Source organism: Anomaloglossus baeobatrachus, chromosome 3 (genome assembly GCF_048569485.1).
Source record: "Anomaloglossus baeobatrachus isolate aAnoBae1 chromosome 3, aAnoBae1.hap1, whole genome shotgun sequence".
In the NCBI taxonomy this organism is placed as follows: domain Eukaryota; kingdom Metazoa; phylum Chordata; class Amphibia; order Anura; family Aromobatidae; genus Anomaloglossus; species Anomaloglossus baeobatrachus.
Window position 1 is genome coordinate 280,211,727 of NC_134355.1, and position 144,179 is coordinate 280,355,905.

Genomic DNA, 144,179 nt, shown 5'->3' on the forward strand with positions numbered 1-144,179 from the left:
TGTTGTCCAGCCGGGTACAACTAGGCAGCTGGGGATTGGAATCCACAGTGAAAGGTGCCCAAGCTTTCTGGGCACCCCCACTGCGAATTGCAGTCCGCAGCCACCCCAGAAAATGGTGCTTTAATAGAAGTGCCATCTTCTGGCGCTGTATCCAACTCTTCCAGCTGCCCTGATGCCGGGTGGCTCGCTGGGTAATAATGGGGTTAGGGCTAGCTGTATAGCTGGCCCTAAGCCCGAAATTCATGGTGTCACGCCAATATTAGACATGGCCACCATGAATTTCTAGTAATGATAAAAAAAAAAACACAACACCCAGAAAAATATTTTTATTAGAAATAAAACACAACACAATTAGTGACTCCATCTTTATTGAAATAAACCCCCCTCCGCAGTAATCCTGGGTCAAGGGTCCCACGCCATCCAATCCGGATCCAATATCATCTGATCGGTTAGCGATCAGATGATGTGTCAGGTTAAACTACGTGAATCACATGACACATCAGCTGATTGTATAAAAGCCGATTATACAATCAGCTGATGCATCAGTAGAAAAAAAAAAAAATAAATAAATACTCACGTCTGTGCTGATTACCGGCAGCTCCTGCAGCGGAGTCTGATCCTGGCCCATCACTGCAGGAGCTGCCGGTAATCAGCTGATGAAGTCCCCTGACGGCAGGATCAGCTGATAGCCGGCCGGGCGCGAAAAAGCCGGCGACAGCGCGAGAATCGATCAGCTGATGCGTCAGGTGACTGCATCACGTGATCCACCGCCAGGTCCTGCAAGCTTCGTACGTGCCCTGGGGAGACTGCACACAGCCAGAGCGGCGGTACCGAGACAGGGGCTGGAAGCAGGCATGGCACCGGGACCCTGCAGACAGGTGAGTATGACATACACACACACATACACACTCACACACACACTGTATATACACACCTACACTGTATGTACGCGCACACATACACACACACTGTATATACGCGCACACATACACTTTCTTCCCCTGGCTGTGTAGAGCTGCTGCTGTCTCTGTGTGATTGATCTCAGTGCATCCACTAGGAAGAGGCAGGGAGGAGGGTTTGGGTGGGAGCAGAGTGGGTGTATTAGACACAATGGGTGTGTTAGATAAGCTAGACACCGCCCTAGAGCCACAAAGAATTCTGGGACTTGTAGGAACTGAACACAGGAAGTCAGAGGAGAGATTAACCCCATCAGAGCTGGAGCCAGCAATGAGCATGTGCTGCTGGTGCACAATAAAAGGTAATTTTGCTGAAAAAACATAATAGATGTGTTGAGGGGCACATAGCAAGATTTATCAGAAAAAAAAAAAATCAGTTTTGGTAACTGGACAACTTCTTTAAGATACATCCACAGGTGTGTCTAATTAACTCAGATGTTGCCAGAAGCTACCAAAGACATGACATCATCATATAGGCTGTCCCATATTGTTTAAAGGCATAGTACTCTTAGGCGGGCTTTACACGCTGTGACATCGCAATTACTAGCGATGTCGAGCGCGATAGCACCCGCCTCCATCGTACATGCGATATCTGGTGCTGGCTGCCGTAGTGAACATTATCGCTACGGCAGCTTCACACGCACATACCTGGTCGGCAACATCGCTGTGACCGCTGAACAATCCCTCCTTCAAGGGGGAGGTGCGTTCGGCGTCACAGCGACGTCACCGCGACGTTACTAAGCGGCCGGCCAATAGAAGCGGAGGGGCGGGGATGAGCGGGACATAACATCCCGCCCACCTTCTCCTTTCCACATTGCTGGTAGACACAGGTAAGGAGATGTTTGTCGTTCCTGCGGTTTCACACACAGCGATGTGTGGTGCTGCAGGAACGACAAACAACATCGTACCTGTGGCAGCAGAGACATTATGGAAATGAACGACGTGACACAGATCAGCGATTTTTTACGCTTTTGCGCTCATTCATCGTCGCGCCTAGGATTTACACATTGCGATGTCACTACCGGCGCCGGATGTGCGTCACTAATGACGTGACCCCGACGATATATCGGTAGCGATGTCGCAACGTGTAAAGCCGCCTTAGTGTATGTTTTCTTTTGACTTTGCAGAAAGTAAAAAAATGCCTTAACATAACACATTCTCTTTCTTTATTCTGGTATTTGGCAAATGTAAATATAAATAATTTTGGTTCCTAAATTACCTAAAATGGGAAAGGTTTATCATGATTTCATGTCAGATAGTGAGAAAACCATGTATATGTGTCTTTTTAGATAGTGTATGTAAACTTCTGGTTTCAACTATATACATACTGTATATATATCATGGCTCAAAGTGTTAAGTGTTAGCACCCTTGAAATTGTTCCAGAAAATAAAGTATTTCTCCCAGAATAGTATTGCAATTACATATTTTGTTTTACACGTGTTTATTTCCTTAGTGTGTATTGAAAAATACAAAAAAATTGAAAAAAAAGACAAATTAGACAAAAGTTCACATAAGATTCCATAAATGGCTTGGACAAAATTGTGGGCATCCTCAATATGTGGTTTCACAAGCTTTGGAATAAATAACTGCAATCAATCGCTTCCTATAACCATCAACAAACCTCTTCCACTTCTCAACCGGAATGTTGGACCACTCACTCTTCGTTTGCAAACTTCTCCAGGTCTCTCATATTTGCAGAGTGCCTTCTCCCAACAGCAATTTTAAGATCTCTACACAGGTGCTCAATGGGATTTTGATCTGGACTCATTGCTGCCTCTACAGAACTGTCCAGCACTTTGTTTCTATCCATTTCCGTGAACATTAGTTTGATAAACCAGACAACCCCTTTGACTACTGGGATACTGGTAGTAAAGGCTGATAATAATAGAATGGCTTGACTAGATGCCAGTTGACTAGATTTAGGCATTTCGAGGAATGCAAAGAGCCTGCATATGAAGTTCTCATGTGCAGTGTACCCATTGCTCAACTATGTTTACAACATTCATTCCCAATGGAAAATTATTCTCATGCTATTTTAAGTAAACAGAACTGCCGAATTTAGGCTTAAGTATTATTTATTGCCACAGTAAAGCACATATTTACATTTAGCAGAGGAATAACAGTTACAAAGCAATTAGGTAACTACGCAGTTAAAAGAAAAAGAAGTAGACAGAAGGGAAACAGCGAACACAAAGAGCTGGCAATGAAAATAATGCAGTTTAGATAATCCTTTCTAACAAAAGATGAAGTGGGAGTTTTCAGTTGAACACCATACATGTCTTTATTTGTATAACTGCTATCTGTGACCGAATAGGCACTAGTATAGACAAAAAAAGTGATTTTATTCTGTCAGGATGCCAGAGTAAAGACTTATATCCTGCTTATCTGGCCCTACGCATTTCATGTGCACGTCATCATCAATGAATATCATGAGAATTCTACTGTCTCCAGAAGTGACCCATTCCATTCGGCTGAAGATGACGGTCTATATGGATTATCTGCTCCTACCATTACTCCTGGGGCTGCATATGTTTTCGCTAGTAAACCATATTGTATGACCTCACTATTTCACAAGGTAGGCATACTTATTCATTTCTTACTTAGTGATTAAAACTTTTTGTAATCTCTATATACCCTGAGTGGCAATAGAAGCGTTTGGATGTTAGTTTTTATAGTGGATATAACAAATCAATGAAGGGATGCAGCTTGTCATAAAAGTACAATTTACATAGAATTAAAATTCTAGCCTGGAATGTTTATATTTTAGTTAAACATACAGAGTTTGCATAGTTTTTAGTTTATTCTTCTTGTCTTGAAGATTAATATTTGTATAGTTCATTTTTTAAAAAAAAAATTGAATTCAGTGATTAGACATGTTTTTCTATGTGGGATAAATACAATAAATAGTTTTTTAGTATCCTTTTGTATTTTTTTTTTAATTCTACTTAAGCTTGTCGTGTTTCAAAAATGATAACCAAGTGTTGTGACAATCCAAAATGCTATTGTGACTGTAATGAATCAAGCTATTGTTCATAAGAATATTTTTCATTTTGATTCCAACTTTGACACCACCTGACTAGCTTTAGATGTGTCATCATGTGTTTTTGCGGGTTAAGGTATTTTATGTTTTAGTGTTCCTAGTTTGTTTTCTTCTTATATGGCTATGTTCATATTAGCATCTTAACTGGGCCTTAATTACTCTAAGAGATAATTTTTAAGACAAATCACAATGGATGCTGACAGATTCTAGTTACAATGGGGTCTATTAAAGTTCCAGCATTTTTTACTGTCCAGAAAATACTGGTCTTGTAGTCAGAATACATAAAAATCCTAACGGCATGTATGAATGTATGTGTGAATAGAGCTTTAGACTCTCAGGTTAGCTAGGTTAGCTAGGTGTGCCAAAATTAAGAATGAATTATATGTACTGGAAAGGGTACTATTCAAAGGAAGGAATTTCTATACAGCACTACATATTAAGTCACCGCTAGCAAAAACAGATACAACTATAACAACGAATAATAATAATAATAATATATATATATATATATACAGCACTACATATTAAGTCACCGCTAGCAAAAACAGATACAACTATAACAACGAATAATAATAATAATAATATATATATATATATATATATATATATATATATATATATATATATATATATATGTATATTTATTATATATATATATATATATATATATATAGATATATACAGTGGTGTTCATAAGTCCTGCATAGGCATAGGATAAATTGATTTTTCAAGTTTTAAACATTTTCTGTGGAATATCTTCGATGCTAATATGACATATTATATGTGGTTTTGTTCAGAAAACAATTTTGCATTCTCTCCCTGTAATATTTTTAGCTTTTGAAGCAGTTTTGCCTGAAATTATTGCAACAATATGGGAATTGAAAGCACAACTAAATATTGTACAGCTTCAGATCCAAAATTAGCCAATCACAGATGAGGTTCTTGTGACCAATCATAACCTGGATATGGCAGCCAATCACATTCCATTCCATTGCATCACATCTGCTGCTTAGTTTGTTAGTTTTATCTGTAGGTCTATCTAGTGAATGATACTGTAGAGCTTTATGACGGGAGCCTTCAGATTTTTGTCAGCGGAGGATCGTGTGCGAGTTGTGGTGCTACATGAAGAGGGTTATACTGGCCCCCAGATCGCAAGGAAGGTCGGCTGTAATCAGTTTTTTGTAGAAACATAAGCAGCTTGGAATTACCCAGGACAAGCCCAGATCGGGTCGGCCCTGAAAGCAAACTAAAAGGGAGGATAGAGTACTGATAAGAACATCCCTTGCCAATGGAAAGTTCACCTCTCCTCAGCTTCTGCGAGAATGGCAAGAAAAGTGCAATATTGAGGTAGCAACATCAACTGTTAGGAAGAGATGTTTGGAAGCAGGATTGAGGGGTGCAAGGCCCGGAAGAAGCCATTGATGACAGCCATACAAATACAAAGGTGAAAACTGTGGGCATTGAAATATTCAAAATGGGTGAAGGAGGAGTGGGAAGAAGTGCTATTTAGTGATGAAAGCACTTTTTGCATTTTAGGAAATGATGGCAAGTCTTATGTGAGAAGGTTTCCACATGAAGAGTACAAGCCAGAGTGTTTGAGCTTCTCTGTGAAACATCCAATGAAAGTAATGGTCTGGGGCTGTATGGCAGCCAATGGTGTTGTAAGGCTTCATATTGAGGAGGGTATGGTTAATGCAAAAAAGTACATGGACATCCTTAATAATAAAATGCTGCCTTCTGCTCTACACCTGTTTTCAGGGGATTATATCTTCCAGGATGATAATGCTCCTTGTCACAGAGCTAAGACAGTAACAGAATGGAAAAAAATGAACAAGGTGGCTACTATTGACTAGCCAGCCCAGTCCCCGGACCTCAATCCAATTGAAAATTTGTGGCACAAGGTATCAATAGAGATATCTAAAAAACAGCCAAGGACCAAGAGAGTTGATTGAGGCTCCGATACAGGCCTGGAACCACATCATCACTCGTGAACATCTGCAGAAGCTTGTGCACTCAATGCCACTGAGATGCAACTTGGTGCTCAAGAGCAAAGGCTGGCCAATAAAGTATTAGAAGTTAAAGATGCACTCAAAAGGCCCTTTTCAGGACTCTGAATTACATAAAAAAATAATAAATCTTAAAAAGTAAAATTTAAGTCTGTGTGAACTTGCATTGGAAGTTAATGAACTTAGAAACCTGTTCACCATTCTACACACTGTACTGGTGTAGGTATGGTTATGCTGTAAAAAAAATATCAAAAATGCACATATCATAACAATCTATACACTTGGGACATTCAAAAATGAGTATGGCATACAATGAGGGATTACAAAAACATATATGTTCCACCAGTTTCACTGTAGAGATGCAGAAGTATGAAATATATAGATTTCTTTAAGCCTATGCAGGACTTATGAACACCACTGTATATATATATATATTTATTTATTTATTTTTTATTACTATAATTTTAGTCTTTTCAGACTGGACTTACAGTTTGCCATGGGTTGATGCACGTCTATTACATCTGTCTGAAAGATAACATATATATATCTAGAAATTTTTACTGGTCCTTGAAATGTCTGGCCATTCAAGGTATTGGTACCAATGGCACCACACGGTATTCCCGTTATGCCTATAATAGGGTGTAGCTACAATATAACAAGTATTATCACCAAAGGAAAGCCAGTAACCTACGCAGCTAATCTGTTTGTGACTTTATGTTGCCTCTTTTACACGTCCTGCAATTACTTTATGTGGTATGTTCATAATATCAATAGTTCTATATGGAGTTCTCCTTATTTTAAGAGATACAACAAAAAAAGGCAAGCTGGCAATGCTTCGTCCCTTAATGCTACAGTTCCTAGATGAGGCCAGGGACTGTAGATTCTCTCATCTGATAGAATCAGGTTGATTATGCTAATGATACTTCTATCAAACTCTGATCTGAATTTCAACATTGTGTGATCCGAGAATTGTAGCACACTGTGAGGAACAGATGGAGAACAAAATTTCTCCATCTTCTCTGTTGTGTGAGTCCTTGAAAATCGGACTGCACTCAGATGACATCCAAGTGCAGTCCGACGTCTTCCACTCACCCATAGAATTTATTGGATAAGTGGCGTCCGATTTGCGAGTGAAATCTTCGCATGCTGTGATTTTTTACACTGACAGATTATGATAGGGAAATGAATCGGTCAACAACAATGTTCCATTGACTAACATTGGTCTGAGTGCTATACAATACAAAATTGATAGCGCTTGTCTGATTTATACGCTCGTGTGACCCTGGCCTAACTCATGTGCTATTGGATTTGCTGTGTTGTTTTCAGGTGGTGCTGAGGGGCAGAAATAAAAGTCCTTAATCCACAATTATACAAAGAGAAAAAGCAAAAATTCCATGGCACTCACCAAGAGGTAAAAATAAAATAATTTATTCCATCAGTAATATATAATGTTGTCTAATACAATGTCTTGTCTATGAAATGGCTGTAAGCTTATTTACCACATTTGTGTACTGCTGATTAGAGTTGAGCGCGGTTCGCGGTTCGTGGTTCTCCAGTTCGCGGCTCGAGTGATTTTGGGGGCTGTTCTAGATCGAACTAGAACTCGAGCTTTTTTGCAAAAGCTTGATAGTTCTAGATATGTTCGAGAACGGTTCTGGCAGCAAAAAACCCAGCTAATTCCTAGCTGGCTTTCCGCTGTAATAGTGTAAGTACCTCTGTGACTCACACTATTATGACATTTCAGTGTATTGTGTGCGGGAACAGCGCATTCAGATCACTGCTGTTTGGATAATGGTGATCGCCATTTTTTTTTTTTTCCTTGTCTTCCTTCCCTAAGCGCGCGCGTGTAGTGGGGAGGGCCAGCATGTCAGCCAATCCCAGACACACACACAGCTAAGTGGACTTTTAGCCAGAGAAGCAACGGCATGTGTGATAGGATGTCCATGTCACATGTCCCTGCATTATAAAAACAAGTATCTGCCCGTCCGGACGCCATTATCTCTTCTGCGTCCTTGGTGTCAGACATCACTGGCGCAGCTCCTATCGCCGATACAGCTGTATACGCTCCATACACAGCGCTGGACAGCATAGGGATAGCACTTTCAATCAGTCCTTTTAAGGGCTCATACCGGCAGGGTCAGAGCCATAGGTGACAGGTCCTGAAAACAGAGTTTAACAGCTACACAAGATAACAGCGTCTGTGTAGCTAAGGTCAGGGATTTCCTCGCTGCATTTCCCCATTAGGAGGGATAGAAAGGTAGGCTTCCTTTCCTCTACCCAGACCCACAACCCTGCCACTGTACCCTTCTGCCCTTTCAACACTCCAACTCATTGTTACTAAGCCATTATACTAGCAAACACTCAGTGAAATTTGTGGCATACTAAACGTGGCTATTGGACTTCTGTATAGTCCCACTAGTGCAAAGATATTTGCAGCACGTCTGCCTGCATTGCACACTCAAACTCATTGTTACTAAGCCATTATACTAGCAAACACTGAGTGAACCTAGTGGCATCCTAAACGTGGCTATTGGACTTCTCTATAGTCCCACTAGTGCAAAGATATTTGCAGCACGTCTGCCTGCATTGCACACTGAAACTCATTGTAGCTAAGCCATTATACTAGCAAACACTGAGTGAACCTAGTGGCATCCTAAACGTGGCTATTGGACTTCTGTATAGTCCCACTAGTGCAAAGATATTTGCAGCATGTCTGCCTGCATTGCACACTCAAACTCATTGTTACTAAGCCATTATACTAGCAAACACTGAGTGAACCTAGTGGCATCCTAAACGTGGCTGTTGGACTTCTGTATAGTCCCACTAGTGCAAAGATATTTGCAGCACGTCTGCCTGCATTGCACACTGAAACTCATTGTAGCTAAGCCATTATACTAGCAAACATTGAGTGAACCTAGTGGCATCCTAAACGTGGCTATTGGACTTCTGTATAGTCCCAGTAGTGCACAGATATTTGCAGCACATCTGCCTGCATTGCACACTCAAACTCATTATAACTAAGCCATTATACTAGCAAACACTGAGTAAACTTAGTGGCATCCTAAACGTGGCTATTGGACTTCTGTATAGTCCTACTAGTGCAAAGATATTTGCAGCACGTCTGCCTGCATTGCACACTCAAACTCATTGTTACTAAGCCATTATACTAGCAAACACTCAGTGAACTTAGTGGCATCCTAAACGTGGCTATTGGACTTCTGTATAGTACCACTAGTGCAAAGATATTTGCAGCACGTCTGCCTGCATTGCACACTCAAACTCATTGTTACTAAGCCATTATACTAGCAAACACTGAGTGAACCTAGTGGCATCCTAAACATGGCTATAGGACTTCTGTATAGTCCCACTAGTGCAAAGATATTTGCAGCACGTCTGCCTGCATTGCACACTCCAACTCATTGTTATTAAGCCATTATACTAGCAAACACTGAGTGTACCTAGTGGCATCCTAAACGTGGCTATTGGACTTCTGTATAGTCCCACTAGTGCAAAGATATTTGCAGCACGTCTGCCTGCATTGCACACTAAAACTCATTGTTACTAAGCCATTATACTAGCAAACACTGAGTGAACTTAGTGGCATCCTAAACGTGGCTGTTGGACTTCTGTATTGTCCCACTAGTGCAAAGATATTTGCAGCACGTCTGCCTGCATTGCACACTCCAACTCATTGTTATTAAGCCATTATACTAGCAAACACTGAGTGAACTTAGTGGCATCCTAAACGTGGCTATTGGACTTCTGTATAGTCCCACTAGTGCAAAGATATTTGCAGCACATCTGCCTGCATTGCACACTAAAACTCATTGTTGCTAAGCCATTATACTAGCAAACACTGAGTGAACTTAGTGGCATCCTAAACGTGGCTGTTGGACATCTGTATTGTCCCACTAGTGCAAAAATATTTGCAGTACGTCTGCCTGCATTGCACACTCAAACTCATTGTTACTAAGCCATTATACTAGCAAACACTGAGTGTACCTAGTGGCATCCTAAACGTGGCTATTGGACTTCTGTATAGTCCCACTAGTGCAAAGATATTTGCAGCACGTCTGCCTGCATTGCACACTAAAACTCATTGTTACTAAGCCATTATACTAGCAAACACTGAGTGAACTTAGTGGCATCCTAAACGTGGCTGTTGGACTTCTGTATTGTCCCACTAGTGCAAAGATATTTGCAGCACGTCTGCCTGCATTGCACACTCCAACTCATTGTTATTAAGCCATTATACTAGCAAACACTGAGTGAACTTAGTGGCATCCTAAACGTGGCTATTGGACTTCTGTATAGTCCCACTAGTGCAAAGATATTTGCAGCACGTCTGCCTGCATTGCACACTAAAACTCATTGTTGCTAAGCCATTATACTAGCAAACACTGAGTGAACTTAGTGGCATCCTAAACGTGGCTGTTGGACATCTGTATTGTCCCACTAGTGCAAAAATATTTGCAGCACGTCTGCCTGCATTGCACACTCAAACTCATTGTTACTAAGCCATTATACTAGCAAACACTGAGTGTACCTAGTGGCATCCTAAACGTGGCTATTGGACTTCTGTATAGTCCCACTAGTGCAAAGATATTTGCAGCACGTCTGCCTGCATTGCACACTAAAACTCATTGTTACTAAGCCATTATACTAGCAAACACTGAGTGAACTTAGTGGCATCCTAAACGTGGCTGTTGGACTTCTGTATTGTCCCACTAGTGCAAAGATATTTGCAGCATGTCTGCCTGCATTGCACACTCCAACTCATTGTTATTAAGCCATTATACTAGCAAACACTGAGTGAACTTAGTGGCATCCTAAACGTGGCTATTGGACTTCTGTATAGTCCCACTAGTGCAAAGATATTTGCAGCACGTCTGCCTGCATTGCACACTCAAACTCATTGTAACTAAGCCATTATACTAGCAAACACTGAGTGAACTTAGTGGCATCCTAAACGTGGCTATTGGACTTCTGTATTGTCCCACTAGTGCACAGATATTTGCAGCACATCTGCCTGCATTGCACACTCAAACTCATTATAACTAAGCCATTATACTAGCAAACACTGAGTGAACTTAGTGGCATCCTAAACGTGGCTATTGGACTTCTGTATAGTCCTACTAGTGCAAAGATATTTGCAGCACCTCTGCCTGCATTGCACACTCAAACTCATTGTTACTAAGCCATTATACTAGCAAACACTCAGTGAACTTAGTGGCATCCTAAACGTGGCTATTGGACTTCTGTATAGTACCACTAGTGCAAAGATATTTGCAGCACGTCTGCCTGCATTGCACACTCAAACTCATTGTTACTAAGCCAATATACTAGCAAACACTCAGTGAACTTAGTGGCATCCTAAACGTGGCTTTTGGACTTCTATATAGTACCACTAGTGCAAAGATATTTGCAGCACGTCTGCCTGCATTGCACACTCAAACTCATTGTTACTAAGCCATTATACTAGCAAACACTGAGTGTACCTAGTGGCATCCTAAATGTGGCTATTGGACTTCTGTATAGTCCCACTAGTGCAAAGATATTTGCAGCACGTCTGCCTGCATTGCACACTAAAACTCATTGTTACTAAGCCATTATACTAGCAAAAACTGCTGCAACTTAGTGGCATACAAGAAGTGGCTGTTGTACTCCATTTGTGCCCCACAGGTGCCAAGCTATTTACAGCACCTCTGCATGACACCCTCCTGCTCTGTTTTTAATAAGCTATATTAATAGCAAAAAATACTGCCATTTAGTGGCTTCATAGAACTGGCTGTTGTATTCCATTAGTGCCCCACTGGTGCCAAGCTATTTCTAGCACCTGTGCAGGACACCCTCCTGCTCTGTTTTTAATAAGCTATAATGATAGCAAAAAATACTGCCATTTAGTGGCATGAGGAACTGCCTGTTGGACTTCCATTAGTGCCCCACTGGTGCAAATCTATTTGCAGCACCTCTGCATGACACCCTCATGCACACTTTGCTACGCTAATTTTATAGCAAACTCAGGGAATTCCTTGCTGCATTTGATCATTCGGAGGGATAGAAAGTGAGGCTTCCTTTAGCTTTTCCTTCTGTTCATAGACAGCATCTCCAAGTCCACACCCGAAGAGCAATTTCTCCTCCACGTCTAAGTGTGGAGAGGCAGCTAGTGCGCATGCGTGTGCCGATTTACCCCAGCTGCAGCCTAACTACAGTGTTTCGCCTAGTGAGTATGCTCAGCCTGACTGTTCCATTCCTGAGGCTAAGTGTTCATTTCGGGATACAGCGCATGCTCCCACACTTAGTGCGAAAAGCCTCTTTGCACAGGTACTTGCATTCCGTGCCGGGTCTAAGTCCTGTTTTGTGCCTAGACACCATGCTAAAGCTGATAGTCTTTTTTCAGAGACTGTATTTCATGCAACTGAGCATGCTCAGGCACTTACTGCATCAGAGACTAGGTCCGGTAATGAACTCTTTGGCCCTGCCCCTGATGTGGGGAGCCCATATAGACCACAGGGCATCAGGTGTCCTGACGATGTGGCCAGGCCACTCCCAAATGGCTTGCAGAGGCCCGCCCCTATGACTTGTCACCTCATTATTGATGGTCAGACGATAACTGGTGAGGTGTTTGTGTCGTGGCAGCCATGAGGTCATTATTGAAGTTTCGGTTCCAAATAGGACGCTAGTTATGCCACTCATGACGTGTCACTCTGCTTTTGTCTCCAGGAGGTGCATTGTGGTCCACCCTGGTTTGGGGCGGACCAAGGTTATAAAACGGGCTGTAGCCAACAAGCAGGTGCGCAGTCTTCTATTATGCTCCGAAAGAGCACACCTCCATGTGTTGAACCCATTGCGGCTTTAGGCCAGAGGTAGGCAGGGATAGGGCGTCGATGCAGGCCGCCACCACAGTTGGTAACGCAGAACGGTTAAGACCAACTCCTGTCCTACAAGTCCTGCTTGTGCAGCCCAGTGGCATTAACAGGCCTGCTGCTGCTGATGCGCCTGCTGTCCACAGGTGTGGCCCCAATGCACACGGTCAGCGTACTCAATGGCCCCTGTGATGTTAACAGCGAGTTCCTGGGCTGGGTGGGCGTGTGGGCCCTGTGACGCTAACAGGGCTCCTACTCTCAAGATCCGAGTGGCGTCTAACTCGGTTCAGGCAACTATTAGTTTCATAGCCACACAGCTCTGTATCCTGCACCTAACCTTCCAGTTGCCAACCTCTCCTTTTCCATCTGGGAGCACGGTGGACATTGACTGCTGATGGGGATATATAACTTTCTCTTTCTTTTCTTATTAATTTTCGTTATATAGCGGTAACATAGTATATACCACCTTATCCAAATCTGCCAGTCCCACCGTAACAGATGGTGTTTCTTCATCAAATGTTACTTTTGCTTAACCAAAAACTTTTTTCCCCTTTCCAACACACCTGTTCCCCTTTCCACCAGCATCTGTCCTTTTTGAACTCATTTGGTATATGACCGAAAGTGCAACTCTGCAGGGACACCGTACTCAATGCCATCTCAGCACAGCAGCCAGCCCTCGGTCCCTCAGATGTGGACAAGTAAAAGACCATTTCCTCCTATCCATGACAAAGCGTTGAGAGTCACTCTGTGCAGCACTGGTGTTTAGTGGAAAAGCAGATCTAAGAATCCGTACCACTTTCTGCAGATACTCCTGTATACGTGCGTCCCTTTCTATGGCAGGAATTATTTAGCCAAATTTGGTCTTGTACCAAGGATCTAACAGTGTGGCAACCCAGTAGTTAGCATTACTTCGAATTCGTACAATCCGAGGGTCATGTTGTAGGTAGTGCAGCAAGAAGGCGCTCATGTGTCTTGTGCATCCAGGAGGACCAAGTCCTTGGTTTGTTGGTGGCAGAGAGGTGAGAATCGTGCCTCCTTCCTCTGCCCTCTCCCCCCAACCTCGCACAACCGAAATGTGAGCAAGCTCTCACTCATCTGCTGAGTCTTCCATGCCCATCGCAAGTTCGTCCTCCATTTCTTCATGGGCTCCTGCACCTTCCTCAACAATTTTTGCTGATACTATGCGCCCTTGTTAATCCCTATCCCCCACCATGACTTCCGCCTAGGTGCCGCTCAACGTATGGACCTTGTACATCTTATTATCCCTTCTGCATATGACTCCTCCTGTACTTCCTCCCCTTCCTCTTGGACCAACACCTGACTCCGAATAATGCTTACAGTGTGCTCCATCTTGTAGATGACCAGAATTGTCACGCTGAGAATGGCATCGCTAGTGCTAAACATCTTCGTCGACATTTGTAAACTGTGTAGAAGGGTGCATAGGTCCTTGATCTGACACCACTCCAGCAGCGTGATCTGCACCACCTCTGGATCAAGTTAGCCCAGGGTATACATCATACCGTATTTCAGCAGGGCTCTGCGGTGCTGCCACAGACGCTGCAACATGTGCAGATTCCAATTCCTGCGTGTCGGAACATCGCATTTCCGGCGTTTAACCGCCAGACACTAAGACTTCAGGAGCGATAAAAGTTGTTGAGCTGCTGGGTGCGAAGGATGAAAGTGAGCACATAGCAGCGTGCCCGATGCACAAGGCCATGTAGGCCGGGATGGTATTTTAAAAATTGCTGGAGAAACAGATTCAACATGTGAGCTATACAAGGCACGTGTGTCACATTGCCATGACGAAGTGCCGCAGACAGGTTTGCATCATTGCCGCACACGGCTGTTAAGTCACCAACGTAGTCCACTCAATCAATTTGTACTCCGGTCGCCAGGTGACAACGTGTTCCTTTCGTGCATAGTGCTGATGATGGGAAAGGAGTCGATGCCTGCGGCGCAGGTGGACGCAGGTTATGGTCACCCACTGGGTTGCGTTACCTTGACAGATACAGAACCACAGGCTGAATGTAGGTGGTGGGTATCTCACAGATGAAGTACCATCATTCAGCTACAACCAATGGGAAGACACCACACCCTTTTTTAGGCCCCTCCTGTCTGCAGACCACTGCCAGACAAAGCTATGAACCTCTTGTTACTGTTACCCCAGTTCAGTTTTATGAGTTTGTGTGCTTGTTACCTGACTACTTTTCCTGCTTGCTGTTTATGTACCTCGTTGGCCGATCCGCATTTCACCTCTGCTTGTTTTCTGATTAAGTCCTGGCCATCCCATTCTGTTCCTCTTCCTCAATTAATGTTTTTGACCCTGCATGACTACTATTCTCTGGAACTGCAGCCTTCCACAGGTATTGATCAACTTGGGCCCTGTGTAATTCCAAATCACTGTATAGGGGTTAAAGGGTTTCAGGGTTCTGGGTGTCCAGCTTGGTGAGTGGCTTGCCTCTAGCCTATCCTTTACAGCCCATCTGAGTGTGTCGATCCAGGCAGGCGTTACACCGTGCCCTCTGCAGAAAGCCATGTAGGCCGGGATAGTGTTTTAAAAATTGCTGGACAACCAGGTTCAACACGTGAGCCATACAAGGCACGTGTGTGACATTGCCCTGAAGAAGGGTCGCAGACTGGTTTGCATCATTGTCCCACCCGACCTTCCCTGACTGCTGGTTGAGTGTAGACAACCACTGATGAAACTCGGTCTCACTCTCCAGAGCTAACCGTCCACAATTCCTCAGCGGTGTCTCACATTTCCCCTACATTTCAAAGTAAACATTTGACCGCCTGATGGCCTTGAGCTCTGCTGCCAGCATAGTAAGGAGGTGTGTGAGATTCCTTGGGCGCAGTTACAAGGAAGGGTGGCCTGACCACACAGGGTTTGGGCCGAGGTGGAGGACCCACACGAGGTTAAGGAGGCAGAAGCAGTGGGGGAACTTGTACATACAGAGGAAGGATTGACACACAAGTCGTGGGGACGGCAAGACTTGTACAGCAAACCCTTCTCCATCTCTCACCATACTTACCCAGTGCCCAGTCAGCAACATGTAACTCTCCTGTCCATGCTTACTGGTCCAAGTATCTGTGGTGAAATGCACCCTGTCACACACAGAGTTTCTCAAGGAATCGGTGAGGTTGTGTGCGACCTACTGTGGTAGCGCGGGCACGCCTTTCTTGGAGAAGGAGTGACGACTGGCCATCGGCTCTTGGGGCACTGCAATGGGCATAAGGTCTCGAAAATACTCGGTCTCAAAAGGGTGTAAAGGCAGCCTTTCTGATGCCAACAAGTTGCAGATGATGAAACTCAACCTCTTAGGCATGTCATGCCCTTCGAAAATCATGTAAAACACAGCGAGGGGACCCCAACCACAGTCTCCCTCGTTTCCACTAATTGGGCCACACACACCCCACTTGACTGGCATCAGTTGACCCCCCTTTTGAAAAAGAAAAAGATGCTTTGCATGAAGCACTCTCAAAAATACGCGTGCCTTTCCCGTCCCCTGGCTGACCCAGGGGAAGAAAAGTCCTCTGAGAGCCATGACTCGTTCATCTTGGTTCTTTTAGAAACACAGCGAGGGGACTCCAACCACAGTCTCCCTCGTTGCCACTAATTGGGCCACACACACCCCACTTGACTGGCATCAGTTGACCCCCTTTTGAAAAAGAAAAAGATGCTTTGCATGAAGCACTCTCAAAAATACGCGTGCCTTTCCCGTCCCCTGGCTGACCCAGGGGAAGAAAAGTCCTCTGAGAGCCATGACTTGTTCATCTTGGTTCTTTTAGAAACACAGCGAGGGGACTCCAACCACAGTCTCCCTCTTTGCCACTAATTGGGCCACACACACCCCACTTGACTGGCATTAGTTGACCCCCCTTTTGAAAAAGAAAAAGATGCTTTGCATGAAGCACTCTCAAAAATACGCGTGCCTTTCCCGTCCCCTGGCTGACCCAGGGGAAGAAAAGTCCTCTGAGAGCCATGACTTGTTTATCTTGGTTCTTTTAGAAACACAGCGAGGGGACTCCAACCATAGTCTCCCTCGTTGCCACTAATTGGGCCACACACCCCACTTGACTGGCATCAGTTGACCCCCTTTTGAAAAAGAAAAAGATGCTTTGCATGAAGCACTCTCAAAAATACGCGTGCCTTTCCCGTCCCCTGGCTGACCCAGGGGAAGAAAAGTCCTCTGAGAGCCATGACTTGTTCATCTTGGTTCTTTTAGAAACACAGCGAGGGGACTCCAACCACAGTCTCCCTCTTTGCCACTAATTGGGCCACACACACCCCACTTGACTGGCATCAGTTGACCCCCCTTTTGAAAAAGAAAAAGATGCTTTGCATGAAGCACTCTCAAAAATACGCGTGCCTTTCCCATCCCCTGGCTGACCCAGGGGAAGAAAAATCCTCTGAGAGCCATGACTTGTTCATCTTGGTTCTTTTAGAAACACAGCGAGGGGACTCCAACCACAGTCTCCTTCGTTGCCACTAATTGGGCCACACACACCCCACTTGACTGGCATTAGTTGACCCCCCTTTTGAAAAAGAAAAAGGTGCTTTGCATGAAGCACTCTCAAAAATACGTGTGCCTTTCCCGTCCCCTGGCTGACCAGGGGAAGAAAACTCCTCTGAGAGCCATGACTTGTTCATCTTGGTTCTTTTAGAAACACAGCGAGGGGACTCCAACCACAGTCTCCCTCGTTGCCACTAATTGGGCCAATCACACCCCACTTGACTGGCATCAGTTGACCCCCCTTTTGGAAAAGAAAAAGATGCTTTGCATGAAGCACTCTCAAAAATACGCGTGCCTTTCGCCTCCCCTGGATGACCCAGGGGAAGAAAAGTCCTCTGAGAGCCATGACTTGTTCATCTTGGTTCTTTTAGAAACACAGCGAGGGGACTCCAACCACAGTCTTCCTCGTTGCCACTAATTGGGCCACACACACTTGACTGGCATCACTTGACCCCCCTATTCAAAATGAAAAAGATGCTTTGCATGAAGCACTCTCAAAAATACACGTGACTTTTGCCTCCCCTGGCTGACCCAGGGAAAGAATGTCCACATTGTCAGTGGACAGACACGTGTACTTATCTGCCAGCAGACCCCAGCAGCACTGAAGACAGGTTCCGAGAGAATGCTGGCTGCAGGACACGACAAGATCCCCAAGGCGTACGTGGCGAGCTCAGGCAATTTATCCAGATTGGAAGCCTAAAATGAGCAGGGCTCAAGTTGCACAGTAATGGCATCGATGTTTCCTTGCATATACTCATATATCTGTCTCCTCCTCTTTTTTCTTGTCCAGCTGTTTTGTTTTCGCTTGAGTATATGTCCTTGTCACTTTCCCATGTGTTTGTGTTGTGTTGTGAATTGTTTATCACCTTTTGGACACCTTTGAGGGTGTTTTCTAGGTGTTTTTATGTGTTTGTGATTGCCTGCCATTGTTTCCTATGCAGTTCGATTCGTCGAACGTTCGACGAACCGAACTCGAACGGGACCTCCATTCGGCGAACCGACCTCGAGCCGAACCGCGACCAGTTCGCTCATCTCTACTGCTGATGGAATTTTCTATTTTAAAATTATATCTTGGTGAGTTCTGTGGAATTTCTGCTTTCTGTATTATTGTGATCTTTTTCACTTTTTATAACTTTACACCCACAAACTTAAATGTATTTTATTTGGATTTTATGTGATTATACCAACACAAAGTATCAAGTATTTGTCAAGTTTAATGATACATGGTTTTCTAAATATTTTAAAAAATGTTATCTAAAAATTGTAACATGCATTCTTATTTTTGCCTAATAGTCCTAAATAAAATCCAGAGAAACCAATTGCTTCCAGAAGTCAACTAAATAGTAAATTAAGGCCACTTGTATGTAATTTATTCTCAGTATAACTACAGCTGTTTTATGAAGTCCTCAGAGGTTTTTTGTGAACACTGGTGAGCATACAGCATAATGGGAACTAAGAAACAACCACTCAGGTCAGGGATAAAGATGTAGAGAAGAGTAAAGCAGGGTTAGGTTATAAAAAAACAGCCAAGCTCTAAATACCTCATAGAGCACTGTTCAATCCATCAGCCAAAAATGGAAGGAGCATGGCACAACTGAAACCAACTGAAACTGATTACCAAGACATGACTGTCCAATTAAACTGACATCTCAAGTAAGAAGAGCACTAATTAAAGAAGCAGCCAAAAGGCCCATGGTCACTGTGGAATAGCTGCAGAGGTCTACAACCCAGGTGAAAGACTCTATCCACAGCACAACTATTAGTGGCATACTCCACAAATCTGGCCTTTTTGGAAAGTGGCAAGAAGAAAGCCATTTTTGGAAGCAAGCAATAAGAAGTCTTGTTGCTGTTTGTAAAAAGCCACGTAAAGGGCACAGCTAGCATGTGTGACATGGTGTCTGGCTCAAAACTTACCAAGCGTTTGTACTACTTCTAACGCTGTTTACACAGCAGAGTCAGACACTCAACATGATGCAGTTTTTGAGTTACACAGACAGGCTCGGGTATTGACCAGCTGTTCTCTTGTTTGTTGTAATCGGGCTTGCAAGAGTTAATTTCTGCTAGCCTGTGGATTACTGCTTGAGTCACATCTTGCAGGAGACCTATCACATTTGCCTCCACACTTTTAACCATGGTGGAGCCTGGTCTCCCATGTCAAAGATAGCTTTATGCGATCCTGGTGCTTGTGCTTTGATATCAAGTTGCTGGTGAACATCTGTGAGCTGTTTGGTGGGTTGTGAAAATACTTTTATTGATGATAATATCCTCCCTTCCTTTAGTTTCCTCCTGATCTCGTATTGTTTATACCTCTGTGAGTGAATTCTGTGAGTTTGAGTACTATTTTTTCCCCTGTCTGTTTATTTGTGTGGGATTAATCACTCCTGTCCTGGCCCTTTCCTGGGTGAAGGGAGGAAGACCATTAGACCAGGGTTGTTCAGGAACAAGGGAAAGGAAGGCGGCCCAAACATCATGACCTTCAGATGTATCTTTGGGATCAGGGTCAGCCAGGGTTCTCCTAGCCTGAGGGCCAGTTTAGGCTCCCCTATGGCTTCGGGTTTCTTCTTTGTCAAAAAGAAGTATGGTGGACTGTGTCTGTGTCTGGATTTCTTATGAGCTTAACCAGATTATGGCTCGCGACTCATATTCAATGGCACTCATTTGGACCTATTTAACCAGATTTCCGGTGCCAAATGGTTCTCCAAAAGTGATGTCAGGGGGCTTAAAATCTGATTTGGGTCTGACAGGAAGATGAGTGGAAGATGGCATTCAATACACTAAAGGGTCACTTTGAAAATCTGGTGATGCCTTTTGGTCTGACCAACACACCTGCGGTTTTTCAGCAATTTGTGAATGATGTATTTACTTACCTGTTGGGAAAATTTGTTATCTTTTGCGTAGAAGATATTCTCATTTATTTGCAAGATTTTGGCTCACATTTCAAACATGTCAAACAGGTTTTACAGATCCTCAGGGGGAACAAATTTCTAAATTAGAAAAAATTGTATTTGTCATTCAGTAACTTCAATTTCTGCGTTACATAATTTTTGCTTCTGGTTTTAGGATGGATCCTTTTAAGGTGTAGGCTAATATTAAATGGGATGGTTCTAAAGCGGGCTTTACAAGCTACGACCTCGCTCAAGTGATCTCGTTGGGGTCACGGAATTTGTGACACACATCTGGTCGCTTTAGCGATGCCGTTGTGTGTGACACCTATGAGCGATTTTGCATCGTCGCAAAAACGTGCAAAATCGCTCATCGGTGACATGGGGGTCCATTCTCAAATATCGTTACTGCAGCAGTAACGAAGTTGTTCCTCGTTCCTGCGGCAGCACACATCGCTCCGTGTGACACCGCAGGAATGAGGAAGCTCTCCTTACCTGTCTCCCGGCCACAATGCAGAAAGAAAGAGGTGGGCGGGATGTTCGTCCCGCTCATCTCCGCCCCTCCGCTTCTATTGGGCGGCGGTTCAGTGACGCTGCTGTGACGTCGCTATGACGCTGAACGAACTGCCCCCTTAAAAAGGAGGCGGTTCGCCGGTCACAGCGACGTAGCAGGGAAAGTAAGTAGTGTGATGGGTCCGGGCGATGTTGTGCGACACAGGCAGAGATTTGCCCATGTCGCACAACCGATGGGGGCGGGTACGCATGCTGGCGATATCAGTACCGATATCATAGTGTGTAAAATGGCCTTTAGAACTTGAAAGGGCTGCAACTCTTCTTAAGCTTTGCAAATTATTACAGAAAGTTTATTAAACGTTTTTTGGCCATTGCAAGACCTCTGACTGATATGACGAAATAAGGTACAGACTTTTTAACTGGTCTCAGGGTGCTTTATACACTTTTGATTATCTTAAAAGATGTTTTGCATTTGCACCACTGTTGATACTGCCTGATGTATCTTTTCACTTCATGGTGAAAGTTGACGCATCAGAAGTAGGGGTGGGAAGTTTATTGTCTCAGGGTCTATCATTTGTAATCTTTGTTCATGTGCATTTAAATATTTCTGACTCATTTTGGACATAGAACTGTCATTAATCATGTTCCAATGACATTACTGTGTCCGAAATGCACCAGTTTTTGTCTTTGAGCAATATTTTTAATGTACCTGGAACCTTTTAAAGGCAATCTGTCGACAGGTTTTTGCTTTCTCATCTGACTGCAACATAATATAGGCAAGGATATTCTGAATCCAATAGTGTATCACATAGATTACTGCGTGCAGCCGTTCTCACATATCAAAGAATTGAGTTTTAAGCATGTAGCTGAGCCCAGGGAGCTGACTTGCCCACACCAGGCTCTAAATAGTGATTGTGCATTGACTGTGAGGTGTGAAGTGTCAATTACAGCAGAGGGCATGTCAGACTGCCATCCAGGTGCCTTTCTAGTTCTACAATGTTAATATGTTAATTACAGGGTAATAAAACCATTAGTTTAAGTAAACAATAGCACACACAAAGAGAGGCATAGTTAGGGGTGCTTCACACACAGCGAGCTCGCTGCCGAGATCGCTGCTGAGTCACGCTTTTTGTGACGCAGCAGTGACCTCATTAGCGATCTCGCTGTGTGTGACACTGAGCAGCGATCTGGCCCCTGCTGCGAGATCGCTGCTCGTTACACACAGCCCTGGTTCGTTTTCTTCAAAGCCGCTCTCCCGCTGTGACACACAGATAGCTGTGTGTGACAGCGAGAGAGCGACAAATGAAGCGAGCAGGGAGCAGGAGCCGGCGTCTGACAGCTGAGGTAAGCTTGTAACCAAGATAAACATCGGGTAACCAAGGTGGTTACCCGATATTTACCTTAGTTACCAGCCTCCGCAACTCTCACGTTGCCTGTGCTGCCGGCTCCGGCTCTCTGCACATGTAGCTGCTGTACACATCGGGTTAATTAACCCGATGTGTACAGCAGCTAGGAGAGCAAGGAGCCAGCGCTAAGCAGTGTGCGCGGCTCCTTGCTCTCTGCACATGTAGCTGCATTACACATCGGGTTAATTAACCCGATGTGTACAGCAGCTAGGAGAGCAAGGAGCCAGCGCTCAGTGTGCGCGGCTCCCTGCTCTCTGCACACACAGCTAAGCGGTGTGCGCTGGTAACTAATGTAAACATCGGGTAACCATACCCGATGTTTACCTTAGTTACCAGTCTCCGCAGCTTCCAGACGGCGGCTCCGTGCAAGCGCAGCGTCACTTGCACGTCGCTGATGGCTGGGGGCTGTTCACTGGTCGCTGGTGAGATCTGCCTGTTTGACAGCTCACCAGCGACCATGTAGCGATGCAGCAGCGATCCTGACCAGGTCAGATCGCTGGTCGGATCGCTGCTGCATCGCTAAGTGAGAAGGTACCCTTACTTTTTGTTTTTTAACCCCTACATCCATCTGTCCTCAGCTTACATAGCAAAATCTTGCTGACAGACTCCCTTTAAGCTGTATTAATAAATTGATGGTTTAATATTGGATAACTTTATTTGCTTTGTCATTATCTCTAGTCAAGACTTTTACTTTCTGTGCCAAGGATGTTCACAGCTAATGTAGGTGAACTTTGCTCTTATAATCTACCAGTCATCCACCTGTGTGCCAATTAAACTCTCACACAGTCTGTTGGTGCAGTTTCTACCATACCACTTTATGGAATTGGCTGTATTTTCAGAAATAATTGTATTGGGTCCATCTTGCTGGAAGATACAAACCCAACATTAATTATTGCAGAAAGGGGTACCTGCTCTGTGCACTCAATTGAAGGAGAACATAGGCTGTTCTCTTGACTTTGAACTCAAAAGTGCATTGCGCTTTTGTCACCCGGAGCTACTATGGGCAGGGACAACACATGAGTTTCATGGCTCATTAGGTGAATGCTTTTGAGCGGCATCGTTGCACCATCACAACAGAAACAGGTGGTGAAATATCATTTACTGGGAGCTACATCTGTTTCCACTGTAAGGCAGCAGATATTGGTCTCATCTTTCACCTCCTTTGGCTCTTACTCAACAGACATGACCCCATTCCCTACACCCAAAGAACAGGGCATTTGTGGCGCCCCTGACCTGGTCAGGCACCACAGAGTATTGCACCCATGCGGGAGCAATGCTTCCAGGTAATCTCCAAAGGCCAGGATGAGGTGCACACACAAACATATAGTGATCAGGCCTCCCACATTACCAGAGGGGACCCTTGGGTAGCCATAAGGGGTTAACTTTCAATTCCCAGCTGGGGGTGTGTTCAGGGGCTGGTTGCTAGGAAGCAGGGCAGGGAGAGAGAGGAAGAGGGGAGTCGAGAGGAAGAAGTTGAAGTGTGTGGAAGGGAGCAGAGGAGCTCTCGTGTCAGACAGGTCCTGAGGAGTGCAGTAGCTGAAAGCGGGGGAGAAAGGAGTACCGTGGGTCGGCCTGAAAATCATCCAGAGAGAAGGGTGGCTGAGTACGGAGATCCCGGTATCCGAGCACACAAGGGGAACTAGGTCCCCAGTACAGGCAGCAGATCATCCAGAGCTGCTTAACCTACAGGTGGGGGGGGGTACTTCATGCCCTCACCACGACTACACAGAGCTTGAGCCAAGCAGCAATCACCAGGCCCATAAGGGGACAGGGCCAGAAGCCATCCCACCAAGGCCACGCTGCCGGCAGACGAGCCAGAGAGAGGGGAGCAGGGTGGTAACAGCTTCCCTGGAGGGGTCCTACCACGCTTCAAGCAAAGGATCCTCCTAAAACAGAAAGAGTGCAAGGAAGGCGAGTGGACAGCTACCCTCAGAACGGCCTCCTGGAATTCCTGGTTCAACCTGGTTATCACAGTGTCGCCCGGGCATCTCACCGTGACCTCCAAACAGTGAGTAAACACGTTGAAAGACTTCTTGGACTGTGTTTGAGTCATTCTGCGACCTGTGGTCCCACACACATACACCGGGGCCTGGGGCTTGCCTCACTCTCAGGGGGCTAATATACTGACTGCACCCACCATCAGCCCCAGGCATCCCTTAATCTGCAGTGGCGGTCCCCGCTGACCGCAATACTGAGAGTGGCGTCACGACAATCCCAAAAGAAGGTTCCCTACCTGTGACCAGACTGTTCCATCCACGTGGAGTCCCTGAAGGTACTGCACCGACACATACTAGCGGGGCTTCACAACTTCTGGCGTCACGAACAGGATAAGGACTAGACCTGTTCAGACAGGTGACCGTGTGCCTCAGAGGTCCGACCGCAAAAATTGAACCGCCGCCATATTGCCATCTTCAAAAGCGCGCGCTGCAGCCCGCGCGAGGGAGAAGAGCACCGCCCACGAAGAGGTGTGGTCGCCCCAGAATCCCCACAATTCAGAGAGCGTACTGACCCAGGAAGTGGAAAGGGAGCGCGCAGATTTTCTGAAGAAAAATGGACGCTGCAGGAGGTAATGCCCCTGGTCAGGGCGACGCAGCCCAAGCGATGCCAGCCCCCGTCGCGCTGGACGCAGCAGCGCCTGGTGCCGGCGCCGCGGTCGCAGCTGCGCCGGCCGAAATCTCCCCCATAATGCCAGTTTCCTTGCTGTATGTCCCAGGAGCGCAATGGCTGACCCAATACGCCGGTAAAATAGACACGCTGACCGGGTTTAAGAAGAAGATCAACACCCTGCTAGACATGCACGCGATGACTGGTAAGCAGAGGGCCGCTGTGGTGCTGGGACAATTGACTGAAGCAGCAGAATTGGAGGCTGAGTCCTGGACCAATGATGACCGGGGCTCTGTTGAGACCATCTTTGCCAAACTAGCAGCTGCTTTTGAACACCGCACAGAGGGAGAGCTGAGGACGGACTTCTATAACTGCCGTCAGAAGCCCCAAGATAGTATAAGAGACTATGCCCTCAGGCTGCAGGCTGCACTACGGGCTCTCAAGCTGGTGGACCCTGTCAGTGATCAGGAAGGAAACCGGATGATGAAGGAACAATTCTTGCGGGGCCTGCGCTCTCCTGAGGATGGGAAGCAGATGAAGCTGTGGTCCCTGGAACACCCTGACGTGGACTTTGCCATTCTGAAAGACAGGGCAGTGAAAGCACTCCAACCTCCTGTGGACACAGACCCCGTCGCACCAGCATGGCCTGCCAGTTCCACGGCTGCAGGAGCGGAATCCTCCTCGCAGACCCTGATAACTACAAAAGGACTCAACGCGCCAGCAGAGACCATAAGTACGCTATCCTCCCAGGTGCAACAGCTCACTAAGGACGTCGCACAAATCCTGAAAGCAATGCAGTTGCCCTCAGAGACCAAAGTCCCTCATCGGATCCTGCTAGCTGACAACCCAGAGGACGTCCCTTGGATGCGGAGGAGAAGAGGTCCCCCAACCCGAGGCAGGAGCAGTGATCGCTATGACTCATCTGGACAACCCATCTGTCGTCGTTGCCAGGAGGCAGGACACTATGCAAGGGCCTGTCCTTTAAACGAGCCAAACCTGGGGCCGGGGGCCAGTCCTCAGGATTAAGAAGATCAGGCCCAGGTCGCTGCTGTGATCAGTACGTGGGTGGACGTCCTGTCCTGTCCTGTCCATTGGTTTCTACCATACCACTTTATGGAATTGGCTGTATTTTCAGAAATAATTGTATTGGGTCCATCTTGCTGGAAGATACAAACCCAACATTAATTATTGCAGAAAGGGGTACCTGCTCTGTGCACTCAATTGAAGGAGAACATAGGCTGTTCTCTTGACTTTGAACTCAAAAGTGCATTGCGCTTTTGTCACCCGGAGCTACTATGGGCAGGGACAACACATGAGTTTCATGGCTCATTAGGTGAATGCTTTTGAGCGGCATCGTTGCACCATCACAACAGAAACAGGTGGTGAAATATCATTTACTGGGAGCTACATCTGTTTCCACTGTAAGGCAGCAGATATTGGTCTCATCTTTCACCTCCTTTGGCTCTTACTCAACAGACATGACCCCATTCCCTACACCCAAAGAACAGGGCATTTGTGGCGCCCCTGACCTGGTCAGGCACCACAGAGTATTGCACCCATGCGGGAGCAATGCTTCCAGGTAATCTCCAAAGGCCAGGATGAGGTGCACACACAAACATATAGTGATCAGGCCTCCCACATTACCAGAGGGGACCCTTGGGTAGCCATAAGGGGTTAACTTTCAATTCCCAGCTGGGGGTGTGTTCAGGGGCTGGTTGCTAGGAAGCAGGGCAGGGAGAGAGAGGAAGAGGGGAGTCGAGAGGAAGAAGTTGAAGTGTGTGGAAGGGAGCAGAGGAGCTCTCGTGTCAGACAGGTCCTGAGGAGTGCAGTAGCTGAAAGCGGGGGAGAAAGGAGTACCGTGGGTCGGCCTGAAAATCATCCAGAGAGAAGGGTGGCTGAGTACGGAGATCCCGGTATCCGAGCACACAAGGGGAACTAGGTCCCCAGTACAGGCAGCAGATCATCCAGAGCTGCTTAACCTACAGGTGGGGGGGGGTACTTCATGCCCTCACCACGACTACACAGAGCTTGAGCCAAGCAGCAATCACCAGGCCCATAAGGGGACAGGGCCAGAAGCCATCCCACCAAGGCCACGCTGCCGGCAGACGAGCCAGAGAGAGGGGAGCAGGGTGGTAACAGCTTCCCTGGAGGGGTCCTACCACGCTTCAAGCAAAGGATCCTCCTAAAACAGAAAGAGTGCAAGGAAGGCGAGTGGACAGCTACCCTCAGAACGGCCTCCTGGAATTCCTGGTTCAACCTGGTTATCACAGTGTCGCCCGGGCATCTCACCGTGACCTCCAAACAGTGAGTAAACACGTTGAAAGACTTCTTGGACTGTGTTTGAGTCATTCTGCGACCTGTGGTCCCACACACATACACCGGGGCCTGGGGCTTGCCTCACTCTCAGGGGGCTAATATACTGACTGCACCCACCATCAGCCCCAGGCATCCCTTAATCTGCAGTGGCGGTCCCCGCTGACCGCAATACTGAGAGTGGCGTCACGACAATCCCAAAAGAAGGTTCCCTACCTGTGACCAGACTGTTCCATCCACGTGGAGTCCCTGAAGGTACTGCACCGACACATACTAGCGGGGCTTCACAACTTCTGGCGTCACGAACAGGATAAGGACTAGACCTGTTCAGACAGGTGACCGTGTGCCTCAGAGGTCCGACCGCAAAAATTGAACCGCCGCCATATTGCCATCTTCAAAAGCGCGCGCTGCAGCCCGCGCGAGGGAGAAGAGCACCGCCCACGAAGAGGTGTGGTCGCCCCAGAATCCCCACAATTCAGAGAGCGTACTGACCCAGGAAGTGGAAAGGGAGCGCGCAGATTTTCTGAAGAAAAATGGACGCTGCAGGAGGTAATGCCCCTGGTCAGGGCGACGCAGCCCAAGCGATGCCAGCCCCCGTCGCGCTGGACGCAGCAGCGCCTGGTGCCGGCGCCGCGGTCGCAGCTGCGCCGGCCGAAATCTCCCCCATAATGCCAGTTTCCTTGCTGTATGTCCCAGGAGCGCAATGGCTGACCCAATACGCCGGTAAAATAGACACGCTGACCGGGTTTAAGAAGAAGATCAACACCCTGCTAGACATGCACGCGATGACTGGTAAGCAGAGGGCCGCTGTGGTGCTGGGACAATTGACTGAAGCAGCAGAATTGGAGGCTGAGTCCTGGACCAATGATGACCGGGGCTCTGTTGAGACCATCTTTGCCAAACTAGCAGCTGCTTTTGAACACCGCACAGAGGGAGAGCTGAGGACGGACTTCTATAACTGCCGTCAGAAGCCCCAAGATAGTATAAGAGACTATGCCCTCAGGCTGCAGGCTGCACTACGGGCTCTCAAGCTGGTGGACCCTGTCAGTGATCAGGAAGGAAACCGGATGATGAAGGAACAATTCTTGCGGGGCCTGCGCTCTCCTGAGGATGGGAAGCAGATGAAGCTGTGGTCCCTGGAACACCCTGACGTGGACTTTGCCATTCTGAAAGACAGGGCAGTGAAAGCACTCCAACCTCCTGTGGACACAGACCCCGTCGCACCAGCATGGCCTGCCAGTTCCACGGCTGCAGGAGCGGAATCCTCCTCGCAGACCCTGATAACTACAAAAGGACTCAACGCGCCAGCAGAGACCATAAGTACGCTATCCTCCCAGGTGCAACAGCTCACTAAGGACGTCGCACAAATCCTGAAAGCAATGCAGTTGCCCTCAGAGACCAAAGTCCCTCATCGGATCCTGCTAGCTGACAACCCAGAGGACGTCCCTTGGATGCGGAGGAGAAGAGGTCCCCCAACCCGAGGCAGGAGCAGTGATCGCTATGACTCATCTGGACAACCCATCTGTCGTCGTTGCCAGGAGGCAGGACACTATGCAAGGGCCTGTCCTTTAAACGAGCCAAACCTGGGGCCGGGGGCCAGTCCTCAGGATTAAGAAGATCAGGCCCAGGTCGCTGCTGTGATCAGTACGTGGGTGGACGTCCTGTCCTGTCCATTGTCCTGGACGGGATCCCTACCCCGGCATTATTGGACACCGGCTCTCAGGTCACCACGATCCCATATGTCCTTTATCGTAGGTTTTGGTCGGACGACGATCTCCGACCACCGGACCCCTCCCTCACCATCTATGCTGCCAACGGACAACCTATAGACCAGATCGGGGTCAAAGAGGTAACCATAAAGGTGGGAAGGCAGGAAATGAAGGGACAAGGACTGATTGTTGTGGACACTGATATTAGAGAAAGGAACCCGCAAATGATTTTAGGCACTAATGTCATAGAAAATTGCCTAGGGGAAGTGTTGTTGTTGCTTCACCAGATTGTTGAAGGTGCTGAGGGCAGGTCGCAAAGAGCCTTGCAAAAGGAGATCCGAATCATTCTGAGGAAGCAACAGGTAAAACAGACTGGCGGTGAGATTGGTAGTGTACGGGTGATGGATGCAAACCCCATTGTGATACCCCCACGGAGTGAAATGATGATGTGGTGTAGAGCAGCGGTAGGTCTCAGAGGACAAGATTACCAGGCTGTACTAGAGCCCACTCATTCAGACCACTGGCCCACGATTCTGACAGCCAGGGGGGTAGTTGATGTACACAAGGGACGAGTGCCTGTACGAGTGTTGAACTGTGGGGAGGAGGAAGCCAGACTACCAAGGTACGCTACCATAGCCAAACTGTTTACATGCTCAGATGACGCCATAACACCTGTAGGTCCCCTGACACAAGCTGACTCAAAAGAGGGCGAGACCTCCCAAAAGCAGTTAGAGGATTGGTGCCAGAAACTACACGTGGGGACTGACTCTACACCCGACTACCAGAAACATGGGGTTTACAGGGTCGTGCAGGAATACGAGCAGGTCTTTAGTAAGAACCCACTAGACTTTGGTAGGATCAAAGGGGTGCAACATCACATACCCACAGGCAGTCATCCTCCCATTAAGGAAAGACATAGGCCTATTCCACCAGCCCATTACCAGCGCACAAAGGACATGCTGAAGGACATGAAGGAGGCAGGCGTCATAAGGGACAGTTGTAGCCCCTGGGCGGCTCCCCTGGTCCTGGTAAGAAAGAAGGATGGCACGATGAGGATGTGTGTGGATTACAGACGGATAAATCAGATAACACACAAGGATGCCTACCCTTTGCCAAGGATAGAGGAATCCCTCGCTGCCTTAAAAACCTCCAACTACTTTTCTACCCTAGATCTTACTAGTGGCTACTGGCAAGTATCTGTAGCAGAAGAAGATCGGGAGAAGACGGCCTTCACCACCCCAATGGGCCTCTGTGAGTTCAACAGCATGCCATTTGGACTCTGCAATGCCCCCGGGACCTTCCAGAGGCTTATGGAATGCTGCCTAGGGCACCTCAACTTTGAAACCGTCCTGCTCTACCTGGATGATGTCATCGTGTACTCCAAGACCTACGAGGACCACCTGAAACACCTGGCTGAAGTCTTTGAAGCACTATCCCGATATGGAATGAAGCTGAAACCATCCAAGTGCCATTTACTGAAGCCAAAGGTCCAGTACCTAGGTCACGTGGTCAGTGCAGAAGGAGTAGCACCGGACCCAGAGAAGGTCACAGTCATCCAGGAATGGCCCACACCTACTACCGTCCGGGAGGTACGTCAGTTCCTTGGCTTGGTAGGCTACTACAGAAGGTTCATCAAGGGCTACACGAAAATGGCAGCGCCTTTGCAAGAGCTCCTGGTAGGCCACCCAAAGAAGAGAGGAAAGATCTCCGGCCCGCCATTTCACTGGGGAGAAGCAGAAGAACACTCCTTCAGACAAATGAAAGGGGCCTTGACGGGTGAAGAGATCCTAGCCTACCCTGACTACGGTCTGCCATTCGTACTGTACACAGATGCCAGTAATGTGGGACTGGGAGCAGTGCTTTCACAGGTGCAGGGAGGCAAAGAGCGTGTGATTGCTTACGCCAGCAGGAAGCTCAGGCCTACTGAAAGAAACCCGGAGAATTATAGCTCATTCAAGCTAGAGTTCCTGGCCATGGTATGGGCTATCACAGAGCGGTTCAAGCACTACCTGGCAGCCACCAAATTCACTGTCTTCACGGACAACAACCCCCTGACCCACTTGGATACTGCTAAATTGGGTGCCATGGAGCAGCGTTGGGTAGCCCGACTGGCGAATTATGACTTTACTGTCAAGTATCGAGCTGGCCGCAAGAACGGCAACGCAGATGCTCTGTCCAGGATGCCTCACCTAGCAGACGAGGGTGAAGATGTAGATGATCTTGAAGAGATTGAGCTGCCAGCGTTCCATCGCCATGGAGCAAAACAGTGTCGGCAGTCGCGTGCCAACCGCCAAGAGGTGACCCTGAACCCACTACCTCACTACAACTGGAAGGAGACCCAGGAAAATGATCCAGCGGTAGGCTTGGTAAAGAAACTGATCAGCCAGCCTGGCGCCAGCCTTGACAAAGGAGCCCCACCTGAGGCACAGTACCTATGGAAGGAGAGGGGTCGATTATTCATCTATCAAGACAAACTTTACAGGAGCATCATTGACCCGAGGACGCATGAGAAGGTGTGGCAAGTGATTGTACCACAGAAGGATACGAGGATGGTGCTGGAAGCCTATCACAATGGTGCAGGCCACTTTGGTTGGAAGAAACTGGAGGCCCTACTTAAAGTAAGATTCTACTGGGTGGGCATGAGATCTGCCCTAGAGAAGTGGTGTCGAAACTGCGGGCCCTGCAATCTTAGAAGAAAAGACCAGCACAGCCAGAGAGCACCACTCCAGCCAATCCAAACTAAACGGCCCCTGGAGATCGTGGCCCTGGACCATGTAAAGTTGGCACCCAGCAGACAAGGCTACAACTACGCTCTCACTATGGTTGACCACTACTCCAGATTCCTGGTGGTAGTACCAGTCAAGGACTTGACAGGTCAAACTGCAGCCAAAGCTTTCCAAACACACTTCTGTCGACCACATGGCTATCCAGATCAAGTGCTCACTGACCAAGGACCAGCCTTTGAAGCTGAAGTGTTTAAGGAGTTTTGTAACCTTTACGGCTGCAAGAAGATCCGTACCACACCTTACCATCCTCAGACCAATGGCATGTGTGAGAAAATGAACCACATCATTCTCGACCTTCTGAAGACTCTCCCATTAGAAGAACGAAGTCAGTGGCCGGAAAAACTGCCCGATCTAGTGGACATGTATAACAACATCCCTGTGAGTTCCACGAACTGCACACCGGCATACCTGATGAGGGCCAGACCAGGGAGATTGCCAGTAGATCTGGAAATGGGAGTTGAGACCCCTGAAGACCATCTACAAGGTGCTGATTGGGATTCCAACCGCCAAGCCCAATACAAGAAAGTACAAGAGTGTGTGGAGCGAAGCCTGACTCAGCAGTGTGAGAAACAAGAAAAGGCCTACAATCGAAAAGCACCTGCTGTTCCTTTGATGCCAGGAGATATAGTTCTCAAAAGAAAGAGAAGACGTCATAAACTTGACAATCACTGGGAAGAAGAACCCTATACTGTGTTACCATCGACGCTTAGCAATGAAAAGACATGCCGTATCAGCAAGGATGGAGGAAAAACAACAGCTGTCGTTTCTAGAGATCGCTTAAAGAAATGTCCTGAACAACTAAGAATCCCTGAAGAAATTCCCAACCCTTTGCCAGTTCAAGAACCAAAAGAAAAGATGATCCATACTGTACTTGGAGATTTTCCAGCAAGTTGGCCTCAATACAATGGAGCAGTACTTATTCCGGTTATTACATTCCCTCAATCTGGAGAAGTAAGAGACCCAGAAGAACCTGTTCAGAACCTGGAAGAGCCAAATGTAGCTGAAGCAGAAGACCATGCACTGGTATCAATACCTAGTACACCTATTATTCACATCGAGACACATACATCGGGTGGGAGGACACAACCTCAGACAGATGACAGTATAGTACTGCGTAGGTCAACCCGCAGCAACTTTGGTCAGCTCCCATTACGCTATAGAGAAAGTACAGTTTAGTTCAAAGTGACGGTATGAAAGGTAATGTTTAACCTGTTTATAGTTAAGTAACGTTTAAGCGAAATGTGCCCACAAGGACTATTGTGAGACCTCCTTAAAATGTTAGACCACTGGTTATGAACTGGCTTTAACCACAAACTTTGCATTGTAAAAAGTTGCCTCCTTGGTATCAACCCCAGAGTCTGCCTGTTGAGGGGCATGGCTCTGCACCAACAAGGGGGCACGCCTGTTTATGGGGCCTGCCCTCCAACACTCGGAAGCGGGTACGCCTGTTTATGGGGCCTACCTTACACCACTCCCCTCAGGAGAGGAAGATTGGAGGAAAGGTCTGGGGAATGTGATGGCCCAGCCCTGGTCACCAAAAGGACCGGCGACCTACCTCCTGGAGGTTTTTGGGTGGGGTTCGGACATGTGGGTGGTTGGTAGTGGAATGGTACCTGGCATGTTTAAATGTAAATAATTGCCCCTGTGTGGGAAAAGTTTGTATTTACCTTTCTCTTGTCTTTGCAGCCCGAGGACGTGCTGATGATAACTAAGGGGGAATGTGGCGCCCCTGACCTGGTCAGGCACCACAGAGTATTGCACCCATGCGGGAGCAATGCTTCCAGGTAATCTCCAAAGGCCAGGATGAGGTGCACACACAAACATATAGTGATCAGGCCTCCCACATTACCAGAGGGGACTCTTGGGTAGCCATAAGGGGTTAACTTTCAATTCCCAGCTGGGGGTGTGTTCAGGGGCTGGTTGCTAGGAAGCAGGGCAGAGAGAGAGAGGAAGAGGGGAGTCGAGAGGAAGAAGTTGAAGTGTGTGGAAGGGAGCAGAGGAGCTCTCGTGTCAGACAGGTCCTGAGGAGTGCAGTAGCTGAAAGCGGGGGAGAAAGGAGTACCGTGGGTCGGCCTGAAAATCATCCAGAGAGAAGGGTGGCTGAGTACGGAGATCCCGGTATCCGAGCACACAAGGGGAACTAGGTCCCCAGTACAGGCAGCAGATCATCCAGAGCTGCTTAACCTACAGGTGGGGGGGGTACTTCATGCCCTCACCATGACTACACAGAGCTTGAGCCAAGCAGCAATCACCAGGCCCATAAGGGGACAGGGCCAGAAGCCATCCCACCAAGGCCACGCTGCCGGCAGACGAGCCAGAGAGAGGGGAGCAGGGTGGTAACAGCTTCCCTGGAGGGGTCCTACCACGCTTCAAGCAAAGGATCCTCCTAAAACAGAAAGAGTGCAAGGAAGGCGAGTGGACAGCTACCCTCAGAACGGCCTCCTGGAATTCCTGGTTCAACCTGGTTATCACAGTGTCGCCCGGGCATCTCACCGTGACCTCCAAACAGTGAGTAAACACGTTGAAAGACTTCTTGGACTGTGTTTGAGTCATTCTGCGACCTGTGGTCCCACACACATACACCGGGGCCTGGGGCTTGCCTCACTCTCAGGGGGCTAATATACTGACTGCACCCACCATCAGCCCCAGGCATCCCTTAATCTGCAGTGGCGGTCCCCGCTGACCGCAATACTGAGAGTGGCGTCACGACAATCCCAAAAGAAGGTTCCCTACCTGTGACCAGACTGTTCCATCCACGTGGAGTCCCTGAAGGTACTGCACCGACACATACTAGCGGGGCTTCACACATTGATTAAATACACCCACCTATTCTTTTTATGCATGCAAGGAAAAGGCATGCCAAGTGGTTTCACAGCTGTATATCAGGGGGAAGAAAGTATATGAGGTGCGGCTTTGCATCAAGCAGCAAATCTCATACTGGCTCCCCATCAACTGCAACTGAGAATTGTTAATGCCCGCACCATTTTTGCTGTCTTACGCCAAGGCAAAGTAACTTACACTTTCTGCATGGTAAGTATCCAGAACTTAATTGTGCAACTTTTATTTCACATATACCCAGGGCCGTATTACCACTAGGCACTAGGCACCCGTAGTCCACTGCAGGGGGGCGGCACTTTCTGGCAGCAAAAAACTTTTATTTTATTTATTTTTTTTAAATCTCCCCTCCTCCTCCATTAAACAGTCTATTTATTCCGCTGTGCTTTCGGAGGGGGGTGGAGCACTTCCATTTATTTGTATCCTCGTATTTAAGACAGAAATACAAATAAACTGCTGCCACAGGGAGCTGATTGACCCCGGAACTGCCGGGGTTAGAGATGCGCTAATCAGCTCCCTGCTCCATGCTGTGGCGTCCATGCTGTGGATGTCACATGCAGAAATCGCAGGAGGAGGACACGACCGATGCCAGAGACAGAAGAGAATTCTCAGAACACTCACCGGAGCTGGGAAGAGGGCAGCCGACATTAGAGCAGGTGAGTGAGCCGCTCCCAGAGGTGAAGATTTATAGGGAGCATGGGTTGTCACCAATGTACATACTGGGGATGAGGGTGGAGGGGGGCAAGTACTGTATACTGGAGAGGAGGCTAATATTAGAGGCTGGGGAGGGGGCTAATACCGTATACTGGAGTGGAGGCTAATACTAGAGACTGGGGAGGGGGGCTAATACTAGAGACTGGGAATGAAGCACTGACTCCAGCAGCAGTCCACTCCTTGTGAATCTCACTAAAATTTCTGAATGGCCTTTTCTTATCAATCCTATCAAAGCTGTGGTTATCCCGGTTGCTTGTGCACCTTTTTCTACCACAATTTTTCCTTCCACACAACTTTCCATTATAATGCATGGATACAGCTTGTGGCTTACCCTCCTTGTGGAGTGTGTCGATGACTGCTTTCTGGACATCTGTCAAGTCAGCAGTCTTCCCCATGATTGTGTAACCTACTGAACGAAAACTAAGGAACCACTTTAAATGCTTAAAAGCCTTTGCAGGTGTTTTGTGGTAATTTTGTGGTAATTATTCTAATTTTCTGAGATAATGACTTTTGGGTTTTTATTGGCTGTAAGCCATAATTATCAATAGTGATGAGCGAGTACTAAAAAGCTTGGGTGCTCGAGGCTCGGGCCGAGCATCCCAAGATACTCGTGTACTCGGCCCGAGCACCGAGCCCAATGTTATCCTATGGGAGACCCGAGTATTTTTGTGAAATGACCACCGGCAGCATGTAGAAACCCTAAAAATGGCACAAAAGTCTCAGAAGAGTGCTCAAATGACATGGCAACAGCATGGGGAAGACCCTTTGAAGCATTTATCACTCAAAAGTCACAGCTGTGAACAATTTTGTCCACGTTTTACGCCATTTTTACGGACTCACCAGAAAACCTTCCAAAATGACACCAAAATGAATTTTCATGGCGGAAATGTTAAGGGCACATACCCAATAGTGAGATAGAGCTAATGTATGTTACTTTTTGAGATCAATACATGAAAGATTTTACGTAAAACATTGTGTGGCACTCCGATGTCCCTGAGAAGAGATGTACATAAAGGCCTCTGAGTCTAATGTGCCCATTTTGAGGAACTGAGTCTTTGTAGTATTTTCCTTTGCCAGGGCAGTCCAAAATTGTGAGGTTCACCAATGACCCTGCATACAGACGTGCATGAGGGCCTGTAAACCTGAAATGCCTATTGGAAGGAAGTGGGTCTATTGTAGTATAGCCCTTAGGCAGGGCAGCCAAAAATTGGGAGGCTCCACGTTGTCCCTGGATAGAGACGTGCATGAGGGCCTGTAAACCTGAAGTGCCCATTGGACGGAAGTGGGTCTATTGTAGTATAGCCTTTAGGCAGGGCAGCCAAAAATTGGGAGGCTCCACGTTGTCCCTGGATAGAGACGTGCATGAGGGCCTGTAAACCTGAAGTGCCCATTGGAAGGAAGTGGGTCTATTGTAGTATAGCCCTTAGGCAGGGCAGCCAAAAATTGGGAGGCTCCACGTTGTCCCTGGATAGAGACGTGCATGAGGGCCTGTAAACCTGAAGTGCCCATTGGAAGGAAGTGGGTCTATTGTAGTATAGCCCTTAGGCAGGGCAGACAAAAATTGGGAGGCTCCACGTTGTCCCTGGATAGAGACGTGCATGAGGGCCTGTAAACCTGAAGTGCCCATTGGAAGGAAGTGGGTCTATTGTAGTATAGCCCTTAGGCAGGGCAGCCAAAAATTGGGAGGCTCCACGTTGTCCCTGTGTCAGGTTTCCAGGTTTTCCAGTTCTCTTTTGACTGCCCTTGCCCTCGGTTAACATGGAGGTTACCGTTCTGTTGCCCTACTTCCTGTCCAGCTGCTTAAAAGGCCGCCTCCCAGCCCAGTCCAGTGCCTGAGTATACTGCCTGCTGTGTGCTCCTGCTGTGTTTGCTGCTTATTCCGGATTGCCTCGGGATTCCCCTAAAGGACTACCTACCGATTGTCTCAGGACTGTACCCGGCTCTTAAGGCTGTGCCGGATTCCGTTTACCATCTTCGGTCAGCACTCCGCCTGGTTCTCTTTTGGTTCGTAACCATCCTGGATAAACATTTCCGTACGGACACTCATTGACTTTACCGCTTGCTCCTTATCCCGGCCGCTGCGCATTTAGGCCTTCCGGGGTAGATTGCCGGACAGTCCCTGTATAGGGGTTCGCTCCGGTGGTCTCCCTGGGGGAGTCCGGTGCGTGGTCCCGGGAATCCCCTGCGCGTCTATTCCGGAAAGTATTGTATGTGTTATTGTATTGTTGTGTTTGTTCTGTTTCTACCGTGGTGACATACTATAAAACATATTGTACCCGGAACTCGTCTCTGATTGTCATTGCCCTACGCTATCGAAATCCTCAGAATATAGAATAAGTATTACATTATACTCAGGCCATTAGAGGATTTCGCTGGGGCAATGACTGAGACACGAGTAGATCAGCTGTTCTCCATGATTAACTCCCTGCAGCAGGAGATGGAGGTGGTGCAGACTAAGCTTAGAGATGTGGAAACGCAGCTGGGCCATGATCACCAGGTACTGGGTCCGGCTATACAGGATTTGCAAGTCAGAGTGGAGGCTCAGGAAGCCGTCCCCACTACGTCCGTACCAGCTGCCGGTATGCCTAGGTTACCCCCATTCCGTTTTAATGGTGATCGTAGTCAGTTCCGTGGATTTATTAACCAATGTATACTGTTTTTCGATGTACATGCTGAATATTACCGTTCTGACCGGTCAAAGGTGTTATGTATCATCATGTTATTAACCTCACGAGCACTGGCTTGGGCTAATCCGATGATAGAAAACCGGGACATCCGTTTAAATCACCTAGATGACTTTCTGAACGCAATGGCGCAGATGTTTGATGATCCGAATCGCCGTGCTACCGCTGAATCTGCTCTCCTTTCCTTACGTCAGGGAAAGCGCTCTGTCATTGAATACGCCACTGAGTTCAGGAGGTTAGTGGTAGACACCGACTGGGGAAACAATGCAGTATTGTCCGTTTTCAGAAAGGGTTTGTCCGGTACCATCAAGGACGAGTTAGCCCGTTCCGAATCCCCAGGGGATTTTGACCTGTTTCTCCAGCACTGTGTGCGCATAGATACCCGTTTAACGGAACGTAGACAGGAAAAATGGGCAGCTATAAACCGTATAAATAATAATACATTTCCTTCCAGAGAACCGGCTTTCAGGACGCCACGGGAGGCTGAGGACGTTCCTATGCAAGTGGACTCTCTACAAAAGCGAGAGACCAACGAACGTCGTGAACACCGGCTCCGTGAGCGTTTGTGTTTCTACTGCGGTCAATCGGACCATTTTTTAATCGACTGCCCGAAACGTCCGAATCGCCCAAATAAGGTATTGGCAGCCATGGCAGAGTGTGATAACACGGACGCAGAGTCTGATATCTCTGAGGCAAGTGGACACTTGGATGCGGTATTTCCCTTGACGGTAATGTCTACCTCACCGAAGGACTCAGAAGGGAAATATACCCATTGTTCACTCCCCATTCAGATCCGGTGGGAGGGACAGTTAATTCCTACCTCTGCAATGATAGACTCTGGGGCAGGGGGAAATTTCATGGACTTTTCTTTTGCTAGTAAACACGGTATCCGGACTCAGCAAAGATCCTTACCGGTTACCATGGAGACGGTAGACGGATCTCCGTTAACATCTGGACCAGTGGATCGGGAAACAGTACCGCTAGAATGCGTGATGAAACCAGGTCAGCAGGAGACTCTTGTTTTCATGATGATCTCTTCTCCACATTTTCCGATTATTCTAGGTATTCCGTGGCTACGGTCTACAAATCCGGTCATCAATTGGGAAACTAAGGAGATATCCTTCCCACCGCAGAGTGATCCGGCCATTTGTCCAACTGTTCCGGTTCCGGTAACACCACATGCAGAAGGCACGGTACAGGTACCCGTTTTACCCTCGGTTTATCGTGACTTCGCTGACATATGCGACAAAAGAAAGGCCGATCGGCTTCCTCCGCATAGACCGTATGATTGCCCCATAGACTTACTCCCAGGGGCAGAAATCCCGTTTGGTCATGTTTACCCGTTGGCGGCACCTGAGCTAGAAGCCCTAAAGGAGTATATTGATGAAAGCCTGGCCAAGGGATTTATTCGCCCGTCAACCTCGCCCGCAGGGGCACCCATCTTTTTTGTGAAAAAGAAGGAGGGGACTCTGAGACCCTGTATTGACTACCGGGAACTGAATAAAATAACCATCCGGAACCGGTATCCGTTACCGTTGATTCCGGAGCTATTGGAGAGAGTCCAACAGGCAAAGATATTCACCAAATTGGACCTCCGTGGGGCATATAATCTGCTTCGTATACGTCCCGGAGACGAGTGGAAGACCGCGTTCCGATGTCGGTACGGACATTTTGAGTATTTAGTGATGCCTTTTGGACTTTGTAACGCTCCTGCGGCATTTCAACATCTAGTTAATGATATTTTCAGGGATATCATGGACCAATTCATGGTGATCTATCTGGATGATATTCTAATCTTTTCTGATTCTCTCCAGGAACACCAGGAGCACGTCAAGACCGTACTTACCCGGCTGAGGGACAACCACCTGTACATTAAACTGGAGAAATGTGAGTTCCACTGCTCACAAATACAATTCTTAGGTTATGTCATCTCTCCTCAGGGACTGAACATGGAATCTAGCAAGATACAAGCCATTCTCGACTGGCCGGAACCGGGAAACATCAAAGAGGTACAACGCTTTGTCGGTTTTGCCAACTTTTACCGACGCTTTATCCGTAACTTTTCAGAGATTGTTCGTCCCATCACCCTGTTGACTAAGAAAGGACAGAAGTTTGTATGGTCCGCCCAGGCTCAGGAAGCGTTCCATCGTCTCAAGGGATGTTTTACCTCAGCACCCATACTAGTGCATCCGAATCCCGCACTTCCCTTCATCGTGGAGGTCGACGCTTCCGACTACGCATTAGGGGCCATTCTTTCTCAAAGGACCGGGGACAAGAGTCTCCTGCATCCGTGTGCCTTCTTCTCCCGCAGGTTGTCCCCTGCGGAAAGGAACTACGACATTGCGGATAAGGAATTATTGGCGATTATTGCCGCCTTCAAGGAATGGAGACACCACTTACAGGGAGCCGCGCAGCAAGTGATAGTACTCACAGATCACCGTAATCTGGAATTTCTCAAGTCTGCCAGGTGCCTGTCTCCACGACAAGCCCGTTGGAGCCTATTTCTTAACCAATTCAATTTTGTTGTTACATACCGTCCAGGTTCACGTAATGGGAAAGCCGATGCCTTGTCCCGAATCCCTGCCGTGGACGCCGTGCCTGGAACCCCGTCGCAGACCGTGTTAACAGATGCCAATTTCGTTGGAGTAATCCAGGACCAGGACTTGTGGAAGGACATCAAGCTGGCCTATGATGGTGATGTATTTCTTGCTGCCCCCCCGAATGATGTAACTCTTGTTCTTCGGAATGGTGTGTGGTTAAGAGAACGACGCATTTATGTCCCGGAGGCCGTAAGACTTCGGGTTCTCAAGTTGGTTCATGACTCCGTGTTGGCCGGTCATAGGGGGGTACAGAAGACGCAGGAATTTCTGAGCCGGTTTTTCTGGTGGCCTACCTGTTTAAAGGACGTGAAGGACTATGTCCACTCATGTGTGGTTTGTGCCCGGTGCAAGGTCCCTCGTGTGGCTCCTACGGGACTCCTCCAACCGTTACCCGTGCCATCTCGCCCTTGGGGGTCTATCTCCATGGATTTTATTGTGGAGTTGCCGGTCTCAGGCGGGCATAATACCATTTTAGTGGTGGTGGATCGATTGACTAAAGCTGCTCACTTCATTCCGTGTACCGGTCTTCCCTCAGCCGCAGAGACAGTGGATTTGGTTGTCCAGAACGTATTCCGATTGCATGGGGTACCGGATGAGATCATCTCCGATCGGGGCGTGCAGTTCACGTTGAGATTCTGGAAGGGGTTTTGTACGGCACTCCAGATTGATGTCTGTTTGTCTTCTGCATACCATCCTCAGACAAATGGACAAACCGAACGGACGAATCAAACCCTGGAACAATATCTCCGCTGTTATGTCAGCCATCTCCAAGACGATTGGTTGAAGATGCTTCCGTTGGCGGAGTTCTCCTACAACAACACTCAGAGCAGCTCCACTAAGGTAACGCCCTTTTTCGCTAACCTGGGTTACCATCCGACTATTTTGCCTAGGTCACCGGTTGCGGTTTCGGTACCAGCGGTGGAGGACAGAGTGACAGAACTACGACAAAATCTGGAGGTTCTAAGGAACACCGTAGCTACGGCCCAGGAGCGTTACAAGAGGTTGGCGGAAACTCACCGGAAACCGGCACCCATGTACAAGGTAGGGGACTCTGTATGGTTATCCACCAAAAACCTGAGATTGGGTGTTCCTTCGCAGAAACTGGGACAAAAATTCATCGGTCCGTTCAAAATCACCGGGATCGTGAGCCCTGTGGCCTGTCGGCTACGGTTACCGCACCATCTAAAGGTACACCCGGTCTTTCATGTGTCTCTCCTCAAACCCGTTTCCCCTAATACTTTTCATGGTCGTATTGTGCCTCCTCCTCCGCCTGTGATGGTCGACGGCGAGGAGCAGTTCGTGGTTGAGGACATTATTGACTCCCGGCTCCATCGTCGTCGGCTTCAGTATCTGGTACGTTGGCAGGGGTACGCCCCCGAGGACGATTCCTGGGAACCGGTGGGTAACATTCGGGCACCCCGGAAGATTGCCCAGTTTCATCGCCGGTACCCGGACAAACCTGGCCCTGATCCGTCCTGAGGCCGTCTCTGGGGGGGGGAGTAATGTCAGGTTTCCAGGTTTTCCAGTTCTCTTTTGACTGCCCTTGCCCTCGGTTAACATGGAGGTTACCGTTCTGTTGCCCTACTTCCTGTCCAGCTGCTTAAAAGGCCGCCTCCCAGCCCAGTCCAGTGCCTGAGTATACTGCCTGCTGTGTGCTCCTGCTGTGTTTGCTGCTTATTCCGGATTGCCTCGGGATTCCCCTAAAGGACTACCTACCGATTGTCTCAGGACTGTACCCGGCTCTTAAGGCTGTGCCGGATTCCGTTTACCATCTTCGGTCAGCACTCCGCCTGGTTCTCTTTTGGTTCGTAACCATCCTGGATAAACATTTCCGTACGGACACTCATTGACTTTACCGCTTGCTCCTTATCCCGGCCGCTGCGCATTTAGGCCTTCCGGGGTAGATTGCCGGACAGTCCCTGTATAGGGGTTCGCTCCGGTGGTCTCCCTGGGGGAGTCCGGTGCGTGGTTCCGGGAATCCCCTGCGCGTCTATTCCGGAAAGTATTGTATGTGTTATTGTATTGTTGTGTTTGTTCTGTTTCTACCGTGGTGACATACTATAAAACATATTGTACCCGGAACTCGTCTCTGATTGTCATTGCCCTACGCTATCGAAATCCTCAGAATATAGAATAAGTATTACACCCTGGATAGAGACGTGCATGAGGGCCTGTAAACCTGAAGTGCCCATTGGAAGGAAGTGGGTCTATTGTAGTATAGCCCTTAGGCAGGGCAGCCAAAAATTGGGAGGCTCCACGTTGTCCCTGGATAGAGACGTGCATGAGGGCCTGTAAACCTGAAGTGCCCATTGGAAGGAAGTGGGTCTATTGTAGTATAGTCCTTAGGCAGGGCAGCCAAAAATTGGGAGGCTCCACGTTGTCCCTGGATAGAGACGTGCATGAGGGCCTGTAAACCTGAAGTGCCCATTGGAAGGAAGTGGGTCTATTGTAGTATAGCCCTTAGGCAGGGCAGCCAAAAATTGGGAGGCTCCACGTTGTCCCTGGATAGAGACGTGCATGAGGGCCTGTAAACCTGAAGTGCCCATTGGAAGGAAGTGGGTCTATTGTAGTATAGCCCTTAGGCAGGGCAGCCAAAAATTGGGAGGCTCCATGTTGTCCCTGGATAGAGACGTGCATGAGGGCCTGTAAACCTGAAGTGCCCATTGGAAGGAAGTAGGTCTATTGTAGTATAGTCCTTAGGCAGGGCAGCCAAAAATTGGGAGGCTCCACGTTGTCCCTGGATAGAGACGTGCATGAGGGCCTGTAAACCTGAAGTGCCCATTGGAAGGAAGTGGGTCTATTGTAGTATAGCCCTTAGGCAGGGCAGCCAAAAATTGGGAGGCTCCACGTTGTCCCTGGATAGAGACGTGCATGAGGGCCTGTAAACCTGAAGTGCCCATTGGAAGGAAGTGGGTCTATTGTAGTATAGCCCTTAGGCAGGGCAGCCAAAAATTGGGAGGCTCCACGTTGTCCCTGGATAGAGACGTGCATGAGGGCCTGTAAACCTGAAGTGCCCATTGGAAGGAAGTGGGTCTATTGTAGTATAGCCCTTAGGCAGGGCAGCCAAAAATTGGGAGGCTCCACGTTGTCCCTGGATAGAGACGTGCATGAGGGCCTGTAAACCTGAAGTGTCCATTGTCAGGACGTGGGTGTATTATAGTATAGCCCTTTGGCAGGGCAGCCAAAAATTGGGAGGCTCCACGTTGTCCCTGGATAGAGACGTGCATGAGGGCCTCAAAACATTAAGTGTCCATTGTCAGGAAGTGGGTGTATTATAGTATAGCCCTTTGGCAGGGCAGCCAAAAAATGGGAGGCTCCACGTTGTCCCTGGATAGAGACGTGCATGAGGGCCTCAAAACATTGTTCCCATTGCAAAGGAGCGGGTCTCCTGTCGTTGTAATGTCCATTCTGCAAAGAATGGGTGAAAAAATTTACCACTGGGGGTATACCTGAAACAAAGGCCTAACTCTTGTAACGGTCATCATGGTGGCGCATGAGGAGAAGGAGGAGCAGTCCAGCGATTATCCAAAGTCCAGAAGTGTGTACCCATGGGTGACTGGAGGTACATGGCAAATTCCCGTTACAAACTTTAAATTCCGCTCTCATTTGCTGGTGGTGTGGTGAAGTCTGGCCCAATCCAACCCTTGTTCATCTTGATCAGAGTCAGCCTATCAGCATTTTCGTTGACAGGCAGGTGCGTTTATCTGTAATGATTCCACCTGCGGCACTAAAAACACGCTCTGACAAAACGCTAGCGGCAGGGCAGGCCAGGACTTCCAAGGCGTAGAGAGCCAATTCATGCCACGTGTCCACCTTGATTACCCAATAATTGTAAGGCACAGAGGAATGTCGGAGTACAGTTGTTCGATCTGCAAGGTACTCCTTGAGCATCTGGGCAAACTTAGGATTTCTTGTGGCACTACCCCGCACCTCAGGGGCTGTGGTACGTGAGGGGCTGAGAAAACTGTCCCACATCTTAAAGACTGTTCCCCTACCTCTAGCGGATTGGACTTGTGCCTCTCTCGGCTGTACGCCTAGGTTGTCCACTGATTCCTGACCTATGCCGCTAGCGTTTTGTGAGGGGAATGCCTACTTCCGTGACTATGGCCTTCCAGAACTGCTGCATTTTGGTTGACCTCTCCGCCTCGGGAATAAGAGACATAAAGTTCTCCTTGTAGCGTGGGTCTAACAGTGTTACCAACCAGTAATGATTGTCGGCCAAGATGTTCTTAACGCGAGGGTCACGAGACAGGCAGCTTACCATAAAGTCAGCCATGTGCGCCAGACTCTTAACAGCCAGGACTTCAGTAGCCTGACCAACACGATGACTGAACATGCTGTCCTCCTCCTCCTCCTCCTCCTCCTCATCTACCCTGTCCTCTGGCCAGCCACGCTGAACCGAGGATATGACTGGTGTGCATGTCATATCCTCAATTTGGCCGGAGATTTGCTCCATGTCTTCATCCTCCTCCTCGTCATAGTCCTCCACTGCACGTTGTGATGAGACGAGGCTGGGCTGTGTGTTATCACCCACACCCACTACTGTTTCTTGCTGCAACTCATCGCGCTCCGCCTGCAATGCATCATGTTTGGTTTTGAGTAGAGACCGTTTTAGAAGGCAGAGTAGCGGTATGGTGACGCTAATAATGGCGTCATCACCACTCACCATCTTGGTGAAGTCCTCAAAGTTTTGGAGGATGGTACATAGGTCGGACATCCATCTCCGCTCCTCAGGTGTTATGTGTGGAGTTTGACCCATTTCCCGACGGCTTAGGTGATGCAGGTACTCAACAACTGCCCTCTTCTGCTCACATATCCTGACCAACATGTGCAGAGTTTAATTCCAACGCGTGGGAACATCACACACCAGTCTGTGAGCCGGAAGATGCAAACGGCGCTGAAAGCCGGCAAGGCCGGCTGAAGCAGTAGGTGACTTTCGAAAATGTGCAGACAGGCGGCGAACTTTTACCAGCAGATCAGACAGCTCTGGGTATGACTTTAGAAACCGCTGAACCACGAGGTTGAGCACATGGGCCACGCATGGAACATGTGTCAGCTGGCCTCACCTCAAAGCCGCCACCAGGTTCCGGCCATTGTCACACACGACCTTTCCTGGCTTTAGGTTCAGAGGTGTGAGCCAGTGATCTGCCTGCTGTTTCAGAGCTGTCCACACCTCTTCTGCATTGTGGGGTTTGTCACCTATGCAGATTAGCTTCAGCACAGCCTGTTGCCGCTTCGCCGAGGCAGTGCTGCAGTGCTTCCAGCTTGGGACTGGTGTGGAGGGTACAGTGGATGAGGATGCGCAGGAGGAGGAGGAGGCTGAAGAGCATGACATTCCGGAGCTGTAGAGTGTGGGTGAAACACTGACTGAGGTAGGGCCTGCAAACCTTGGTGTGGGAAGGACGTGTTCCGTCCCTCGCTCAGACTGGGTCCCAGCTTCCACAATATTAACCCAGTGTGCCGTCAACGAGATGTAGCGGCCTTGCCCACAAGCACTTGTCCACGTGTCTGTGGTTAGGTGGACTTTGGGTGAAACAGCGTTGTTCAGGGCACGTGTGATGTTTTGTGACACGTGGTTATGCAACGCGGGGACGGCACACCGGGAGAAATAGTGGCGGCTGGGGACCGAGTAACGTGGGACAGCTGCCGCCATCAGGTCGCGGAATGCTTCTGTCTCCACCAGCCTAAAAGGCAACATTTCCAGCGCAAGCAGTCGCGAAATGTTAGCATTTAGAACTGTGGCATGTGGGGTGTTGGCAGTGTATTTGCGCCTGCGTTCAAAGGTTTGCTGAATGGATAACTGAACGCTGCGCTGGGACAAGGACGTGCTTGATGATGGTGTTATTTCTGCGTAGGCAACTGCAGGTGCAGGACCGGAGGAGGCTTGTTCGCAGGCAGCATGGACAGGGGATTGGCTCGCATGCACAACCAGCGAAGACGTAGCAGTGACATCAGCAAGCACTGCTCCTCGACTCTGTTGTACTTCCCACAAAGTCGGGTGCTTGGCTGACATGTGCCTGATCATGCTGGTGGTGGTCAGGCTGCTAGTTTTGGTACCCCTGCTGATGCTGGCACGGCAGGTGTTGCAAATGGCTTTTTTAGAATCATCTGGAGCCAACTTAAGACCTAACATTTGTACAGGCACCTTGTGTCGTGTTGTTGTTTCGGGGAACGGTTGCCTGACTTCTGCCTGGAGCCACCACCCTGCTTCTTACTGCCTGTTGGGATGATACGCCTCCCTCCCCCTGTGCACTGCTGTCCTCGCTCTGCATATCCTCCTGCCAGGTTGGGTCAGTTACTGGATCATCCACCACGTCGTCTTCCTCTTCCGCACCCTGCTCCTCCTCCTGACTTCCTGACAATTGTGTCTCATCATCGTCCACCCCTTGTTGAGACACGTTGCCAACTTCGTGAGAACGTGGCTGCTCAAATATTTGGCCATCTGTACATACGATCTCCTCATGACCCACTTCAACATTAGCTGGCGAGAGGCCAGAATGTGCGAATGGAAACGTGAACAGCTCTTCCGAGTGTCCAAGTGTGGGATCATTAATGTCCGATGACGTGTACTCAGCCTTGTGGTAGGAAGGAGGATCAGGTTCTGAAATGTGCGGTGCAGTATCACGGCTACTGACACTTGACCGTGTGGAAGACAGAGTGTTTGTGGTGGTGCCAATCTGACTGGAAGCATTATCCGCTATCCAACTAACAACCTGTTGACACTGGTCTTGGTTCAAGAGCGGTGTACTGCTGCTGTCCCCAAGAATTTGGGACAGGACGTGCAAGCGACTAGATGTGGCCCTTTGTTGTGGCGAAATTAGAGCTTGCCCATGACCTCGGCCTCTGCCTGCACCACCATCACGTCCACTTCCTTGTTCCTTGCCAACGCCCTTGCGCATTTTGCAATGCTGTGCTGACGTGTATTCACTAGACTTGGGCGTTATATCCAAGTTTGTGCAAATCGTGCACCTGTACGCTGCCACCGACAGGCACACACGTGCGGTTTTTAAATGCAAGCACGGACGCACTAAGAAGCTAACAGGTTTTAGGAGCAAAAATTAATGAGAACTCTGACACTATCAGCCACTGCTGACTGACGTGTATTATACACTACACTTGTGCGTTATATAATAGTTTGGTAAAAACGCACACAAGTGCACCTGTACGCTGCCACCGACAGGCACACACGTGCGGTTTTTAAATGCAAGCACGGACGCACTAAGAAGCTAACAGGTTTTAGGAGCAAAAATTAATGAGAACTCTGACACTATCAGCCACTGCTGACTGACGTGTATTATACACTACACTTGTGCGTTATATAATAGTTTGGTAAAAACGCACACAAGTGCACCTGTACGCTGCCACCGACAGGCACACATGTGCGGTTTTTAAATGCAAGCACGGACGCACTAAGAACCTAACAGGTTTTAGGAGCAAAAATTAATGAGAACTCTGACACTATCAGCCACTGCTGACTGACGTGTATTATACACTACACTTGTGCGTTATATAATAGTTTGGTAAAAACGCACACAAGTGCACCTGTACGCTGCCACCGACAGGCACACACGTGCGGTTTTTAAAGGCAAGCACGGACGCACTAAGAACCTAACAGGTTTTTAGGAGCGACAATTAATGAGAAGTCTGACACTATCTGGACTGTTTTAGACTGTGTACACCAGCCCCAGATATGATGAAGGCTGGTATACGGTCACCACTAGGAATGGCTATATACCCTGCCTGCCTGCCTGCCTGCCTGTATACTGCTACAATAGTCTTGACAAGGACTCTTCTGGTCACTAGCCTGTATTCCGACCTGGCTATACCCTGCCTGTATACAGCAACAATAGTCCTGAGAAGGACTCTGCTACTGTACTCCGACCTGGCTATACCCTGCCTGCCTGTATACAACTAGAATAGTCCTGAGAAGGACTTTTGGTCACACTGTTTGCAGCCCTGCTACGGAAATAGCTATAAAGGGCCGCAAACCTTTCCCTGAAGCAGCGACACTCTCCCTGCACTGACTGTCTGGATGGCTGTGTGCAGAGCACAGCGCGCCGGCCGGTATAAAGGCTCGGTCACGCTGTGCGGGCCGGCCAATCACTGCAATTCCACAACTAACAGGGCTGTGGCATTGCAGTGGTCTGCCAGCCAATCCCTGCATGAGGGCTGGCTCTCAAAAGAGCGCCAACATGCAGAAATGAAGACCACGAGTACAGCACGAGTATCGCGAGATTACTCGGTCCCCGCCGAGTAGCCCGAGTACAGTGATACTCGTGCGAGTACCGAGTAGTAACAAGCATACTCGCTCATCACTAATTATCAATATTAGCAGAAATAAACATTTGAAATAGACAAAGCTATTTGTATTGACTCTATATAATATATGTGTTTCCCTTTTTGTATTGAATTACTGAAATAAATTAACTTTTTGATGATATTCTAATTTGAGATACACCTGTATGTTGCATAAGTTTATGGACTTTTTTCATCAAAGCTTGTACTCCAGTATTCTGGTGTAAAATGCTTTCAAAAGTCTCATATTTGGCACGACTGGCGGCTACTATACGATTAAGTGACTCATCATTTTCATGCCATTTTCACACAGCTCCGACAAAGTGTATGAATTACTGAAATAAATTAACTTTTTGAGGATATTCTAATTTATTGAGATGCACTTGTATGTCCCCCATTCTTGGCCCATTCTGGTATAAATGGTATATATCCTGATATATATTCCCACATCCTAGTACATATGTCCCCCATCTTGGTATATATATCATCCATCCTGGGCCAATCCTGGTATATACTGTATGGCCCTCATCCTGTTATATATGTACCGCCCCTGCAGCAGTGAGACTGCTCGGATCCGGGATTTCTGTGGCTCGAGGGTTTCCGGACTCGAGGGCTTGCGGCCACTCGAAAATGAAAGGGGGTTATTTACAGAGGATTAGTGTTCGTGATGCCACCTGTGGTTCGCAGTAAGGGGAGTACCGCCGCTGCTGATGGGAGTACCCGGGGGAGATGGAGTGGAGCAGCCAGATGACATTCCCTTCACAGATAGGGGTGGCCCCGGGACTCTGGATGGTGGAGGTGTAGGGAAGCGTGGTGCAGGCCAGGTGGGTAGACTCAGGGGAGAGCAGCGTACTCACTCAGACCGTGTGGATGTTGGTGCGACCATTAAGCAGACTCTGACACAGAGGTAAACCAAGTCTCTGGGTGCCACTGCCACTCTGGGGAGCTCGTCCGGGAATCCATCCCCGTTGGTATTGCTGGCATTCTGGAGCCTGCCTCCATGCACTAGTGTTTAGATGTTTCTGAGTGACCCCTCGGCCTGAAGCCGTCGGGGTCCCGCTCCTTGTGGTTAAATATGGTGCTCTCGATGGCTGACACTTGGGATATCACTGGGCCGCATAAACAGGAAAGCCCTATCCCCCTAGTTGTGTTGGTGCCTTCGATCTCTGATCTCTTGGGGAAAGTTCATAAAGAGACTATCCTCCACAGGTTCATTATCAGTTTGTGTGAAGCTACTCCCTGATCTAGGGTCCAGTACCCTGCCGTGCTCGGTACCAGTCTGGTTACTAGATTTTCTGGTGCCGACCATTCTCCAAAACTAAGTCTGGGCACCCTTCTCCAATACCCTGTGACTGGGTCTCCGACTCCTCCAGTCCCACCACCGTCTGTGACCTAGCCAACGTCTCCCAGGGAGCTACAACTCCCTCAGATCCTCACTCTTTGAGGGCTACTTCTGAACTGACTATGTCCCTCCCACCAGTCTACCTGACCCCTAGCCGGGTGGCCCTTTTCCAGCTAGACCACCCACTGGTGTGCCTGGCAGGGTGTGGTGTGAGGTGTGGCTAGGATTTGAATGCTAATGGAAGCAATACCAATAGTTAGGATCCCAGAACCATGGAGGGTGAGTTCTGCACCATAAGAGAAAAGAGTGCAGTTCCCTGTGACACCCTGATAAGATCAGGGGCGTCACATATATTTCCAACCATCCTGTGTCAGTCGTGATATATATGTCCCCCATTTTGGTACATAGCCCCCCAAAAATAATTGCATACCAACCAAATATACTCCGCTGAAGTGCATTTAGTGCCTTCACCTCCTACCTAGCAGGATAAATATACAAAAAATAGAAAAAAGGCACAAAGTGAAAAGAAAATATAAGAATGTCCAAAATGTATTTAAGTCATGATAAAAAAAACACACAGAGTGGCAGAAGAAAACAGCTACAAAAGATATTACGCGTTTTGAGCTCCGCTTGTGCTCGTCATAGATAAAAGGAAAATGTGAGACAGTTCTTAAATACACATAAGGAAACCAACACATACATATGGAATCAATGAAAACAATCAAATATGCAAATTATGAAAATGCTAAATTCACAAACATAGGTTAACAGAAAAAAAAACAGAAAAGAACATTGCAAAGACAATATTAAGTATATCATCAAACCAATATATAAACATGGTGCCATTTCTTCTGTTCAGTCCATAAGACTGCTGCGGGTTGTTTCTTGTGATCCAAAAAGCCTTCCTCAGCTACAATTGTTTTTTCAATTGCCACCCTGTTTAGGAAGATGAACTTTCTCTATACCAACGAACGTCAGGTCAGCAGTCCTCCCATTTTGAGCCTCAAAAAAATCTTTAGTAACACCTGAATGCTTACATGACTATATTATTAGTGATGTGATAAAATTGTTCTGAAAACCCTGTTTATATATTTATTTGATGATAGGGTTAATATTGTCCTTGCATTGGTGATCTCAGTTTATTTTTATGTCTACCTGTGTTTGTGAATTTAGCGTTTACATAACATGCATATTTAATTGTTTTCATTGATTCCATGCGTATGTGTTGGTTGCCTCATGTGTATTTAAAAAATGTCTCACGTTTTCTTTTTATCTATGACTATGAGCGCAAGAGGTGCTCGAAACGTGTTATATCTGATGCATCTCTTTTTTCTACCACTCTTTGTGGTTTTTTATCATGTCAAATACATTTTGGCCATTTTTATATTTTCTTTGCATTTTGTGCCTTTTTTCTCTTTTATTTTGGTATATACATGGGGCTGCTGATAAGTCTTTGGCTTTGCAATCTTTTTTTGTTTCTATGGTAACGAATGTTACATCACATGAAAGACATGTGTGGAATATGTTTTCAAAATTTTGTGTTTGTTGCTTATGGCTACAGTGTTCTATGCACACAGTAAATCAAATGGAGGAGACTAATGCGATATTCACAGCAACTGAGAGCAGAGGAGTGATAAAGTTCTTGTTACTGCAAGGAAAGTCCACAAAGGATATTCATGGGGATATGTCGCACACATTGAGGGATCAATGTCCTTCATATTCCACAGTTAAGAACTGTGTTGCCATATTTAAAGCGGGCCACTTCAGCACCAATGATGACGAACGTCCGGGACAACTGATAGTGGTGCTTGTTCCAAAGATTGTCGATGCTGTGCACAACCTCATTCTGGAGAATCAACGAATTTCAGCTAAAACAATAGCAGACATCATGGGGATTTCCCGTGAATGTGTTTGTGTCATTATCCCTGAACATTTGGACATGAGGAAGCTATCTACAAAGTGGGTCCCCAAATGTTTGATAACAGATCAGAGAAGCATGCGAGTGAAAACTTCCCGGTCCATTTGTCAGCGTTTCCAGACTGATAAGAACTTCCTGGATCGGCTGGTCACTATTGATGAGGTCTGGATTTATTTGTATGACTCTGAGAACAAGGATCAGTCAAAAGAGTGGAGGCACAATAGTTCTCCTCATCCAAAGAAGTTCAGGGTGCAAAAATCAGCCACTAAGATGATGGTGTCTTTGTTCTGGGATAAGGAGGGCTTGCTGCTAGTGGACTACCTTCAAAAGGGTTCCACCATCATTGCAAGGTGTTACATTAAACTTTTGGACCAATTGAAGATAGCTCTGAAGGCCAAAAGGCGCAGCAAGCCGTCCAAAGGAATCTGGTTCCTGCAAGACAACGCCTCCATTCACAGTTCCCAAGTGAACACGCCAAAACTGGCAGCGCTGGGCTTCCAGCTGGTTGACCACTCACCTTAATCACCAGATCATGCTCCCTCTAACTATCATCTGTATTCAAACCTGAAGAAACACCTCAAGGGTACCAAATTTCACACCATTTCTGGTGCCATGGCTGCTACGGAAGCCTGGTTTGTGGCATAACTAAAATCCTTCTTTTGCTAGGCTTACAGAACTTGGAATATCGATGTAAGAAGTGTGTTGACATCAGTGGAGAGTATGTGGATTTAATGTAAAGTTTCACCATTCTATCTCAATCTTTTCTGGGTAAAGCCAAAGACTTATCAGCAGCCCCTCATACTGTCCTACATCCTGGCACCATTTTGGTATGTACTGTATGTCCCCCAACCTGGTATATACTGTATGTCCACCATCTTGGGCCCATCCAGGTATATATGTCCCCCATCCTGGTATATTGTCCTGCATCCTGGTTTATGTGTTCCCCATCCTGGTATGTATGTCCAATGCCCTGGTATATAATGTATGTCTCCCATATTGGGCCCCTTCCAGGTATATATATTCCCAAACCTGGCCCAGCCTGGTATATATGTCCACCATCCTGAAATATACACAAAAGTGACTACACCCCTTACATTTATGTAAATATGTTATTATATCTTTTCATGAAACAACACTGGAAATATGACACTTTTATACAATGTAAAGTTGTCAGTGCATAACAGGGAAAATATGGTGTGCTCTCTAAATAACTCAACAAAGGGTCCATAAAAGCTAAACCGCTGACAACAAAAGTGAAAAACCCTCTAAGTGAATATGGCCAAATTGTGCCCAATTAGCCTTTTTCCCTCCAAAGTGTTATGCGACTTATTAGTATTGCAAGGTCACAGGTGAGAATAGGGAACAGGAGTGTTAAATTTAGCGTTATTGCTCACACTTTCCCACAATGGTCACTGGAAGTTCAACACGGCATGACGAACATCCAGCTGAATCTTTGTGACTTGGCCTCTCTTTCCATGAACCATTTTTTTTAAAAAGCCTCCTCATTTCAGGTGCACAAAAGTAATTGGACAAATGTACTTTACCATAAATAAAATGTTCATTTTTAATTCTTCATAGAGAATTCTTCACAGGTAATGATGGCCTGAACTGTGGAAGCCATTGACGTAACCAAATGCTGGGTTTCCTCCTTTATTATGCTCTGCCGGGCCTTTACTGCAACTGATTTCAGTTGTTGCTTGTTTGTGGGTCTTTTTGCCTTATCTTTTGTGTTAAATATGTGAAATGCAGCTAAATGGGGTTGAGATCTGATGATTGTCTCGGCCATTGAAGAAAATTCCACTTCTTTGTTTTAAAAAAAACTCCTGTCTTCGTTTTGCAGTATATTTTGGGTCATTGTCCATCTGTACTGTACTGTGAATCGCCATCCAATCAACATTACACTTCAAAATTCATCCAGGTGCTTCTGTCTTCAATCACATCATCAATAAACATTAGTGACCCGGTGCTATTGGAAGCCATGCATCGCACTGTCTCCACCATATTTTGCAGAGCATTTGATGTGCTTTGGATCATGAGCCGTTCCAAGCCTTCTACTTACGTTCTGCTTCCCATCATTCTGGTACAGGTTGTTCTTAGTTTCATATGTTCATACAATGCTTTTCCAGAACTGGGCAGGTTTCTTTAGATGTTTTTTGACAAAGTCTAATCTGGCCTTTTCATTTTTAAGGCTGATTAATGGTTTGCACCTTGTGGTGAACCCTTTGTATTTGCTCTCATGTCGTCTTCTCTTTATGGTTGTTGCGCTACCCACAGGGGAGCATGGTAGTGAACCCACAGGACTACAGAGGATTGTGGCAGCTGAGCCCAGAGATGGACTCGGACAAAGCTTGCAGGAAGGAAGGGACTTTAATGATTAGAGCGCGACCAGTGCCAAACAACCCAGGGTTCTATGGTAGAATCCAAAGTGTAGGTGTAGTCTGTACAGGAATAGTCAGAATACCTGTAGATATGGCCGAGTGACAATAGGTAGCAGGTACGACCTAAGCACCAGTGAAGTCCAGTCCAAGCAGAGGTAGATAGTAGAATCGAGGCAGGCCTTAATCCAATAGTAGGAAGGATGATGACATAGGCAGATCTTTTAGAACCTCTTCTGGTGGTGCTTGATCCGATCCAGCGGGCTGAAGTGGAGAGGTCACGGCCAGACAGATATGGAGTTTGTGGAGCGCAAGAACCCAGGTATAGGCTGGATATGGAGACAGACACAGCCAGCTCTGAGTGGAGGCAAAGTAAAGAGATTAAGAACAGGAGCGAGGTTAAACAACAAGGCAGGGGTCAGGGACCTGATGGAAGCAATGTCACACTAAGGGACAGGAAGGCATTGCTCAGGCACCTCCCAGAATGGGAGGCCACCTTATATATCCATTCCCTCCTTGCATTAGGCTTAGAATCACTTCCAGGTTAAGAAGTACTGGCCCTTTAAATCACAACAGGATTCGGTAGGCATCACCTAAGGAAGGTCTTGGAAGATCTGTTCAGTGCAAGCATGTTTCTGGATGAGCAGGCCACAGGCAGAGAGCTTGGAGGAGGATCCTGGGCTGTGATACAAGTGATCCCTGTATGGAAGGAGGAACAGTGAGATGGACAGACCATACGGACCCCCCTGCTCAGTAGGAGTCTGTCCCGCGGGTCGAGGCATGGCAATGGTAGAGTTAGATACTGAAACACCTACTTTCTCGAGAGTGTTTTTCACTTGGCTGGATGTTGTGAAGGGGTTTCCCTTCACTAACGAAATGATTCTGTGACCATCCACCACTATTATCTTCCTTGGACATCCAAGCCTCTTTGAGTTCCCAAACTCTTCAGTGTGCTCATTTTTTTTTCAGAATTGGACACCCATAACATTTCTACTATCTCTCTGATCAATTGATTCTTTTTTTCAGCCCAATGATGTTCTGTTTCTCGTCCATTGAAAACTCTTTTGACTGCATTTTGTGGGTTTACAACAACAGCTTCAAAATGCAAATACAACATCTGGAATCAGCTCCAGACCTTTTACTTGCTTAATTGATGATGGATTTATGAGGGAATAGGCCACATAGTCCATTAAAGATATTTTGAGATATTTGTCCAATTACTTTTGATCCTTTTAAAAAGAGGCAGCTACATGTTAAACAGCTGTAATTCCTAAACCATTATTCCAATTAGGATGTGAACACCCTCAAATTAAAGCTGAGAATATGCACTTAAATTATTTATTGATTACGTAACTGTATATTGAAAATGCTTGGGTAAACAGGTAAAATGCCACTATTTGTGTCACTGTCCAAATATTTCTGGACATAACTGTATGCTTCTGGTAAAATATAATATGTTGTAAAAAATAAAATTGTGGATAAACTACTTTTGTAATTATTTTTATTATATAGTTCTCTTATCTATCTAATCCTTAAAGATGTTTTTTTTTCCTGTCATGTATCAGTTCAGAAAATTATCATGACGTTCTGTTCTAGGAGGCCGATGAACACTGCGGAGAGTGAGTGCAGCCCCAGTCTCCTGTGATGTCACGTGTGCGAGTTCTCTCAAATGAAACATCACAGGAAGCACAGAAAAAAACATCCTAGGGATTAGATACCTAGGTATAATAAAGATATTTACAAAGGTGGTTAGGGGGTAAGGATACATAGCTAGAAAATACATTTTAGGTGATGGACCACCTCTTTCATGTTTTTGAACAGATATTAATTGTATGTAATGAAATACATGAATTTGTGTAACCTAAAGCATGAAACATTGTGTATACCAGTTAATATATTAATAATTAACAGCTTTTGTGTCGTAAGTATGGAAGCTGAAATGAATAGAAATGAATACAAGTTATCAAGCCATTGTTTTTAATGACGTAGTCATCATTTATATCTAGTAATGCATTTGATTTTCCTAGAATGAGTAATTTAGTAGTGTTTGTAATAGAAAAAAGGCAAATAGACTGCAAAATAAATGTTTGACTTTATACTGCATTGTAATAATGTTTTGAGCCACAGATTTTTGTTATGGAATGAGATTTTATTTATTTTCTTATCTATTAGCAATGTATAAATAAAAAAAATAAAAAAGTCAATGAAAATAAGGCAACGGAACAAATAGTTTTGATATAATTTTTAATATCTATAGCTTTTAAACATTTAAATGTTTCTCTAAAGTCTGCAGCAAAAAAAAAAAAAAATCTTTGTTTTATCATTCTGCCTATCCTTCAGCCACGGGTGGGATTCAGTCACTTCTCTCTGGTTCGAAGGAACAGGTTGTTAAAATTACCGCCAGTTCCCCGAACCGGCAAGAAAAAGTGCTTCGATCTGGTTCTAAAAACCAGGGGTGCGTCGGTTGCAACTAATAATAATAATAATAATAATAATAATAGTAATAATAATCTTTATTTCTGTAGCGCCAACATATTCTGCAGCACTTTGCAATTCAGAGGTTCATATACTGTACAAACAGTCATAAGTAACAGTTATAGAAGATATAGCAATGAAAGCAAAAGTAATGACAACCCTGCTCATAAAAGCTTACAATCTGCAATGAGATGGGGCTGACACAAGGTACAGCTGCTTATTTACAACGACGATCCAGCCATGTAGAAGAAATGGGGGATAGATAAAAGCTGCATGACCCAGTCACCAGTCTTTGCAAATCTTTTGGGTGCTGTGGAGTTTGATGGAGAATTATGTTTTGAGAAATAGTGAAGGGGCTATATATAAACGGACTTGGATTAGGGAAGATGATAGGCTGCCCTAACAAGATGTGTTTTTAAGGAGTGTCTGAAGCTGTGTAAGCTGTGGCTCATCCTAATTTCTTGGGGTAGAGCATTCCAGAGGATTGGTGCAGCTTGTGAGACGTCTTGGAGCTGGAAGATGGAGGTTTGGATTATTGCAGATGTTTGTCGAAATTTGTTTGTGGAGCAGACAGAATGGGTAGGGTGATAGACAGAGATGAGGGTGCAGATGTATGGGGGGTGCCATGCTATGAAGAGCTTTGTGGGTGAGAACAAGCAACTTACATTAGATCATATGATGTATGGCAGCCAGTATATTGACTGGCACAGAGTGCAAGCGTTAGAGTAATGATTAGTCACATAGTTATCTCGGGCTGCTATATTAAGGATGGACTGGAGAGGAGAAAGTCTAGTAGAGGGTGTGGCAATTAATAGAGAATTACAGTAATCAAGACCGGAGTGGATTAAGGCCAAAGTGAGGGTTTGTGTTGTTTCCATGGTGAGAAAGGGGTGGCTTCTAGGGATGACTTAACCGTGAGGGACCACAACAGTGAGAGGAACAGAAGAAGTGGAGCCAGCAAATGATGCACTGAAAGAGTGATCAGAAAGATAGAAGGAGAACTAGGAGAAAGAGGTGTCCTTGAGTGGAGCATAGCAAGTGGGAGATGGTTGTCAACAGTGTCGAAAGCTGCAGAGAGGTTAAGAAGTAAAGCAGAGAGTAGTCACCATTACATTTTGCTGTCAAAATGTCATTGGTCACTTTGATGAGGGCAAATTCTGCAGAATGTAGGGGGCGTAAGCCAGATTGTAATGGATCTAGAAGAGAGTGAGCGAAGAGGTAATGGGTGAGGCGGGTGCTCCAAGTGTTTAGAGATGAAGGGCAGATTGGAGACTGGTCAGTAGTTATTGGTGCAGGATGGGTCAAGAAAATTTGTTTTTTTTTAATGATAGAGTGTTTGAAGCAGGAAGTTACCTGAAGGGAGAGAGAGATTGAAGATTTTATTTAGGTGAGTAGTGACGACCAGAGAGAGACTGGAGTAGGTGCCAGGGAATGAAGTCAACAGTGCAAGTGGAAGCTCATGCTTTTCCACCTGTGTGTCCCCCTTGTGTCTTCTATAGTTCTTTAGTGGAGTTGACGAAGAGCTCATCCCATCCGTTCCCTATTTATCGCCCAGCACTAGGGATACCTAGGGTCAGGTATCTGGCTTATCACATAGGTGCGGAACCCATCTAGGTTGGTGAGGGACCACCAGTTTGATCAGGGGGTCACCATCTTCCTTTACCATAAACACAGGGTTTTCCTTCCCTTTCGCTGTGCTCTATGTACTTCCCCAGAGCTAGCATGACAAAGGTGTCGAAGGGTTTTTTGGATTATTGGAAAGTGAGGAGATCATGGTAGTGAAGTAGGTTTGTTTGGTGAAGTTAGAGGCAGAGTTATAGGTTCTTAACATAAATTTATAGTGGATAAAATTTTCTGGTGTTTTGAGTTTTCCTCCATAAGCGTGCGGCACTCCTAGAGAATTACTGGAGAAATTGAGTTTGTGATGTAAGCCAGGACTGTTTTACTGTCTGATTGAAGGTTCTGCGGGTGAGTGGTGCTACTTGATACAAGGTGCTTCTGAGAATGTTATTGTAGTGATCCAGGTTTTAGAGAGTGCCAGCACATTAAGAGACTTATTGAGAAAGAAGTTGTGGATGTAAGGAAGCTTAGACCGTGTACTCCAGAGTGCACAATTAATAAAGAGAAATGAAAGTTCAGTTGTAATGCAGTGCAGTACGGAAAGCCACTAGCTTTCTGCATTAAAATAGTTAAAAAGATGGCCGGACTATTAGAGGTCGGCAGCTGATGGCATGCACGTCGCCGGCGCATGACAGTAATGTTATATGCTGATGTGCTAGCTGACATCAGCTGCTTGGCTGCCAGCCTCTTCCGATGGAGCAAGAAGATATATAGGGATGCCACGGGCAAGCAAAAAGTTAAGATTTTTTTCTGTGTGTGTGTGTGTGTGTGTGTGTGTAACAGTGTTGACCGAGATGGTGACATGGCTGACCTAGGTGCCCAAGACAAGGGATATAAGGGCCAGGATGGGGGACATATGGTCATGATGGGAGGCATAACAGAGTAGAATGACGGACATACGGGCCCAGGATGTGGGTCATATTGTATGTTCAACACACCCTGGCCCCAATATCCCCCCCATCCTTGGCTTACATGTCCCCACATTATGGGCTTATATACCTCCCAGCCTGGGCCTGTATGTATCCCCATCCTGACCCCATATGTCCCCCCTTTTCCTGGGCCCTCATATTACCTATCCTAAGCCCTCATGTCAGCCCATCCTAGGCCCTTATATCACCCATCCTTTACTCATATAGCACATACGGGCCTAGGATGGGGGACATATGGACCCATGATAAGGTACATTGCTACAGGAGGGGGTCAAGATAGAGCAAATTATTACAGGATGGGTGACATTATTGCAGGAAGGGGCCAGTATGAGAGACATAATTACTAGATAGATTGGTTTATGGTGTAAAGTGAAGGACATAATTACCGTAGGGTCCAATTAAGGAGCATTATTACTGTTGTAATATATTGTATTTTATTTTTTGAGGTTATTGTTTTCTATAGGGGAAAAAAAGAGAGATCCTGTCATTTTACTTTTGAGGATATTATTTTCTATGGGGGGGGAGGGAGATCCTGTTACTATGCTGGGCAGCACTATTCCGCTTTACTTCTTTATCTGGTGCAGTGTAGTGTGAAGTTTGGGAAAAAGTGGGGAATGTGTTCTAGAAATGATCGGCTACAAAGACTGTGTGTTATTTTCAGTAGCTAAGAGTTCTGGCAGGAAAAAGTGATAGCAGTCTGCAGCAGATGAAGAAGAAAAGTGAACATGAACGACTTCAACAAGAGATTTCACTGGTAAGTTAGTGTATTGTAAGTCGTGTACAGGGTGGGCTCCCCAGTATACAGCAAAACCACGCACCAGGAAAAGGACTCTAGGCAGTTGGATTGATAATTGATTGTTTTACTTTACCAAAATAAAAAAACATGCATAAAACAGAAAGAATAGAACAATATATTTACAAGGCCAAAAGCCTACACCCCTGTGCTGCGCCACCCGTAATGGCGATTTATGCCGCCTTCTCACCAACCTTTGCCTAACCAAGGAACTGTCTAAACAGTCACCTAATACCTGGTAATCCCTCTGGGTAGCAGGAGTAATTGTGTGTATGTGTGCGAACACGCCCTACCAGTGGTGCAGCACAAGAGCTTACAACTTATCTACCTAAACATAAACAAAACCCATTAACCCCCCTGAATACCCTTAATTGCTGAAGCCTCACAGATAAGGCAGATGGTAAAAGTGGGAAGGCAAACCACACAGCTCAGCAATACAATCCTGGAAATCTTTCTGAAGCAACAGTCAATGCAAACATGTGGCGCTGTCTCTTTAAGGTTTTAAATGTAACTGACAAACTGACACAGCAGAGCCAGCAAGTCTTACTGTGTATATGTACCGCCCCGGGGCTCAGCCGGCTGCCGAGCCGCTCGGATCCGTGCTCGTCGGTGGGTGGCTCGAGCTCCTCATGGACCCGGGGGTCATGTCGCTCTGAAAGGGAGTTGCTGGTGCTACGTGAGGGGTGGTGTTCAGTGGAGAGGTCCACTGCCGGGGCCGCGGTTGTTTGGGGATTAAGTTCATGATGCCACCCGCGGGTTGTGGTGAATGGATGGACACCACCGCTGCCGTAGACTAGGCTCCCGAGGACGGTGTTGCGCAGCTTGGTGTTGACCCCTCCGTGGGTAGGGGGAATGATGGTCCTGGGGGCACGAGGGAGGTGCTGAGGTGGTGGAATGGATGATGCATGCTGGCGTGTCGGTGCAGTGCGGCGCGTGGCCCGAAGGCACTGTTGTACTCACTATTACAAACACGCTGGAGTCTCTGATAAACCAAACAAGATGGTGGACGGTCCCCGCAGCCAGCTGCGCTTTTCCCCTTTTCAGGTTGATGGTGTCCGCCTTTCTCCTGCACCTCACTTTTGTAGAAAATGATGACTCCTATGCCTGAGCAATGGTAGTCCGCTCCCCAGCCTGATGTATGCCAGTAGAGCCCATGTGCCCGCAGATGCTGGCCCGTGGGGTCTCGATGCGTGGGCGGTGGCTTTCTACCCTTATCGTTGGGCTGTTGTCTTCAGTCGGGTGTTCGGTGGGAAAGGGCCTAATGTCTAGTCCTCAATCAGTTGATTCGACTTGGTCCAGTTGTTTCTGGGCCTTGTACTGGGTCTGAGTACCCCTCCTGGTGCTCCGGTTTCCAATTGGTTCCCGGTTCGGTACCGGCGGGCCACTACCCGGTCCCGGTCCCTTACGGTTCCACCGGCTGTAATCCCAGCTCCTGCAGGTGGCCACCACCATCTGCCTCCTTGCCACGGTACCAGGGCTACGACCCTGACACCGGTCAGTGTTAACGCTGCAAGCCGGACACCTCAGGCCTGCTGCACTTGAACTTGACTCTCCACTTCACAGTCCAAAACTCAACTACTGTGTGTCCTGTCTCAGGCTCTCCGGACTCCTAGGTGGGCGTGGCCAACCACCTGGCCCCGCCCCCCTGGTATGCCCATTGACCCCTGAGAGAGGTGACAAGGGTTTTGTAGGTTGGCTGCTGTTACCTTATTAAGGGGGGAAAAGAAGGTGTTTGTGTAAGGGCCTACCTGTGACCACCTGGCTAGTCCAGGGCATCACATATATAGTAGGCCTAAGCAGAACAGATATGTGTTTTGGTACCAAAACAAAGATTTGCATGCACGCAGTCCTGGGCGCAGCCTACCGTACCCAGGTACTGTGGTGTCCAGTTGCCAAAAACAGAGACTTGAAGATCCTCTCACGGTGACCAGTATAGCCAGCAACTGAAGAATGGCAGTCTCCGGCATAGGATGCTACTCACACGTGTCACGGTCCTCCTCACTAAACTCTAACACGAGTCTTCTCACAATTCACTTGAGTGTTTCTGCAGCAGCTCCTTTCCGTTATGTACACCTCTCGCTTTTGCTTCAGCTCATACACAGCACTTCCTAAGGTCTCCAAGTCCACAGCCAAAGTCAGTGGAGCTGTTGCTATAGTAACCAAACAGTCAAAGGCAGATTCAAAACAGCAGCCTCTTGTGGCTGGTCAGTAACAATGCATACAATGAATAGTAAATAATCATTTTGCATTCACAGTGAATAAAGGTCATTAATACACTCTTACTCTATCACATGCCACCCCACTTGAGGTTGACTTCCTCGGCAACCCTTCCCATACAAATTCGTCTTGCACATAGCGCTGTAGAGGTACACTAGCATTGGACCTGGTTGTTCTACGCAGAGTCGTAGGATTGGGGACAGCGTCGAGGTACCAAGAACCCCTGGTGCGGCCCTTGGTGGCTTCCTACCAGTAAGAGCATATCCCCACCTACGGTGGTTTAGTGATATCTTGGTAGCCATTCAGGTACGCTCCTCCAGGTCAGAGATTGGTGCCTTGGTCCAGTGGGTCCACACCCTGCTTGCACCCATGAGCGTTACAAATTGACAGTTGAGAACTGATTTGAATAGGTCTTATAATACAAAGAACCTGTCTGGAGCATTTAGCACTATAAAGTAAATACGTGGCCATAATGGCGCCGTGATGCTGAATAAATGGACACAAGCAGTGAAGAAATCCAATCTTTTTTTGCTGAATAATCTTTCCCTCAAGCTTTCATGATGACATCAACTGTGTATCGTTTGTGCAATGGGGTGTGACTTGGGGTAGGGTCTTCTTCTCTGTCTCTCTGCCAGCCTCCTCTATTTCTTCTTTCCACTGAGTATTAGCTGACCTGCTACCTTTTTAAAATTTGCCTGTATGTTTGATAAGTGGTGGCAGCATGTTGTATGCCCGGGTGTGTGGACTGTGTCGAGGTGTGATTTATGCTCACTTTATAGCAATTAACAAAGGTTGAGTGCTGGATTGAGCAAGAGAAAATAAATTAACCTTTGCAGGTACTTCCCACGTCATGTGTTGAGGAGTGTGTACATGACAACTGGGTGGCAGCAGTGGGATAGAGTTTACTTCTATTAGAACATTAGTACATGGTTTAAGCAATTATTTCCTGTTCTAAAGGACTGATATCCTTTCGAGAAGTGCACCAGTTCTACAAGGTTCAACAAGGTTGAACTTAGTGCTTAGGCACACTTGCAAACAGAACAGTTTCCCCTTCCAAGTTTTTCCTTTCTATCTTTTATTTAGCGAGTGGCTGGACACGCATATGGCAGCCTTGTACAAGAAGCAGAGTAAAGAGGCTCTGATCAACCTCTGTGAGCCAAGAGGAATAGAGACCGCAAAAAAACCCAAGAATCTGTTGATTGGTGCATTGATGGAGCTGGATTCAGAGCAGTGAACTGTGGCTCCTAGACAAGAAGAATTGATCATGGGTATAGATGAGCAAACCTGTGAAAGTTCAGGTTTACTAGGTTAGGTCGGACTTTAGTTAACAGTTCAGTTCTGGACCCAGACTTGACCCTGGACCCCAAACCCAATATAAGTCAATGAAGACCTTAAACCCTGTGTTGTAAAATGGCTGTAAAATAGTTGTAGTAAGAGCTAGGAGGGCCAAATTTCCCTGCAAACATATATTCATATGTGAATAGGGAATAAATAACATAAAATACATGGGGTCCTGCCTATTTTTGATAATCAGTGCAGGTAAGCAAACAACTGCAGGCTGTAACCTTCAGCTGTCAGCTTTACCTTGGCTATTTATCAAAAATAGAGGGGATCTAATGGCTTTTTTTTTTTTACATTTTTTTTAAAGCAAATAGCTGGGGACTGGTATTATCAGGCTAGCAGGGTTCATTGTTATTTTGCCTCCCCTAGCCCAAAAATAGTAGCCCGCAGCCACCCCAGAAGTGGCACATCTAATAGATGTACCAATTCTGGTGCTTTGTTTGGCTCTTTCCGAATGCCCTCGTGCGGTGGCAATTGGGGTAATAGTTTTGGGGTTAATGTCAGCTGTGAATTGACAGCTGCCATCAAGCCCAGGGGTTAGTAATGAATAGGTGTCTATCAGAAAACCTATTACTAACCTGGTAAGTATAGAATTAAGAAACACATCCACAAGAAAAAAAAGTTTATTTGAATAAACACTCCCCCGACATTCCAAAATAATCCAGTTGGGCCACACCCACACTCCTTCGTTTTCATTATTGTTCACAGCAGCATACAGGCAAATTTTGCGGGCAATAAAGCTTGTTGAATGGCTGTGTTGCAGCGTTTCAACAAACTATATTACTATACGAACAGTACCTGAACTCCAAATTCGGACACAGACTTTTTTTTAAGTCCGTGTTCGAATTCGAGACCCGGACACCAGGTGTCTGGTACAAACCCCGAACTTTAATCATGGAAATGCTAACAGATTATCTCGACAAGGGCAGCCGGAGCTAGAGATGTGCTTGAGAGATGGCAAGTAAACCATTTTATCATGCGCTTTTAAAAAAGGTGTATGGAATATGCATAACATCAGAAAAGTAACATTGGTTTGTCTGCATCCACATGAATGTCTGCACAAAGGATGCAACAACTAGTTAGGATACGCTCTCACGAGCGTGAAAATCGGACGAGTGCAATGTGAGAAAATCTCGCATTGCACTCGGACCTATGTTAGTCAATGAGGGAGAGCAGTTAGTCAACTTTTCTCGCATCCAGATTCTGGATGCGAGAAAAGTGGCAGCATGCTGCGATTTTCTGCGAGAGCCGTATCCCTCACACCCATTCAAGTGAATGGGTGCGAGAGATACATCCGACTGTACTCGGATGTTATCCCAGTGCAGTGCATTATACGCACAGGCTGACAATGGAGGAGATGGGGGGATTAACCCCTCCCTCTCCTCCGCAGCGCCCGTCCTCAGCTTCACAGCTGTGACCTGATTGCAGGATTGGGTCACAGTCACATAACACTCGGCTCACGCTCGCAGCAGAGCCTGAGCCGGGAGTCATTAGCATTTCGCATCTGATGCTGTCGCATCGGATGCCATACTCTCGTCTGAGTCCAGCCTTAATCTTATTATAGGAAGTCAGAACTATAGGGGGTTTGTGACACCTCCACCTGGTGAGTCTGAGCTTCAAAGGTCATTCTAGCCAAGCTGGATATTCACTAGTTACTATGTGAAAGAGGGTGGTTGGAGACACAGACTATTTAAAATGCAAGGTGCTTGCCCCTAAATCAAGTCACAGACCTGCAATTGTAATATTATAATCTAGGCCGTCCTGGGAACATAATACCAGATCTAGGCACATAAACAGCTGGGTTGCATAAAAGAAAGTTATTCACATGTGGGGGTCAGCCTATGGTGATTCTGATCCATAATTAATTTCTCCTTCCCTCAAGGAAACAGAAGATAACTTTAGACGGGAATGTTTAGGTATTTCTGTTATTGTTTCCCTTTGTATTTTATAACTGTTCTGCATATTTGTGTGCAACTTTTATCTTTAGTAGATAGCTGAATCCGAGAGGAGCAATAAAATAAATAGGAAACAGAAGGCCTAAAACATAACGTTTACTAGATATGTATAAAATGAGCAAAAGCTCACAAGGTGAGTAAAAACAGTAACAAGCACACAACCAATAGTGGTGCTATACACAGGGCATATAACAAAGCCCAAGTCAAACCACCCTTGGTAAAGAGTTATACTAGGTGACAACCTTCAGAGCAGCTAAGGAGCCTCCTATGATTTACCCAAAGGATAATTAGACAAAAAATAAGGACACATACCTCCTTCTTGCCCAAAAATGAGGGTCACAGAGGAGAACAATTATGTCCCAAAACTGCTTCTTATCATGAATCAAGAGATCGTAGATATCATTAAATCCCCTTATAGGGAACGATCTTACCAGATCCTGAAGAGGTGGCAGGGCGACTATACCAAATAATTCAGGTCTCCTAGGGGAGATGTCAATCAACTCTTCAAATCCCACAGGAATGCCACGAAGGAAAAAACTCCATATATATGTCAGAAACACTCACTCCCAACGTGTTTCTTGGGGATCAATCATCAGGGGAGTATGGGTGAAAGGCCTTGGGTACTGCTCAATTATATCATGCCCAAGACACGCACACAGCGTGTGTCATAGTGAACCGATTCAAATGTGCCGCTTTGTGTTTTTACTGCGTTTTGGCTGCGTTTTTACCACGATTTACATGCTTTTTCATTGCTTAAAGTCAGATGCATTTTGAATACAAATACACTACTAAATAAAGTTTAAACATTCAAACACAATAAAAAAAAAGAAAAAAATGATTACAAATATCATGATTAAAATCATACACAAAACAGCTAATTTTATTAAAATGATAACTGTGTTCTAACATTTATGTATCAAATAACGTTAAATTATGGATTTTCATTAATTTAATTGTCGGACTATGTGTGTGTGTAAAGGGACATATCATGCCCTTAATATAAAGTCAAAAACGCATGCGTTTATTTTGTTAAAAAAACATGTGTTCTGCATCAGAAAAGCATGTTAAACGCTGGGATTGTGATTTAGAATGCGTTTTGAAAGTTCTCATTGACTTTAATGTTAGCAAAACGCTGCCAAAATGTCAAAAACAATTGACATGTTGCTTCTTTAAACGCAGAGATTTTGACAAATTTTCAGCATCAAAAACGCTGCGTTTTGAACAGCATTGTGTGTACAAGAAAGCTCTATTTCCCATAGACTTTGCTTGAAAATCAAAATGCATGCATTTTTGCATTAAAACGCTGCAGCTGAAAACGCTGCGGAAATGCATGAAAAAACGCAACGTGCGCACACAGCCTTATGCTCATTTTATAGCTTCTTAAGAGCTCTTAATCAAATGCATAGGCCTAGTGTGTTTATTTTTATTTTTTCCCTTTTGATATTTTAATAGTTAGTAATAAATAATGATTTCACAGTCTTTTTCCATTGCGGTTTCTAGATTCCTTCTGCCTTCTACCTGATAATTTATACCCAGGAGCAAGCCTGTGGTCTCTGTCTGTGTACCACACCCTTATTAGATTGAACAATACCTGGACAGGCTAAGATGATGTGATCTTTTTTCTTTGCCTTTGTTCCATTTGAATAGGTCCCATGAGTAGTTTAGTGTTGACTCATAAAGTATGTGCACCGACTCATCACAGCTCTTTGTAATGTTCAACTACATTAACAATCAATGTATTATTTGTTTTACAGTTTTTAACAACAGATGACAGCTGGAGAAAGCAAAGTTATACATGATACCCCTCAGCACTATACACTTATCCACTGCAACCAATGTGTCAGGGTGAAACGTGTCCTCAGAAGGTACAATGCAGCTACAGTACTGTTTTGATACAATGAACAAGTCATGTGAAAAGCATAACTGGCCAAACAGCATACGGATTCCCATGTATGTGTTTATGGTGAGCACAATTTTGGCCACAATGGTTGGAAATCTTGCTGTGATCATCTCCATAGCTCATTTCAAACAGCTTCACACACCAACAAATTACTTGATCCTTTCCATGGCCACTGTGGACTTTCTATTAAGCTGCCTTGTGATGCCATACAGTATGGTGAGATCGGTGGAGAACTGCTGGTATTTTGGAGAAATCTTCTGTAAAATCCATACTGGAACGGACATAATGCTAAGTACAGCTTCCATATTCCACCTCTCGTTCATCTCCGTGGATAGATATTACGCCGTTTGTGATCCATTGAGATATAAGACAAGAATAAATTGCTTTACTGTGCTCACAATGATCATCGCCAGTTGGGTGCTACCTGCTATTTTTGCCTTTGCTATGATTTTTCTTGAACTTAATATAAAAGGATCTGAGTCATATTTCTATAATCAGGTCAGTTGTATTGGAGGATGCTTTGTATTTTTTAGTGAAACATCAGGGATAGTGGCTTCGATGTTATCTTTCTTTATTCCTGGATTTGTTATGATCTGTATTTATGGCAAAATATATTTCATTGCCAGAAGACAGGCAAGATTAATAAAAGATACAGCCAATCAGATCCATTTCCAAATCGATCTAGATGGAAAACACCAATCCCGATGCAGAGAAAGGAAAGCTGCTAAGACCCTGGGAACAATTATGGGAGTTTTCCTTATTTGCTGGTCTCCCTTCTTTTTCTCCACAGCTACTGGTCCATTCATGAACTATAGAATTCCATCCATTGTCATTGACGCATTTGTATGGATTGGATATTTAAATTCAACTTTCAACCCAATGGTCTATGCTTTCTTTTATTTGTGGTTCCGGAAAGCACTGAAAATGATTTTGTTTGGAAAAGTTTTTAAATTCGATTCTTCTAGAACTATTTTATATTATGAGTAATTCATCAAGCATAGAGATGAACATTAGTAAAAGAGTGAACATTGAAAAATAAAATGGGACTGAATATGTATAATAAATAAGTAATATTGTACTTCCAAATGACCTTCTTTGCACTATGAGAAACTGTATTGAGATATATTTTCTTGAAATGTTAATGATGCATAAAGAGATGACTTTCTTTTATTTTTAAAGCATTCTAAATTCATTTCAATTCACTTGAATTAATGAAAGTGTGGGTCCATCCTATTGTTTCATGGCAAATCCAGATTTGATTAAGCTGCCAGTAGGGGATTGCTAGGTTTTAAGAAATTGAAAGGGTTATCCTCATGGAATTTTTTCAGGAGAACACTCCTCTGTCTCCTGCTTGCCTGCTTGATGAGGAGTGGTGTCTTCTCAAAGGTTGACATTTCGGACAAGCAGCACGGTTGCACTGCTGGCCTCGGCTGTGCCCCATTTCATGCTTCAAGTAGAGGCAGCTTTGCCACTGCGGCATTGAAGAAGCACAGGAGAACTGATGCTGGATAGATCCACTTTCATGAGCAGCTCCTTGCATGGGAAACTGGCTACAATGATCTCCAATGAGACGTACACTTGAAAATGAAAAATCTCTCCATTCTTGAGAACGAAGAGGATATTTAATAAGAGCTAAATTGCTAACTTGCTTGTTTTTACAAGACCTTTATAGTATGTTCAGTTTTGCAAGATGAGACAACAACCTTAAAAATGTCTTGAATCATATGCAAATTATTAATCAGCAGTCAAGAAGGTGGAAATGCTGAGGCTTGAATTTAAGCTGGTTGCATTTTAATCCTTATGTTTTGCTTGATTCACGACAATATACAATACATTATCACAAGCCTTTGCCAAAGCCTGTCCTTAAAGACTTTAGTCAAGACAGGATACGTGAGTAAGATCAGAGTCACACTTGCATATGACTCGCATGAGTGCAATGTGAGAAAATCTCGCATTGCACTCGGCCCCATGTAAGATAATGCTACAGCTCAGATCTGTGTGTTTTTTCTCAGCCCTAATCGGACTGAGGAAACAAATCGCAGCATGCTGTGATTGTCTGTGAGAGCCCTATCACTCGCACTCATACAAGTGTATGGGTGCGAGAAAAACATTGGACTGTACTCAGATGTCATTTAAGTGCAGTGCGATATATACGCAGGCTGACAATGGAGGAGATGGGGAGATTAACCCCTCCCTCTCCTCCGCAGTGTCCTGCCCTCTCCTCTGCAGCTGTGACCCGATCGCAAATCAGGTCACAGTCGCATGACACTTGGTTCACGCTCACAACAGAGCCTGAGCCGAGAGTTATTAGCATATCGCATCCGTTGCTCTCATATCAGAAGCGATATGCAAGTGTGACCTCAGCCTAATGGTGCGCTCACACGAACGTATGACATGCACGATTATTGGATTGCATCACTCGGCATGGCCGCACACTCTCCTGACAGGAGCTGGTCGGCTGCATGCATTTCTATGCAGCTGAAATGCTCCTGTCAGAAGAGTGTGCGGCCGCGCCAGGTGATGCGATCCGATAATCGTGCGAGTCATACACTCGTGTGAGCGCACCCTTAAGGGAACATTCAAACCAACTTCTCAGGAGTCAGTACCCATGCATGCATTTTTAATCAAAACCTTGCACATTTATATTGCTATAGGGATTATAAAGAGTTTTGTAGCTGTAGGCAAAATATAGAAGATCTTAAGTTAATAATGAGCTTGTGTATGTTCACACGTAGCTTCGCGAGGGAGGGGGGATTTTACCACTTTCATCAAACACAGCCGCAATCAGCATGTACAGGGTCATTGTCTGTCCCATTATTATGTAATTGAACTTATGAAAAATAATGCACCATGTACTGTGTTTTATTGGCGTCAAATCTCCATTTTCCCCGCATACTATATATATATCTATATATATATATATATATATATATATATATATATATATATATATATATAGTATTGCATTACTGCAAAATGGAACATGGTTCTCAAAGTGGCAAGTATTATGCAATTCTGCAAAATTAAATATTTTGGAATGTTTTGCTTATTGGTGGATTTAGGGTGGGACCTTAAATATCCCTAAGGAGTACTTAAATGTTCAGAGATACAGAGTACTGTGTGCTGCATATGACAAATTGTAAAAATGATCCATATTTTGATGTGTACATTTGCTATAACCATTCCACTTACATCTTGAACAATGACTTCTTCAATACTGAGACACTAATTAATTAAAAATGTGTCATGATTGACTCCTGGCTCAGCTGGAGCTGAGCCTTTTTTTTAGTTTCACTTCTGATGCAGGTCACGTTAGGAGTTAATCCTTTCTGCCTCGTTCTGGAGGTCAGGCTGCTTTATTAGGGCACTGTTTCTCTTGGACTTCGCCAGTGATATTTCTGGCTCTGCTGTGTTCTGCTCTTGAGTGACCTGTTGTCTGCCCTGCCCCCTCCTGACCTCCGTATTCACCTGACCTTTTAACCTCCTCTGTTGTCTGTTTCCATCAGTGTCTCTCCCGCTGTCTCCCTGTTCGTTCCTTATCTGTTTACCTTAATTCTGTCTTGTCTTCCCACTCCCCCTCGCTTCTAGGCTCTGATTTCCTGGCTACTGACTATTTGCTTCCCTCTGACTACGTTTAGACTTTGCCCTTGTGTACTTACAAGACCTCATGTTGTGACACGGCTTTCTGACGATTCTACTGCCATCTGGTGGGCTTGACTAGTATTACCTCTGCTAGGGAATTCCCTGCTCATACGTTTCCTCCACTTCTACGGCCCCTAGTGGTTTACCAGCTAACTACCTTCTCAGATAGTTTCAGGAATCCTCTCAGTCCCACATTACTGCGCTGTACTGCTATTGTACATCTTAGAGTATAGCGTGACAAAATGTTTTCTGTAGGTACATATTATCATTATGTGAAAATATATACTTTGCAATTGTCAACAATGGTACATTGAATATGGAATAATTGTAAAGACGATGTACAGTATATCACAAAAGTGAGTACACCCTTCACCTTTTTGTAAATATTTTATTATATCTTTCCTTGACGGAGTTCCCAGATGGGCTGAACGATTATTGCCTACTTTGCCTTTACGCTGGGGTCTAACTCAGTTGGATTGCGATTCGGTCACTTTGGGGGCTATGTCATCTGTCATCCGTCTACTCTTGGTTCATTTAGCCTATACATGACCTGGAGGTATTGTTTTCGGCACTGCCCTCTTGCAACACAAATGATTGTCTGCAAACATTGTCACCCACACACTATTATACCTCCTTGTCCATGCATCACAGTGGGCATCACACTTGTGAAATCATCCGCTCACCTTTTCTGTGTCTCATAAATACATGATAGTTATTACTGGTGCTTTGCCTGGCTCCACCCGATTGCGCTGGTCTGGTAGCAATGTGGGTAATGGTATTTGGGGTTGATGTTAGCTGTGTAGTGTCAGCTGGCATCAAGCCTTGGTGTTAATAATGTCACCCCCATTGCTAACCCAGTAATAAAAAAAAATTACACTAACAGGAAAAAATAGTTTACTTGAGTTACCCCCCCCACACTATCCCTCATTCACCAATTTATTATAAACAAATTTCCCACAAAGCTCTGTCGTAGTCCACGTGCCCTGTATGCAGCTCCGGCGCCTGTGAATAGCAGTAAAGTACAGTAAAAATTTAGATGCACCCCAAAAGGTAGTCACTAACAAACACAACTCATCCCCAAAAACAAGTTCTAAAATTACTAGTCATCAAAACCATAAAAAAGTTATGGCTCCTAGATTGTGACAATAGAAAAGAAATAGAAAAAAAGTGTCACGAAGAAGACCAAAACTGGCTGTGATGCCAAGAGGTTAAAAACAGTACTGTAAGAAATAAGAGTATGTAAACAATACATTCAATAACTGCTAAGCTGGATTTCAGTTCTTTTAACGCACAGTTTTACTTTTTTTCACACTCGTAGTTAATACGATGTTTGTTTCACACCACAGCTAGTTCTGGCTACTAATTCTACGTGTTAACACTAATAATTATGCCATTGAAATTCTGTTCCCTGTGATCGTCAGGCTGTTTAGTCTATGGGGAAAACGTCATTATCACAAGGAAAAATCTGAACTTTCCAATGTTATGTCTCCTGACATCCAAATCTGTTATATAAAAGGATGAAGTAGAAACCTGTGGTGCTTACTGTGCGCAACTAGACTACAAGCTACTATCAGGTAAATGGACTTTACATCTGGTACTTGACTATTTTATACTGAAACATAACAGGCCATTGTACGTCTCTGCTAATACTGCATGGGTAAAGACATAAACTATGCTTCCAAATTAACTGAAGGGCAGCTTAAATATATGTCCATGTGTCTTTTTCAGGCAGAATCCCTTTGAAACCTACCCAAAAAGCACTAAATAATACCAACAAGGAATAAATATAATGAGAAGTCATGTAAATATGATTTGCCGCTGTTATATTACGTCTTATGAGACTACTTTTTACTGCTTCAGGAATGAAATAGCTATGAGAAGTGAACTGTCCATTCTTTTAGTGGTTTCCTCTATTTTATTCATGAAATGTAGAGGAAAAAATGCTGCAATTAACACCCAAAAAGATGTTACAAATGATGCTTCAGGAGAAACACTGCCATCTTGAGAAACTCAGTGGGTTAGCCAACGTCTTAAAGACTTTAGAAATCAGAGACCAAGACTTTGACTTTAAGGCTAGGTTACACAACAGTATAAAATATCAGTCCACTTTTCATTCAAGATAGTGGGTCAATATTTTTCTCACTTGTCAACCCCGTGCAATCCATTTTTATACTGTAGCAGTTATTAATCATTCACAGGATCAGTTACACTTTCCCACATTACAGAATGGTAATATATCTATAAATATGAGATGCTGTATTTTGGCATCTGATTTTTTTCTCGTACCCACAGACCTGAATGGGTGCGTTTTCTCCGATTTCAAAGTCAAGCCGCAATCTTTTTCACTATCAGATTCTGTCAGTGAAAAAAAATCAGTCATCTCCACTGCCCCATTGAATTACATGGTTCAGTGTACTATCTGATAAAAAATTGATTTGCACATTTCATCTTTTACGGTGGTGGGAGCAAAGCCCAAATAATAATTGGTTTAGAAATCTGGATTTGTACCAGTTGTGTTCTTACGCTCAAGAAAGCAGAGATAACATTATTTAAAATGATTTTACTTGTTCTACATGTAATCTTATTTTGTATGTTCACTATAGTTTTTAAGCATTACACTAATATGCAAACTTAAAAATGCAATAAGTTTAATCCCTGTTTGCAATAAAGAATCCAAAACTTTTTTGTGGAGCATATTAACCCTTTTGACCATTAACTATAGCCATTTCTCTGTCAGTTTCCTACATTTACTGTCTCTTTTTACTCTTTTTTTTAAAGAATCCTCAGTTTTGTTGTAGTAGAAAGAAGATTTCATGGAGTGAACATTGGTAATTGGATCTATGCTCTTAAAATATGGCTTCGACTATTCCTAACTGCTCACAATTTGAAAACTCCTCCTTATGTTCCAGCAGTCACTCTTTAGGAATCCGATTGGGGCTATATATGTTCTTCACCTGCTCTATAAGCATTACGATCTTTGGAAACCTTGGAATAATTATTTCAATTTCTCATTTTGTGCAGCTCCATTCCCCTACTAATTTTATTTTGCTATCCCTGGCCATAACTGACCTTTGCCTCGGAATATTTATTATGCCATACAGCATGGTGAGAACTGTGGAAAATTGTTGGCACTTTGGAAATTTGTTTTGTAAGATACATTATGGCTTTGACTTAACTCTCAGTGTTATCTCCATCTTTCACCTCTGCATTATAGCCATTGACAGGTTTTATGCAGTGTGTGAGCCTCTTTATTACCACTTAAGGATTACAGGAGCAGTTATCAAACGTCTTATCTTCTTGTGTTGGTCAATTGCTATGATATTTTCACTTGCTGTAGTTGGTTCCAACTCCCATGTATCTGGCATTGACGGATATCACATTTTAGTTACATGTTTTCATATCTGTCCAATTACATTTAACAAGTTATGGTCAATGGTTATTTCCTTTATTTGCTTTTTCATTCCAGCATCAATAATGGTTGGAATCTATGTCAAAATTTTCCTTGTGTCCCTAAGACATAGTAGAATAATTGAAAATAAAACTTTGGCTGATATATCGCAAAATGTTTCCAAAAAGAGAGAACACAAAGCTGCTAAGAAATTAGCTATATTAATGGGTGTGTTCCTTACGTGCTGGCTACCACTGTTTGTTACATTTTTAATTAATCCATTCATAAATTACTCTACTCCATCTTTCGTTTTTGAAGCATTTAATTGGTTCTCTTACATAAATTCAACATGTAATCCAATATTGTATGGTTTTCTCTATCCATGGTTTCGAAAAGCTTTGAGTCATATTGTTAGTGGTAGAATTTTTGACGCCCAATCTCAAAAAAATCTGTTTCCTGATGAGTAATGTAAAGAATATTTTATTTAAACTTTTTGTGATATATATTGTATGTAGTCTGGACATAGAAGAAAGTGTAAGTAACTAAACAGTAGTCCATCACGTACACCATCACTTGGCAGTTTTGAATTTCAACATGACCTATTTGTATTAAAATATAAAGGTTTAACCCCAAAATAAAATGTAAGAAATATAAAAAAAAATCCCTGAGTTGTGTTGTATATATCAATTTCATAATAATTTCTTTCTGAATTAATCAGTGTTGGTTTTTAAATGGTAAGTTGAATTTGTCAAGTAGTAACAGAAGCAAGGATTGACTCTTGGCTATAACGCTACCAAAGATAACATACATACATTTGCATTTTGTGCTAAAAAAAGTTTGTTTAAAAGAAGTGAGAGTCCTTTTGTGCTACTGTGATCAGCAGCTTTTTCTCAAAATTGACTTTTAATAGATAGTAATAGTAGTTATTACAATAATCTTAAAAGTAGCTAAAGACAACAAAATAAAAAAAAGTATCATCTATATTAGACTTTGTCATTTTTTACATGTGGAAATTGATTCAATTTTACATGTTTATGAGTTGCAAAAGTATGTGAACATTTAGGATTAGAAGATAATTTGAAGGTAAAATTAGAGTATGGTGTTTTAAATATAGGTAAAATATATCTTTGTACCGTGTTAGCCAGTAGAGATAAAAAGTCCTCAGTGATTGATTTATCTGGTGTTTTTAACAAATAGAATACCAATCAGGTGTAAGTGGGCGACCTATTTTATTTAATGATTGTCCTTTTATTTAGTGGAGAATGCACTCTGGTCAACATTATAGAATGGATATACTTGAATCCTTAGGCCTCTAGGAATCATATTTTTATATAATATTGCTCTAGTGTTATCTTGTCCCATAATATATACATGATTTAATGGAACAAATCCTTAAATGTGTTATTTAATTTCTTTTTTTGGTTGATCCATCACAAAAAACTTACCTGCTTCCCCATCATTACAATTTGTGGATACAAGAACCTTAGAGACACTTTTGATGCACTTCCATTATTCAGTGAGATGATCAGAGTGTTAGGTTCCAAGGATTCTTCATGGGGCTGTACACCTTTTGCAGGGAGGTGGGTGTGGACCTGTGTAATCATAGAGAGAAAACCACATTGTGTGACTCTACAGGTAATAGAGAATACAAAATTACCAAACCCATTGTATTTTTTGGCATACCACAGGTATAATGTACTCTGCATCATGCCTTTGTGGCTTGAAATATGTTGCTGTTACCTCAACAGAACTGAGACGAAGAGCATGCGCACATGTCAAGAAGATGAAATGTCAAAACTCATCTTGATTTCATGATACCGGCCGATTTTTCGCTTTCTGGTTTTTTTTTTCGCCATTCTTTTTCTGAGAGATGTAACTTTTTTATTTTTCAGTCAATATGGTCATGTGAGGGCTCATTTTGAATGAGCTGTACTTTTAAATGAAACCATCAGTTTTACCATATAGTGTACTGGAAAACGGCAAAAAAATTCCAAATGCAGAAAAATTGCAAAAAAAGTGCGATAGCACTATGGTTTTTGAGATATTTTATTCACTGTGTTCACTATATGGTAAAACTGATATGTGGGTGTGATGCCTCAGGTCAGTGCGAGTTCGTAGACACCAAACATGTATAGGTTTACTTTTATATAAGGGGTTAAAAAAAATCGGAAGTTTGTCCGAAAAAAGTGGCGCACGTTTTACGCCATATTCTGTGACCCGTAGCGTTCTCATTTTTCGGGATCTATAGCTCAGTGACAGCTTATTTTTTGCGTCTCGAGCTGACGTTTTTAACGGTACCATTTTTGCGCAGATGCTACGTTTTGATCGCCTCTTATTGCATTTTGCGCAAAAGTTGTGGCGACAAAAAATCGTCGTTTTGGCGTTTGGAATTTTTTTGCCGCTACGCCGTATACTGATCAGATTAATTGATTTTATATTTTGATAGATCGGGCGTTTCTGAACGCGGCGATACCAAATGTGTGTATATTTTTTATTTTTTTAACCCTTTAATTTTCAATGGGGCGAATGAGGGGTGATTTGAACTTTTAGGTTTTTTTGTTTTTTTTTTAATTTTTTAAAACTTTTTTTGACTTTTTTTTTTTATTTTACTAGTCCCCCTAGGGGGCTATTGCGATCAGCATTCCGATCGCTCTGCAGTATCTGCTGATCACAGCTACAAGGCTGTAAACAGCAGATACGCTCTCTTTCTCTTTTGCTGTGTCCCGGGCACAGCGAAAGTGAAAGCAAGTCAGGTGTAGTACAGGAGTCATCACATGACCCTGTGCTACCATGACAACTATCGGAAGTCACGTGATCGCGTCACGTGACTTCCGGTATCGGGCGGTAAGTAAAACTTTACCGCGATCGCGCTTATAATGGCGCTGTCACATATTGACAGCGCCATATAAAGGGGTTAATCGGCACGAGCAGATAACGATTCTGCTCGTGCCTAGCAGGCACACATCTCAGCTGTGAAAATCAGCTGAGATGTGTGCCGATCGCATGCTGCCGCCGGAGGACCGCGGGCAGTAACATTATGACACTTGGGACGTAATTTTACTGCCTGCGGTCGTTAAGGGGTTAAATCTCCACATTGATGTGATGATTTTTTTCTTAAGCTCATGTTCATCAATACAGTGATGGTGAACATAAGGGGAGAAAATTGGTGCAAAATTCTGGCCTAGAGGAAGCTCAAATGGATCTCCATTTTACTGTAAAGGCTGTAATTCTAACAGGATTGAATGAGAATATCAATTTTACCCCCTTTTTCTGATTCTTAATCCCTATTTGTCATGATATCTGATTTTTTAATTTTTCAATTCTTATTCTTATCTTATTTCTTCCTTTTTTCACATATTTGATATCTTCTTTTTTTATTTTTTTAAACTTGATTTTATCTTTAACAGGGTTCTGTGATGGGAATTGTAATGCCGTAATTGAAACTATGAACAGAGAACTAACAACATACTGTATTTTCCGTTTTATTAGACACGCCAGATTATAAGACGCACCTCAAATTTGGAGGGACAAAAAAAGGTAAAAAAAAATATGGGGTCCGTTTATAATCTGGTGGTGTCTTAACAGGGAGGGGGGCCTGCAGAGGAGCAGGGGTTACAGGAGGCAGGGGCGGTACTGGAGTACTGCAAGTAGTATAGAGGGGGGCCCAGATACTCACTGCGGGTGCTGCTCTGTGCGGGGCTGGCGACGCTGCTCTGCTCTGTGCAGGGCCGGTGTTGCTCTGCTCTGTACGGGCCCGGCGACGCCACTCTGCTCTGTGCGGGGCCGGTGTTGGTCTGCTCTGTGCGGGTCCTGTTTCATTCTGCTCTGTGTGGGGCTGGTGTCGCTCTGCTCTGTGCGGGGCCGGTGTCGCTCTGCTCTGTGCAGGGCCGGCGCCGCCGCTCTGCTCTGTGCGGGGCTGGTGATGGAGCAGCCGAGCTCTGAGCAGAATGGAGCAGCTGTGCAGAGAGCAGCCGAGCAGGACGGAGGAGCCGTGCACCGAGCAGCCAAGCAGGATAGAGCAGCCGTGCACAGAGCAACCAAGCAGGACGGAGCAGCCGTGCACAGAGCAGAACGGAGCGGCTCCAAACAGAACAGCGTTGCACAGACCAGCAACGCCGGCAGCACAGTGTATAACATCTCCCTACCTCCTTTGACCCCTCTGCACAACCCCCCAGTAAGATTTTAAGACACACCCCTCATTTTCCTCCCAACATTTTGGGAGGAAAAGTGTGTCTTATAATCCGAAAAATACGGTACTTTTAAAATTCTTTCATCCAACAAAAATCTTGATTTTCTGATTACCATCAGGATATAACTTAAATTGCTTCAGTGTTGTTTCTTTTTACACGTTTCAAATGACAACATTTTATAACTATCACTTTTTAATTGTATTTTATTAACTTTATTCTTTCACTTTCATTTATGGTCACTTGCACATTTACAGTGTATGATATTATTATTATTTACTCCGCTCCCCAACATACAGTGTTCTGCATAAATCAGTACATTCCCTTTGAAAATCAAGATTTTAATTATCTCACTGAATACAAGAATTTCCAACATTTTGACAAGACTCGAGTTTCATAGAACATATTAACAACGTTAATAATATAACTTTTGTTTGGCTCATTTTTGGAGTTGTGTATGAAATTATGACCAATTTGCCTTTTTTTCTTGTGTTGTTCCAATGCACACAAAGGAGATAGACATGTGTATAAGAAAACGTGTATTTGCAATAATTTTCGGTGAGAAATATTTCATTTTCTGGAACAATTTCAAGAGTGTCAACACTTTCAACCATAACTGTATAGATGAGTATAGATCTATACATGTATACAATAGTAATAATATCATATAGTGCAAACATGCATGTGATCGATCCCTGAGACATACAGTATGTGGCCACTAAATCACTTTCACCTTGTTCTTCTTCAGATATTTATTTATTTTACTCACTCATATAGTGTTAATTCCACAGCACTTTACAAATGTGATCATCACTGTCCCCACTGGGGCTCACAACCTAAATTGCCTATCAGTATGTCTATGGAGTATTTGAGTAAAGTCAAGCAAACATATAGAGAACAGGGAGAACATACAAACATTTTGCAGATGGGATTTGAATCCAGTACTGCAAGACTGCAGTGCTAACCACTCAACCACCGATATGCAACAGATGTGTGTTTTAGATGATTGTCATTTTGGAAAAGTTAACATCTATCAAAGATCGGAGTGATGAGAGCATCTTCCCTCTCAATTTAGAGCAGTACATCTTTGAATTCATTATACTACCTATGAAATGTATTGTCACGGGTGACAGACAGTATTGTGGTGTCCACCTATAAGAAGGTCACAGCATGTGGCTGCACAAACTGCTCCCTGACCTTTCATTCCTGGTTGAATTTCATCCTTTTTCCTTTAGAACCCTGGGGTATTGTTCAGCCTGTCAGCTTCTGTTCATCAATACTTTCCTTGTCTATATAAACACCTTCCCTTCCTACTCCTTGGTGCTGGTGACATTTGATACATCTTTATCAAGACTTCAGTGCAAGCAGGCGGCTTACATACATCAGGGGAATCTTGGTGGTTACTACAGTTGCTAAAAAATAGAAAAAGTAGTTAAGCTTACCCTTCCTAAAGTCCAGGTCAGGATCGGTGTTGGTGCACGGAGCTGCCGTGGCCTCAGGGAGAACACAGACAAGGAAACTAGAGTATGATCTCCAGAACTTCAAAGAAGGTTAAAAATATTTATTGAGGTTCTATTAAAAAAGATCCATCGATCATGAAAACAGTGAAGGGGGACACATTAAGAGAAATCCAACATGTTTCAGCTAGTAGAGCCTTATTCAAGGATTGCCTTGAATAAGGCTCTACTAGCTGAAACATGTTGGATTTCTCTTAATGTGTCCCCCCTCACTGTTTTTATGATCGATGGATCTTTTTTAATAGAACCTCAATAAATATTTTTAACCTTCTTTGAAGTGCTGGAGATCATACTCTAGTTTCCTTGATACAGTTGCTCTCCCTAAAACAAGTAGAGATGAGATTTTTGTGATTTTCCCTTGTTTGTTATCCCTGTGTGTCCTTTAGTGCCTAGTGGGCTGACGAAAAGGCCTTTCTATCTGCTCCCTACCTAAGGCCCAGATCAGGGTTAGCCTAGGGTTAAGTATCCGGCTTGGTGCATAGATGCAGAACTTATGTAGGGTGGTGAAGGAACCCAGGGACCACCGGCATGCTTAGCCAGAGATCATCATCTCCTCCTTCTATAGACACAGGGTTTACCTTCCCTTTTTCCATTTGCTTGGTACCCTCCCTGTACCTGGTGTGACATGTAGCTCTCCAAAACCAGCAACACTCTTATAGCCTACAGAGACACATGGTGGTGGCCCTTACTAGACTTGTATTTTTTTCTAAAATCATGGTGCCTAAAGTGACATGCACCTTTCCATCATGACAATTATTATTATTATTTATTATTATAGGGTAATTTATTCCATGGTGCTTTACATGTGAAAAGGATAAGACATAATAGAGACAAAGTACAATAGTCTTGAACAATACAGGGCACAGATAGGTACAGAAGGAGAGAGAACCCTGCCTGCGAGGGATGATATAAAACACACATCTATTACATTTATGAAGAACAGGGCAAAGGAGTTTCAATCGCCAAGTATGTCTCCTAATCAGAATCTAATTGAACACAATGTGGAATTCTGAAGAGACATGTTGAGAATCTCATCCAGCATCCAGGCACTAAAAGAGGTCATTGCTGAAGAAAAAGTCTGGTGTTGCCATATGTAACCAACTTGTTCATTCCTTGCCTAGACGATTTGGTGCTGTCATTAAAAATCATGGAGCTCATACAAAATGCTAGATGTTGTAGTTTTTTATGTGGGGTATATTACTTTTTGCAGCAACTAATTTGCATAAAACTGAAGATTTTGTAAAGTTATTGTCATGCTCCACTAAGGAACCAAACGGCGCATGGCGAGACAAAGCAAATGCATAGACTGCCATTAAGGGCAAACAGGAAGGGTAATTCCTGACACTTACCTTAAGCAACACTGAGCTCCATGACATCCCAATATGGGTTCTTTCACCCCAATTGGCGTTCACATTCCTACTCCTGACTTGCCCTAAGCACGGCCCTTACTAGTGGACAGGGTAGCAGGAAAACTTGCTCTACTCTATGATAAAGACCCTAAAGGGAATTAGACAGCTGGGGTAAAAGGAACTACCTGGCAGCTATCTTAAAAAAAAAATCCAAAGCAACCATTCTTTTCACGGCTCACACCTTAACACTGATACCAAGGAAATAGCAAGCTGTCACTGGAGATTACCCAATTCAATAGGTGAGTATTTATACCAGAGGGAATTGGACAAAACAGACCAGCTGAGATAGGCCAGGACAAAAAGCCTTAAGAGACAAAATAACAGCTTTAACCCTTGCAGCACTAGCACATAGTAAATCTGCATGGCTAACTGGAAAGCAAAGCAGCTCCAAACAGCACAGGTGTGCATGTAGCCACTTTCTGCAACCTACTGGACCCAAGAATAGGAGAGGCCACTTTGGGTTGTGATAGCCCTCTGCCAGATATATTACTGACTTTACTTTCATTTTATGGGTTAAAAAATGTTCTATTAAACTCATTCTGTCAAAATTTTAGGAATTGTTCTTTTCTTTAGAGCGATATTAACATCTTATTTTTTTCTATGGGGATTTAGTGACTTAATTAGTAAAAATTAATTGTGTGAAACTTGTATTGTTCCAAAATTGATGTAAGATCATGCCCCTCACTGTTTCTGGACTAGATTAGGCTACTTTCACATTGCGTTTTCACCTACGTTCACTGGTCTCGTCGGGGCATCCTGCTGAACTGCCCCTCTCTCATCCCGCAAAATTTGTTTCAGACGCATGCGCTGACAGGGCCGTTGACTATAATGGAGCAGACTCTGTTAGCGTGTGGTCTGTCTTGCACCATTTTTATACATATACGTTTTCTGCAGTTGGACACCCGAACGTAGTCAACTGCGTTCGGGTGTCCGCCTGAGGAAAATGTATATGTGCAAAAATGGTGCAAGACAGAGTACACGCCAATGGCTATAGCCTCGTTTATCAAACCTTTGATGATTGTAATACAGATAATTGATCCATGCAACATTTTTCTTAACCGTGGTGATTGGAATAAGAGGCTCAAACCCCCGCTGCTACTTTGTCTCTTGCTTTATACTCATTTGGGACCCCCCTTGTGATTCCAATTATGTCTATATATACATGTGGATCCTCCAGCAGATTATTAGTCGACACCGCTCTACAGGCCCTAAGGCTATGTTCACACTTTGCGTTTTCACCTGCGTTTCCGCTGCTTTTAGAGTCAGTTTTGAACTGCAGCGTTTTTGTGCCCAAATGCATGCGTTTTGATTTTCCATTAAAGTCAATGAGAAATCTTGAATTCTTGTACACACTTTGCGTTTACAAACGCATGTCAAAATTTGCATAAGTTTGGTCAAAAACCATGCGTTCAGAAAAGGACCCTGTCAATTGTTTTTGCCTTTTTAGTTACGTTTTCATCACATTGAAGTCAATGAGAAACGTACTAAATGAACTTTTGTCAAAATTTCATCCGTCTCATATGCGTTTCATAGTCATATGAATTGCGTTTTGAACATCATGAACACAACTATGTAAATTCACCAATGACCACCCAAATAGTTAATTTTGCGTCACATCCGCTTAACAATAAATTGATCCATGTGCAAACAAGTTTGCTGCACAGATCCGAAACATTGTGTGGTTGCTCCATCAAAGCAGACTATAATATACAACATGACTTGGTATAAGCGCTTGAGATTGGATGTCTCCAAACTTATTAGTCTGGTAAGTTGTTTTATTTATTTATGATATTAAATGTGTAATCTCCTAAAATTGGAAGATTTTGATAATATACACGATATTATATTTATTTTTAAAATATCAAATAGAATAATATTATATTTATTTTTAAATTTTTTCGCTAACTTAAGGTTGAATCAATGCCATGTTTATGGGATCCCACGTCGCCTGAGTACATGCAAAAAAACAAACGTGACGAAAGCTGGTTATTGATCTGTCAAGAATTATATCCCCAATGGCATGAGGCAAATAAAAGCCTCCAAACTAAGATTGGTATGTGTTTAATTGCAATTTGAATCCTAATCTTCATTAAAGATGTTACATTTTAGCAAAAAAGTTTTAAATTAAATTTTCTTTAAATACATAGAAAATGATGTACGGAAGCGATGGAGATCAGTCCGTGACAGATTCAATAAAATCAGATTTGAACCTGGTAAAAGTGGATCCTCGCCAGTTAAACCAAATTTTATTTATTATAATGATTTGAAATTCTTAAGTTCTGGCCGCGTTTTAAGACCGTAAGTGTTAATTTTTTTCAAAATTTTATATATATTAAATGAAGAACAAAAACAAAAATTTAGAAAATACATTTTTTAGTAAAATGCACTAATTTAAAAAAAATATTATTTTTTTTTTTAAATACAAAATAAAGGACCGACGGAAATATCGCTCCGAAAAAGAACATGGATAGATCACAAGATAATATCAATCCTGCACAAATACAACCAGCCATTGAGGAAGAAATTAATACCGAACAAACACATCTGGAGTCTGATGTTGAAACCAGATCATTGGAACCATCTGTTTCCAATACAAATCAAGATCCCCAACCTGTGAGTTATCAGAAAGCAAAAGGAAAAAAAAAAAATATTCCAAGCAATAAAGAAATAAACCAAGATCAATTAACAAATCAAACTATTGAAATATTAAAAACAGCAACCCAAGATGATGAGTTTGACAATTTTGCCATTAGTGTCGCTTTTCGTTTAAGAAAATTACCTGAAAAAAAAAAAACCTCTGCATGTATGACTGCTATCTGTGGTTTATTGGCCTGTTTTGAGGATGAAGGTAAATTTCCAACAGGTGGTGAAATAGTTCATCTTTGTGAAAAAACATTTGAACAGAAAAACAACCCATTAGTTCTAACTCAGTCACAACCACATTTCCAAACAAACAAACAAAGAGTTGGTTTGTATTCTGAATGTCCGGATACATATTCTGCCCAAAATATACAACCTTATAACCCTATGAAACAAAGCAAAGAATATTCTCAATCTATTAGTGAGAATTATCACACAACTAATATTGTGAGAAATAGACCAAACGAACAAATGTCTGGTTTTTACACAAATGAATTATTTTCACAGCCATGATTTAGTCATTTTTGTTTTTATTTTTTTGCAAAATGGTTTTTTTCTCAAAACAAAAATTTAAAAAAAAAAAATGCATGTGCAAAATGTAAATTTAATTATGATGTTAAAGCATTTTCATTTGAATTAAAGATAGGATGATTTTGGTTTAGTATTTTGCAAACAAAAATACATAAACCATACTTATTATTAATACAACAATGGAAAAAAAGTATACTCTTTGTTGGCTTTGCTTTTTCGTGCATTTGTTTGTTGATATTGAAAAAATAAATGTCATCCCTTTAAACAAAAAAACTTTTGAAACATTTAATTGTTATTTTGCGGTTCAGCACCAACTGCACGGTATTGCCAAGTTAAGGCACCAACATCACTCATGAAATAATCTGTGAATTGATCTCTCACTAATACTCCTAAATTATTTAATCGACCAGATATTGAAGGACAAGGATGAAAGTTTAATGGTATTTCTTCCTCGTTAAATTCAAATCTGTATTTTCGCAAAAAATTATGTAGAACACAACAACTTTTAATAACAAAATCAACTGTTGATACATTTAATTGTATTGGGGTATGTAGAATTCGCCATTGGCTACTCATTATTCCAAATGTGCATTCTACATATCTCCTTGCCCGGCTCAATCTGTAATTGAATATGCGGCGGGGAACATCTAATCCTCGTCTTGGAAATGGACGTAGGAGATTTGGTAAAAGTGGAAAAGCTTCATCTGCCACAAAAACATAAGGGAAAGTAATTTCTGAGCCTGGTATTGGTGCAGGGGCAGGTATGATTTCAGAGTTATAAATTAATTGTATTCCGATTTGCGAATTTCGCAGTACACGTGAATCACCTGTACTTCCATGGGCACCCACATCAATTGCTATAAAATTATATTTTGAATCAGCAACTGCCATTAAATTTATCGAAAAAAATTTTTTATAATTAAAAAAATTAGAGCCAGAACGTGGAGGCTGCTGGATTCTGATGTGCTTGCCATCAATTGCTCCAATACAATTTGGAAAATTTGCTATATTAGAAAAATCATCAGCAATCTGGATTAAACTTTCTTCTGTAGGGGTAGGCATTACAATAGGTTGTAGGGTTTCCCATATTGCTTGACATGTTTCTTTAATTATTCCAGAAATTGTGCTTTTGCCAAGTCGGAATTGTAAATGTAGTGAAGAGAAATTTTCACCTGTAGCCAGGAATCTGTAATGTCAAATAATAATATTTTATTTTTTGCAAGATAAATATGTGATTAAATATTGTTATCAAATCAAATTTTTAGCAAAAATATATACCTCAAAGTAACAAGAAGTCTCTGTTCTGCAGATATTGCTTGACGCATATATGTGTCAGCGTGGGTAATTTTCGGTCTTAATAATGTCAGTAATTCATCAAAACCTTGTTGAGGGAGCCGGCAAAATGCTATGAATTTGTCATCAAATCTGAGTATAATAAGGTATATGAAATATTAATTAATTTTACTGTTCTAATTATGTTAAAAATTTAAGATTAAAAAAAACAAAAAATATTAAAAAAAATAAAAAAAAAAAAAAAAATATACTTTCGTAAATCCGCATATAAGAGAGCAAAATGCCCTTTGACATCACGATCCTGTAACAGGGGATGTACCCACATTCCTCTTGTCGTCTGCTGCTGTTGGTACTAAAATAAATATATTATGGGTTATATTTTAGAATTTAGGAAAAAATTATTTTAATAAATTAAAACAAATACCTGTAGGCTTCGTCTACGATTTAATAGCATCAAAATTAGTAATAAGCGATGCCTTTGCGACCTCCTTAAACGCAAATTCTGTAAAGTATTTGGCATATTCCAAACGAAGTAAAATAGCAGAGAAGCAGACTTTATGATCAAAGTCGGAAATGACATCAGTAGATCTCTATTTTGGCTTTTTTTTATTCTAAATAGACCCAAAACAACAATCAACTTTATTGCCAATAGTTAAGATGTGACAAACGCAGCAAGATTTTAGGTTCGGAAACGCAGGATAGTACATATATAAACGCTTGGTAAACGTAAGTTCTGAGCTTCGGAAACGTTAGGCAAACTGATGCGTTTAGGATGCATGTTGTGGCAAAAAGCCAAAAAGGCAAAAACATTATTGTTCTAAAACTTACGTTTTGAAACGCAAGTAGGACGACGCAAAGTGCGCACATAGCCTAACCATACCTTCCTTGTACACTGATTTTTATCTGGTCAGGGGTAACTTCATGATTTACTGGTGCTATAAGGATGGGCATTAAGGGTATGTGCGCACGTTGCTTTTTACCTGCTTTTTACCTGCTTTTTTGCTGCTTTTTCTTCTGCGCTGTTTAATGCCAAAATGGATGTGTTCTTCTAATCAAGCAAAGTCTATGGGAATTTGGGTTTCTTGTTCACACTATGTTGTTCAAAATGCTGCCTTTTTGTGGCAGAACTTTGGTCAAAAACTCAGCTTTTCAAAGAAGCAACATGTCAATTGTTTTTGCCATTTGGGTTTTGCACTGCAAAGCTGAGTTTTTGACCAAAGTTCTGCCACAAAAAGGCAGCATTTTGAACAACATAGTGTGAACAAGAAACCCAAATTCCCATAGACTTTGCTTGAATAGAAGAACACATCCATTTTGGCATTAAACAGCGCAGAAGAAAAAGCAGCAAAAAAGCAGGTAAAAAGCAGGTAAAAAGCAACGTGCGCACATACCCTAATACTTTCATCAGGGCACACTGACCTTTCCAGCGGAGTTCTAGCCTAGACCTTACTTTCAGGTCCCCACATAACCAATATATATCTGCTACTGATTGTCTGTCTTCTTTTTCGGATATTAAATGAGAAAGAGGATACTTGGTCGGTGTTTGTCCATCCATGGCCGACTCGTGAACCTTGGTGATCTGTTCTTGATAAAGAGCCTAAGCGTGATGAGGCTTCATGTGAACAGATTGAGGCGCTGACTCAGAGAAGCCTTCTGAGATAATGGGTACAATGGCAGCCGCTCTCTGCTTCAGTTGTTTCAGGTCCATTGGTTTCTGAGGCGAGACGTTAACTTGCGTGTCACTGTCAGTGCTCAGCAGACTATGCAGGGGAGACATCAGCCTGGTGGGATGGGCTCTCCCAAACGTTTCCCGGGATTAGAGGGTTTACAGCTGCCATTTTGTATTAAAGAAAATCAATGAATATATTTATATATGTGTTAGTAGAAAACAAAAGCATTTATAAATATGTACAGTACAGACCAAACGTTTGGACACACCTTCTCATACAAAGAGTTTTCTTTATTTTCATGACTCTGAAAATTGTAGATTCACATTGAAGGCATCAAAACTATGAATTAACACATGTGGAATGAAATACTTAACAGAAAAGTGTGAAACAACTGAAAATATGTCTTATATTCTAGGTTATTCAAAGTAGCCACCTTTTGCTTCGATTACTGCTTTGCACACTCTTGGCATTCTCTTCATGAGTTTCAAGAGGTAGTCACTGGAAATGGTCTTCCAACAGTCTTGAAGGAGTTCCCAGAGATGCTTAGCACTTGTTAACCCTTTTGCCCTCACTCTGTGGTCCACCTCATCCCAAACCATCTCGATTGGGTTCCGGTCTAGTGACTGTGGAGGGTATGTCATCTGGCGTAGCACCCCATCACTCTCCTTCTTACTCAAATAGCCCTTACACAGCCTGGAGGTGTGTTTGGGGTCATTTGGGGTCATTGTCCTGTTGAAAAATAAATGATAGTCCAACTAAACGCAAACCGGATGGAATAGAATGCGGTTGCAAGATGCTGTGGTAGCCATGCTGGTTCAGTATGCCTTCAATTTTGAATAAATTCCCAACAGTGTCACCAGCAAAGCACCCCCACACCATCACACCTCCTCCTCCATGCTTCACGGTGGGACTCAGGCATGTAGAGTCCATCCGTTCACCTTTTCTGCGTCACACAAAGACACGGTGGTTGGATACAAAGATTTAAAATTTGGACTCATCAGACCAAAGCACAGATTTCCACTGGTCCAATGGTCTAATGTCCATTCCTTGTTTACTTTAGCCCAAACAAGTCTCTTCTGCTTGTTGCCTGTTTAGCAGTGCTTTCCTAGCAGCTATTTAATCATGAAGGCCTGCTGCACAAAGTCTCCTCTTAACAGTTGTTCTAGAGATGTGTCTGCTGCTAGAAGTCTGTGTGGCATTGACCTGGTCTCTAATCTGAGCTGCTGTTAACCCGCAATTTCTGATGCTGGTAAATTTATCCTCCGCAGCAGAGGTGACTCTTGGTCTTCTTTTCCTGGTGCGGTTCTCATGTGAGCAAGTTTCTTTCTACTATTTGATGGTTTTTGCCACTGCACTTGGGGACACTTTCAAAGTTTTCCCAATTTTTCGGACTGACTGACCTTCATTTCTTAAAGTAATGATGGCCACTCGTTTTTCTTTACTTAGCTTCTTTTTTCTTGCCATAATACAAATTCTAACAGTCTATTCAGTAGGACTATCAGCTGTGTATCCAGCAGCTGTGTATCCTTCTGCACAACACAACTGATGGTACCAACCCCATTTATAAGGCAAGAAATCCTACTTATTAAACCTGACAGGGCACACCTATGAAGTGAAAACCATTTCCGGTGATTGCCTCTTGAAGCTCATCAAGCGAATGCCAAGATTGTACAAAGCAGTAATCAAAGCAAAATTTGGCTACTTTGAATAACCTAGAATATAAGACATATTTTCAGTTGTTTCACACTTTTTTGTTAAGTAGTTCATTCCACATGTGTTAATTCATAGTTTTGATGCCTTCAATGTGAATCTACAATTTTCAGAGTCATGAAAATAAAGAAAACTCTTTGAATGAGAAGGTGTGTCCAAACCTTTAGTCTGTACTGTATGTTAGGCTACATCAATTAAACTATGTATCTGGGTCTGTGAAATGGCTGAATTAAGTATTTCAGGTTACTCAATTCTTACCCTCAACAGTCCCCCCCTTAATATTTATTTCTGCCATTTCCAAATACTAAGGGTACTGTGCTCCCTTAGGAAGGGAGCAAGAAAGATCTGTTGGGAAAACCTGCCTGACTGAACATTGAGGCATAGGCGGAGAGGGGAAAGGGTTTTTTTCACCGGTTTAAGACCAAGGACTCCTAGACAAGTCCTCACCCTTTGTAGTTGGACTTTCCCATGTCTCAAGGTTCTCTAAGTCCTCTCTTCTACCTGTTTTGGCAATTGTGGCCTGAGACTGTATAGGTCTTTTGAATAGGATAAATACAAGCAAGACGCTCAGTGCAGCTCTGGTGGGTCGACCCTGGAATTGGAGAAAACACCTGTTTATTACACTATTAGGTCAATCATATAAAAAATTATACATTCCTGTGCTAAACCAAGAAATATCTTACAAATAGACCTGTTTATTCCGAAAAGAAAAGAAAACATACATTTGGTTTACAACTTACCAGTTTCCACCTTTTTATGAAATACACATTTTTGTTTACTTCTGTAAAACCATTTTTTACATATTACTTCCATCATGTGTTTTTCAGCAATAACTTCATTTTCTGCACTGGAATGCCTCTGACCAAACCTAGAAAGATATTTGCACAAAACACACAAACTTGCATAAAACCTGCCCATGATATACATCTATAATCAGTCTGCAGTCTCTGAAATGGGTAGAACAGATGCTGGGTGTTTTTCTGCTGACTCTTTACAGGTTTTTTTCACATTGTTTTAAGGACGTGTTTTACAAGACTAGGTGAGTCTACCCACCTGAGTACTGAACCCTGGTGTCACCAAAGCACACACTGATAACTGTCTTTCGCAGATGTTAGTTCATAGGTTACCTAGGCCATCAATCAGAAGAGAACCCATGGCAGAGAAAGCTTACCACCCTTTAGCCACAGACCTTCCTCAGTCAGCTGGGCTCCCTGTACATCACACTCCATTCATTGTTGAATTACTTGTTCCTGTAGGGATTTAAGAACACAAGGAGTGACAAATGTCACGGACGTGACAGGTGCCACCGAGGTATGGTACTGGTCTGCATTGGTTAAAGACTCTCGACTCTAGGCCCGTTCACTGCTTCTTTGTCAGCTGCACCTGTGCGGAGATTTCCTCTGGCTCCATCACAGTCAGTTCAGGTCTAGACTTTATCTTCAGTATACCTGGCTCATTTGACAACATGAAAGATATACAACCTACATACACATTTGACCATCTTACCCACTTCTTTTCTACCCATCCAGAGAGGGCATCAATACATCACTGCCTCCTGTACTGATAGAAGGGGAGTGAGTGGTTCAAATTTTGATTACCTCATATTGTGTAAACCATAGCATATCCAGTGTAGAATCGACCAACACCTTGTTCCATCTATGAATACAAAAGCTAAAAATATACATTAGATCATTCTTATAACTTTAACTCTGACCATGATACAGTTAGTGGTCATCTATACTTTACATGGTTGAAAATACTAAATAAATAAATAACATATAGGACAAGATTTTCCTGTTTCAGTTAGCAGACATGTTTCATAGTAGTCCAGTAAATATGACTGTTGCGGGGGAAGGACCAGCTTCAGAGTTTGTCTAATATGTCTGCTGCGCCCTCGACTGCTGAAAAATCTAATATATGACTTCTTTTCCCCCTTTTTTGTGTACCAATCTAGCAAAGTTCACAGTTTTATGCTGCTACTCTCTAAAAGAACAAATAAAACAGCAGACAATAAATTACTATAAAACTAAAAGAAGACAAATACTGGATATTACCCATGTAACAATATACACTGCTGGGGAATTTTGAGACCTTACTATAGATAACACAGTTCGTATATACTGTACACTAATATCCATGAAAGAAAGAAAAAACGAAATATTAATAAAATACTAACAGTCTGTATGCAGAGACACAGAATAAAAATATATTGTCCAAATAAATCACCATAACAACAAAGAAAAAAAACGAATTTGCATATGTCAAGAAATCTAATTTTCCCTGCAAAATTAATTCAATCATTCGGGTATGATTTTAACTCTAAAATTTGATCAAAGGGCTTGCTTCACCATTTGGGAGTTGCCACATTCCATTCTTATCAGTACAGTAGGAGGAAAATCCCGTAACTTTTGCTCCTCATAACACACATCCCCAGATCTATTTACTTGTTTTACAAATGGATATAATACCTTCTAACATCATTGGGGTAAGTCTTTTAAGATTTTTAGATTAACAAACACGGTACATAGATATGTATTTACCTGCCCCTATTCTATTTAAATATATAATGCTGCCAGACTTTTAACACTAGAACTACTGAGCTAGTCATTTTGACTACTTTGCATTATGTATTTCTATATAGGTGTTACGAGTCCAGTAGTTCTAGTGTTAAAACACCAATTGTTCAAAATTTTCACTTATTTGTACAATAAGGAGTCCACACTTCAGGGATTCAATGTAACAAATCTTGTACTTGTAAACTCTCTATTCTCACCAGGCTGTCCAACATATTCCTCTGATTCTTGCTTAATCGTCTGACCACCTTGTAAAACCATTTGCCGGGCCAGTCCCCCAGCATGATGTAAATTTGAATTACCCGGGATAACATACACCCCTGTCTCCTGTACCTTCTTCTACTTCAACCTATTCTTCTGACTGCAACATCTGCGCTACTGTACCAAACACCTGTGCATCTTCCCACAATCCTTCATCTTTCAACTTTCCTGTCTTTCCCCTCAGCGCCGCATTTCATTGTGACGGCTGTAGCTGTCCGCTCCTTGGCAAACCTAACACCTTAAAAATCTCTGAGGCATGGCGCACAACTTTCTTTCCCTCTCTGTCTGTCACTACTTCTATAACATTCTGCGAACCTTCCGGCTTCTCAACTTTCTTCTTTCTCAACTTAAACATTGTTGCTGTTTTGGCGGCAGTTGGATTACACTAATTCAAGACTATATGGTGCACGCTACAGTCCAGCCGGCACTGGGGCATTCCCCCCTATTCTAGTTCCCTCAGCTAAGTAAAAACAACGATGTCCCGTGAAAGGAGGAGGACACACAAAAATGTCACATACAAGTATGAACCGTCCTCCGGACTCGGTCAGCTGTACCAATTCATTGTCCTCATCCCTATCTTTGATTACGGGTATCCCCCCGCATCCTCAAACTACGGATCGGGTCAGTCTAGCCAGCTATATCCAACTGTGCCGTCTTACCCTCTACTATCCATCCTCCGGATCCATTGTAACAATTGAAATCCACACCATAGGGTAGGATTTGAGCTTCTGGGCCCCCAGCGGGCACCACCACCGAGTCACTTTCGGGTACCTTTAACTCTGATGGGGACACAAGGCCTGTCACTCCCTCGTCTCCAAGAACAACTGTCTCGGCAGTGAATACACAATATGCAACACTAAAGGGCGCTTTACACACTACAATAAATCTTACGATGTGTCGGCGGGGTCACGTCGTAAGTGACGCACATCCGGCATCGTAAGTATGATTGTAGCGTGTAAAACCTCCGTGCAATTGCGATTGAGCGAAAATCCGTTCATCGCATGCACGTCGTTCATTTCTCAAGAATTGAACGTGCGGTTGTGCAATGTTCCCGAGGCAGCACACATCGCAGTGTGTGACACCCCGGGAACATTGAACGACAGCTTACCTCCATCCGTGGCTCCCGCCGACAATGCGGAAGGAAGGAGGTGGGCGGGATGTTTACGTCCCGCTCATCTCCGCCCCTCCGCTTCTATTGGCCGGCTGCCGCGTGACGTCGCTGTGACGCCAAACGTCCCTCCCACTCCAGGAAGTGGATGTTCGCCGCCCACAGCGAGGTCGCATGGATGGGTAAGTACGTGTGACGGGGGTTAATCGTTTGTGCGGCACATTCAACAAATTGAACTGCACATACGATGGGGGCGGTTATGATCGCATACGATATCGTATGCAAAATTGTAACATGTAAAGCAGGCTTTACTTGGGTTGTAGGCTTATCAGGCCTGTTGGAGCGGAGGGAGGTCCTGGTCTGTAACATCCAAGGTATCGGGGTGTCCAAGGTATCGGGTTTCTCCTTATGGGGGCCCCACGATTTGGCCGCCAGACTGTTGGGGGAGACCTCCGGGTCTCTCAGGGTCTCAGAGGAGGATTCCGAATCCAAACTGCGCAGATGTATATAAAACAGGAAAATGACCACACAGAGACGTATCTCTATTTGGGAGAAGCACAGTGCTCTTCTGACCCTTGTATTCAAGCATAACATTCTTATACAGTTTTTCTGCATTGCGTCTTAACCAACCAATTAGCTTGGGTTTAACTCATTCCCTTAGTAAAGCATTTCAGGTTTGTCTAGGCATAGACGAGAGTCTATGAATAGAACAATGTCAGTTACTTATTCATGAACTAAAACTTATTCTACTTAGCCCTAAGCATAATTTGTTTTGGTTATACATTCCGTTAATATTTCAATTAGGTATATGTGGAGAATCAATACATAAAACATTCAAAGGACAGATCATCTTATTATTATAGTGAACAAACGATTCATAGCCTAGGCCTTCACAACATCTCTAATATTCTGCAGCTGCAAGAGCCAGAGGACCACACTCTGATAGGCATCTACTCCCTGCCCATCGTGTCACCTACATTGTAATACTGCTGCTGCTGTTCCATAAAGGCTAGGCATCTCCTTTTCTGCCCTGTCTAATTGCTGTACTGTGATGCTCCTGCTGCAACCACTGCACAGTATGCCAGCCCCACACCTAAAAGCTCACTGTGTTGCATAGTGCTGGATTGTTCTGCTGCTGCCAAGGTTGCCATTGCTGGCTTTAAACTGCTAAGCATCTCTTGCCTATCCTGTCCTAACTCGGTACCATACACCTTTTGCCGCAGCCATGTCAGCCACTTACCTGCTGGCTGCTGACTGTGTTTTACATTGCTAGACTGTCCTGCTGCTGCCGGGGCTGCTGTTGCTGGTGCCCTGTACCATGCACCTCCTTTCACAGACACTGCACATCCACACCAGTTACAGATATCCTGTCTGCCTATTGTGTTTTTTAGTACTAGATAGTACTACTGATGCTGGATACTGAAATATAGTCTCATGTTTGTGTACCCTCAAGAAACAGATAAATGACAAATTTAAAAATGTATGCATTTCAAACTTTTTTTGTCTATTTGGATATTTGTCATATTGAAATTAAGAAGTGGCCATAGTAAAAAAGTGCAGGATTGCGAGATAGGAAAACCCCCTTCAAAGGGTACCTTTCATAAGGATTATATACCTCATACTACTGACATGAATATAAAGGCACTTTTATACTGTAAATTGATCTGTTTTACCATTTCTGAGAAATCCAGTGTTGAAATAATTTGCAAATGAGCTCCAATTGCTTTAGGTTGGAAAAATGCCAAAGCAGGTCTCATGCCCTCCCTATTCTCTGCCCACTGCCTGATTCATTGCCGTGGCTGACAGGTCACTTTCATTTCAATGACTTGCCCCCCTGGGGGGCACAAACAGCCCTACGTATGCTGGGTGGCACAAAAAGCCCTGGGGGGATGCTGCAGGGGGCACAAACAGTCCTGGGCATGCTGGGGGGGCACAAACAGCCCTGGGCATGCTGGGGCACACTTTCATGCACAGACTGGGGGATGCATACGGCGAAACACACAACAAACAAGGGGTACATGAGGAAACTTTAACAAGGGTGGGCCCTGGCGTTAGGGTGAGGGGTGAGATGATGCCTCCTGAACTCCCCTTAAGCTGTCTCCGTGCTTCCTAGCCTCCCTATATGGGGTGTTTCAATCTGTCACCCAGCCAGATACCTAATCCCTCACTAGCCCTTCAAACACCATGGCTAGTGAGATGGCCGGCGAGTGATACTTGTCCCACTGCTTCACTAATCAACAAGGAAGGGAAGGAAATAGAGACAAGGGACTAAACAAAAGGATAAGGTTTAATTTCATGACTTCAGTCAGACACGAGGACTGCAGCCTATAACACCTCCTATGACTACAAGAAATCCAGCAGCTCTTTCTACCTCTAGGCCTAGCTTTAGGATGGACTCAGAATGACTGGCCTCCTCTACTGGGAAATGGGACTACTTATAGGGGATGGGCGTAGTCACAAGCCCGAAGCACTTGAGGAGGAGTAATCAGAAGCTACTGGCAAGGACAACTGACATTAACCCTTGATTCACCAAAAGAAATGAAAATTTGTGTAATCTCCAGAGTCTCCCAAGGCAAACTGCGACTCAGGGCCCAAACCTGTCACAAGTCTCCTAAAAATGACAGACTTCCATGACACCGATATAGACCTGAGGATGCCGAGATGGGGGTGGGGGGCACAGACAGCCCTGGGGATGCTGGGGGGCACAGACAGCCATAGGGATTCTGGGGGTATAGGTGGGTCTGGGGATGCTGGTAGGCATAGACATCTCTGTGGACGCTGAAGGGCAGAGATAGTCCTGGGTATCCTGGGGGGCCCCAGACAGCCCTGGGGATACTGCGGGGCACAGAGATATCTGGAAATACTGGTGGGGCACACAAATAGCTCTGTGGACACTGGGGGGGGGTGACACAATCAGCCCTGGTGATGCTGGGTGGCTACAGACAGACCTGGGGATTCTGGGGGCACAAACAGTACCGGTAGCGTTGGGGCAGTCACTCCTCTTCTGTGGGACGGGAGTGCATTGTGCACCGATCCCCGCCCACAAAGTACTTCCTCACACTGGCACTGGCCAGCATAAGGAAGTAATCATCCAGTGTATGCATAGCATCATTCAGCCTGGACCACTGCATGAGAGGTTTAAAGGGCTGGCAGCTAGCAATTTTCAACTGCTGCCTGAGAACAACAGTCCCAGGGAATCTGCCCGGGGGACACAGCAAAGGTCATCCCTGCCCTAAATGAATTAAATAGTTCAATTTCAGTTGATTGAGCAGAGAAACAGCACGATGCACAGAGCTGCTGCAGTTTTAAACCACAATTAAACATCAATTTTCTACCACATTAATTGAGGGTCATTTAACCATTAATGGTGACAAAGATGCGATTAAAATAGATAGTTGGACAGGGTAAATCATTTTTTCTTTTTTTTTCCCCATTTGTTAGGCAATGTTTGTTTTAGTGGAAAATCCATCTTGGAATAACTCCATTCCCACAAGCTGCAATGGGAAAACATTTGAAAAGGAAAACACTTAGTACAGTAGCTGTCTGAATATAATTGCTGACATTTAAAGACACGTTAACTTATGCTGCCGTCATTTAGTATCTTCAACAGATGGCCAGACTTACATTACTCTGCTTGACAAATGTGCATTTTACTTTTTTTTTCATTTAGAAAAAATATGTTTTCAGGAAGAAGGGGCATTTATGATTCTATGCAATTCTAGAAAATTGTGCACCCCAAATAATTTCAAGCATTTTATTAACTTTCATAAAGAACTGTACATGTAAATTACCATAATCAAAATAGCAAGTAGCAGACAAGTTTTACTAAGTCATGTCTACTACAAGGTCAAACATATGTTCAAGAGCTTGTTGAGTCATAAATAAAGTAAAATATATCTCTTGGCCAAAAAATGCAAACAACTTTTTTATTCTGCCAGGAGGTGCAAATTTGGTGCTGAAATCTGGTGCAGACAATTTCAGTATCAAATGTACACCTCCTGGCAGAAAATTGTGGCAAAAATCGCGACAAAAGATGTGTAAAACAACATGCATTTTTTTCCCAGGAGGTGTAGATTAGGTGCAGGAATATGGTGTAAAAATTTCATCACCAAATCTGAATCACTCGGGAAAAAAATGTGGTTTTCTGCAAAGAGATGCAGATCTGTGCAATGATCTAACCTGAGTTCAGGTTACCTGTGATCACAGGTGAAGGACCATGGGAACCTCCAGCTGTGACTGCAAATTACCTGAGTGACATCACCGCTCATTGCGTAGTTCATTCATTCTCTGCACTCACAGAGGGCAGTCATGGACTATGGCCGCTCGCTGTGACTTGGATGTAGCAGAGCTGAATCACTGTGGGATCTCATGTGAACCTTCAGGGGTGTGTCGGGGTTAATAAAGTGGTGAAAGAGAGTGGGTTTTTGTATTTTTTTTTCAAATAAAGTTTTTTTTGGTGTTTGTTTTAGATTATTTTCACTTACAGATTAACGATGCATTAGTGATGTGTCATAGACGCTGCCATCACTAACCTAGGGCATAGTAGCTTCTGTGTGCTATTATTACCCCGATTGCCACTGTTGGGGATGAGATACAAGTGATCCCTTTTCCGATCTGATCGTTGTTCCGAATTAAAATGTCGTTTGTGCACGGCGAAAAAGAATGATAATTAATTGGAAATCAATTAAAACTCTTCCTCTCACGACCAAGGCTGAGGCAAGACTGAAAATCTTTATTCTCGGACAATTAGACCACGAAGTAAAAGGGGTGTAAACAAAAGTTTTGGTCCAATCAAGTATCGTAGGTCAGGGCTTCATGACGTAGAGAGATCTGCATATCCTTTTTGGATTGGACAGTCCAGGCTTCAGGAATTTCTTTGTCGATCTGTCTTGGGTGGAGAACAGGAAATGGTGGCCATCTTTACAATTACATATGCTGGTATATACTGTGTCTAAGGAAAATACACTGAATATGCAATATACATATATTCATGTTAGTAAGAAACAAAAGCATTCACAAATATGTGAGTTAGTTCACATCTACTGAACTATATAACTGAGTCTATGAAATGGCTGAATTAAGTATTTTTGGATACTCAATTCTTTATCCTCAACAGTCCCCCCTAAAGACTTACTTCTGCCATTTCTAAATTCTAAGGGTACTGTGTTCCCTTAGGAAGAGAGGTAGAAAGATCTGTTGAAAAACCTGCCTAACTGAACGTTGAAACATGGGCGGAAAGGGGAAAGGGGTTTTCTTCACCGGTTTGAGACCAAGGACTCCTAGGCGAGTCCTCACCCTTTGTAGTTGGACTTTCCCATGTCTCAAGGTTCTCTAAGTCCTCTCTTCTAACTGTTCTGGCAATACTGGTCTAAAACTGTACAGGGTTTTCTGAAAAGGATAAGTATGAGCAGAACGCTCAGTGCAGCTCCGGTCGATTAACCCTTCTACAATGCGAGGTGTGGATCCATAGATTTTCTGTGGTTGGATCAGCTCCTCTAGTGTTGACTCATGGCTCTTTCTCGCTTGTCCTTTAGGATCAATCAGTCTCCTGACTGGAGACCATATGCTAATAGCTCTGATTTAAGATCACCTTCATGTGCTTCTCAACAATAATGTCGTTTTCTGCACTGGAATGCCTCTGACCAAACCTGGAGAGAAATTTACACAACACGCACAGACTTGCATACAACGTGCTCATGATATACATCTATAATCAGTTTGCAGTCTCTAAGAATGGGTAGAGTAGGTGCAGGGTGTTTCTACGGACTCTTTACAGTTTTTTCTCACTTCGTTCTAGGCACTTGAAAATACACTGAATATGCAATATACATATATTCATGTTAGTAAGAAACAAAAGCATTCACAAATATGTGAGTTAGTTCACATCTACTGAACTATATAACTGAGTCTATGAAATGGCTGAATTAAGTATTTTTGGATACTCAATTCTTTATCCTCAACACCACTACATCAGGGAATTCGGGAAGAGCCGTTAAAGCGCCGGGCTTGTTGCATCTAATGGATGTGACAATTCTGGGCAGCTGGAGGCTGATATTTTTAGGTTGGGTCTCTCCAGCCTGAGAAAACCAGCCACCAGCTGTGGGGTTTTATATTGGCTGGGTATCAAATTGGTGGAACCCGCACATCGGTTTGTTAAATTATTTATTTAAATAAAAAATAAGCCTCATGTGGTTCCTCTTCTTTTCATACACAGCCAAAATAAGCGCAGGGCTGGGACTGCAGCCTGCTTACCTGTGCTGGATATCAGAATGCTGGTGGGACCCTGAACCAATTGTTTTTTTATTTTTTTTAACACCATGATGTTTATGGTAGATGCTAAAGTGTGTAGGCTCCTTCCAGGAACACATCATTTCAACATGCCCCTATCACGTGATAGGGGCATGTTCAATATGCCATCTGATGTTTCCAGCTAGACTAAACCTTCTTTCTCTAACTCCACGTGGGCATGAAGTTGTTTATAATAGATGCGGGGGTCAGAGGGTGAGACCCCCAGATAGAGGGTGTGCAGGGAGGGCAAAGCCCCCCTTGAATGAATATGGTGGACGAGAGGAAACATCACCATGCCTACTAACCAAGACAGTCATGCCCACTAACCTGGAATGAGCCCATACATTCTATGCTCACAGTAGATGCTAGAGTGTATGGGTTCCTTCAGTTACACTGCTTTCCCCACCCACTGGCTGTCCTGGCATCTGTGATTGGATGCAGTCAGCTTACACGCTGACACTCAGGGTGGGGGCGCATCTGACTGTAGTTAGTGACCCAGGCAGTGAATGCAAGGCCTGGGAGCAGCGTACAGCCATGCAAGAGGTTTGGTAAGTTCAACGCACATGCTCAGATTCCCTAATCCCTGTTACCCCCTTTTTTAATCTCTGGATTCTGATCCCCATTGACTTATATGGTAGCAGATTCCGGACCGCATCCAGATTTTTTTTAAAAGAGAGTAGGGACCCACTGGTACAGTTTTTTTGTGAATCCGCCCAGCTCTATTCAAAGTTCATCAGCAATTTTTAATTTTTTGAACAAAATTTACAAAACCATTTTTTTTTTAAACCACATCATACTTTGACTTTGACAGGCCTACGTGAAAAGTAACACCATTATAAAAACTGCACCCATGAAAGTACTCAAAATCACACCCAAGAAGTTTACTAACCCTTCAGGTTCTTCACAGGAACTAAAGCAATGTGGAATGAAAAAAATCAAAAATTAATATTTTACCTAAAAAATTGCTCTAGCCCTAATTTATTCACTTTTAGCAGAAATACAACAAAATGGACCCCAAGAATTGTTGCCTAGTTTCTTCTGAGTGCGCTGATACCAAATATCTCTGCTTGAACAAATGAGAGGGCCCGATACAGACAGAGTGATGTTTGAATTTTGAATCACAAATTTGACTGAAATAGATTGTGGGCATCATGTTGCATTTGCAGGGCCCGAAAGGTGCCTAAACAGCAGAATTCCCCCACAAGTGACCCCATTTTGGAAACTAGACCCCTCAAGAATATTACCTAGGGGTACAGTTATCATTTTGAACCCACAGGTACTTCACAGAATTTGATAATATCAGGGCATCATATTGAAAATTTTCCTTTTTTTTCACAAAAATGTTGCTTTATCATAAATGTTCTCATTTTTCAAGAGGCAACTCCAAAAAGTAAATCCACAGCTTGTTACCCACTTTCTTATGAGTGGAGTAATGCCCCATATGTAAGCAGAAAGTTCTATTTGAACAAATAGGAGCGCTCGGAACACATAGAGCAATATTTGAATTTTGGAAAGCAAATTTGGCAGACATAGATTGCGGACACCATATTGTATTTGCAGGGTTCCTAAGGTACCTAAGCAGCAAAAACACACCACAAGTGACCCCATTTTGGAAACTAGACCTTTTCACGGAATTTATCTAGGTGTTTGTTGATCACCTGGAACCCCCAGGTGCTTCACAGAATAATATAACATTGAGCTGTGAAAATAAAAAAAAAATACATTTTTTCCACAAAATTATTACTTCAACCATATAGCATTTTCTTCCAAGGGTAACAAGAGAAAATGCACCATACAATTTATTGTGCAATTTCTTCTGAGTATGATGATACCACAAATGTTGTGGCAATCAACTGTTTGGAAGCATGGCAGTGCTCGAAAGGGAAGGAGTGTCATGGGCGGGGGCGTAGGCCACGGCCAGTGGAGAGCTACTCGAGACGCTTGGATCCGGGATCGTGGCTGTGGCTCGAGTGGCAGCTGGATCTGGGACTCTTACAGCAGCCCGTTGCCCACAACAATATAAAGGGGGTATTTACAGAGGAATAGTTTGTCAATGACGCCACCCGTGGGTTGCGGTGATTTGTTGGTGGCACCGCCGCTGCCTTTGTATGGGATGCCCGGGGCTGATGGAGCGGGGCAGCAGGATGGTATCCCCTCCATGGGTAGGAGGAGGTGTTGTCCCGGGGCCAAGGTGTAGGTGGTGTGCAGTGCTGGGGCGCCGTTCTGCAGGCTGGACCAGATTACACCAGTGTACTCACTGTTGTTGAATAAATCACACAAAGTCCAAGTAGTAAACCAAGTGCCAGATACCGGTAGCCTCTGGAGGGGTGTGCTTGGGTCCCACACACTGGTTGACAGGACAGGGGCCCTTCCTCCGGCACTCCAGTGTTTTTGTCTTGTATGTTGACTAGTCCACATAAAACGGGAAAAGTCCGCTCCCGGTGTCATTGCTGTGGGAGCTGTTGCCCACGAGAACTGACCCTTGGGATTTTTGCAGGCACTTGCAGACACCCTATCCCCCGCGTTTGGCTTCCGTCTCACTCTATCTGGGCTCATTGGTGGGACAAGTCGTGGAATCTTGTCCCCTGCTGGCTAATTGACAAGAGGCTTGAAGCTATCCTCGTCCTAGGGTCCAGGCACCCCGACTGTGCACGGCCTCTGGACCAGATTCCCGCTGTCGGCATCGGCGGGCTACAACCCTGCCCTGGTCCACTTAAGGTCTCCCACGACCATATCTCCATCGCCTGTGGCCCTGCTCTGCCATCTGCCACCTAGTCAGCTCAGGTAGTCCGGGAGCTACAACCCCCAGCTCCCACTTCACTCCTCACACTTCCTCTGTCAGCCCTAGACTAACTCCACTGTAACTGACGTGTTCCCTCCTCTTACACCTCAGAACCCCTAGGTTGGTAGGTGAACGGCTACATCCCTCCGGGACACAAATATCTTGGCTTCCAGTCCCGGCTCGTAGATGAACCCCCACCCTTTCTGGGTGTTAAAATGGTGGACCTGTCCCCGGTACGTCGGGCCCTGGACCCGGAGAGTAGCTTGCCAGAGACAGTCCTTCTCCCGATAGGTTCGGACAACCCCATCCGCCCTTTTCTTTTCAAGGGCAGCGATCTCTTTACGGAGCTGTTGCTGCTGCCGCTCCCAGTACGAGGCATGGATTCCGTGCTCCTCCTCCTGCGCAGGAGCCAGGCCCACTCGGATGCCCTCGGCACCGACTACGACCGGCCTTCATAGTGTTGTGGGCCTTACCAATCGGTGGCCTGCTCTGCTTCCCTGCAGGAACACTCCGGCTGCTCTTCAGCCGGGGTGGGGTACTTGGGAGCGGATGGTGCTGTAGCTGGGGTAGACATAAAGACGGGTCTGTTCGTGACTCCTTTTTTTTAATTATTTATTTATTTATTTATTTTACTGCACTACATAGATCTGCCCACCGGCGGCTGTGATTGGTTACAGTGAGACAGCTGTCACTCAGTGTGTGGGTGCGTCTAAATGCAACCAATCATAGGCGCCGATGAGTGGGGGAAGCGGCCGGCATTTTCAAAAGCTGGAGAAGCCACCAGAGCAGTTTGACAGCCGTGCACCGCCGTGTCGATGATCGGTCAGTGATCGGTGACTATGAGAGAGGGGGAGAAGGGAGACACCAACAGACAGAGAGAGAGAGACCGAAAGACCTGCGTTTTGTTTGTCAAAAAAGTGAATTGGGTTTGAGAGCTGTTCTGGCGACTACGTAAAAGCCACGTGCTGCTCTGAGCACGTTATTCCAAAACACCAAAAATGCAGTCACACACCTTCTACAGGCTGTGCCCATACTGTTTTTGCCTTTTCCCATCTATTTCAGCCTTTTCCTCAGTCACCACAGCTCACCGTTAGGTCCAACATGAAATTATTCGGGTTTCCCTTAGTCTTATAGTCTTAGTCTTCGTCGAATATTCGTCGAAGCGGATATTTTGGTATTCGATCATCCCTAGCTGTAATCATTAGTGGATACCATGTTGTGTTTGGAAAACACCTATAGTCTCTAAACAGAGGAAGTTCAGAACATGTGACCCCATTTTGGAAACAAGACTTGGATTGGCACTGTAACAAGGCCTGAACCAACATTTCTACCTTCACTAGAAACAACAAAATGACGGACTGGCCTCTTGCTCCCAGTGCACTGGCACTAGGAACAAAATACAAGAGGCTTTTGTGTTTAATTTGCAAGTGTGGTTTATGCGGCTTTTAAAATAAACCAACTGGACTTTTAAATGGAAAAGTATTCCTGTGTGCCTCAGTTATAGCAGCCAAGTGAGTGTCCCCCAATACATTTAGTGAGCACAGCCTCACAGGAGTTAAAGGGCAATTATTTTAAGGGGTCAAATGGGAGGTACTGTAGGCTTAGCTCACCTGAGGGAGGTTGCCTCATTACTGGCATATAAAAGGTTAAAGAAAACAGAAATGAGTGTTCAGCTGCATGAGTAACATGGTGTACTGCTGAGAAGACTAGTCTTGGTGGCTAAACAAAAATACCAGTTACTGGAGATTCAAGAATCGCAAGCATCTCTGCTAGAGTGAGTCAGGGCTGTTGTGTTAGTAAGTGCCCAGATGGCAAGCCTTTTTTGTTTTTCTCTTCTGCATTATTTTTTGCATTTCTTTGGCTGAAAATAAAAGCCTCAATTTTATTTTATGTGGATTGTTTCCGTCTGTGTCATTGCCATGCCGCCCCTATAACACACATAGTGTGTTACACTATGGTGGAAAATGCGGGCACTCTGGTTGCTAATGACAGCAGCGTGACACATATGGGCCTAACTGGAAGGTAAGTATCGCAAATTGTTGTTTGCTGTGGAGTGGGGGGGTACAAAGATTCTTTGAACGCTACAAGGAGCTGTTACCTGAGGATTGGTGGGTTCACAAAGACTCCTGGAGGCATGAGATTGTTTGCAGGTTGTCAGCAGGTTCCCAAAGAGTTTCAGCTCGTAGCTGTAATCTTGATGTCCTTGTTGAAGTTACCATATATTAGGTAGTCCCAGGACCCTTCTATGGATGAAGTCGTCAAAACTCTGGTCCAGGCTGAGAAACAAGCCTTGGTGCATCAGCGCCATTCACAAAAGCAAACCCCACCTGCCTAATGCTGGAGCAGATGCATTGTTGAAAGAGGTGGCTATGGCATGCTCGGAGACAAGACCAACCAGGGACCCAATGTCGTGGAGTGCTAGAAAGGTGGTACAATGCTTCCTGCATAAAATTACTCCAGATGATGATGTGGAGGCTTACCTCTATATCTTTGAATGGGCAACCCAAGGGAGAAACTCCCCACTGAAGAATGAGTCGATCTACTTGCACCCTACCTGGTAGAAGAGTCTCAGTCAAGAGCTCGATGTCTGTACACCAGCACAGATCATTGAGAGTGTGGTCATTAGAGATGAGCGAGCCTCTGAAGGCTCGAGTTCAGGTCGGTTCGTCGAACGGAGGCCCCGTTCAACAAACATTCGACGAACCTCTCGAACCCCATTGAAAACAATGGGAGGCAAACACATAAAAACACATTATACATGTACACATACAGTTAATAAACATTGCCATAACACTTACAGGTCCCCGCGATGCGTCCTGCACTCTGTCTCCCACCGCTTTTCCTTCTGAATCGCTGTGTTCTCCCGGTAACTATTATTAAATGTTCTCAGTGAGAGGAACAAAATTATAATCTTGTGATTCCTTTTAATGGCTAACTAAAATAAAATAAAGTGATGTTACAAAGCAAGCTTTCAAGACATCTCAGGTCCCTTCATCAGGCATGGAATGTAAAGAGCTGCAAAATCTGCACTCATGTAGAGACCAAAGACCGGATACAGATCCCTAAAGCGGGCTTTACACGCTACGACATCGCTAATGCGAAGTCGTTGGGGTCACGGAACGAGGAACCTCTCCTTACCTGCCGCCGGCCCCAATGCGGAAGGAAGGAGGTGGGCGAGATGTTACGTCCCGCTCATCTCCGCCCCTCTGCTTCTATTGGGCGGCCGCTCAGTGACGTCACTGTGACGCCGCACGAACCGCCCCCTTAGAAAGGAGGCGGTTCACAGGTCACAGCGATGTTGCAGGGAAGGTAAGTATGTGTGACGGGTACGGGCGATGCTGTGCGTCACGGGCAGCGACTTGCCCATGTCGCACAACCAATGGGGCGGGAACGCACGCTAGCGATATCGGTATCGATATCGCAGCATGTAAAGCGGCCTTAACACACAGAAGGACTATAAAATTCCTGGGACATTCACATGTTCCTCTTCCAACGTGGTGTACTTAATCCTGTGCACTATATGTCCTATTGGGGGCCTCTATGTTGGAGAAACAGGACAGAGACTGAGAGCAAGGATGAGATCTCACCGCCACACAATTACACCATGCCTGATGAAGGGACCTGAGATGTCTCAAAAGCTTGCTTTGTAACATCACTTTATTTTACTTTAGTTAGCCATTAAAAGGTATCACAAGATTATAATTTTATTCCTCTCACTGAGAACATTCAATAATTTTTCAACTGGCTAACATGGTACCAAAACCTTCTCCCGGTAACCAGCACTGATGATAGGACCTATCGTGACGTCAAAATAGCATGTGCCCAATCACATGTCTATTATCTCATTGGCTACAGACTGGTCACATGGCTGGACGTCATTGCTAGGTCCTGTCAGTGCATCTCTCCAGTATGCGGTGATCGTCCCAGCATGTCCGTGTACCGGCAAAATGCTCTGGCACATGGTCGACTCCCCGTTCCTGCATGTGTGCGCTCTTTACAGAGTCAACCCACATGCAGGGATTAGCTGTCACAGCCAGTAAATAGTGGCACCGGGAATCCCATGATCGGAGCACCGTTGCTATGGTAACCCGCCTGTCAGCGGTGACGTCACTGCTTACAGCACGCAGCTGCTGCTCACTCACTGAGTGAATAGACTGCACGGGAAGCAGCAGCGTCTTCCTCCCATGCAGTGCTGTCTGATGTAGCAGAGCTGCATGGGTTGAAGGAGAAAGAAGACAGAAGAGCAGGATCATGGAGGGCTGACAGGGAGTAACAAACATGGAGTCTCTAAGTGTGTCTGTGTATTTATTTCTATTAAAGTATTTTTTTTCTCTGTGGTGTCTTTTTTTTAACCCTTTATTAGAGATTTTTAATGGCCGGGTCAAACTTGCCTGACATTAAGAATCTCTGGCTTAATACTAGCTAGTAAAACAAAGCTAGTATTAACTCATTATTACCCAGCAAGCCACTCGGCTTTAGGGCTGCTGGAAGAGTTGGATACAGCGCCAGATGATGCCGCTTCTATGAAAGCACCATTTTCTGGGGCGGCTGCGGACTGCAATTCGCAGCAGAGGCGCCCAGAAAGCTCGGGCCAACCTGTGCTGCGGATTCCAATCTCCAGCTGCCTAGTTGTACCCGGCTGGACACAAAAATGGGGCGAAGCCTATGTCAATTTTTTTTTAATTATTTAATGAAATTCATGAAATAATTAAAAAAAGGGGTTCCTTATTTTTTTAGTTCCCAGCCGGGTACAAATAGGCAGCTGGGGGTTGGGGCAACCATACCTGCCTGCTGTACCTGGCTAGCATACAAAAATATGGCAAAGCCCACGTCATTTTTTAGTGGGCAAAAAACTCCTGCATACAGTACTGGATGGAGTATGCTGAGCCTTGTAGTTCTGCAGCTGCTGTCTGCTCTCTTGCATACACTAGTGAATGGAGCATGCTGAGCCTTGTAGTTCTGCAGCAGCTGTCTGCTCTCCTGCATACACTAGTGAATGAAGCATGCTGAGCCTTGTCGTTCTGCAGCTGCTGTCTGCTCTCCTCCATACAGACAGACAGCAGACAGCAGCTGCAGAACTACAAGTCTCAGCATACTCCATCCAGGATTGTATTCAGGAGTTTTTTGCCCCCCCCAAAAAAAATTACCTGGCCTTCGCCATGTTTTTGTATCCTAGCCAGGTACAGCAGGCAACTACGGGCTGCCCCCAACTCCCAGCTGCTTATTTGTACCTGGCTGGGAACCAAAAATATAGGGAAGCCCTTTTTATTTAATTATTTCATGAATTTCATGAAATAATTAAAAAAAAAAAAAATGACGTAGGCTTCGCCCAATTTTTGTATCCAGCCATGTACAACTAGGCAGCTGGGGATTGGAATCCGCAGCTCAGGGTGCCCAAGCTTTCTGGGCACTCCTGCTGCGAATTGCAGTCCGCAGCCGCCTCAGAAAATGGCGCTTTCATAGAAGCGCCATCTTCTGGCACTGTATTCAACTCCTCCAGCTGCCCTGGTGACGGGTGGCTCGCTGGGTAATAATGGGGTTAGGGATAGCTGTATATTATCAACTGGCCCTAAGCCCGAAATTCATGATGTCACGTTAATATTAGACATGGCCACCATGAATTTCTAGTACAGATAAAAAAAACACAACACACAGAAAAATATTTTTATTAGAAATAAAACACAACACAATTAGTGACTCCATATTTATTGAAATAAAGATCCCCCCTCCGTAGTAATCCTGGGTCAAGGGTCCCATGCCATCAAATCCGGATCCAATAGCATCTGATCGGTTTGCTGGAAAGCAAAGCGATCAGATGATGTGTCAGGTTCATGGGCCTGAATCACATGACACAGCAGCTGATTGTATAAACGGCTTTTATACAATCAGCTGATGCATCAGGGCAACCCCCCCCCAAAAAAAAACCTACACACTTCTGTGCAGACTCCTGTCGACAGCATCAGCTGATAGTTTAGCTGGCCGGGCGGTAAAAAGCCGGCCTCACCGCTCGACTTATAGTGTCAGCTTATTCCGTCAGGTGACCGCATCAGCTGATCATCGCCAGGTCTGAGAGAGAGAGAGAGAAAGAGAAAGAAGAGAGAGAAGATTGAAAAAAGAGAGAGAGAGAAAAGGGAGAGAGAAGAAAGAGAGGGAGAGAGAGGAGAAAGAGAGAAAGAGAGAAAAAGAGAGGAGAGAGAGAGGGAGAGAGAGAGAGAGGGAGAGAGAAAGAGAGAGAGAGAAAGAAAGAGGGAGAAAGAGAGAGAGAAAGAGAGAGGGAAAAAGAGAGAGTGAGAAAAAGAGAGAGAGAGAAAAAGAGAGAGAGGGAAAAAGATAGAGAGAGAAAGAAAGAGAGAGAGAGGAGAGAGAGAGAGAAGGAGAGAGAGAGAAAGAGAAGAGAGAGAGAGAGAGAGAGGAGAGAGAAAGAGAGAAAAAGAGAGAGAGGAGAGAGAGAGAGATAGAAGAGAGAGAGAGAAAGAGAGAGAGAACAAGAGAGAGAAGAGAGAGAGGAAAGAGCAATGCAGCCTCATTCCGTGAACTGCTCTGATTTTAGTGGTGTGTCCCGCGGCTTACAGCTGATGTACGGCTCCTCCCCTCAGTGCATAAGTGAATTAAATTATAATAATAAATAATTTAAATTTTTTACCGGGACGGCCAGGACACGAACTCGTGAAGGACTGCTTAGGCGATAGCTCCATCCATTGAGCCACTGGCTCTATTGAGAACATAGGAAGATTTGGTTATCTTGACTTCTGCATTGCAGACTGAAGTCCCGGCGACAGCAGGTGCTGCTGGAGAGAACACAGATCGCTCCCTGTCATCTCCATGTAGCAGAGCTGACAGTGTCGTGTGGATTACTTCGGACCTGGATTGTTGTTTTGGGATTAATAAAAAGGTAAATGAGGTTTTTTTTGTATTTTATTCCAAATAATGGATTTTTCGCTGTGTGTGTTTCTTTACTTTCACTTTCAGGTTGATCATGGAAGGTATCTCGGGGAGACGCTTGTCATGATTAACCTTTTATTACCCCGATTGCCACCGCACCAGGGCAATTGGGGATGAGCTGGGTAGAGTCCCGGGACTGTCGCATCTAATGCGGCAATTCTTGGTGGCTGCTAGCTGATATTGTTAGGGTGGTGGGCGCCCCATAATGTGGCGCTCCCCATCCTGACAATACCAGCCTCCAGCTATGTGGCTTTATCCTGGCTGGTATCAAATATGGGGGGAAACTGCATTTTTTTTTTACTGCACGATATAGACCCGCCCACCAGCGGTTGTGATTGGTTGCAGTGAGACAGCTGTCACTCATCGTGGGGGCTTGTCTGACTGCAATCAATCATGGGCGCCGGTGGGCTTGGAAAGCACGGAATAACTAATTGAATAATGAAGCAGCAGCCATGTGTAAAAGAGGAAATGCCGTTTGAGATTTGTGACAGCCGTGCAGTGAGACGCCCGTGATCGGTGAGTAGGAAAGAGAGAGGGATTGTGCTGGGGACACAGGACGCATGCAGATACGAAAGGTGCACACATACTTACTGTGAAAAGCCACGCTTTTGGTGCTCGAACCGTTCTCAAACGTAACTCGAACTGTCGAACTTTTAGCAAAAGGCTCGAGTTCGTCAAACGACTCGAACAACCCCAAAAATCACTCGAACATGAAATTGGCGAACCTCGAACATCGCTCATCTCTAGTGGTCATTAACATTTTTTACTGGGCTCTTCCCAGTAAACTGCAGTGCTGGGTTGGCCACGACAACCCCAGAGAGCAGATCATCTAGTGGAGTTGGTGGAGAGACTTGTTGCCATGGAGGGAAAACATCAGCATGTTCCCACCCACGTTGCCATGGAGGGAAAACATCAGCATGTTCCCACCCACTTGTCTGTTGCCGGTAGCCATTAATCTACTCTCAGTAGTAGACATTCTACCAAACAGGGGGTGATAGAAGGTGCTAACAGTGAGAATACCAGTTATAGTACTGACTCTACATTTAAATAATCCAGACTGGATCTGTCATGGGTGTGTCACGGGTGACAGACAGTCATGTAGTTTCTGCCCATAGAAGGTCACAGTGTTTGGTTGTGAAAAATGCTCCATGACTTTCCATAGTTCCTGCTGTCAGTATTCATTGTAATAGGTAGCATTCCTCTTGGATTTTCATCTCTCCCCCTTTTGGACCCAGGAGGAGCTCGCCTTCCAACCAGCTGCTGATCATTTGTACTCTCTTGGTCCTTAAATATCACTTCCTTCCTTGGACTGTTGCTGGTGATATTATTCAGTTCATTCGAGCCCTGGTTGCAAGCAGGTGGCTTGTACTCCTCTGTCATATCGTTGTTGAAAATGTTGCTGAACTTCTACCTGAGTTATCTGTGGATAAGTAGTTCATGCATTTTCCACCATGTGTCCTCCTTGTGTCTTCTACAGTGTTTAGTGGGGTTGATGAAGAGCTCATGTCATTCATTCCCTATTTATGGCCCAGCACTAGGAATATCTAGGGTCAGCTATCCAGCTTGGCGTATAGGTTCAGAACCTAACTAGGGTGGTGAGGGACTCCAGAGACCAGCAATAGGTTTTGACAGGGGTCACCATCTTCCCCTTCCCTAGACACAGAGTTTCCCTTTACTATAGTTCTGCAGGAATGCTTATCTGTAAAATGGGCACTGTATTCCTTGAAGTATTATCTCCTGGGTAGAAAGTTTAACCATGTGTCAGATCATGGTCCGTTGTCACAGAGTTTTGCACAAACTTTGCCTACTGTCATGGGCTCTGTTCAGAATGCAGATTCTGACACTCCGCTTGTCACACAAGGTTTTGAACAAACTTCGCTAACTGTCATGGCGGCTTTGGGCTCTATTTAGATTGCAGATTCTGGCACTCCGCTTGATGGCTTAGTTGGTGTCTGGGATCAACACAGGCAGACACTGGTGTCGACCTGCTGAGTGCTGATTCATAGGCAGGTTAGCAAGAGTTAATCTTAGCTAGACTGCTTGCTCCTTTGATCACATGTTGTAGGGCGGTCTATCACATCTGTTCCCCTCCTATGATGATTGAACTCTTCTACACATACCAGCTATAATTTCTGTATTGGTCAGTGAGGTTCAAAGACTCACTGGTTGAAAGTTGTACTCACTGCTCGGTGCAATTGTGGAAGTTTACCCCTGTTGTTTTGCTACTTCCCTCCAGCGGTTGTTTTTCTTCCTCAATCTTTTATTGTCTTTACCTTTGTGTGTGTGTCCTGTGTGATGGAGTTTTGGTTTTCTCTTGTCTGTCATTATCTGGGGGTTTTATTACACTCCTGTCTCATCCCTCCCTTGGAAAGGAGACATCAGAGCAGCACTGGTCAGGAACAGGGCCAGGAAGGAGACTCAAGCCTCTCCACCATCAGGAGTATCACCTGAGAATTAGAGATAGCATTGTAATGCCCATACCAGTGTCTCCTCACCTGTGGTAGGGATGTCGTAACTCTCACCTTCCTGGCTGACCATTTGTTGCTGCTCTATCCACAGGCCATGCTGCTGTCTCCCAGGGCCTGTGCACGCTGCACAGGTCTCCCATGAATGCCCGTAGGGTGCATGCCAGACACTCCCCTTTTCCTAAAGGACCTGTGTGCCCTAATCTCGAAGTGCTTCTCAGCTCGGATGAGAAGCTTCAGGTATTTAAGGCCAGTTTTCAGGTCCATTGCGCTGCTGCTGTTATTGTGCTGTGAGCTCTTGCTGATTTGTATCTGTGTTTCATTTCATTACAAGTAAACTTCTGCTGCAACTATCCACGCAGACCACTTCCTATGATATCTGCTGCTGCAATTATCCACACCGGTTGCCTTTTTATACTCTGCCACTGCTGCAAGTTTACACATCTGCTGCTGTTACTGCATCAACTCATCCATCAGAGCAGAACTGACAACACTGGCTCCTGCTGTTGATTCTACAACCAGAGACTGTTTGTATCCATGGCACTAGCTACCAAGGTACTGTTGATCCCCTGGGGCTGTCCTCTGTTGGCTACCAACCAGCTTTTGTGTCTACCGCCATCCCTGAGACTTTAGTGAAGACTCGGACGATCTAGTTAATTCCACCAGGCCAGTGATCGGTACCTTCAGTCCAGTGGATCCACTAACCTTGTGCTCACATGGCGAGCATAACAGCCTTCTAGCTTCTCTAGCTTGACTAGCAAAAAGGATCGGCACTCACAAAAATGTCTTTATGTTCTATTTTCTTGTTTTATTTCAAGCCATGAAAAATATACTACAATGCACAGTGACGTGTTTCAGTCATGAACAGACGACCTTTCTCAAACCATGTCTAGCAAAATGAAATTCTAATCCCATATAATTGAATTTTGTTAGACATGATTTGAGAAAGGTCACCTGTTCATGACCGAAACGTGTCACTGTGCATTGTACTATATTTTTCATAGCTTGAAATAAAACAAGAAAATAAAACAAAAAGAAGTTTTTGCGAGTGCCGATCCTTTATGCTGGTAATTCTGTGGAGTCCATCCCGTGATTCCAGCACCGCAGCACAAGTAGTGCCTACCTGCTTTGAAAGTAAGCCCTCTAGCTTGAGGGACAGCTTAGGAGCCCTGTTACCCCGCTATCCCATACTCATCGTGACACCTGTTGACGTGGTAGAAAAATAATGAGAAAAATGCTAGGGTGCCAACATTGTTCCTCTCATTGCAGAATTTTAATTTCCCCACAGAACATAGACCAGAAAGATCACAGAGTAATGCAGATGCATTATCAAGAATTTATTATATGATGGCCCAAGGTGGAGATGTGGGGGAGGGGAATGTAAGTTTCCAACAGGAGTGATACTGCACAGAATGTATATCTCACCCAGAAAGTAAGGGTACCTTCACACTTTAGCGACACAGCAGCGATCCCACCAGCGATCTGACCTGGTCAGGATCGCTGCTGCATAGCTACATGGTCGCTGGTGAGCTGTCAAACAGGCAGATCTCACCAGCGACCAGTGACCAGCCCCCAGCCAGCAGCGACGTGCAAGCGACGCTGCGCTTGCACGGAGCCGGCGTCTGGAAGCTGCGGACACTGGTAACTAAGGTAAACATCGGGTATGGTTACCCGATGTTTACCTTAGTTACCAGCGCACACCGCCTAGCTTAGCGTGTGCAGGGAGCAGGAGCCGGCACTGGCAGCGTGAGAGCTGCGGAGGCTGGTAACGAAGGTAAATATCGGGTAACCACCTTGGTTACCCGATGTTTACCTTGGTTACAGCTTACCGCAGGCTGTCAGACGCCGGCTCATGCTCCCTGCACATTTAGGATTGTTGCTCTCTCGCTGTCACACACAGTGATGTGTGCTTATCAGCGGGAGAGCAACAATAAAAAAACGAACCAGGGCTGTGTGTAACGAGCAGCGATCTCACAGCAGGGGCCAGATCGCTGCTCAGTGTCACACACAGCGAGATCGCTAATGAGGTCACAAAAAACGTGACTCAGCAGCGATCTCAGTAGCGATCTCGCTGTGTGTGAAGCACCCCTTAAGCTAAGCGAGATATTAAAAACCAGGTAGTGCTGATTGGTTCAGTGGATTTGTTGCTGAGCTGTTTATTTAATGGTAGTTTTTGGGTCAGTTTTCATTGGAGTGTTGATTAAATTTGATATCAATCCCACAATCCTCTGCAGTATGGGAGGTGCTGAAGGCTTAGCCAGCTCACTTTAGGGAGATTCCTTCATTACAGGCACATAAAGAGTTAAATAAAACAGGAGGAAGTGTTTAGCTGCAGGAGTATTATGGTGTGTTCCTGAGAAAACTAGACCTGGTGGCTAAAGCAAAATACCAGTTATTGGAGGTTCAAATCTTGCAAACATCCCATAGAGGCATTCTTTATTGTTTTTTTCTGCTGCATTATTGTTTGCAATTCTTTGGCTGAAAATAAAAGCCTCACGTTTACTTTACACTGTGTGCAGAATTATTAGGCAAGTTGTATTTTAGAGGATTTTTTTTTATTATTGATCAACAACTATGTTCTCAATCAACCCAAAAGACTCATAAATATCAAAGCTTAATATTTTTGGAAGTTGGAGTGGGTTTTTTTTAGATTTGGCTATCTTAGGAGGATATCTGTTTGTGCAGGTAACTATTACTGTGCAGAATTTTTAGTCAACTTAATAAAAACCAAATATATTTTCATCTCACTTGTTTATTTTCACCAGGTAAACCAATATAACTGCACAAAATTTAGAAATAAACATTTCTGACATGCAAAAACAAAACCCAAAAAAATTAGTGACCAATATAGCCACCTTTCTCTATGATGACACTCAACAGCCTACCATCCATAGATTCTGTCAGTTGCTTGATCTGTTTATGATCAACATTGCATGCAGCAGCCACCACAGCCTCCCAGACACTGTTCCGAGAGGTGTACTGTTTTCCTCCGTGTAGATCTCATATTTTATGAGGGACCACAGGTTTTCTATGGGGTTCAGATTAGGTGAATTATTATTTTTTCATCTTTTAGACCTTTATTGGCCAGCCACGCTGTGGAGTAGTTGGATGCATGTGATGGAGCATTATCCTGCATGAAAATGATGTTTTTCTTGAACGATACCGACTTCTTCCTGTACCACTGCTTGAAGAAGTTGTCTTCCAGAAACTGGCAGTAGGTCTGGGAGTTGAGCATCACTCCATCCTCAACCCGAAAAGGTCTCACAAGTTTATCTTTGATGATACCAGCCCATACCAGTACCCCACCTCCACCTTGCTGGCGTCTGAGTCAGAGTGGAGCTCTCTGCCCTTTACTGATCCAGCCTCTGGCCCATCCATCTGGCCCATCAATAGTCACTCTCATTTCATCAGTCCATAAAACCTTTGAAAAATCCTTCTTAAGATATTTCTTGGCCCAGTCTTGACGTTTTATCTTATGTTTCTTGTTCAAAGGTGGCTGTTTTTCAGCCTTCCTTACCTTGGCCATGTCCCTGAGTATGGCACACCTTGTGCTTTTTGATACTCCAGTAACGTTGCAGCTCTGGAATATGGCCAAACTGGCGGCAAATGGCATCTTGGCAGCTTCACGCTTGATTTTCCTCAATTCATGGGCAGTTATTTTGCGCCTTTTTTGCCCAACACGCTTCTTGCGACCCTGTTGGCTATTTGCCATGAAATGCTTGATTGTTCGATGATCACGCTCCAAACGTTTGTCAATTTCAAGACTACTGCATCTCTTTGCAAGACATCTCACAATTTTGGACTTTTCAGAGCCTGTCAAATCTCTGCAGCAATGGCGGACACTATAACAGCTTTTTAAAAAAATGGCTGGATGATTTCCTCAGTACACACATTGTCGGTTATAGATATTTAGTGACATAAATTGGTGGAGGAAGGTTGATCTAGATGGACCAAGGTATTTTCTCAACCTATGTAACTATGTAATTTTTGTGGTTATTTCCCACAATGACACTGTGATTTTCCACTACTTAATAAAGAATAAGCAAGTGACAGAGCAAATAATGTGTATGGGCAATGTGGCCACATTGCTACTGTAGAAATATCCATAAAAATATTAAGCACAATGCTACAAAAATATGTTTGAAAAGTATAGAATTTGTGTAAGAGCGGCACCTGCTGGATGTTTCTAGTTTTACACTGTAAAATATGCTGAGGACAGCAGCACAATTCTGTCTGTGGTATACTTCTTTTTATTTAAAATATGCATCATTTTGACATTTCCCACAGATGCTAACTCAAGGGATCAATGTTTTCTAAGGTTTTATTACAAACGACAACATGTAAAATTGGAATGATTTATTTTTTTATGAGATAATGCAAACAATAAAAGCACATTGGATTATATGGACAATTCAAAGATCCAATAATAAACAAAACAATTTATTAAAGCCTGAAATCATATACACTAAAAGTTACAACTACTGTATGTTTACGTGATTGTTAGGCATTCAAAAATGATGAGATTTTCAACTGGAGGCATCTTTTGGGGAATGTTTAAAGTTGTTTTCTTTTCTTGAAGTGGATATGAAGAGTTTTGGAAGAGATGTTTAATCATTTATACAGACAGTGCCTAGTTTGGAGCAGATACCAGATGTTTTCAGGAAGACTCTCAGAAAACGGTTCCTATCAACATCAAAGTGAGTTTCCCATAAATATGAATAGCAAAAGTTTTTTAAAGGACGCTTGCACCAAAATCATGAAAGTTGTGGCAATTTTTTAAAACTTCTTACCCCTCCCAGACAACCCATTAAATGTGGGTATTGTAGCATATGCATTTAATCACAGTGAAACTATATGGAAAGGGATAGAACAGAAGAACTAAAACATGTACATATAACTAATCAAAATAATGGCTTTTAACTACCACTGTAAATACGTATTTTCATCTGAAGCCTTCATGGTAAATTATTTGAGAGGCAGTTTCCTTGTGCATGGTTCTCTCTGTATTAAAGTCAATGGACGTTCTCCAAAGAGCCGAGCTAAAAGCACTGTTTCTTCACATCTCTAAGGCCTCTTTCGCAGCTCAGTGAAAAATGAAAACATTTTTCACTAATTGGCGCACATGTGATTTCCATGTGCTATCCATGATAGCACACGGAGAGCAGGAACTTTATACTCACCTGTCTCTGGCGCTGCTGACCGTGGTACTGATGTCTCCTGGGCTGTGGTCACACTTGTTTCCAGGTCCGCGGTTCAGTAAATATGCAATGAGCATAATGAGCGGGCCTTGAAGCAAGTGACAGCAGCGCCAAAAACAGCAGCGCTGGAGACAGGTGAGTATAGAAATTAATCTTAATTGAAAGACACGTGTTTTCTCTGGTACGTGTCACACGGACAACACCACTGTACGGACTTGTCTGCGTGCGGAAAATATGGATACGTATGTACTCCACAGTCCACACGGACACATGGTTCCGTGAGAAATCACTGATGTGTGCGCAGACCCATTAATTTTAATGGGTCTGCATTTGTCCATGATTTTGGTATGTATAAAAGTGGCATCATATGTACCGGAATCACTGACATGTGAAGGGGGCCTAAAATACTCAAAGGAACAGCGCCACGTGCAAGCATGATTAGGAGTTCTAGAGGCACAATCTTGCCCTGTCCTGTAGTTTTGTTAAAAAAATGCTTTAGAAAAAGTATTACTTTACATCTTATTCATGACGTTCACAGAAGCAGAGCCTAATTGTAATATTTTACCAGCAAGAATTAAAAGAAAAGTTTTTTTAAACCAAGGATAAAATAAGCCATAGATAATAGGATTAAATGCAGAATTGAAGTAGCCGAGCCATAGAACAATATTGTATATGTCATCAGATATTGAAAAATTTAGATAAGGATCAGTCACAGTAAGAGTAAAAAAGGGCAACCAGCAAAAAATAAAAACCCCCATCACCAAACTCAGTGTTCTAGCTGCTTTGTTTTCGGCATTTACATGAATTTTCTTCTTACTGCTTTTCTTCTGATTTATAGATTTGGGAATATTAGTAATCACCTTGGCTTGTTTCTTTGCAACAGAGAAAATATACATGTATATTCCAATCATCAGCGTCCCTGGAATAAAGAAAGATAACAAAGCAGAAAATATGCTCCAAATTTTGTTAAACTCAAGAGAACAAAACCCCATACAAGGTACAAGAGTTTTTGGACCCTCCAAACCTTCAGTGTTTATATTTGAAAATACGAGTCCAAATGAGTATAGACCGGGGACAGACCAACTGACAAATATGTAGAGCTTAATGACAGAAATAGTTATTTTCCTGCTGTAATGAAGAGGATGACATATTGCATAGTAACGGTCAACAGCAATGAAGAATAGATGAAATATGGAGGTAGTGCACAATGTCATATCAATGCAACTGTGTACTTTACAAAACAGGTCACCATAATACCAGCATGCAGTCATGGTCCTCGCCATACTGTACGGCATAACCGTGAGCCCGAGCAGGAAATCCACAGTGGCCAATGACAAAATCAAGAAGTTGGTTGGTGTGTGAAGTTGCCTGAAATGAGAAACTGAAATGATCACCATAAGGTTTCCCACAATTGTAAGGATGATAGCTCCATATATAACAGAATACAAGGAGATATCGGTAAGAACAGGTCTGATGGTTCTAGGCAGGGCCGGCGTCAGCACCCGGCAAACCCGGGCAAATGCCGGGGCCCTGGAGAGCCGGGGGGGCCCACTCGGCCTCGTCAGTTCTCCTGTCCCTTGGCCGGGGCCCACTCGCCTTTACAGTTCTGCGGTCCCCGGCCGAGTTCCGGGGACCGCAGTCCTCGGCAGCAATCTGCGGCGCCGTCACTTTAAGGCGCGCAGACATCCTCGTTTGAATTTCACCTGTGGGCGGAGCTACCGCCTTCTCAGTCCCACAGATGAAGGAGGCGAGCTTCTGTCCGGCGCTGTGTGGGCCCCCTCTCCACCGTGACCTAATCGGGTAAGTGCCCTCCCCGCCTCCCCATTATAGGCCCCGGTGAGCTGCTTCTACCCCCTGGATGTATGCCCTGGCCCCTGCCAATGCCCCCACCCGCCGATTCCGCGGGTGCGGGCCCCGCCGAGCCGCGGGTGCTGGCCCCGCCGAGCCGCGGGTGTGGGCCCTGCCGAGCCGCGGGTGCTGGCCCCGCCGAGCCGCGGGTGCTGCCGCTGGTGCTGTACCCGCCGAGCCGCGGGTGTGGGCCCTGCCGAGCCGCGGGTGTGGGCCCTGCCGAGCCGCGGGTGTGGGCCCTGCCGAGCCGCGGGTGCTGGCCCCGCCGAGCCGCGGGTGCTGCCGCTGGTGCTGTACCCGCCGAGCCGCGGGTGTGGGCCCTGCCGAGCCGCGGGTGTGGGCCCTGCCGAGCCGCGGGTGCTGCCGCTGGTGCTGTACCCGCCGAGCCGCGGGTGTGGGCCCTGCCGAGCCGCGGGTGTGGGCCCTGCCGAGCCGCGGGTGTGGGCCCTGCCGAGCCGCGGGTGTGGGCCCTGCCGAGCCGCGGGTGCTGCCGCTGGTGCTGTACCCGCCGAGCCGCGGGTGTGGGCCCTGCCGAGCCGCGGGTGTGGGCCCTGCCGAGCCGCGGGTGTGGGCCCTGCCGAGCCGCGGGTGTGGGCCCTGCCGAGCCGCGGGTGCTGCCGCTGGTGCTGTCCCCGCCAAGCCGCGGGTGTGGGCCCCACAGAGCAGCAGAGTTGTGTGCATTTGTCTGAATGTAGCAGAGTTGTATGTGTTTGTCTGAATGTAGCAGAGTTGTATGTGTTTGTCTGTATGTAGCAGAGTTGTGTGCATTTGTCTGTATGTAGCAGAGTTGTATGTGTTTGTCTGTATGTAGCAGAGTTGTATGTGTTTGTCTGAATGTAGCAGAGTTGTGTGTGTTTGTCTGTATGTAACCAGAGTTGTATGTGTTTGTCTGTATGTAGCAGAGTTGTATGTGTTTGTCTGTATGTAGCAGAGTTGTATGTGTTTGTATGTAGCAGAGTTGTATGTGTTTGTCTGTATGTAGCAGAGTTTGTGTGTGCGTTTGTCTGTATGTAGCAGAGCTGTATGTGTTTGTATGTAGCAGAGTTGTATGTGTTTGTCTGTATGCAGCAGACTTGTGTGTGTGTGTGTCTGTAAGTGTATATGACTGTATATATTTGTCTGTTTATATGTATTTTTGTGAGTTTGTCTTTAAATATGTATATGTTCGTATCGGTGTCTGTGTGTGGATGGGGCCCACTGGGACTCTTCCGCCCGGGGCCCACAAAAACCTGGAGCCGGCCCTGGTTCTAGGGCAAGATGTATTCACACCACTGAAGCACACTTTGGTATTTTCCATCTTCTGGAAATCAAGTCTATATTCAATTGTATCATGATCATCTCATCAAATACCCTGTAAAGAAAAAAACATTTAAGCTTTAATCTATGATAGGGTCAATAATTATAATAATAATGATCTTTATTTATATAGCGCTTTATAAATTGAGAGGTTCATAACCATAGTTATAGATAATAAAATAATTAAAGCAAAAATAATGATGACCCTGCTCATAAAGCCTGCTTTACACGCTGCAATGAATCGTGCGATCTCATTTGCGATCGCACCCGCCCCCATCATTTGTGCGGCACGGGCAATTTGTTGCCCATGTCGCACAAAGTCCGTAACCCCAGTAACACGTACTTACCTCCCGAACGACCTCGCAGTGGGCGGAGAACATCCACTTCCTGAAGGGGGAGGGACGTTTGGCGTCACAGTGACATCACACAGCGGCCGGCCAATAGAAGCGGAGAGGAGGAGATGAGCGGGACGTAAACATCTCACCCACCTCCTTCCTTCCGCATTGGCGGCGGCCGCAGGTAAGCTGCAGTTCATCGTTCCCGGGGTGTCATATGGCGTGACGTGTGCTGCCTCGGGAACAATGAACAACTGGAGCACAGAAGAACGTTCGATTTTTTGAAAATGAGCGACGTGTCAGCGAGCAACGATAAGGTGAGTATTTTTGCTCGTTTACAGTCGCTCATTTGTGTTACACGCTACGATATGTCAAACGAGGCCGAATGTGCGTCACTAACGACGTGACCCCGACGACATATCATTTGATATATCGTAGCGTGTAAAGACCGCTTTTGGGATTACAATCTACAATAAGATGGGGGTGACACAAAGAAGTACAGGTATTTATTTTTGATGGAGAATTATGTTCAGAGAAATAATGAATGGGCTATATATAAAAGGACTTTGATTAGGGAACATCAGAGGCCACCCAAAAAAGATGCGTTGTTTCAGAGCGCTTAAAACTGTGTAAGTTGTGGTTATTCCTAATTTCTTGGGGTAGAGCATTCCAGAGAATTGGTGCAGCTTGAAAGAAATCTTAGAGCTGGGAATGGGAGGTTCTGACTAGTGCGGATATTAGTCAAAAGTCGGATGTGGAGCACAGAGTACAGGTAGGGTGATAAAAAGAGATGAGGGTGGAGATATAGGGGGGTGATGCACTGTGGCGAGCTTTGTGGGTGAGAACAAGCAATTTAAATTGGATCCTTTAATGTATGGGAATCCAGTGCAAAGACTGGCACAGAATGGAAGCATCCGGGTAACCATTAGACAGATAGGTGACCCTGGCTACTGCAATAAGGATGGACTGGAGTGAGGAAAGTCTAGTGAGGGGGAGGCCAATTAATGGAGAATTACAGTAATTGTTAGGGCCAGATGGACGGGTAGACCCTGGAGGTGGATCCACTGGGCCGAACTCCCGGATGAGGGAAAGGAGTCCGGTAGCCGGAGCACTGTAGGTAGCAGAACAGTCCGTGCACTGGGAGAAAATGGAGAAATCCCTGGGACGACGAGGTCACTGATGGTGGTCCGGGTGACGGAGCTCAGGTTCGGAAGCCGTGATGGTGTCAGGCGGGGTCCGGAACCGTTGGAGCGAGATGACGGGTCACCGCAGGGATCCGAGATGGTACGGACTGTCAGGATGGCAGATGGACAGCGTTCGGGGTTCGAGGTACCGCAGAACCGGATGGCGATGCAGGATCGGCTCTAGAAGATAGAGAGGTAAGTATCTCACAAAACACAAGGAGACCTGACTCCTAGCTTGGGAAAACACGAAGAACAGGCCCCGCTCCCTTGGACATTAACCCCCTATATACCCTGTACCTATGTGCATCATTTCCTGTAATTTGACACTGGCCCTTTAAGAAAGGGTCAGTGACCGCGCGCGCGCCCTAATGCGCATGCGCGCTGCGCGGGTGCCAGAAGCCAGGGAAGGAAGCTGAGAGGAGGACGCAGGGGAGCCGGCCAGGACCTGGGAAGCCGTCGGGCGCCGGGAGCGGAGACCAGGGGGCCTGGGAAGGACGGGCACCGGAGGTTGGAGAGCGGGGAGCATGGCAGGTGAGCCGGGGAGCGGAGCTGAGGACCCGGGGAGGGGAGCCGAGGACCCGGGGAGCGTGACAGTAATCAAGGCGGGAGTGGATTAGGGCCATGGTGAAGGCTTTTGTTCTTTTCATGGTGAGAAAGAGATGGATTCTAGAGATGTTTTTCAGGAAAGTGAGGAAATCAGGGCTGTGAAGTAGGTCTGTTTGGCAAGGTCAATGTCAGAGTTATAGTTTGTTAACATACAGTTAGGTCCAGAAATATTTGGACAGTGACACAATTTTTGAGAGTTGGGCTCTGCATGCCACCACATTGGATTTGAAATGAAACCTCTACAACAGAATTCAAGTGCAGATTGTAACGTTTAATTTGAAGGTTTGAACAAAAATATCTGATAGAAATTGTAGGAATTGTACACATTTCTTTACAAACACTCCACATTTTAGGAGGTCAAAAGTAATTGGACAAATAAACCAAACCCAAACAAAATATTTTTATTTTCAATATTTTGTTGCGAATCCTTTGGAGGCAATCACTGCCTTAAGTCTGGAACCCATGGACATCACCAAACGCTGGGTTTCCTCCTTCTTAATGCTTTGCAGGCCTTTACAGCCGCAGCCTTCAGGTCTTGCTTGTTTGTGGGTCTTTCCGTCTTAAGTCTGGATTTGAGCAAGGGAAATGCATGCTCAATTGGGTTAAGATCTGGTGATTGACTTGGCCATTGCAGAATGTTCCACTTTTTTGCACTCATGAACTCCTGGGTAGCTTTGGCTGTATGCTTGGGGTCATTGTCCATGTGTACTATGAAGCGCCGTCCGATCAACTTTGCGGCATTTGGCTGAATCTGGGCTGAAAGTATATCCCGGTACACTTCAGAATTCATCCGGCTACTCTTGTCTGCTGTTATGTCATCAATAAACACAAGTGACCCAGTGCCATTGAAAGCCATGCATGCCCATGCCATCACGTTGCCTCCACCATGTTTTACAGAGGATGTGGTGTGCCTTGGATCATGTGCCATTCCCTTTCTTCTCCAAACTTTTTTCTTCCCATCATTCTGGTACAGGTTGATCTTTGTCTCATCTGTCCATAGAATACTTTTCCAGAACTGAGCTGGCTTCATGAGGTGTTTTTCAGCAAATTTAACTCTGGCCTGTCTATTTTTGGAATTGATGAATGGTTTGCATCTAGATGTGAACCTTTTGTATTTACTTTCATGGAGTCTTCTCTTTACTGTTGACTTAGAGACAGATACACCTACTTCACTGAGAGTGTTCTGGACTTCAGTTGATGTTGTGAACGGGTTCTTCTTCACCAAAGAAAGTATGCGGCGATCATCCACCACTGTTGTCATCCGTGGACGCCCAGGCCTTTTTGAGTTCCCAAGCTCACCAGTCAATTCCTTTTTTCTCAGAATGTACCCGACTGTTGATTTTGCTACTCCAAGCATGTCTGCTATCTCTCTGATGGATTTTTTCTTTTTTTTCAGCCTCAGGATGTTCTGCTTCACCTCAATTGAGAGTTCCTTAGACCGCATGTTGTCTGGTCACAGCAACAGCTTCCAAATGCAAAACCACACACCTGTAATCAACCCCAGAGCTTTTAACTACTTCATTGATTACAGGTTAACAAGGGAGACGCCTTCAGAGTTAATTGCAGCCCTTAGAGTCCCTTGTCCAATTACTTTTGGTCCCTTGAAAAAGAGGAGGCTATGCATTACAAAGCTATGATTCCTAAACCCTTTCTCCGATTTGGATGTGAAAACTCTCATATTGCAGCTGGAAGTGTGCACTTTCAGCCCACATTATATATATAATTGTATTTCTGAACATGTTTTTGTAAACAGCTAAAATAACAAAACTTGTGTCACTGTCCAAATATTTCTGGCCCTGACTGTACATTTATAGTGGGAAAAAAAAATCTGGTTTATGGCTTCCTTCACAGGCATTCAGCACTCTAGAGCATTGCTGTAGAAAACGCACTTGCAATGTGTGTCAGGGCTGTTTTACTCTCTGGAGGTTCTGAGGGTGAGGGGCGCTACTTGGCCATAGTGCTTCTGAGCGTGTCAATAGTGATATACAGCCAGATTAGGAAAGGAAAACACTAGATTGGAAGCAGTGATGAGTATAGAGAGTCTGTGAGTGTATGAGAGTTAATGGCATGTAGATTTCTGAATGTGTGATAGGTATGAGTGTGCTGGGATGAGTAAGGATTTGTGAGCATGAAGGAGAGACTGTTGTGGCCAGAGAGGGGAAAAGGTGAGATATCTAAGTAGGAGATTGAACAGAACTGGACAAAGACCAGGTCAAGGGTGTTACCGCCTTTGTGTGTCTCCAAGTTTGAAAGGTGTGAGAGGCCAAGAAAGGTGGTTAGATATAGAAGCTGGAATGCAGATGGGATGGTGGGGCTGTTTATGGGGATGTTGAAAGATAAGGATTGGTAATTCTGGGGACATGAAGTTCCCCAGCCAGGCAGAAAAATGGTCAAGAAACAGACCATGGATAACAGAGCGTAAAATTAAAAGAGGGAGAAGAAAGCATATAACTAATGTTAAAAAGGTTAGCAGGGTTTCTATGAGAGGTGGAGGTTGAAGTTGGTGGATGGTAGACCTAGGTTGGAAGAGATTTCCCTGAAATAAACAGTAGCAGTAAAAAGAGAAATAGCAAAGAGGTCTTGGATTTGTGATATGGCTTATTATACAATACCCCGGGACATGATGAACTGATATTATTCAGATAGGTGAAAATAGCATGTGAGCTGTACATGAGAGAAGGAAGGAGAGAATGGCTGATAGAAGGGACTGTTAATGTGGATGAAAAAGCACACAAGAAGATGGACTTAACTAAAGCACATAGTTAGAAAAGAATGTAACTGGTAGGCACTTAGCATTGAAGACTTTTTGCGTAAGAAGACACGTGCAAGCACCCCACACACGTATACCCATTATTTTGCTTCTAGATGTATAAGACTGACTGCAGGAGCAAGTATGATGGATTATGGAAAGTAAGCTGAGTTATACTAGCTAACAGGCTGGTCAACACACCAGGGGAAGAATATCTAGTCAAAGGTGACTTAACAGATTTAACACTATGCAGACATCCATAGAAGTAGAAAACCACGGCACAGCAAGTGAGTATCCCAAAGGTGCTTTATTCAATTCCAACAGTGCATTAAAACAGTGGGCAGAGGACCGGGTGCAGGTCTCCTGGGGTTTAACACTATGCCTTAAGCGGGCTTTACACACTACAATAAATCTTACGATGTGTCGGCGGGGTCACGTTGTAAGTGACGCACATCCGGCATCGTAAGTAATATTGTAGTGTGTAAAACCTACGTGCGATTGCGATTGATCGAAAAACCGTTGATCGCACACACGTCGTTCATAAGCTAAAAATTGCATGTCGGGTTGTTCAATGTTCCCGAGGTAGCACACATCGCAGTGTGTGACACCCCGGGAAAGATGAACAGATCTTACCTGCAACCCGCAGCTCCCGCAGCTCCTAATTTGGAAGGAAGGAGGTGGGCGGGATATTTACGTCCCGCTCATCTCCAACCCTCCGCTTCAATTGGCCGGCTGCCACGTGACGTCGCTGTGATGCCGAACATCCCTCCCACTACAGGAAGTGGATGTTCGCCACCCACATCGAGGTCGTATGGAAGGGTAAGTACGTGTGACAGGAAATTATCATTTGTGCGACACGGTCAACAAATTGAACGTGCCGCACATACGATGGGGGCGGGTACGATCGCATACGATATCGTATGCGTAATTGTACCGTGTAAAGCAGGCTAATCTCCGTCTAAACAATATCACACCTTTTAATATCAGAAAAAGTCTACATTGAGGGAAAAGACATATATTAGAGAGCTTAGACGTTACTGTAATGGAGCAATGATAAATTAGATACAGCAAGCGGAGATATATCTGTGTGAAAAGAGAGAAAATTAATGTTAGTCAACTTCCATTGAATTAACTGCCAGACACTTAGTGACGATGACACTTTGAGTAAAAAAACACGTACAAGCACCTCATCCACGTGCACCCCTGATGATTATAAGTCAGTCATTTCTCAAAACTTGAAAAGTCATTTCACAGTCTCTGAATGATTCTCCTGAGGGATAAAGCAACGTTCTCAGACGTAGTGTGACAAAAAAAACACATAAAAACCCCACCCTCCCTCTCTTTGGAAATGCTCTGTTTATACCTGGCTATATGTGGGCAGAGACCCAAACAGGGCAATCACTGACTTTCCATAATGCTTCTCACTAGCGTCAAGCTCGTCCAAGTGTCTGACCAGCTTCAATTGACCAAAAAGCTTTTGAGCATTTTAGTGCTCACCCACCACTAGGTATAGCAATTAGAAATGGCTGTGAACTAAAATGCCTGGGTGCCCTGTACTTGATCGGGCTGGTCAGACACTCTGAAAGTGCTCAACTCAAGTAATGATTTTTATGGAAGTCAATAGTGATGGGTGAGGACTAAAATGTTTGAATGCTCGTTACTCGATTTGAGACGTTGAGATGTTCAGATGAGCTTGACGCGAGTAATGAGCATTATGGAAAGCCTGTTCGAGCTTTCTCCCACATACAGCCAGCCAAAAAAAGATAATTTCGGGCTGGAGGGTATTTTTGGACACACTACATCAGAAAACATTGTTTTATCCCCATGGAGAGCCATTTATAGACTGCGAATGTCTCTTTCTGGGGTGCCTGTGCACATCATGCAGTGAAGCAAGCCTGTGTTTTGTAGTTGTTGTTTGATAGACGAAATAACTGAGCACCAGCAATACTTGCCCGAGTTCCCGAGCATACTAATGCTCGATCGAGTTATGAGTAGTGCCAAGCATGTTCACCCATCACTAAAAGTCAATGATTGGCACATACTGCCACCCATATACAGAGCATCTCCCCTGGTGAAAGAAAGATGTCTAACACTCTTTTTCTTTTTACTGGCATTTTTGCCTTTGGTAGTACTTATACAACGTACTTTTTTATCCATTTTCACTGTACTTCGATGTAAGGTATATTCAATCCACATGATCATGTTTAGACACTTGTTGCCTTTTCTATAAACCTGCACAGTCATTTCTACTTATACTCATATTGTACTTAGACGTTATTTACCATATCTGTGCATTTATGATAATATCCTAACAACATCTGTCTAATGTGATACCAACGTTTGGATAAGCTCTGCGTGACGACGTTAACTAACATGTATAACTATAATTAGTATTGTACTACCTCACGTGATTACAGCATAGTTATAACAATATAAATATGCATTACTTCTATTCTAATTAATAAAATACACCAATTATTACCTATTTATGTATATATGTATGGTAACCCTACTGGGGAATATTGAAAAAGTTATTTATAACATACATTGTTTCCCTTCTGCTTTTGATCTGAGCTGTGCTGCCATCTGCTGGTTTCCCACTTTTTTAAATCTATCATTGTTTTATTTTCAGTTTTGTGTACAGTAATTTAATAAAAAAAAACAAAACATTACATTTGTATGATTTTGGTATCACCCAGTCGCTAAGTGCAATTTTTTTCTATGGGAGTCAGAACAGAAACCTGCACTTCTACTGTTTTTCTATATTGTGTTTAGCAGTTATTTTGCCCTGAATAGCAGTTTGGAGTTGCTGCAGTCCGTGCTATTTCTAGCACTATACACACATACTACATGCTACAGAAGTGGTCCTCAACCTTTCTTACCATGATAGCCACATTCAGCTCTTAGAGAAGGTCACATCCAGCTTCCAAATCCCCACAGTTGTCATGAAGTATAAGAGGACAACTGTGGACCAGGGCTCCTAAACTGACCCTCAGGCTAGGGGGCTCTAGCTGTACCTTATCCCAGAGGTATTCCTGATGGTGAAGAGGTCTGGACCGCCAACCTAGCCACTCTACTAGCCAGCCCTGCTCTATTACCCCCTTTCCCCCACCCCAGTGGAGGGCCGGGACAGAAGAGGTTAAACCCATGCAAATAGACAGACGGGGAAACTAAAACTCTAGCTCACATCAATCACACACATAGGTGTTAGAATATACGTGATCAGGAGGAAATAAAGAGCAGGAAGGGAATAAACAAATGACAAGAACATTTTCATAGCACACTAAACAGCACTCAGTAGTTCACCAACAACTGCATCATAACAGCACATGGACCAGTATCACTTAACGCTATAATTGGCACAGGAAGTCAGTTTCCACCATCTAAAAAGGCAGGGAGAAGCTATGATAGGTTTCTCATAACATGTGATCCTAGAGGTAACCGGCAGGCTAGGAGAGATTAAACCCTGCCAACCCGATCACTAATGAGCACACAGCTGATCAACACCCAGGCCTTACTGTGCAATTCAGAAGCCCAAGAGAAACCACAGTGTGGGGTGTCAGAGTCTGTCATGTGAACTGCGCCAGATGCCGCCATAACGCTCAGCGAGTTTTGAGCCAAACGCCGTGTGACAAAAGTAGTGACACCCAGAATCCCCATTAGTGATCAAATGACAACCAAAGCCTTTCCACAAACATTACACCAAGGCAGTATACCAAAATTCAGGGGTTCCCACAATACACACATTCAGTATTCTTGCATCTAGCACTTCCGCCGCACTATCACATCCATCTACAAGGAGCCTCTCACCTAGGTAGTATCATCCTGTCTCTAGCTTACCATAATCAAATTATCTCTTAACCCCCAAGACCAGTATATGGACACCCAAATCTGCTCTAATGTGCAGGGCTAATCACATAATTCACCATCTGGAGACCTGCTCGTCATAGCTGTCTGCTAGACCTGGTGCTCATGCAATAAGCTGGCAGACAGCCGCAAGCCACATATCCCAGGTCCGCGAGTCTCATGTGGCTCCTGAGCCAAAGGTTGGGGACCCCCTCTTCTACAGCATTAATGCATGAAAACCCTGGAGATAGCATATCCAATGCCAGTCTATGCTGCTATTAATGTCAAAGTCATTAATAAAAGTGAATAAAAAAATTATTAGGGTGCAGACTCGTGTGCTATAATTATTTTTCTGCATAACTGGAGGAACATTATTTATAAAAGCTATACACTTTTCTGGTTATTATTGTGTTAGAATGACGGTCAACACATTACTGCAATATAGATTTCTAAGTAGATCTTACCTTGTGCACTGTTCATTGACCTGTTAGTAGATACAATAGGAATAGAAATATTTCAGAGAGTTTGCACTGTAAATAAAAGCTTTATACATGAAAATATGTAAAATCCTAATAGCCAGGGGTACAAAACTGCTGAAAAATGTTCTTTTCTAAATGTGATTGTAACACTAAGGGAAATAAAATATGCCTTTGGGGTAGAAATTGTAGTAATTTTCCTGCAGTAAAGTTACCTGTTTTATTTCATCAGCTCCAGAGATGTATTTTAAGAAACCTGTCCTCTGGTATTTGGGATCTGGTAGGATGAACATGGTTTATATAGCCAGGTATCCCTCAGTAGATCACACATTGAGGACACAAGGGAAAAATGTACAGCTGCTTAAGCTGTTTGCAAAGAAAAACAGAATAGTCATTGACCTGGTCTAAAAAACCTTTCTGAAAATTTTTCCATGTAGGTGTTATTAAATCATACCATGGGCTGCTTTAGTTCACAATAGTACAGACTCAGGTAACTCACGGTGTCTGAGATATAGTAAATTTGACAAAAAAAATAACATTTGGGAATATGAAACAAATATTCACGTATTCTATTACGTATAATTTGGCAATGTCTATTTGATGCGTTACCAGTCTTATCAATTGGATAATTACATTGTTCATATTTTAATTTTTTTTATTGCGCAAATACCTTTTTTTTTCTCTAGAACAATAATTTTAGGAACACTTTACTAATCATTTCTAACATTAAGAAGATTTATCCTTCAATACTCCGTCAATTGCTAGTTGATTGCTTGTGTCTCCCAGCATGCACTTAGGATCCTCAAAGAAAAGATCTTCAGGGAGCCGTTATGCTGTCACTTCCATATCTGCCTTCACCACCCTGAACAAGATGTCATCGGGGACAATCTTTTCAGAAATTCGGTTAGTCTCTGCTTTATTAGTTTCTGCTATATTGAGCATGTGCCAGTTGTCAATTCCGACACATGCTCAGTATGTGTACCTTTGATTATAACTTTTGGTGAGCACTGACAGTAGGTTATCTTGCCAGAGAAAAGGAAAGGGACTAGAAGGCAAGTCAGTTGTCTTTATAGCCAGCAGAGGAGTGCACTTTCAGTACACTTTGAAAATAATAGAATGACAAGCAGGGAGGGCATACTATGCAAGCAACCGAGCCCATGGATGGAACAGGTCCGCCAACCCCAGTGTCTATTAAATGCACTGCAGCTCAAAAATCTGTCATTTCATTGCATCACAATACATGCCACTGGCCAAACAGAGGCTGGCAGCTGACGTCGGAGCACCAGGTATTGGTGTCGCATGGCAATAATGTCATTATGATATGACAGAGCAGGATGTTGTGCGATGTGAGAGTGGATGAAGGTGAAAGGAATGGGTTTTATTTTGCCTAAAGAGGCCCAGGATGGAGACATATATACCAGGATGAGGGACATATTTACCAGGAAGTGACAAGGAAGGGGATATATGTATCCCAGGATGGGGAACATATTTAACAGGAAAGGTCCAGAATGGGGACAAACAGTGGGGAAAATAAGTATTTGATACACAGACGAATTTGCGAGTTTTCCCACCTACAACGAATGGAGAAGTCTCTAATCTTCATCATACACTTCAACTGTGACAGACAGAATCCCCCCAAAAATGCAGAAAATCACATTGTATGATTTTTAAATAATTATTTTGCATTTTAATATTTGGTACAGAAACCTTTGTTTGCAACTACAGGGGTCAGAAGATTCCTGTAGTTCTTGACATTCTCCAATGCCTCCTCTGGATGATCCAGATAGTCATTGACGAACTTGAAAAGGGCATGGGCACGTGCTGGCGTGAGCAAAGGGACCTTGCGTATTCTGCAGAATTTTAATCCATGACAGTGTAGTGTGTTTCTAATGGTAATCTTTGAGACTGTGGCCTCAGCTCTATTCAAGGCATTCACCAGGTCCTCCCATGTACTTCTGGGCTAATTCCTGATCTTTCTCAGTTTCATCCTTCCCCCTCTAGATGAAATCTTGCATGGAGCCCCCGACCGACTAAGATTGACAGTCATCTTCTGTTTCTTCCATTTTCTAACATTTGCGCCAACAGTTGTTGCCTTTTCATCAAGCTACTTGCCCATCACAGCCTTGTGCAAGTCGACAATTTTGTCCCTGGTATCCTTAGATAGCTCTTTGGTTTCGGCCATGGTGGAGAGGTTGGAGTGTGATTGATTGAGTTTTTGGACAGGTGTCTTTTATAGAGGTAACAAGTTTAAACAGGTACAATTAATAGAGGTAATGAGTGCAGAGTAGGAGGGCTGCTTAAAAAAAAATAAATAACAGGTCTGTGAGAGCCAGACTTCTTGCTGGTTGGTAGGTGATCAAATACTTATTTCATGCAATAAAATGCAAATTAATTATTTAAAAGTTATACGATGGGCTGCTGATAAGTCTTTGGCTTTACCCAGAAAGAAACAAGATAGGATGATGAAGCTTTACATTTATACTACATATTCTCCACTGATGTCAACACACTTCTTACATCAGTATTCCAAGTTCTATAAGCCTAGCAAAAAGAAGGATTTTGGTTGTGCCTCAGACCAGGCACCCTTGAGGTGTTTCTTCAGGTTTGGAAACAGATGATAATCGGAGGGAGCTAGGTCTGGTGAATAAGGTGGGTGGTCAACCAGCTAGAAGCCAAGCTCTGCCAATTTTGCCATGGTCACTTGTACAGTGTGAGTGGAGGTGTTGTCTTGCAGGAACAAGATTCCTTTGGACTGCTTGCCATGCCTTTTGGCCTTCAGAGCTGCCTTCAATTTGTTCAAAAGTTAAATGTAATAGCTTGCATTGATGGTGGAACCCTTTTGAAGGAAATCCACTAGCAGCACACTCTCCTTATCCCTGAACACAGGTGCCATCACCTTAGTGGCTGATTTTTGCACCCTGAACTTCTTTGGACGAGGAGAACCACTGTGCCTCCTCTTTTTTGACTGCTCATTGTTTTCATGGTCATACAAATAAATGCAGGTCTCATCCATAGTGACCAGTCGATCCAGGAAGTTCTTATCAGTCAAGAAACGCTGACAAATGACCGGGAAGTTTTCACTCGCATGCTTCTCTGATCTGGTGTCAAACATTTGAGGACCCACTTTGCAGATTGCTTTCTCATGTCCAAATGTTCATGTATAATGACACAAACACATTCACGGGAAATCCCCATGATGTCTGCTATTGCTTTAGCTGAAATTCGTCAATTCTCCAGTATGAGGTTGTGCACAGCATCGACGATCTCTGGAACAACATCCACTCTCGGTCGTCCAGGACATTCCTCATCGTTCGTTGGTGCTGAAGTGGCCCATTTTAAATTTGGCAACCCAGTTCTTAACTGTGGAATATAAAGGGCATTCATCCCCCAATGTCTGCGACATATCACCAAGAATATCCTCTGTGGACTTTCCTTGCAGAATTTTATCACTCCTCTGCTCTCAGTTGCTGTGAATATCACATTAGACTTCACCATTTTGTTTTCCCAAGTGTGTAGACACTGTTGCCATAAGCAACAAACACAATAATTTGAAAACATATATTAGACACATAAGGCTTTCATGTGATGTAACACTCGTTACCATAGAAACAAAAAAAGATCACAAAAACTTATCAGCAGTACCTTGATTTTCTGGATTTTTTTTAATTCTGTTTGTCACAGTTGAAATGTACTTACAATAAAAATTACAGACCTTTCCATTCTTTGTAGGTGGGAAAACTTGCAAACTCGGCAGTGTATCAAATACACAAATACAAACTACGCCACTGTATAAACCTCATAATATCATTAAAATGTCATCTGAAAATCCTATTCCACAGGAAAATAATTCTGATTTTCTCTCTCTAGAAAGACAGATGATTTCAATGGAACTTGATACCCAAAGACAGGTGGTTCCTAAAATCGGAGAATTTACTAATATGGAATGTAAATTTTCTGAGCTCTTAAAACAATCTATACTGGATAGAATTTACAGATTTGGGTTCAGATTTGATTAAAATGTGAATATAGGAATATTCATAATTTCTCATATACAATACATTTATGTATATTGTATATTCAGTATAATTGTATATATACCTCCAAGGTGATGTACTGTTCATTAATAAATTAGATCTCTGTATATAAATAAAAGTAATAATAATTAGTCTTCCATCTGCTCAGCTATGATTGCTCTATCCTTAATCCCTCCTGTTAGCTCCCAGGACCTGTGCATGCCTCTCAGGTCTCCTGGCAGCAAACTTTAGGTACGCGCATCTAGGGCTAGCGCGCTCTAACCCGGAAGTGCCTCTTAGATTATGGCTGATAGGCACTAGGCATCTAAGGCACCCTCCCCTTATGGGAGATCTCAGGGCAATGTGGTCTAATCCTAGATATGTGTTGCTATATGTCCAGGTCCCTTACCTATGTGCTGCTTCTGTGCTACTTACAGCTGTCTGTTTCGTAGTACCGTCTGCTTCTGTATCATTCCATAATAGCCAAATCTTCTGTACCGGCTGCTGCTGCATTGTTCCATACCAGCCAAGTTTGCCGCATCAGTCATCCTGGCTGCATCTGCCTCATCAGAGACTGTCAGTGTCCATACCTCTGGGGTCAACTATCACAGCAGCAAGTCTCCCTGAGTGGCACCTGGTTTCTACCGGCAGGCAAATACACGCTCACCATTAAAGGCTCTGGTGAATACCTGGTATGAGCCATTGCCATGCCCCACAGATATTCTGTGTGCTGTGGCCCAGTGGGTCCACCTGAGAGCATTACAGTGTGCCTACAAATATATGCTGTGTGCAGAATTTTACTTTGCATTTTAAAAATTAAAGTATATTTAACAGGTGAAGCATGTGACATTTGAACTCTGAGCTAATAATATATGAATACTATAGGGTCTATCTGTTTGTCATGTGTATATGTGTCCATGGACTGATATGAAAGTCAAATGTTATTTCAATTCAGGGAATATTTAAAGAAATACTTCAAATTAAAGATACCGTTATAACACACATTAATAATTGATAATTAAAGAAACAATATTTTGTTAAATGTATGCATACCTCCATATGTGAAATGAATGGTTTGGAAAAAATCTGTGACAGTCTGAAAATCTATAGGGGATAGACAAGGGAATGAGCCCCTGCTAAAGAAAAATTGTAACGGAAATGTAAAACAAAAACTGTGGTAAGTGGATTTTATATTTGGCCTTTTCATAAATAGTGCTACATTTCTCTTTAAGTTCATTTAATTTTTATATAAAATACAAAGAAGTTTAAATATATGAATATTAAGATAAATAATTAAATATAATATATCCAAAATATATTATTCATATACCCTATTTTCTGGATTATAAAACACCCCCCCCCCAAAAAAACTATGGATAAAATGGGGGTGCGTCTTACAATCCAGATATGGCTTACTAGGGCGACGGTGGTAAAGCAGGGTCATAGGAGGCAGGGTCGGCGATATGAGGGCTCAGAGGAGCAGGGGAGCAGCTCAGGAGGGTCACAAGATGGAGTGTTTCGGCCGCGGATGCATTAATCTGACGTGGGCTTCATTGAGTCGACAACGGTTGACACAATGGACTTCAAGAAAATGGCGGCGGAGGCGACGCATGCACAGATTGACGCGATGGACTTCAAGAAAATAGCCACGGTGTCCTATCTGCACACGCGCTGCCTCCGCGGCCATTTTCTTAAAGTCTATCTCATCAACCGCAGGTAATTCAACGGAGCCCGCAGTCAGATCAATGGATACCCGCCGCCAAGACACCCCATCCTGTGACCCTCTTAAGTTGCTCCACTGCAGTGACACCCCACATAGCCCATTATCAGATCAAAGGTGCCCGCCGCTCATAGGCAGATCAATGGTACCAACAGTATTGCCGACCCTCCTAAGCCGCAACACTCCCTTCTCTGAGTCCGTAGCATCGCTGACCCTGCCTCCTGTGACCTTCCTGAGCCGCTCCATCACCGCAGCTCTCCCCTTGTGTGCATTAGGATTAAGACGCAATAGGATTATAAAACAGACCCTCATTTTAACATTAAAAATTATTTTTTTCTATTTTCCTCCTCTAAATTTGGGGTGTGTGTAATAATGCAGTGCGTCTTATAAAATAAAAAATACGGTATACAGTGGTACCTGGGTTTTCGGCGATAATCTGTCCGAACACAATTGATGAAAACCGAAGCTGACAAAAATTGAAGCAATTATTTCCATAGGAATCAATGTAAATCTAATTAATTTGTTTCGACACTCCAAAATACAGACCAAAAACGCATTTTATAGAGAATAAAGATGTTTAATAGTAAAAACAATAACAAGTGGAATAGCCTGAATATAAAAGACTAATCCTAATCTTTAAATGCTAATATTTAACATGGCATTTACAGATACAGTACTGTTCTATTCTGCATTATTGTTTGGAAAGGGAATCCCCCTCCTTAAGGATCATAGGCAAGGCACTATCTGAGGTCACTTCCCTTCCTGGTCTTTTGGCACTAGAACCAGGTTCAGAGATAAGGCCACGTCACACACAGAGATAAATCTTTGGCAGATCTGTGGTTGCAGTGAAATCATGGACATATTGTTCCATTTGTATACAGCCACAAACCTGGCACTGATTGTCCACAATTTCACTGCAACCACAGATCTGCCGCAGATTTATCTCTGTGTGTGACAGGGTCTTTAGTGGACCTATGATGAACAAGAAAACTAAGGAAGTCAGTCTATGCCATCTCTTTAAGATTTGCCTAAACTGGGGCAAGACATTATCATTAAACAAGCTGCAGACACAGCCTGCAACAGCATTGTCAGGGTGATTTTTCTCCACAAACCGCTGAACCTTACTCTACATGGAAAACATGTCCTTAATCTCTGAAGAAGGCACATTCTCCCATCTTTCCCTCTTCACCTGAAGCAACATCTTCATCTGCTGTCTGTTGCACTTCTAGTTGAAGGTCTTGCATCTCTTCAGTGGTGAGTTTTTCACTGTGGTCATCCACTAACTCTTCCACATCCTCACCATTCACCTCCAAACCCATGTATGTCCCCAAATCAACAACTGACTGCACCACATGTGTAGGGTCATCAGAGGAAGGCTCAAACCCTTCAAAATCTCTCTCAAGAATACATCCTGGCCATAATTTCTTCCAGACAGATGTCAAGGTCCTGGATGTCACTCCCTGCCAAGCCTTATCTATGAGGCTACTGCAGTTGAGAATGTTAAAAGTTTTTTCCAGAACTCTCTTAGGCTAAGTTCACACACTGCGTTTTTTTGACACTGCATTTTTGTGCCTTTTTTTGCCGCAAAAAACGCACAAAAACGCATGCGTTTTTACCGCGTTTTGGTGCGTTTTTTGCTGTGTTTTTATGCATTTTTTATCAGTGAACATTGCCATTAAAGATTGTTGAAAAAAAAAAAAAAAAGAAAAAAGGTCTGATGTAATTTCCCTCTTCAATATGTTCTTCATTCTCCACTAGTGTATGCAGGAGAGCAGACAGCTGCAGAACTACAAGGCTCAGCATACTCCATCCAGGACTGTATGATGGAGGGAGAGTCAGGGGGAGCAGACCTACAAGGCTCAGCATACTCCATCCACTAGTGGATGCAGGAGAGCAGACAGCGGCTGGAGAACTACAAGGCTCAGCATCCTCCTTCCAGGACTGATTGCAGAATTTCTTTGCCCCCCCAAAAAAATGTCGTGGGCTTCGCATATTTTCGTATGCTAGCCGGGTACAGCAGGCAGGTATGGGCTGCCCCCAACCCCCAGCTGCCTATTTGTACCTGGCTTGGAACCAAAAATATAGGGAAGCCCTTTGTTTTAAATTATTTCATGGATTTCATGAAATAATTAAAAAAAAAATGACGTGGGCTTCGCCCAATTTTTGTATCCAGCCAGGTACAACTAGGCAGCTGGGGATTGGAATCCGAAATGCAGGGTGCCCAAGCTTTAAGGACAATTGTGTATCTGATGTCACCTCAAAGCACCTTTGAAACATTGCTTTTGTGTACAGTTTCTTTAAATTCGAAATTACATTCTGGTCCATGGGCTGAATGAGAGGTCTGGTATTAGGGGGCAAGAACTTCAATGTAATGAAACTGAACTGCTTCAACAAAGTCTCTTCCAAACCAGGAGGATGTGCAGGAGCATTGTCCACTAGCAGAAGGCACTTAAGGGGCAAATGAATATCCTGGAGGTATTTTTTCACACTTGGGCCAAACACTTCATTCATCCCCTCAATGAAAATTGCCCTTGTGACCTATGCCTTCTTGTTTGTCCTCAACATCACACACAATTTACTTTTAATCACATTATTTCTGCTAAACACGCTAGGAGTTTCTGAATGGTACACCAGTAATGGCTTCAGTTTCCACTAGCATTAGCACAAAACAAAAGAGTTAGCCTATTTTTCATAGGCTTATGCCCTGGCAGTGCTTTTTCCTCCTGTGTAATGAACATCCTCTTTGGCAAATAGGCCAGTTTTATCACAGTTGAAGACTTGTTGAGGGATAAATCCTTCAGCCTTTATGTAATCTTTGAATTCAGTCACAATTTTTTTCTGCCCCAGACTTGTCCAAACTCACAGCTTTGCAATGCCCAGTAACATATGTGTATATAGTGCATATAATGAATGCCAGTATGCCTCTTGAATTTATCGAAGCAGCCTCTGCTGGATTTAAAATCACTAAGTGCACTAGCACTTGTCCCAGGCTGTTTCTTAATAAGATCAGCATATAACAGTCTGGCCTTTTCACATATGATGGCCTCCAAAACAGTATCGCCATCTAACTGTTTTTGATTGATCCAGATTAATAATAGCTGTTCAACCTCTTCAATTGATTGTAATCTCTGTTTTGTTAGCATATTCACCCCTTTTGCTACATAAGCCTCCTTTATGGGTTCCTTTTTTGCCATGATGTAACTTATTGTGGATGGCGACTTCCCACACATGTGGCCTAGTTCAGCAATCTTAATGCCACTCTCATATTTTCCAATAATTTCCTTCTTCAACTCTATGGTGTTTCTGGCCTTCTTCTTCTTCAAAGGGCTGCTGGCCCTGGGAACTTTCTTTGGTCCCATGATGGAGCTACAAGGAAGGGGTTAATTAATTAGCCAATTGATTAGCAAGGGACACACCAGGGACGTTACTTATATTTTGAAACGTAGGGTGAGGCTCACACAATGCCTCTCTGAGCAGGAGAATGTGCGATTCACCCTTTGCAGTAGCAAACTTAGCAGCGTGGTCACGTGGGCATGCAGACGAAATCCGAAGCAACCGACGATAACTGAGACAAATTTTCCACCGAAAATAATTGACAAAATCCGAAACCAGCGATAACCGATTCAACGAAAACCGAGGTATTAATGTATATTTCTTTAGTAATTAGTAATTATTATACAGTATCTTGACTTAGCCATCTGTTAATAAGTGCAAACACACAACAAAGGTTAAAACAGAAGACTTCTATTCTAGAATACTTATTTCTAATGTACTTACTTTTATAGAATTTTATATTATATTGCAGATAGCTAAACATCTCTTTAAACAATATGATATAAAAGTGATATGGAGATTTATCCAGACTTACAAAAAATATTTTTAATTTTTACTTTGATATATAAATCATTTCATAACATCATATTTTAATGGTATTAAGGAGGTTGGTTTTGATCCAAATTCTATAATCACTTTTATCAATATATATATATATATATATATATATATATATATATGTATATATATATATATTTATATATATATATATTATTCACAAAATTTTGGTAAAGAAGAAATATTAATAAGGTAAAATGGAATGACCATTGGGTATAATAAAATGAAGTATGGTAATCATAAATAATTTTTTACAGTAAGGAAGGGTATTATGAAAGGAAATGAAGACTGCTGCAATGAAGGAACCTAAGAGAGCCACCAGAGTGAGGAGGACTGCATCCCCCCCATCTGGCTCAGGGTAAGGCTTTCCCCATAAACATTGGAGCGGACCAGCATATGGCTGGATAAGTGTTGGGGGGGGTCATGGAATGCCGGGAATCTCTGGATACCGTTACCACACGGGTTACCCATATGTTCAAATAATATGGGTGGATCGGGTGAAGATCGGCAGGTTATAGAGGGAACTTAAGGAGGCCAGGTTCCGACGTGACCACACGAGTAGCAAGGGGTGCACAGACCTGACAGCCCGAGTACGGGAGCTAATGGAGGAATTGGGGGCAGCGGTGGCATGAGGGAATCATGAGGAATTTGGGTCCCTTTGTGGCGCCCTGGACTAGCCAGGTCGTCACAGGTACTACAACAACACACCCCACACCCCGAGATAGGCACATCAGTCAGACACAAATCCTTGTTGCCTCCCTCCAGGGGCTGATGTCCACAACAGGTGGGGTGGAGCCAAGCGGTTGACCCCACCCACTGAGGAGTTCACAGTCCTGGAGGCGGGAAAGGAAGTCAGAACAGTTAGACAGGTGAAAGAGAGAGGAGTGAAGTGGTAGTAGTACTGACCGTGTCCGGGTACGTGGCCCGGGCACCAAGAGCAAGGTTGACAGACGGTGGTGGCCGTCTGCAGGAGAGACAGATCGACGCGGAACCGTAGGACCGGGGACGGGCGGTGGCTCGCCGGTACCGAACCGGGGAGCGAAGTGAAGCCAGCACAAACCGGCAGGGCCTGCGGACCCCGACCAGGCTTGGAGTTCCCGTTAAACAGGTCAAATCCGTTAGTGACAGGAACCCCAGGGGTTTCCTAGCAGCCAAGACCCGATTGAAGGCAACTGTCCAAACAGCACAAGGGAAATACAGCTACCGCCACAGCTAGAAGTCCCAGAACCAGAGCCTGCGGGCAAAAGGGCTCCTCCGGCATATATCTATGCTGGGGAGCGAGTTACGGGTGGGAAGCCATTGGGACCGAAGTTACACAAAAGGTGCAGGGAAAGGCAGCCACCACCAACCGTCCGGGAGAAACCACAGCAGCCGGCTGCGGGACCCGTCCATCCAGCCGTTTGTTTTACCGGAGACTCCGCATCTGTTCTTGGCTGAGTGAGTACCACCGTGCCATCTGGTGGTGAAAAAGACAGCATTCTCTCAAGCAATGACCCAGGAGGATTAAAGGTAGCCCTGTCAGATTTGGACATGGAATGGAGTGACAGCAGGATTGCAGTGAGAGTGGAGGAGGACAAGATTTCAGAGGTCTACTGGCAGCAATTAAAAACTTGGAGTCGCTGGTGGACCTAATGTGCTTCCCCATGAGTGATGATCTGCTAGAAGAGGAGAAGAAGAAAAGCTGAATACCAGGTCAACACAAGAGATGGTGAGTTTCAAATATGTCTGCATGTCAAAATGTACTGGGGCTGCTGTCTCTCGTGGGAAACCTGCTGGCCAGGGGTGCCCTAGCTTTGTAGTGGGCTGGAGACCTGGGTCATGTGGGGAGTCTGAGAGGAGAAGTGGTGATGATGATGGAGGTATGGTCCCTGCAGCTCACAGGAGGGGCAATAATGCGACAGCGGTGGAAGTGGTGCCAAACATAGAGAGCCTGTAGAAGTTCCCGTTGCTCCCCCCCACACCTGAGCCGGTTGCAGTAGGGGAGTGGCATGCTTCAGGTAGAGGTATGATGCAGTGGGCTGGTGGATGCCCACCTATGCAAGTGGGGGGGCAGGGAGCCATCCCCCTTGAAAATCCTGATAGCCGTCGGTATGGCTCTTGGGGCTAATGGTGCGGGCATGACAGCTGCTGTTCCTGGAGAGCAGAGTGCCAAGCCCACTGATAAGAACTGTGAGGAGCACCTAGGAGTAAAGTTGAAGGTTGGAGGGTGCACAGCCATAATTTTTGGGTCTCTGGATGGTGACAAGGACATCGATGTTTCTGCAAATAATGTAAATATAGAAAATGGAGCTGTGACTCAACCCACCATGGCAGAACTGCTTGAAGGGTGTGAGAATGATGTTGTGTCTGAAGGGAAGATGGAGATAGTGATAGTGAATGAGGGGGTTGCAGAGACAGAAGTGGATGTTGGGGTGTGGAATAGAAGGAGCTGGAATGACTGCAGGTGTAGAAGGTGCTGGAGAGACTGCAGGTATAGTTGATGCCATAGTGGTTGCTAGGAATGAAGATGGGAGTAAGACTGCTGGTGGAGTGGTGTTAAATTTGGTGGCTGCTGCTGCCTTCCCAGCGGTGGTGGCCAGGGCAGGCACACACAGTTATGCAGAAACCACTGTTGCTGAGGTGAGTGGGGTTTTATCCAGTGGATACAGTGAAGGTGACTTGCAACAGCACCTTCTGGACACCCTGAAGAGAGGTGAGGAATCATCGATATAAAGGAAGTAGTGGTTGATTTGTCCTTTCGGACAAATAGACATGGTCTGGCGGCTTCCCAAGATAAAAGGGATGAGACAGTGTGGTCTTTGTAAGAACGTGGTTCATTTCTGCTTGGTGGGCGATGAGCTATGCCCTCTGGATTGTAAGAAGAGGGTGGTGAGGCTTCTAGTGGATATTGGCTATGATGGGCATGATATATATATCCTGATAGAGCCTTTTGGGACCACCATCTTTTATGTTAGTTTTATGCGGCCAGTGGGTATGGAACTCTTCTGGTTACAATATGAGCTGACTCTGAATTGCCCCGACTGACAAAGGTTTGATATCCAGTCAATCTCTCATCAGAACATGGTAAAGAAAATGTAAAGTTTGACTGGTAATAAGTCACTTTCTTGCGCAGACATTATGACATGCATCAGCCGCTATGGGGAGGTGATCCATGTAAAAAGGTGATTGATGAGTTTGGGTTTTGTTCAGGGGCATGGATCTTTATAGTTTAGTTAAAGGTGTCAGGGAATACCATTAACCACATTCCCTCCTTGATCCTCTTAGGTAGAGACCGGAACATGATCTTCTACCGGAGGCAACCTAAAGTCTGTTACCAGTGCTGTAGCCCCACACAATTTAGAGTAGGGTGTAAAGTGGTTAAGTGCACTTTGTGTGTGGCTCATGTGGCAAGCGGTTGCCAAACCCTGCAAGGGTAAAAATGGTGGAAAATTGTCAGGAGGAGAGGAGACAAAGGGTAATGTCCCTGCCTCCAAAAGCCAAGGAGGAGAGGCTCGCAGCTGAGGTTTTAGACTGTGAGCTGGATGAGGAGGTCAGGGGATTCCCTGGCAGAGTCAACCGCAATCCAGAACCTGGAGGAAGGCTTGACCACTTCACCTTTAGAGGGCCAAACTAACCAGTACCATGCCCTTTGTGACATCTATAGTTCTCCATTTGATGGGGAAGTGGGGGGCATGGTGCTGGAGGTTGAGGACAAGGTGACCAAGCCTTCAGAGGGCATTGGGCCTTCTTCACTGGGGATGGCAGATGCACCATCGAGTGAGGAAGCTACACTAGATCCGCAGGGCAAAAAAGAGATAGTGAAAAAGGCTGACAGAAGAATGGAACATCCTCCTTGGGTGAAGAGCATATTTTTGGAGGTGGGAAGAAGGTTGCTGTCTAACTTGATCACTCATGATGGTGGCACCTACCCCATTGATGCTGGCAAATATTAATCTTGCCAGCATAAAGTCAGATGTGGCTAGGTTTATGGTCTTAGATTTTTACGGCCATCTTTATGCCAATATTTTGTTTTTGCATGAGACCAGATTGTCTGACTTAACGCTTTTGTAGAAGGCAAGAAAGGAGTGATTGCATGGGCCATCTTACTGGTCTATTGTGGCCAAGGAGTATAGCAAGATTACAGTCCTTTTTAAAAATGCAGATGTAAAATGCAAATGGGTTATCGAATTGGAAAGGGGGAGGTGCCTGATTTTGGATGTGCTCATGAAGGGCAGTAGCTCTGGCTCATCAATATTTATGATCCGCAGTCTAAATAGGACCATATAAGTCTCTATGAGAATTAAATCTTTTTTGTTTTGTAGCTGGCAAGTGGTCTTTGGGGGGACATCAACAATGAGTGCAGCTGAATGTGTTTTGTCGTTATATTGTGTTTTCAGCTAGCACCTGTTCACACTTATTGGATGTGCAGGTCTGTCTTTTTGATATATTTGTAATGCATTTCTTTCTGATTGAGCACTCTTCCCTGTAACCAGGCTGTGTTCAAGATAGAGGCATTTCAGTTAGGGTCCCGGTATATTGAGATATACCACGTCGCTGGTTACTGGGCTCACATACATTGGCCAATACATAAGCTAAATATACTGTATATTTTTTCAAAAATTCCTACAGCAGTAATGCAATACCAGAGCTCCCTTATTCATTGTTAGTGTACCGCCCCGCGGCCTCGGCTGCGGCCGCCGAGCCGCTCGGATCCATGCTCGTGTGCTGCGGTTGGTGTCTCGAGCCTCTCACGGACCCGGGGGTCACATCGCTCTGAAATGGGGGGTAGAGGCGGTGCACGCAGGGGTTTGGTGGAATAGGTAATGTTCGTGACGCCACCCACGGGTTGTGGTGATTGCATGGTGGACACCACCGCTGCGGTAAAGGTGGGGGCTCCCGGGAGTAGTGCAGCTTGGTGTTAACCCCTCCATGGGTAGGGGCGGTGTGTCCCGGGGCCTGGTAGTGAGGTTGCAGGGCGCAGGGATGCGGTGCGGTGCAGTGCCTGATGGCACTGTTGTACTCACGATTAAATCACACAGAGTC

The 144,179-nt window shown here is 44.5% G+C and overlaps 4 protein-coding genes across 4 annotated transcripts; 3 read left to right on the plus strand and 1 right to left on the minus strand.

Annotated features, from left to right (window-relative positions):
• Nucleotides 1-3,475: 3,475 nt before the first annotated feature.
• On the plus strand, nt 3,476-68,684 carry TAAR1 (trace amine associated receptor 1). The gene is made up of 2 exons (XM_075338263.1): nt 3,476-3,532; nt 67,444-68,684. The coding sequence occupies exon 2, from the start codon at nt 67,560-67,562 to the stop codon at nt 68,574-68,576; it is 1,017 nt and encodes a 338-aa protein (XP_075194378.1). The 5' UTR covers nt 3,476-3,532; nt 67,444-67,559; the 3' UTR covers nt 68,577-68,684.
• Nucleotides 68,685-74,084: 5,400 nt separating this feature from the next.
• Nucleotides 74,085-75,208, plus strand: LOC142297213 (trace amine-associated receptor 3-like). Its single transcript, XM_075341476.1, has one exon. The coding sequence runs from the start codon at nt 74,085-74,087 to the stop codon at nt 75,084-75,086; it is 1,002 nt and encodes a 333-aa protein (XP_075197591.1). The 3' UTR covers nt 75,087-75,208.
• Nucleotides 75,209-83,650: 8,442 nt separating this feature from the next.
• On the plus strand, nt 83,651-85,015 carry LOC142295189 (uncharacterized). Its single transcript, XM_075338264.1, has 3 exons — nt 83,651-83,785; nt 83,880-84,030; nt 84,165-85,015. The coding sequence occupies exons 1-3, from the start codon at nt 83,653-83,655 to the stop codon at nt 84,883-84,885; spliced, it is 1,005 nt and encodes a 334-aa protein (XP_075194379.1). The 5' UTR covers nt 83,651-83,652; the 3' UTR covers nt 84,886-85,015.
• A 32,690-nt stretch (nt 85,016-117,705) lies between these two features.
• LOC142297215 (trace amine-associated receptor 4-like) lies at nt 117,706-127,455 on the minus strand. Its single transcript, XM_075341477.1, has 2 exons — nt 127,268-127,455; nt 117,706-118,723 (listed from the first exon to the last, which is right to left on the minus strand). Exons 1-2 carry the CDS (start codon nt 127,453-127,455, stop codon nt 117,706-117,708), a joined length of 1,206 nt encoding a protein of 401 aa, XP_075197592.1.
• Between the last annotated feature and the right edge of the window lie 16,724 nt (nt 127,456-144,179).

Coding starts and splice junctions, on each gene's coding strand:
- TAAR1 (XM_075338263.1), top strand. CDS start 67,560: ATGCAGCTACAGTACTGTTTTGATACAATGAACAAGTCATGTGAAAAG.
- LOC142297213 (XM_075341476.1), top strand. CDS start 74,085: ATGGCTTCGACTATTCCTAACTGCTCACAATTTGAAAACTCCTCCTTA.
- LOC142295189 (XM_075338264.1), top strand. CDS start 83,653: ATGCCATGTTTATGGGATCCCACGTCGCCTGAGTACATGCAAAAAAAC. Junction 83,786..83,879: donor AAGCCTCCAAACTAAGATTG/GTATGTGTTTAA, acceptor TTAAATACATAG/AAAATGATGTACGGAAGCGA. Junction 84,031..84,164: donor TCTGGCCGCGTTTTAAGACC/GTAAGTGTTAAT, acceptor TACAAAATAAAG/GACCGACGGAAATATCGCTC.
- LOC142297215 (XM_075341477.1), bottom strand. CDS start 127,455: ATGACTGTGCAGGTTTATAGAAAAGGCAACAAGTGTCTAAACATGATC. Junction 118,724..127,267: donor TTCACCAGGGGAGATGCTCT/GTATATGGGTGG, acceptor CCGGCTCTCCAG/GGCCCCGGCATTTGCCCGGG.